Raw genomic sequence first — 114,286 nt, 5'->3', positions numbered from 1 at the left:
CTTCAGATCTCTACCTGGCAACACTAAGTAAAAATTGTAACTCTTCCGTTAGTTAGATGAAACCTAGCTTACCTCAAGCCGTCTGAGTTTAAGCCCTAGAAAGAAACCGCTTACATCATAGAGGCTCAGCTGACAATAATTCCGCATACCTGTAAAAGAGATAGGTAGCGTCAGAAACAAAACACATGCAGCATAAACGGATGAAAACTTTGAACTACATTATCACATTAATAACAATCAAACAAACATACAGGTGAAGCTAATAAAAGCGTTTCATAATAGTCGCGACACTAGGTAAGTACGAACAAATTTTAATAGGCTAAATAGATACAAAATTGGAAAGAAATATTCTCACCCATCAAAATCAGTAGGTTCTTAGATTTAATTTAACTAACTAATCTATACTAATATATAAAGCTGAAGAGTTTGTTTGTTTGTTTGAACGCGCTAATCTCAGGATCTACTGGTCCAAATCGAAAAATGTGAAAAAAATGGGGCAGGTATAAATCATAACTTATATCTTCTAACCACGCGGACGAAGTCGCTGGCGGGGCGCTAGTCCAAAATATGACAGACACTGAGAAGCATTTACAACTATTAATTAATATAAATATCTTTTCAATTAGGTTTCCAAAATGGCGTCACATAACTGTTGCTTTTTTAATATAGGTCGGTTATAGGCAACGGTATTAGTCACATGGAGCCTAATCAGGGACGTGTGTATTGCGTGTGCCAACAAATTGTGTAAGGTAGCGCAATAAGCCGCTCAGTATACTAATTCACTAAGACGCACATGTACAGAATACCTGATAATATATTTTGAACAACAAAAACTTACAACCGTGTAGAAGATAAATCAGTGATTTCTATTTCATGTTCAATGAAAAAAAACAATCGACAAAATCGGTTTATGCAGACCGAAGTTCTGAGGTAAAACATAAAAAAAAATACCGACGGATTGAGAACCTCCTACTATTTGAAGTCAGTTGAAATGAAATATTTTCCATTAATGGTTTAAAAAATAAATAAGATTGGCTATTTTTACCTTTCCCTTGCCGAATTACATGGACTAACTTAATTACATTTTGTAGTTGAAGTGTGACTTAGTTACGAATCTCCATACATTGTAACATTCACTTTAATTACATTATTTGTCAGAAGTTGATTACAACTTCAATTTATTGCACCTACAACATAAAATACACTTTATTGCTTGAGATACTTGTTAGAGCAGTGGCAAAACGCTTTATGGCTCATATTTGTTTTAATTAGTGACACCGCGAGAGGGTTAGGCCATATAAATAACATGAACTTGGTATCCAAGTCATTTAGGCAAGGTGACTTGTTTACTCCGAAGTCCACATATTGGAGTTTGAGTAAACAAGAGGTTGGCTCTGAAGGTTGGCCCAAGCCCTACCAATCCAAAGGTACTCGGCCTAAATATTAGATAGATATATTTTGTTTAAACATTTCCCCACCAATCTTTGTCGATAAGTGCCCTAGACTTCCGCACGTTTCACCATCCTTGACGAGCTTTCTTCTTTATTTATTTCACTGATTTTATTAATTAAAAAAAATATAGATATCCATTTTTATCTACCTTGCGGACTTATTAGACTTTTTATTTAAATACCCTATTTGTCAACTCTCACGCAGGAATAATTGTTAGGGCCAATCTTATGTCAAAGTTTAAGCCAACGTTTGGAGTTGGCCTTAGACAAGATTTACTCCAGCCTACACAGATACCGCCCCGTTAATAATTTCGCCTACCACCACCCATTACTCTGTTTATACAGCCTTTCAGCGTAACGATGTCTAGCAAATTGAATGAAGCTCGCGGATTGCGTGTACGGTGAAACAAACAATGTAAGACATTATATTAGTAATATCGAATTAATTATAAGACCAAGGAAAAGACATGCTTTCGGTTTTATTTTTATGCTTAGGTATAATTGAGCGGAAGTCCCATTATTTTGCAAGATATCTTTATTTCATACTTGCGAACCTACATAATTATATCTATTATCTAATCTTAGAATGATTTAACTAATATGTATCATTGGAATTAATTTTGCCTTGTATGTTTTACGTGTATAATAATTATCATCATCGCCTTTTCCCATTTATGTTGGAGTCGGCTTCCAGTCTAACCGGATTCAGCTAAGTACCACTGTTTTACAAGGAGCAAATGCCTATCTGACGTCCTCAACTCAGTTACATGGGCAACACGATACCCCTTGGTTCTGGCTGTCAGATTTTCAAGATTCTAACTACCTGTAACGACTGTCAAAGATTTATGAATAACAGCCGGAACCCACAATTTAACTTGCCTTCCGAAACACGGAGGAACTCGTTTCGACAAAGGTCACCCATCTACGGACCAACCGCGTCAAGCGTAGCTTAACCTGTGATCGATTCACTTATGCAGTTATAGCCTAGCCATCGATCATCGACACCTCAACACAAAATGATTAGGTACCTAAGTATTGTGAACTAATGACGCATCTAGCATGAATGCGTATATAATAACAGTTCAAGAAACAATTGCGCAGGTGGCCTAAACGCCTCCAAGTATGTTGCGGTAATCAAGCGAGACGGTGCACTACACTCTATAGAGCGACATCTAGCTTTCAAATACTACCTAAAGGTTGTGGTAGCATACAGATGGCAATAACGTCATCGTTTTACATTCCGAGTCTATTTGGTCTTGGTTCGATCTTTAGGCCGTCTAAGGCTGTAAAGCAAAACCACTAATTGACTAATTCTGTAGTCTTCAGGCGGGAAAGTGGTCTACTTTGAATTAGGAACACTTTTTAAAGAGCTTAGTACGTTTAATGTGTCGATATGTTCAGCTTTTGATTTTTATTGTGTATAGTTTTTCTATTAAAAAAAGAAGATTAGGTAAGTGTTGGCTTTATTCATAACCGGTTTTATTATTATTACTACATCGAGGGCCTCTAGCTATTGAAAAAAAATATTGTAGGTAATAACACTGCAGACCAAAGTTCGTTTTCTGGTAATATCATAGCTAGATATCATAGTCAAAGTCAACTTGTAATGCCACCACAACTAATAAATGCACACTTTTACAATGCTTGAAACTCGTTACAGCTGCCAGATATTTTATTTTCTTTATAAATGGAAAAGTTCAAAGAAAGGATACATTTAAAGAAATACATAAATAAAGTCGCGTAATATCAAATTTGCAGTCATCACATTGAGATTTAGGTGGAAGGAGACCAATCAGAATTTTTCACAATGCTGTTTAAAATGTTTCGTAATATATGGTTATGGTAAGCCTTATCTTAAAAGACCGTTTACCAAGGCCTTCGTATTTCATTCTTTTTTCTGACAACTGTCAATTTAATGATCATAACAATAATAGTGCAAGGTGCAAACAGAAAGCGACAATCTGTTATGCCGTAAAAATAATAATGCGAGTGTATCCAATTCAAAAGAGCATATTTTTATGATCCTTCAAAGGAAGAAAAACAAGTAGTGAAATATACACCCTTATTACACATCTGTTACTTGTTTTGCAGCCAGAGAGGCAAGTTTGCATTTTGTGTTCCCAACTATATTTCAAAGCCTACAAATGAAGATTTCTGAGGTAAGTTTATTTATATGATCTTTTTAATTAGTTTATAAAATCCACTATTCGCTTAATTACTCCTAAATTATTTTGATAAATTACCACATGATAATATAACCTAAAAACGAAACTTGTAAATAACTTTTAAATAATTTTCAGATGTCTGTTAAGTTGTTTTTTTTTTCTTATATAGTGGATTTTATTACAAATGAGCGATGTTAATATATAAAAATATATTTTTTTGCAGCTACCGGGTGATGAAGATTCTGGACCCACATGCAGAACTTATGTTTTTCAAAATGAGAGTCATACTTTAGGAAATGCTTTAAAATGTATTATAAATAGATAGTAAGTATCTAGATAATGTTCTACTGACAAAATACATTAATTGTTACTTAATTTATCTTACAACATAACAAAAGTTCCTGAAAAGGGTCTTCCAAAGTAAAAAAAAATAAACTGAGCTACACAAAATTATTAAACACACTGTCTCCTTATTTAATTTTTGTAGTAATTCATTTTTATTAAGTTTATAACAAGCAAATGTTTTTGTCCCCATTAAAATAAATAAATAACATCTACTCATTATTTTTCAGCGAAGATGTTGACTTTTGTGGGTACACTGTACCACATCCAGCAGAATCCAAGATGCACTTCAGAATACAAACAAGAGAAACTCCAGCTCTAGAAATACTGAAAAGAGGTTTAAAAGACCTTGAAAAAGTTTGTGACCACACCATAGACCTATTTCAAAAGGAAGTAAAAGATTTTAGTAAAACTTAGAGAAGTGTATTATTTTTGAGAATCCATTTACCTTTTTTAATGAGAAGGAATTCACTTATTCCTTCTTGTTGAAAAGATAAAGGCTTTCTGTACCATTTTTAGTAGAATAGTACCTATCAATGAACTATAATTGATTTAAATCTGTATTGCACACTGCTGCTTTTCCTACTACACTGCCACTCTACTCACTCTAAACATCAATAAAGATTACCTAATGCATCATCATCATCCTAGCTTTTTTTCTATTTTGGGGTCGGCTTCCAGTCTAACAGGATTCAGTAAATACCCGTGTTTTACAGGGAGTGACTGCCTGTCTGACCTCAACACAGACGGCGTCAAGCATAGATTATGCAGCTTTGCGTCAAGATCCTCTGATGTGCCTTTCAACCATTAATAAAATATGAACAACTGATTCAGTGGAATATATGATTTTGACGTTTGTCTTGATACTGAAGTTAGTTGACTATCACCAAGTAAAGCAGAAAATCTTTAGGTATGTTAGGTAAATTGAGTCGTCAATTATTTTGATATGTATTAGGTAGTTCAACCAACATTTATCATGTTACTGATTTTGTACTAGGTCTAACTGAAAAACATTCCTAGGAGCAAGTAGTTGCATTACGATAAGTCTTTTGAATCACAAACAACCAAAAGCAGTTTAATGTGACAATTCATCACACAGAAGTTGCTAAAATAGCTTCACCTGTGTTCTGTAATTTAATGCTAATGCTAACGTAGTGTGCCAGCACACTGAGAAAAACTTCTTTGGGATTTTAAAGTAAAATTAAACAATACAAAAAAATATCGTCACAATGTTATCAAGAATTAGGTTACTAAAAGTAAAGGTAGTAAAATGATAAGTCCAGAATAAGATGGTCCAGAGTTTTTATTAGTTAAACGTCTTGAAACTGTCTAGGCCTTGAACTCTGAGTAAGGTGACTTGGTCAGAGGGATGTCCCTCCACAAGTCAGGAGTGAGATAGGCATAAGTCTTAGCAATAGCCGCATAAGTGGCTTTAGCGAAGTTGCCCAAGGTGCCAGTGGATCCACGAGCTGAGGTATAGCAGTCCTGAACACCAGCCATCTGAAGAAGCTTCTTAGGGACTGGGGCAGACACAATACCAGTACCACGAGGAGCAGGGATCAACCTCACAGTAACGGAACCACACTTGCCAGTGACCTGAAAACAAACAACAGAAATTTAAATATCATAACATTCTATGGCACAATATAATTTTGGTGTAGGAATATTCAGACGCATTAACAAACTTCATTAGAGACTTCAGTGGATACCACGAATGAAATGATTATCAGCTTCATCATAAAGTTTCTATATTTATAAGGATGATGATATGTTTATATGGATAGCATTATTTACCTTGCAGGGCACTGTGTGAGGCTTTCCGATCTTGTTACCCCAGTAGCCTCTGCGGACAGGCAGGACGGACAGCTTAGCCAGGATGATAGCACCACGGATAGCGGTAGCAACTTCCTTGCTGCACTTGACGCCCAGACCAATGTGTCCATTGTTGTCACCAATAGCTACGAAGGCCTTGAAACGGGTACGCTGACCGGCACGAGTTTGCTTCTGTACAGGCATGATCTTGAGAACCTCATCGTTCAGAGACGGGCCGAGGAAGAAGTCGATGATCTCGAACTCTTTGATGGGCAGAGAGAATAGATAGATGCTCTCGAGTTTGTCGATCTTTCCTTCACGGACTAAACGACCTAGCTTGGTTACGGGCACCCATTCTTTTTGGTCTTCCTTTCCACGTCCACGGCCGCGACCACGACCGCGTCCACGACCACGAGGGCCGCCGCGACCTCTATCGCCACCACGGGATCCAAAGCCTCCGCGAAAACCGCCACGTCCACCGGCTGGAGCAGCGTCCGCCATTCTGTTGAGAGGTTAGGAAACATTATGAATATGCAATACAGATTCGTCATTATTTCAACTGTGATTTACAAGAATCAGACGCGTTAAGGCCATCACCGTGTAAACACTATGGTAGATACCACGAATGAAATGAATTTTATTTCTCATCATGAAAACCACGTGGTGAATTATCAAGTTGAAGTCAAGGAAAAACTTATTAAACTTTAGATAGAAACAAACATAAGTAATGCTACACTTGATAAAAAGAAATTGGAATTAAATGCATAAATGCACTAGGATTCAATAGTAAAATTTTTAACTTACGTTGAACAGTGAGCGCAGTGAGACAGTCAAACTCAAAATGGCCGAAGCTGGAAGATTTTGGTTCGATGTTCAAATATTTTTTTTTTACTTTCAGCAGCTTGGGATACCGGTCTTTTGCATTTCGCTTGTGGAGGTTTATTTTATTTCCCTTTTTATTCACGTAATTTTCAATCTAATAAGGAAGAATAAGATATTATTTACAACTTTATCAGAAAACATTTTTTTTTAGATTGTCAAATTATTAACAGTCCGGCTTTTGCCCTCGGACAGTTCCCCTTTCATGATTTCAAAGAGTATAACAAAGAGTAATACAGTATGGTACATGAATTAGAAGATAGAATAGAATTTGGAACAGTACATTTCATGTTTTAATTAAATTATTTTCCGATTCGTTGATTTCATAGAACCTATACAAACTTTTTCAGTCTCAACAAAATTTCTTCACTTATCCTTACTTGTATTATAATTGTGATAATGAGGATATTTGTTACTCAAACGGCTGAACGGGTTTGGTTGAAATTTGGCATGCTTATAGCCATTGACACGGAAAAGAACATAGGCTGTTTTATCCCCATTTTTTTTAATAGATCATCATCATCAGCCTCGTACGCCCTCGTAGGATTCACAAGGTCTATTGTTTGAAACCAGTGGCGTAGCGTGGTTTACCGTCGCCCGGGGCGGATTCACACCAAGTACGAATCTAAAAAAAGCTCGCTCAATTCGCGCGCGGTCAAATCATCAAAGGTCAATAAATATTTTTTACTATGTCCCGTTTCTGACCGTACCGTAGTTCCGTACCGACTTGTCCAAAAAAACTGGCTACGCTGCGCTGGTCCTACACTACGTTTGCCGAGTCGCGAGTTAATACATCCCGAGGGAAAATTGAAAAGGGGTGTTAAAGCTATAAGGTCACTAAGGGGATGTATTTCCATGGAAACGGGGACCACCGAAGTTCACCGAACGCTGTAAGCTGAAGTCCACGCAGACGGAGTCGCGGGCAACAGCTAGTAACACATATATTAGGGGTTTAGGAGGTTGTCTTACAAATATAATTTATTTGCGTGTTGAGCAAGTTGTTACGGAGTATTACGGACTAATAGCAACTTCGAACTGATCTCTAAATACGTATTGCCTGGTCCTGGTCTCGAATTGCCTATCAGAACTAATTTAAAACAAGTCAGGTTTTGAATAACTTTACTCAATATTACTCACTACAATTTACTATGGACAACATTTTTTTTCACAAGGTACTTCAATGACTTCACATGTTTTTCTGGTATCGTCCTGTACTACGTAAGGAAACTTTTTCAACCCATGGCAAGCAGCGCCGTGTAGTCCAGATTTTGTCAAAGCTATAACGGCCCCCATGAAATCTGGATAGTAAGCAGCTATCTTCTTTATAGCTATTCTTGCTGCGTCTTCCGGCATTGCACCTCGTCGCATTTCATCAACTGCTACATAACTGGAAAGGAAATACCTCTCTACAGTTGCTACTAGTACGAACCTTTCTGATTTAAGACTCCTAGCCTAGAACTCAAGATATAGTCGAAATACGAGTCAATTTTATAAACTTTCGTTACCTTGGCAAAAATCTGATCATGACGTCACCGTCTCCGGTGGCGGCCGCCCCACCCACTTCATTATCAACATAGGCACCAGCTCCCGGTATCGGAGAGTCACCAATACGCCTGCAAATGTTATCTTTACAATTGTGGTTCTAAGAACCCAATATGGGGTGTATTGGGTTCATAGTCCCACATTTTATTAAGAAAAAATATTACCCAGGTATTTTAAATTTAGCACCATTGGTGGAAGTACCAGCAGCCATATCACCATAACTGTCAATGGCCACCATTCCGATAGTATCATGATTGAATCTATTTACTAGCATGTGCACCTCAGGAGTATTAGCTTTTTCAAAATAAGCCTTTTCAAGATGACCCTTCTTTTCAGTTTTAGCCTTTTCAGTAGTTGTAGTCTTTTCGGTTTTTGGCTTCTCAGTAGTCTCAGTAGTAGTAGTCTTTGGCTTTAATTCGTGGTAAGGACCACAATGTTGTTTTGGATCTGGCTCAACATCCTAAAATACATACAATATTACAATAGCTTAATTTAGAAACATCTTTTCAGGTAACTTAACTATCATTAGACCTAAAAAATTCGAAACTATCAAAGAAAGCTATCATATATAATAGCATAATATACAAATACAGTTTTCAAATTCTCTTACAATCCAAAAGTTGGGTTGACAGTGTTTTTCCTTATGCCAATCTTCCCACAGATCCTTTGACACTGGAGTGGTAAGTGACTCCTCATGGAAGCCCATTTGAACAGCAAACTGTGTGGCTTGGTCACCAACGAGGATGGAATGGTGAGTGTGCTCCAATACCCTTCGAGCTACAGATATTGCTTTCTTTACTCTGCGAAGTGCTCCAACAGCACCAACATTCATTGTTTTTCTGTAAATATATATATTTTTATATATTAATAAGCAGATTTAGAGTTATCTCTATCTGATAGCTGAAAAAACCCATAAAAAAACATTGTTTTTTTCTTTGATAAAATCTCATTACTTGTGGAGGTTTTTTTCTGCAGTGAGCACTCCTTTGATCACATTTTAGGAATGTGATTAAAGGAATGCTTTAAAATCTAATAAAAAATATATTAAAAATAAATAAACAAACCCATCCATAATAAGGGCATCTAGTGTGGTCTCCCCACTTTCATCTGGACTACCACCATACCCTACAGTTCCATCACATTGCATCTCTTCACACACCGAAGCACCCTGTTCTATGGCATCCAAAACTTTACCACCGACTCTCAAAATATCCCAAGCTAGAAAAAAAAAATTGTTAGTATTTTCGCAATAAATATGTTTATCAATGTCCAGTGCTAAACGAAAAATAGAAGCAGAAAGTGAGACTTCTACTGTGACCGGAAAAAAAACGTGCAATTTTTTAAGGGAAATTTAATTTTACCTTTTATAGTTGCATTTGTAAACGCCCACGTCGTTATAACTACGGGAGCATTTTCGTTAAATGCTAAATTAAAATTAAAACTAAAAGAAAACACTATAAATAAATGTAACAACATATTAATCTAAAACAAATTAACTATTATAATAGTATCGAGGTTTAGCTAAAATACAATCGCTTATAACCCGTATCAGTAAATAATAACAAACAACGCAAGTAAAAGTTCAACAATAACAATTGAAATTGAAACTGAACGTCAAATGAAAATTTTACGAAAATATTTTAAATAGCGTAATATTCGATCAAGAGGCTTTTTAGATAGAGGTTTTAGCAAGAAAAAGAAAACTGAAAGGTTTTTGCTGTCGTGAAATCAAATAATAGTGTTCCGCGCTTTCTCTGACTGTAATACAACTGTTCACGGGTCAAAGGGTGAGGGTGATATAAGTAAACAAAATAGTCTACCAATGATAAACCTAGTTGATATGACTGTCACGTCTGATTGGTTGAAACAATTCCAAAGATAAGAAAAATCTATCACAGTATTTGACAGTTGTCGTGTTGTGATCGTAAATTCAAAGTGTTAGCTTACCTAAATTCTGTGATTTCCATTTATTCGAAATATTTAGGGTTAGAACTGAACAGGATTTTTTTACAAAGAATCATGATGGACTCAGATGCTTTCTTTGTTGAGTTACCGAAAGTAGTAAGTGCGCGCAATTTTTGGTACTGATATTTTTGTTACGATTTATTAAATTGTTTACTTTTACAGGAGTTGCATGCTCATTTGAATGGTTCTTTGAGTTCAGCTACTATGTTGCAACTAAAACGATATCATGCCGATTGCGGAATCGAAGATAAAACGAATGCTTTCTTTGACGAATTTCAAATTGGTGCTGGAGACACAAGAAGTCTTTCAGAGTTAGTATCATACCATTTAATAATTTTGCTTATTTCTTTTATAAAACCTGCTCCAAGTTTTGGTTATGCTGAAATTAAAAAGGCTGGAAAAAAAGATTAACAATATTAACCTTTTCTTACTACATACATACTTTTTAATCAAGTTAAAAAAAGATACAGTAAGACACAAAGCTATAATAGTGATTTCCTCATTCTATGAGATCACATCTATTAATAGCATATGCAGCTGAGTCAATCATTATATTAGCATTTTTCCTTGGTACCTAAACTGTTTTAACATAAGGTTTTGAAGAAGTAAACAAAGAAAATAAAAATATCATTCTGTTTGTTATTGAAGGCAGAATAAAATAAGAGCAAAATTGAAAGATAGGGATAAAAAGGAGAAAAAGATGCACTCAGGGAAAACTAGTACTTGGAGTAACTGGTTGCCTTTAAATTAAATAGGGAATGTGACAAAAATAAAATAAAACTAAAGCTAACATAATTATTGTTTATTTTTTATATTTTTTAGCTGTTTCCAAGTGTTCAGCATTGCCCACTCTCTGACCAGCACTCCGGAAACCCTTGCTCTGGCTACCAGACTGACACTCCAAGAGTTTCAAGATGATGGCTGTTGTTATTTGGAACTCCGAAGCACACCACGAGACACTCCATACATGACTAAGTCACATTATATTGAAACTATAATTAAGGCTATTCGGTAAGCAACCTGGTTATTAGTTAGGTCATCCAAATTTCATTATAATTAACAATTTAACATGCATGCAGAAACCACCTCTGGGGATACCTTTGTTCAAGACATTCACCGCATAGTATTTAAGTAATTTAATCCAAATAAAATGCCTACTCAGTAGCAATTTTTTAATTGTGAAGCTGCTCAAAATACTCCAGAAATAAAAATACATGTTAATTGGTTTTATTATAGTAACCATATTTTCAATAAGGAACGCAAATTCATTAAAATGTGTAAAATATTTCTGTATCAAATTTTCAATTTCCAGTAAATCGTCAGTACATCTCTCAATGATCACGAAGCTAATTATATCAATAAACAGAAACCAGCCATTAGAAGAAGCTGATGAAATAGCCAAACTGGCAATTGAGTGTTTCAAAAAGTACCCAGAAAATGTTGTTGGTATTGAGTTGAGTGGCGATCCAATGGCGGGAAAATTTGAAAGTTTCGTTCCTGCATTGACAAAAGCTAGAGATGCTGGATTAAAAGTAAGGATTCTCATCCATTATACAAACTTTTATTAAAATTAAAATAAACAATTATTTGTCTCACTACTTTGCTATGACTTATCCCAAAGGTCCCAAACAGAAAGTGCTTACAGTTTTTTATTTTTATTTATATTACTGGTGTTCTGCAAGAGGTTCTATTTAATATAGTCATAAGATTTGGATAAGGTTTTGAAAATATTTGATTTCAGGTAACATTACATTGTGGTGAGGTTTGCAACCCGAAGGAAGTTCTGGAAATGCTCAAATTTAAACCAGATAGAATTGGCCATGGAGTTTGTATTCATCCAAAATATGGTGGCACTGACGAAACTTGGACAACTCTTTGTAAATTGAAAATACCAGTTGGTGAGTAAATACTAATATGTAGAATTAGATTTTAATTGATTAAGAAAACTAATTGGAATGACATGTTTGCTCCAGAGGTCTGTCTTACAAGTAATGTGAACACCAAATCAACACCAGATTACGATTCTCATCATTTTCAATATCTACATGAAGCTGAAATACCGATTATTTTATGTGTAAGTAAAAATACTACAAGCCTACTTATTTTTTAATGATCAATCTAATAACATTTTATAATTCATAATATTTTAATGTAAATTAAATTTATAAAAATAGTGTGCTTTAACGGTCATGCTCATTACATCGGCGTCGGCTGAAGCAAAGTTTTTCTATTTCCGCAGACGGACGACAAAGGCGTATTTGCGACATCTCTCTCCCGTGAATATCAAATATGTGTCAAGACCTTTGCCATGACTTATTCACAAGCTGCGAGACTATCCTTGAACGCTTGTCAATATGTATTTGCTGATAATACTCGAAAAATGCTCAACGATAAAATTCTTAATTTTATTGAGAAACATTCCTTGTAATGTTACTTATATTATGTATGAAAATACAGGGTATTGAATAAGTAGCTCACTGAGTTTTATTATCATTTCCACGTTCTAATTTTTTCATTTTTATTGCGGAGTAAAAGACAATAAGCTATTCATAACGTTCCGTTTCAAACATAGAGGTTAGTCAAATTGCTCGATTCATGTTCATTCACCTACCACAAAGAAGACACAACTGAATCGAAACGTCAAAAATCTAACCTCAGAACGATTTTTTAATTTGCGACAATTATTTTCTCCTCATAAAGTTAAAAATCTACCATGAGTGATTTATCAGACTTCGCAAGCCCTAAGGGTGCGGATTCAGAATTGCAAGACTTTCTTCTTGCAGAAAAACAAAAAGCCCAGTTCCATGCACAGGCAAGTAAATTAAGTAATTTCTTAAAACAAAATCTTGCATCATTACTTTTAGATATTTGTATTAAATAACATTCGTAATATAGCATGTTTCTTCCAAAAGGTAGATATTTTATATATAAACAAGTTCTTTTAGGGACAATATTCAGAAATTAAAACATTTAGTAACAAATCATCAAATGTCATTTTATTGATTAAAATATTTGAATACACCTTATCTGTTCTTTTGCTCATAATTACTTTCATTTTCAGATCCACGAATTCAATGATTTCTGCTGGGATAAATGCGTAGACAAACCTGGAGCAAAGCTGGACTCGCGCACAGAAACATGCATTACAAACTGTGTAGAGAGATTCATTGATGTTTCGCTTCTCATCACTAATAGGTTTGCCCAGATGCTGGAGAAAGGAGGTGGAATGCATTGAATACTCCCTAGTAATTATCTTTTATAAACCATAAGGTTGATCTGTAGTCAGTCATAGGACTTACAGTTTTAGGTTCGAGGATTTTGGAAAAGTGCATTTTTGTTTATTTTAGTAGCTAGAAGCCATGCTGTTGTTATCTGTACCAAAAATGTACATCTAAGGGTACCTAAAAAAATTGTTGATTAAATGACAGAATTAAAATAAGGTACATACATATTTAAATAATTGTTTTATTTATTAGATGTAAATATATAACAAATCAGTTCATTTGCAGTTGTAGTCTAGGTAAGTCTGCACATATCTACATTTATCAGAAACATCTTAAAGATTCACGTAACTTAATTTTATGTTGCAAGTATGTACTACATTATTTGGGCATCTGGATATTGCAAGCTGTTTGTTAAATTAGATAATTATTGTGTTACTTAAATTAATTAATTAAAATTATTTTTAGCAAGAAATCATACATTAATAAATAGCCGCTTAAAAGTAGATAGAATAAAATATTCTGAAATGCTCAGACTAGATGGTTTAACCGCCAGATGCCCAAATAACATCCAACATTTTTATCTTCCTACTCGTCCTAGTTTGGTGTCAGTACGAGGGTCTGCTGTCACAGTCTGCACAGCAACTAAGGACTCATTGATCTTAGTTTGTAAATCTCTTAAATCCTGAACAAATAGCAACTTCAAGACATCACTGGGTTGTTCAACTAAATTAACTTCTGAACTTGGTGGCTCAGGGTGTGGTGACGTCTTCAGTATTTTAGCAAGAGCTGATAATCTGAATTTTGGGTCAGGGTGTGGGCCAACTCCAGCCAGTGTTGATACTCTTTCAACTCCACTTTTGAATGCTGGACTTGAAACTGTAAAAAGGTTGCATATACTTTAATACAAGTAAAAAAAAAGCACTATTTTAATTTTGATTTACTCTACATAAATTGAGTTTTTGTAAATTAATAATAGGTACTTACAGTCAAGATTATCCAGAGGATTGGAGGAAACCACATTTGGTGCAGCCTGCTTTGGTTTTTCTACCTTAGCATTTTTGTACTTCTCAACTGAAATAAAAAATTGTGCAATAAGTAAAAACATGAATGAGGCAATATAATGAAATTACTCAATGACTAGAGCTTAGGTCTCGGTACCTGAGAAGTTTGACTGATGTAACAGAACTAATGTCACATCAGTCTAACTTCTGAGAACAGAACTAATGAGGCATTATTAAATTTAATGTCCCCGAATTTTAAGAGCAATGACATAGTTACAAAATTTAAAAGTTAATTTGACAGCAGTTTAGTCTTTTTTTCCCACAAATGACAAAAAACATGTTTGGTTATAATAATACTTGTTGAGTTTCGAGTGTTATAATGTGAGCTCACCATTGTCAGCGTATTCTAGTCTTACAGCGTAAGACAATATCCAGTTTAATTGTTCATTGGGAGTTCCCTCAGCAACTGGACTAACCAAGTCCCGTTGATATGTATCATATGCTTCCTTCCAGCTTTCGTTTTCGATGCCCCTCAATCCATCTCGTTCTTCAATTTTGTAATGTCTGATCTTCTGATCCTCCAGCCACAAAACGACACTCCTGTATTCCTTTTCATCTGTAAATATAAAGATTTATAAGACTTCCGAACCGACTTGCGGTATTATTCTCCGAAAATTAGTATTTACCATCGCAATTAAAATCAGCTGGATTGGGGTGGCCCAAAGCACTTAGTTTAAGTTTAAATATATTGCTCATAATATTGTTTTAGAGTTATTAAACGAGTTATAACAAATAAATAATATTAGAATGTGATTCCGGCGATATTACCGAACCACAAACAATAGTATGTGAAGTAAACTGAAGTAAGACTGGAAATAGTAAATACTGGAATCAAAGAGTGAATGAAAGATTCGGTATCCGGAGCTAGTCACAGATAAGCAAAAATTATTTTATGAAATTAAACCAAAAGCATTCATAAAAATTCTAGTAGTTGGTATTTTTTTTTTTTTTTTATGGCAATCTGCTAATTGTTTTAGCAATTTCTGCCAGTGTCGTGTTATGACCACACATGGGCACTGTGAGATCTGACTGGAATACAAGTGTCTTTTCGGCAGAATTCCGGTACCTAAAACAACACAAAATAAGTGTTAGTATATTATGCTAATACTTACAATAAATACTATTTACACGAATATACTACATAGTTATAATTTAATATTGTTAGCTTTAACAAATCTACAAAACGCACATATAATTTGGGGATTAGGGAAAAAGGACAGGAGGTGGCGGATGTTTACTGGCCTTTGAATTTCCAACCGAGTCACGACCCGATCCAAGGCGCAAGTGTTGTGCAGGGAGCAATTTAGAAAAATGTGGTCGATCGAACCTTCGTCCTGACCACACTCACAAAGTGGGCTGTCGCGGACTTTAATTTTATGGAGGAAAACTGGAGTGCAGCAATGACCAATACGGATACGGCATATCACTGACGTAACCGTCTTTGGAACCTTTTTGAATTTATAAAACCATGGTTTAGATGGAATAGTAGGCTGGATTGCTGCATATGCTCCGCCTTTGGCCTTACTGGTCTCAGACCAATAAGACTGCCAGGCCTCGAAGAGATCGGGTTTTGCGCTATGGATCAAGTCGTAAACTTCAATTAAAAAATGCTTCCGGTCTGCGAAGCTGCTGGAAACAGCAGCTTTAGCTGCAACGTCTGCACACTCGTTGCCTGTAATACCTCTATGTCCGGGAATCCATGCCAATATAACCTCTACGCCCTTATTGGAGCAAGAAAGCAAAAGGTTTTTAATGTCAAAGATAATGGGACTGCGCAGAAAATCCTTAAAGGGATTCTTGACAATAGCCTCCAGGGCACTACTGGAGTCAGAGAAAATAACAGCTTTTGAAATATTGCTGTGTGATGATATGTACAAACATGCCTCGAAAATGCCAATGCACTCTCCAGTGAAAACAGATGTTTCTGGAGGGCACTGGAACTGGAGGAAGGTTTGAGAGTTGGGGATATAAACTGAAACACCGGTACAGCCGTCTGGGGATAGTTTAGATGCATCGGTATAGAACCTAGCATAATCCGACCATTTGTCGCTTATAATTTGACAAAACCTGTCATTAGCCTGTACCGTTTCCTTATTTATACCTATGTTGTTGAAAACTAGGGGAACAAAATTTAAAACACTATATGGGGAGGTATAGACGGGTAATTTAGTACACTGGCGAACTGGGGCGTTTACCTCCACCATCCTTATTTTTCTGTAAGAATTTATAAAGAGAGGGATGTCCTTATGTCTCCAATAAGAACTTTGATTGCACAAGTGGTGCAAGGTAGCCAGTTTAGGCAGAATCTTGTGGGTAGAAAGAAAGTAGGACTTGTAAATGAACTTATCCGCAAGATACTGCCTACGGAGAGAAAGAGGAGGGTCGCCACTCTCGACTTGCAAAGCGTTAATCGGGGTAGACCTCATGCAACCCAAAACAATGCGGAGAGACTTTGATTGAATGGAATCCAGCCTAGCCATTGCAGTTTTGCTGCATGGTTCCAGCCAGAAGGTTCCATAATCTAATGAACTCCTTATTACGGCATTGTAAATGAGTTTAAGAGTAAATGGGTGAGCACCCCACCAAACGCCTGCCAGAGCCCGCAACAAGTTTATCTTCCTCTCGCATTTATTGGAAACATAGTCAATATGGGAGGCTCCAGATAACTTCGAGTCCAAGATGACTCCTAGAAATCTCACCCGGTCTACAACCGTAATGGGAGATCCTTCGATTTCCAGGCGAACATCTGGACAAACTCGTTTCCGAGTGAAAATTACACAGGAGCTCTTAGGGGCTGATAAACTGAGTCCATGGGACATAAGCCAGTGATTTAATGAGTCGAGGGATATTTGCATGGATTCCGCTGCTCGTTCCATGGATGAACCCGACACATATAAGCACAGGTCATCCGCATACTGTAAGATCCGACAGTCGACGTTGAGAGACGTGTGTAGGTCCGAAGTGTAGATGCTGTACAGGATGGGACTAAGTACCGAACCCTGGGGAAGTCCACGCCAAACGGTCCTTGGTTCAAGATTTTCACCTGGGATATGGAGCTGAACTTTACGTCCCGACAGTAGCCTACCTATAGCTTGTCGCATCTTACACGGAATACTCAGCTGACGTAACTTACTTCTGAGTACGGAAAGGAGGACGTTGTCGTAGGCAGCTGAAATGTCTAGGAACACCGCGAGAACTGAGTCATTTCTAGACAGAGCGATGCGGATGTCTGTCAGTAAGACGCCTAAGCTATCCATCGTGCTAGATCCCCTGCGAAATCCAAACTGAGTCTCCGCTAGAAGGCCACGACTTTCTATGAGCCATACCAACCGGTTTTTAATGAGGTGCTCATACAACTTAGCAATCACCGGCGACAAGGCAATGGGCCGGTAGTGGTCTGCGCAATCAGGGGATTTACCGGGTTTTAGGATTGGGATGATGAGTTGGGTCTTCCAGGAGTCAGGAATATATGTGAGGGCGAAACAGGTGTTGAGGAGGGATAAAAGATAAAGTCGGCTGTGCTCCCCGGAATTTTTAAAGAAGGAGTAAGGCACGCCATCTACACCCGGAGCCGAGTCTCGAACGTGGTTGAGAACAGTCTCTAATTCACGGATTGTAAATGGCATGTCTAGAGGATCATTGGAAGGAGGGGAGGGTTGGAGTATAGGGCATTCCTCACTAAGGGGAACATAGGGCGGGGCTAGTTTTGTGAGGAAAGTTAGGGCTAGGTCATGGGGAATCGAGGTGGGGTTTTGGTCTGAGCAGCCGCGACTATATCCTTTGAATTTTTTCCATACTATGGAGGATGGGGTTGTAGGGGTAAGGGATGCACAGAAATTCTTCCAACCTTCACGCTTCTTTTTCCTAAATAGACGCCTGGACTGAGCAACAATTCGGTTATATTCAATCAGGTTCGCTACCGACATAGCCCGAACATATTTAAATTCCGCCTCCCTCCGGGATTTAACCATGGCAGAGCACTCACGGTCCCACCAAGGCGGGGATGAGAGCCTACCAGAGGCAGAATTTTTAATCGGGATAGAGCCGTCAGCTGCCAAAAGAATAGAACCCAAGTATTGCCCCATACAGGCGTCCAGATTCTCAGAAGATACACTGGGTAAAGCGGTAACCATGCTATCCAGATTTTGAGAATACAAGTCCCATTTAGCATCTGAGAGCCTGTATTTTAAAAGCGGAGTTTTGTCCCTCTGTGGAAGTCTTCTGTTACTCAGAGTGGAACAGATTGGGTAATGGTCACTGCCATATGTTAGCCCCAATCGTTTCCACTCCAATTGTCCCATCAAACTTGCCGAGCAAAGGGTAAGATCTACACAGCTTTTACTTTGTCCTGGTCTGGGTAATCGAGTTTCTGACCCATTATTTAGGACACATAGTCCCACTTCATCCATTATATCCACTAAATCAAAGCCTGGACTGTCACAATGGTCGGATCCCCAAAGAGCATGATGGCAATTAAAATCGCCCAAAATTATGATGGGTTTATGGACAACACATATATTCTTAACAAATTCTAAACACAGAGGGTTAGGAGATGGGATATAAATAGAGATAAAATTAATGCCCAGAAGGTTAACACCCACAGCATTAATCTCATCTCCATGAGAAGGAAGGGAAAGAAGGGAGTAAGATAGGGAGTTATTCACGAGCATCGCAGCTCCGCCATAACCGTCAGGACGGTCATTCCGGAGCGTGCTATACCCGGGAATTCTAAAATTGAGCCGTGGAGTTAACCACGTCTCAGATATAGCAAATATTGCTGGTGAGATCAAGTTAATAAGGTGAGATATCTCATGTTTTTTCGGGAGCGCACTCCTGGCGTTCCACTGCAGGAGATGGAATGTGGTGGACTTGGATGGATTTTACAAGTTTGCTGGCAACGTGGTCCGGTAAGGAATAGTTGGACAGGAGAGTAGTAAGGAGCATCACAATCTGTTCGATTGTAGATGCACTCTCACTTGGGGGTGGAGGTTTATTTATTAGGGCACTACCATTGGGAGAGGGAGGGAAGGAGTAACTATTAATTAGTTCCTGGTGAGCCCGTTGGTTATAACCAGGGGCCAGCGGGGCGTGGGTCTTAGGGCGAAGGAAGACAGTCTTCCTGTAGGATGTAGTGGACGCCTGGTGGGGGTGCATAGGATGAGGAGTTTGGGAAGGCTGTAGAGGATGGGATATAGAGGGAGCTGATGTTAGAACATCAGCGAAAGATTTCTTGACAGGAGGGAATAGTTTTGCTGCCTCTGAATAGGAGATGTTTTTCTCTGACATGCTTACTTTAATATTCCTCTGTCTCATGTATTCTGGGCACTGCTGACTATTTGCATTGTGACGACCGTCACAGTACAAACAGTTTGGCTCATCAACAGTGCAACTGTCTCCAAAGTGTTCCGCCCCACAGCGGTAGCACCTCGGTTTGGACCTGCACTGTGTTTTAGTGTGACCATATTTACAGCACCCGTAACACTGTACAGTAGGGAAGTGGTATAGCTCTACAGGAAGGGCGTTGTGGCAGCAAAACACCCGCTCAGGGAGTGTCCGACCATCGAATGTTAACACAACTGTGGAGGTTGGAACCCACTCCGTTTTGCCTTCATTCTGCACTCTTCTATTCATCCTGCGAATTTTTAGAATTTTTCCGAAACCTACTGGGGTTGAAAGGTTATCTGAGCACTCCAGGTCAGTCCAATCAGCCGGAACACCTTTTACTACACCCATTTTAGTGATATTGAAAGTAGGAATCATAGTATTATATCCTTTGCCCTTAATTTCCGAGTTGTTCAGGAATGCATTAGCATCCTCTGGGCCCTTAAATTCTACCGAGATCCGATTCCTGCCTATCTTTTTAATCCCATCCTGCGTTATATTTTTAACTTTCAGTCTCAACAACATCTGTCCAAATTTCACAGGATGGATAGATGTACCAGACTTAGGGTCAGACTCAACCAAAGATGCAAAAACGATAAATGGAGCGACATCTGTATTCGAGTATTTAGATCTAGCAATTAGAGACGGGGCAGTAGTCCTGTCTCGCTTGCCAGATGTAGCATCATCGTCATGATTACCTTCTGGAGCAGCCTCGTTGATAGCGCGTTTACGTTTGTGTAAAACTTGGGATTCTATCGCCTCAAAGGAGGATAACGGCACTGTTAATAACGGAGTATGGGGAAATAACTCCTGGGATTGAATGTTGGGAACAGTTTGGGTAGGATTGATTGGGACAGGTTGCGGGGGTTCATCGGGATCTGGGGGCCGGCCCGGAGGCCTGTCATCCACTTCCATGGTGGACGAGCGTTGCACGCATAAAAGGTGTAAAAAAGGGCTTGTTACCTTCTATGTGACACTTAAACAAACACAAAACAAACAAAACGCACACAGACAGCACAAATAATCACAGAACACACCGAAAATAACTTTCTATAGCTTAAAAGCCTAATAGAAACAAACTCCACATGTGTCAGTCACCAAACACAAACCGGAAGTCCTAGTAGTTGGTAGTCCTACTGATCCGTCATCCCATGTTTACGTGATCGTGACAGCTAGACCGTGGTGTATCGTGATTGTTCGGGTGTGATACTTTTATTTTAATTTATTCTATGAAGAGAATAGTTAAACAGCAATGGACCACTGATATCCTTTAACTTTCAGCCATACGTGTGAAAATAGTATAAACAAAATCACAAATGGTTACAAGTGTAATGATTATGTTTGAGACTGACGTGGTCCTGTGACGATTGCGACTATTTACTGTTCATTAATTCTTTTATGTATTTACATAAATATTATAGTTGGGTTGGTTACGAAGTAAATGACGTAGCAATGTCGTGGGTTAAGGATAACTGTCTTTCTTTCTTTCAACTATTTTGTATCAAAGTTGTGAAGACCGGTCGAGTTCCGCAACATATAGCTTTTATTATGGACGGGAATCGTCGTTATGCGAAGAAGAACAGCGTAGACACCAGTGCTGGACATTACAAAGGCTTTGACAAACTTTCTGAAACCTTGAAGGTATATTTTTATTTAAAGCACTATTTTATTTCTCTTAGTGTTTCAGTTCCTCTCTTTTAAAAACGAATTTTTATTGCCTTTGGTACTCATTTAAATTCTTCTGCCAGCTCCCTCCTGAAAATAAATACACACACACACCATTCACTTGTACTTATGCGACATGCTTTTGCAACTTTTCAGCTGAATTATACTTGTCTGATAAATGTATTTCTTGATTCCAGTGGTGCCTAGATCTTGGAGTGCCTGAAGCTACAGTGTATGCATTCAGCATAGAGAATTTTAAAAGGAATAAAGATGAAGTGAATGCTCTTATGGATTTAGCTAGAGACAAGTTTCAGAGACTATTGGAAGAAATGTATGTACTTTTAATTGCTAAATTTAGTTATCACCCCTAATTATCATTTGCAGGGAAAACTTTTGTTACGATTTTTTTTCTCTGATTACTATTTTTTTTGTTCTAGTGACCAAATTAATGAATGGGGTGTAAGAGTGCATGTTGCTGGTCGACTGTCCCTCTTACCAAAAGATTTACAGGCACTTGTATCTAAAGCCATGCTAGTCACCAGAAATAATAATAAGCTTAGACTCAACATCGCTTATGCCTATACAGGTAACAATACGATCAAATGGTTTATTCACTTATTGTATTTCTACTTATGGTTGAAGAGGATTATAATAACAATGAGTTATTTATAAATCATGATCTGATTTTTTTTATTTATGCATAATTACCACTTTCCAACAATGGGGTAACTGAATAAAAAGTAGTACAATACTTCTGTTATTCAATAGAAGTATTGTTTGCTAACTGGGATCTTTTTTTTTTATTTAATAAATGTTTGTTTTTTTAGGCAGGGATGAAATCAGCCGTGCTGCCTCACACATAGTGGATGGTGTCAAGAATAATGAGATATCACCTGAGGATATTGATGATGAACTTGTGTCACAAACTTTAGAACTGGGAGAAGCTGAATTACTTGTCAGAACTTCTGGAGAAGTTAGATTGTCTGACTTCATGCTGTGGCAGGTATGAGAATTTTAAAATATTTTAACTGCCATATTCAAGAGCAATAATATGTAAAAAGTCATCCCTTGGGCATGATTTTTTCTGCTAAGAAGTCAAATGTAGAAAGATTGTTATTTGGTGTTAGTAATTACTAGTTTCTACATACACATAAATGTATACTTGCAATAGTTGCAATTTACTTGCAAGTAAATGGCTATATGAGTCAATCTCAAAAGATAAACATTATTAAACATGCTACATATGCTATTGCTGTTTTTATTTTTTGCACTTCTATATAGTGTACGAAATCTTGTTTTATCTCATAAGGCCAGTCTCAGTCAGCATTCGCAAGAAAATTGTAAAATATTCTTTGTCATTACACTGCATTAGAATTAAATAAGTCGCACTTTTATTTTCAGGTATCAAACACGGTGCTATACTTTACCGAGGTATTATGGCCCGAATTTACAATTTGGAACCTATTAGCAGCTATAATTCACTTCCAGAGAAATGCTCCGCCCCCTAAAATGAAGAGCAGTGTCAGTGATAAAGCGCAATTGTTTTTGGATAACCTCGAAAATCATAGACATCAACAGTTGGAGAAATATGTTAATTGTTAATGTATACTCTGTTCTATTGTTATTTAGTAGTTATTGTAAGTACACAGGTTGTAGAAATATATGTAAATATGACTGATTTGTATTTTTTATTTAAGCCTGAATAGCATCCTGTAGAAATAAGCTGGATTAGGTCTTAAAGATTTTTGTTTAGATCTTTTAAGTAATCGATTTAATTACAATATTATGGAAAACTAGCTGACGCCCGCGGGCCCGCCCGCTAAAATTCGAAAATGGTCCATAAAATCGGGATAAAAACTTTGTGTTAATCCCGGTAAGTCCCAGTTATAAACTATCTGTGTACCAAGCTTGGTCAAAATCAGAGCAGTGGTTTTTGAGTTAAAGAGGAACAAACATCCATACACACATACTTTCGCGATTATAATATTAGTAGGATGGATTATCTAATTCGAGTCTGCATTTAGGACGTTAGAGCAGATTACTAATATTTACCTGTTCATAATTTGTTGTTAGGGTTAATAAGATCTTTTTAATTCACATCTTTTTTGACTTCGTTGATTTACCTTAGTTGAAAAAAGAGAAGGGTAGTTACGAGTAAAAGTCTAGTGTATACTAAAACTTAAAATACTTTATTACATTCGTTGGTAAATTATTGCATTTACTATTTGTCTAGGTGATTGCTTTATGAAGTAATCAGTGTATCTCATCATTTGCCTTTAATGGTGTATTTGGAGTAAGTCTTTGTTGGGTCGTAGGGTTCCCATCGCGAGGCGGGGAAGATATGTTTGTTTCTTTCATACCAAGATCTGTAAAAAAGGAAGAGTTATAAATGTGGCCATTCTTCAGAACAAATGTTAGAATAGATTTTGTTTATAATGATTAAACAAACGACTTTCTGAAAACCAGTAAATGATGACCCATTCATACAGAGTTTTGTCCAAATGTGTACAGTAGTTCCTATTTAGACGCGAGTCATCATTGCACACTAACCTTAGTAACACTTTGCCAGCATGGGAGTCCTGCTTTTCTTGCGTAGCGTCATTTACAAGCCTGACATCATCAGAGGCATCAAATTGGAAGAGAGGCCCACTTTTACCTCTAGCCTAAAAATAAAAGAAGATTACATTGGCTGTATAACACAATATAAATTAACAGTCATGTGGCAGTCAGACCGACACTCAGGGTGAGTGTCGCGAGTCTGGACAAATAGGTTAAATAAGAACAAATCGGTTGGGCGTAAGAACAACTCAATTTAAGGATGGGTATCAACAAATGTATGACCCTAATAATAGCTGAGCTTTATTTTAAGTATTCCTTTTTATAGTGGAGACAGATAAATTAAACTAAAACCTACTTATCATCTCAGTCAAGTGAATTGCGACATTCATTTTTTAGTGATCGCAGTACATTACAATTTTTTACTCACTCGAGAAATACGCCATATATTGCTTTGCTTTAAAATAAAGTGGCATTGCAAGACGCGCTACGCAAACGCTAGACAGCCTGGACATATCAAAAAACAATAATAATAAAAATACATACCTTAGTAACAATGAAATCATAAAATGTATAGTGATGTGGCAGTATCAGATCCTCTTTGACGTACATCAGCTGATCAGCTGACACTGTTTTGAGTTCACTGAACTCTGGCCGCAGTGTGTCCAAGCATCTTTGTAAAAACTGGTATATGGAATTACCTAAAAGATTAAATAAGTATATGAAATATCATGCACAACTAACGGCTATATAAAAATTGAGAGCAGTATGCAAAAACAAATGCCTACAACTTAGACATCTGTCTTATACTTAAACAAAACGGAACATTAAAAACAATGCTTGCAGCAGGATATTTCTGAAAAACTATTGTGATTTTAACTGGTGTTGCTAAACAAGCAAGCTTGGCAATCAACGCTCAACCATCCTCTATCTGGAAACAGACTTATCCAACAGTAGTTATCAACAGCTTTCAACATACAATGTTATAAACCATATAATCATACACAAAAAACATCTCACCTTTCTTCAAGGTAACATTTCGTCTATGCCCCGAGCCGTCCCAGTAACTGAATGTGACAGTAATGGGTTCATCCTTGAGACTTGCTTGTGTCATCACCCATTCAAGACGCAGTTCCTCTCGTAACTTAAGATCAGCTTCTTCTCTCTCTCTGTCAGGTAGGAACGATGTGTCCACATCGGGATTCTTCTTTATTTTTTTGTAAAGCTGTAAACCAATAATTATTTTGTTACCTTAAATAAAAAAAATAAGCAATAGAAATGGCTTATAAAAAAACAGTAATCCATTTCACATAACTTGGTCAAAAGTATAATGTAATATTCATTATTTAGTATGCTGTGGTACATTTAAAGGCTGTTATTTATAGTACCGTATTTGATGAGATAACTGTGTTGGGGTTGACTTCCAGTCTAACCAGATTCAGCTAAGTACCAGTGGTTTGCAAGGAGCAACTGCCTATCTGACGTCCTCAACCCAGTTACCTGGGCAACATTCTAGCCCTTGGTTAGACTTTCAAGCTTATGACTACCTGTAATGAATGACTTACCGGTTCTTCCTTGTCTCTCCAACTTTTGTCTTCCAAAGGAGGTTTCTCATCAACAGATGAATCTTCACTGTCTTCCTGAGCATCGTCTTCTTCTTCCTCTTCATTCATATCAAATGATAATGCTTGGATCTGGAACAGTTCATAGTTTAAGGAAGTTAGTTGTGGTGAATATAAATATTAACAATATGGAAAAAAAGAACAATATACAGTTAAATATAATGAAACAATCAACAATATAGTATTGTTACAATGCTTTTGGTTATGATGAAACATTCACAACAATACCTGTCTTTTCTGCTTGTTTTTCTGTGCCTGTTTAGCTTCAATTTCTTTTTGTCTTTCCTTCTCTTTCTCTGCCTTCTTCTGCGCTAACTTTTTCTCTCTTTCCCGCACTATGTGTTCCTGTTTCGCTTTCATCTCATCAAGAGTCACGAGACCGATGGTAGAACTTTTTAGCTGTTGCTCTACTGCATCGTAGTGTGTAGCAAACTTATTCTCAATGTTCACCATCTTCAAGTCTTCTTCTATTTTCTTTTTGCGTAGCTCTATCTCTTGCTGAGCCTTCTCCCGTTTTTTCATGAGGTGCATAGCCCTCCCAGCCTCAGAAGCTGCTCCTTTGTAGTGAGCCATTGCAGATTTTTTGTATTATAGTTCGAAGTCAATTTACGTTTCTCTAGATTACGTTACAAACACAAAACAAGACTGCACTTTCCAGAAACATCAACACTCACAAACACAACACGACTGATGATTACAAGACATCTGTCAATAGTGTCAACCTGAAGAGTTTGACATCCAAATTCCATAATGACCGCAGAATGAAATGTATCAAACTAATCAAAACCTCCTTCTTATGTCTAATTTTAATCATAATACGTCATACCACAGTTAACAAAAATACTATAATAAAACTATTTCTAAAGACTTACGCAGAAGGCCAAATTAAGCAGCAATATAAAGGTGCGGCCTCATAGAGTCGCTCGTTTCCAGTGATAAATATGGTCAGGACGTGACTTTGCATTGCTGATTTCCTTACCTCATTCGTAACCCGTGGCAGTGATACAAATGAAAGGAGCTGGATCGCATAAAAATAACGATATAATGGTGTTTTTTTTTTATTCTTTCGATACCATTATTTACAGGAATTAATGTAGAAACCGTTGCAGTTGCAGCACCTGGCAGCACCCCTTTCATATGCACTTGTCTCGTAGTTTACTCTCGGTTTTCTTCGTTTCTCGGTCATTTTCTACATGACTATTTTGTCTATATTATCTGTATTTTAGGGACACTGATGTCAGCCTGCGCGCGGTCAAAAATTTAATTTACCGGGTTTAGTAGGGTGGTATTTAAGTTTTGCTGTGCCTTTCGTTACCTTTAAAATCGACTCAGTTATGGAAGAAACCATTTTGCTGCCGTCACCGAGCTGGTTCCTTGTGTCTAATATTGCTGTTAGCACAGACGGCTGGGTCATATATGGAGGACCAAGTAAAAGTCTGTGTGTCTTGGAGCCTATAAAATCAGACGATGGAATAATTGAAGGAAATGATAAATACCGTGCGCATGTAGTCACAAGGGCACATCTAGAAAAGTATGTACTTCCATAGTTAGTGTACTATTATTTCAGTACAGTTTGTGTGTTATCAGACATCATAAAAAAAAAACAAAAGATTTTTTCTTTCCTTAGTGTGGTTTGTCCATTGAGTTTTTCTACCTGGCTTGATAAAAACTCTTGTGTGGCTTTCAGTCTGGAAAGTAATACTTATACACTTCTTGAATTTTACAGGATTGTAAGTGTAGACTTATCACCGGAGTGGTTAGAAAAAAGGAATTTTATCTCAGGCAGTTCAGATGGACTTGTTAAACAATGGATTGTGGAAAAACTCAAAAATAAGTACAGAATTAAAGCAACTCACAGCCATGAGGTCCATCAAAAGAATAAAGAGGCAAGTTTATTATAGAAAAAATATTAATATTGAAAATTTATTTTAACTCATTTATCGATTGCATGGACAGCTGAGTGGTCGAGGTCACCACACCAATCCCACTCTATGAGATGTGTTGCATGTTCGATCACTGTGTAGGATAAATGCTTGTTCTGAGTCTGGGTGTCTGTGTGCATGTGAATTATATGTTTGTAAAACCCCCTGTGATGAAGGATTAAATTCCTTATTACGAGTCTTTTTTTTTTTTAAAACAAAAATTGATTCGATGAGAAGTACATGTAAAACCATCATCTTTATTTTTTTTTCTCAGGAGATTGCTGGCATTGGCTACAGCAATGAAACAACTGCAATAACAGTTGGTACTTACGGTAATATAGTAAAATGGAACTTTACCGCAAACTTGGCCAAGACATACCCCAACATGATGAAGAATTTCAAGCCAACATGTATGGCTTGCTCACAGCATTTACCTTTGCATGTAGCGATTGGTACCAAACAGGGTGTTATATTTGTTATGGATCTGACTAGTAAGTATTTAGGAGAAGTATTTATTATTAATTAAAAAAATCTTAAAATAATATATTTACCACAAGTATCATTTAAAGGATAAAGACTGAACTAAAATTCTATGCTTATAATATGTTTACAATATCGAAGTCAACATTGTATTAATAATAGTATTTTATTAGTAAACTTTGTGAATTGGTAAATAGTTTTAGTGTAGCTGATATTTTAGTTTAATGCACCTAGTAAGTATATTATAATAATCTGCGTTTTCTGGCTGTGCGCTGTTTTTGTTTGATTATATTGAAATTTTTTTAAAAATACAGTGGCAAAGTTCTCCTACATTTTGGCTGGCATATTTAAAGATTATTATTTTGTTTGCCAGATAATGGAAAATTAATATACAAAGTCCGTGGCCAAGACGATGAGGTCATGAATGTAAGCTGGTGTCCAAAATTCGAGGTATCTATTAACAAAACACTAAAGGAATCAGAAAACAGATCATTCCTAACTAAGAGACTTGAGGCCATAAGAAATGAAGGCGAAAAAGAAAGTGTTCTAGAACAATCCGGAATTGGAAAGAACCTTCCGGAAGATAGTTTTGATGAATCAATAGTTGAAGAGGATGATACATTTGATATTTACAAAGACCATGAGCCAGACGAATTTGGTCACAAGAAATATGTTCCGGAAGATGTGATTGTGAAGGTGAAGGAGGAAAAACCTAAGAATGATGATTTCTTAGCTGAATGTTTGAAGTTACGAGAGGAGATCTTGAAAAGGAAGAACCAGCCTGAACCTAGTATAGAGTCGTTAGTTCAAGCTTTAGATGAAACGCATGTTGAAGGTGAGGCTGCTGTGGAAACTGAAGTACCTGAAGCAGAGAAGGCCAAAGAAGTTGAACCGAGTACAAGTAAAAAAAGTAGTAATCAAAATACCAAAGATCTTGTTGAATCTAGTCCTCATATGCACAGGCATTTGCTTGCTACTGTGGGAAAATATGGGTATGTTCTATGAGTATATTTTAATGTTATGACGTTTCATGGGCTATTATGTCATTTACAATTTTGTCATATGTTCCCTCCTATGATGTCACATACTTTACCTTTTTATTCTCGGTATGATTCTAATGCAATCTTTGCCTTTTATATTACAGTGGAGTTAGAATATGGTCTAAATCTGGTAAACTGGTTGCAACATGTGCCATTCCCAACAATGCCAAAACCATTAAGAACAAGGGTTCGAATTGGCCAACTCTTTTGTGGTATAGACCCAATTCATTATTGGTAGTAGATGGAAAGAGTCAGCTATTAGAAATGAACCCGCTACAAATTGACTGGTAAGTATCCTTACTTTAACAGTTTTGAAAAATACATATATTTCCTGGTACTTAGTTGTATACCATCTCAACAGATCAAAAGCATACATTGCCACCGAATAAGTTAATACAACGTCGTCAAACGATATGATCCCTAATAACACACCCAAAATATAAAATAAATTAAACTACGCAAAATTATAACATTAGCAACAAACTAGAATATAAGTTGTTCCATCAACTGCACTAGAATAATAATTAAACTGAACTACAGCACAAGCCAATGCAAATTGAACTCTACCTTCCTTTACAGTAAAAACAAATTAGAATTCCGCGTAGTCCACTCCCTGCACAAGCGCGGCATGTACTGCATCGCGTCGGACGCCCCGCGCGTGTTCTCCTCAGACACGCCCACCAACGGCGCGTGGTCCGTGTGGTCGTTCTCGCAGGACCGCAACATCATCCGCTACTGTATGAAGACCAAGAAGGTTGTGGGTATACACGCCACTTGTGGCGGGTTCTTGTACACCGTGCTGCCGTGCCCGTATGATGCTGAGAAGTAAGTGTGATTTTTGACCATTTTTTTATAGGAGTTTCTTTGCCATTCTCAATAGACTACAAAGGTAACCTTCTTTCTTATCACATTATAGAGCTAGGACTTAAAAAAAAACTCAACCTTTCATAAGGCGAGATAAAACTGACAAGGAGAATTTCATATTCACTCATAATCGTGTGTAAGCCTCTACCTCTTATTATATACAAATACAAATGTTTTTTATTGTGATACATAGGTTATTAGAAGTTTTTACAAATTTTCAATAGTAATGTAGCAATACTAAATAAAGATCTTAAGCATGTAAGATGTGTCCATTTCCGTTTCAATTAGTGTCTTTTTAGGAGTATTGAAATAAAATAACTACAAAATCAAAGGTATTTATTTTATTTAATATAGGCCGTTATCCATGCAATTTGCACACATAATGACTAGGTGCATCATTTCATAATAATTAGTCGCGTACGACTAATAGTGTTATTGTCTGTCAGGATAGCAGTGAGTGTAGGCGACGGCGCGGTCCGCGTGTGCAGCCTGCCGTGGCTGGGCGCGCGGCTGCAGGCGGGCCCCGTGAGCTCGCACTGGCAGCACGTGCAGGGCAAGGTGCTGGCCCTGGCCTGGCACCCCACGCGGGAGAACCTGCTGGCCTTCGCCACCGCCGAGTCTAGAGTATGTATGACTATTGGGCTCCTGTCTTGCAACATTGTATTATATACGTATATGTTGTTAAAAACCTAGACCATCACTTAATTGCCATCATGTATTTAAATAGTTTTAGCGAGCCTCTCACAAATTTTTGAAAGTAAAATTGTTATACAAATTGCTTACAAGTTTTCTAGTTAATCTTAAAAAATCCTCTGCTAGAAAGTTGTTAAAAAAATTGTCCCTAGTAGATATTTTATTCAGCTAAAAATAATGTTATATGTTCTTTTTGAGAGTAACCCGTACTTTCCTACTGTTAGTATTATCCATACACAGAAACAACAATTCGTTTTATCAAGAATAATATATTGTACTAACAGGTGGGTCTCATAGACACAAGCAAACCGGACAAGCCGGCGCGTCCGTTGCAGACCGCGCTGAACGACGGCGTCTACTCCCTGTGTTGGGGTGAAGGCATGAACTTGTACGCAAACGGCGGAGGGAAACTCGTAATGTATAGAGCTGATAAACCTGACGAAGGTGATTAGTGAATATGTATTTTGACGTCAAAAATGATGCTTTTTTGTCATACTGCTACATCAACATGCCTAAGTCCTGCTCTTCACCTCACTGCACTTTTCTTTAGTAATTTATTAGTTAAGACTTGTTGCCTTGGGCCCGCAAGCTATAAATCGAAAATAATCCCACGGGAATATAAGCTTAGAATAAAACTGTCCTATCTGTTAATCCCAGTTATATACTATCTTTCAGTGTTGTTCACATGAAAGAGTAACAAAAATTCATATACAAACTTTCGAAAAAGCGTGTTTTATGTTTTTTTTTATATGAGCGAGTTAGTAAATAATTAAATATATTAATTGCGGCGGAATTGAAGAGGCGTTAGTTTTCAATTGATATTGATTTTAATAAATTTCAATCTCAACACTGTATTACACTGTAGCGTAGTACACACTAAATTTTTGCTCGTCCGACAGAGTCCATATTGATCGCAAACTTGTTTCTAATCTCTATGGAATGCAAAAAAAAATAGTATTGAGTATAGGGTGATTAAACACATGGTTGTGCATATGGGCAGCCCCCACGGCGGTGCCGGTGTCGCTGGAGGGCGAGTGCTGGCAGGTGTTCGCGCTGAGCGGCGGGCCGCGCGGCCTGCTGTGCGGCTCCTTCGTGGGCGGCGTGGCGCTGCTCACGCCGCTCCCGCCGCACACGCTCGTCGCGGCTGCCTTCGTCTTCAGGTACACATAACACTTCATACTAAGTATCGTTGTTATATTTTCGAGACGATACAAGTAAGGTATTTTTAAAATCCTTAGTTTTCTTTACTCCACCCGATTTCGGCCCGTATAGGTAGATAGAATACCTTTCTTTTTTAACTATATATAGCGTATGTTAATCTAGGACAATTAAGCATTCTAATTGTGTAAGAATTTTTCAAATCAATCTGGAAGTTTTTCACCACCAAGTACTTACCATCCAACACCAAGTACTTACCATCCAACACCAAGTACGTACCATCCAACACCAAGTACTTACCAACCAACACCAAGTACGTACCATCCAACACCAAGTACTTATCATCCAACCGCAAGTAAACTTTTAGTTATGCATTTCTCAAGTTGTCCAGTAGTAACCTGTTTCTTAAGTTTAAAATAAACCTAAAAAGTCAACATAATTTTTGCTTTCAGTAAAATGATACATTCAATGGAGTGGCATCCTCAACAGACTTCTAGCTCTAGTGATGAGTCACCATACAAGGATCTCATTGCTGCATGCTCTTTGGAAAGAGATGGTGCTATTGCCATCCTGGAGTTTGGCACTAAACCAGGTAAAATTAGAAAGACTTTTCAAAGTAACTATCGTGAGAATGTTTCATTATTGAATGTTGCAACCCTTACGCGTATTTATCGGAATTGCCCGACTAATATCGGAAGGGTTCGCGAGGTCAACCCCGCTGTGTCAGTTCAAGTTTAAGGACTCCGGTTGGGTCAGAAACTAGTCGGACAATCCCTATAAAAACATCAGAGTTCTTCCTGATTTGATTTGGCTTTGGTCTAGAGTCTTTTCACATCAATACCTTTAATAATTTTACATAATGTTAAATAACTTAATTATTTATTGTATGCCAATTAATTATTTATGGTTTCTTGAACAGACGGTACTAAGCAGCTAACAAAATGGAAGACTCTATTGGGCCACAAAGGCCCTGTATTTCAAGTTGCGTGGAACCCTCATCGCGATGAACTGCTGCTTTCTACTTCACAGGATTCTAGTGTTAGGGTGAGTATTTAACACCATCTTCAGTATTTTGTTGTCATAACTAACTAACTTTTGTGGTCATAATTCGTTGTACCCGGAATATTATGGAATTTCGTAACCACAACTAAAACGGTTATCACAAATAACAAAATTATCCGTATGTAGCTGTTATTCAATAAAAAAAGCAACATTATAATAGCGGTCTAGTTTTAATAGCACCCGCTATATCAAAATTGTAACATGACCGATACAGGTTTTTATCGGCTTTTCTCAATTTTAACGCTATAACAATTTAGCATCTTAAAATTAACCGACAGAATTTCGAGATCGAACCGAATCCGCGTTTTTACGTCCTAAACACCTCCACATTCTTAACAATGTACGAACATCTTCTCGCCGTTCTTTTACTGTAACAGTAGCTGAAGGTTGTAATTTATTTTGATAGGATCTATGTTGAGTGCATTCTGTTATGTGTAGGTGTGGGACATATCAGCGGGCGCGTGCGTGAGTATATTCGGCGGGCACGGGCAGGCGTCGCTGGGCGCGGCGTGGCTGGCGCAGCCCGGCGCGCCCGCGCTCGCGCTGTCGGGCGGCGCCGACGCCTGTCTGCGGCTCTGGGACGCGCGCCGGCATGCCGCCGACAGCTATGACGGTATGTACACGGTACACATTAATGCACTAACTTTAAAATGCGCACAACATCACGTACATCACGTTCTGAACCCAAAGTAAGTTGCTAAAGCACGTGTGTTATGGAATTCAAATACAACGAAGGTACCACAAACACCCAGACCTGAGACAATGTATAAATATGAATTTTTACATTGACCCGACTGGGGATCGAACCCGGGACCTCAGAATCTTGATAAAGAATGTCTTCAAAAAGGAGATTTTTGAGTGTGTTATTCATGCATGCCCTTTTGCTAATGCGAATTAACGTAGTCGGGTCTACATTGTGTAGGATCTCTGTATAGACATAACAAGACAAATATTGTATGTGTTTGAGTTAGACGTAACGTTTAAAGTACTAGTATAGCAATAAGGTATTTAATTATTCAGTTTGTTTTAACAATTAATCATCGTTTCTTCTATTTATTGAGATCCCCATTGGCGAAAAATGTGTTTTGACGGTAGTTTTACAGCATCATGTTACCGAAACTGAAAACATATTCTTTTCTACAGACACTAAACACGAAGTTCACTTAAAGAAAAAAGAAAAGAAAGCGCCTGTCAAGAAGGAAGCAATCAAAAACGAGGCAGAACCAGCCAGTGAAAGTGGAGATATGGTCGCAATGAGTTATGAAACGGGTAACGAGAGAGTCGTGTCCAAGGTGCCCAAGAAGTTCATGCTGCCTTTGATGTTTAAACAAATGAATGATCCGAACCAGCTACCGGCACCTAGGAAAATGCTACAATTATACCTCGAAAAGACTGAAAAAGCTATTAAGAAAGAAGATGGATCCAAAAACTTATTGGTCGATGAAAATAGTAATACAAATACTGTTGATGAGAAAGGAGATCGTATTAAGCTTGAGGGGGAGGTAGATAGTGATGTTCTTGAGAATAAGGATTTAACTGTGGAATGCACAGAAGAAAATGAAAATAGTTCCAGAAAAGATGAAATTGATTTAGACTTCCTAAAAGTGTTTGGGAGTATCAAAGAAGTTAATGAATTTCTGGACATGGAAAGTAAGTATTTGTATAAAATTGTAAATAGGAACTGGACTTTTTTTTCTAAACAAAGTGATTCCTAGTTTTTTACAATTGTCAATTGAAGGAACCATATCTTGCAATTCTGTTTATAAATAAACGTTTATATTACTGAAAATTACGACGATTTAGAAAAATAGGAGATTATCTAATGAGGTGTTTCACAGAAGATAAATACATATTAATTTAGTAATTTATCGGGAACACCACAATATCAAAGGGTATAAGGTTGGTAAGGTTCTATTAATTAATAAATGGTTAATAATTTCAGTGAAATACCACTTGGCCACGGGTTCATACGAAGCTTGGATCATGCTGTCCATCTTCCGTGGTCACATTGACAACATGATACAGTTCGCGAGCCAGAAAGATATGCTCGACCCATTCTTACTCAGTATTGCTCCTTGTGTTTCGTTCAAGTAAGTCTGTCTTTATTTATACTGTTATTGCTAAATGATTATGTTAATTTTAGAGTAATTTTTAACATGCATGCATGATTTATATAATTTGGCTGGCAAGTTTTTGTAGTCTTGAATATTATTTATTTTTTCTACTTTAGGTATCCGGACGGTATTGAAACTGCTTTGATACACTACATAAATAAATATAAGTTGAATTTGATGTATTTTTTTTCTAGATATTGGAAAGACGCGACACAGCTATATTTAGCGCAAATCGATCGGGTGGTTGCGATGAAAGAAGAGGAGAAACTTTATGGTATGTCTAACTGCCCATTATGTTAATGTTGAATGTCTACTAAGCACTAAGGTTCAAATCATACTGCGCCTCTTGAAAGTTGGTCGTTCCAAGAAACCGTTCTTTAAAATACCTTGAATAGTAGTTTAGTATTAATTGTAGTATGGTCAGCCAAAAAGTGCATGAACGCCATAAATTTACAAAGCATCAATAAAAATGCAACGAATTAGTGTTGGAGCCAGAATAAATATTTTTAGCACGAAAATATACTGAACTCAGTTGTTAATACGTCTCTATTTATCGACTTTTTTGTCTTGCATACGGAGTGTCTTGCATGCCAATATCTTTCTATACCTACATTTGGTAAGTATAGTATGTATATACATAAATATTGTAACTTGTAGAAGTGAGGCAGTACGGTGGACCTGTGTACCGCAAGGTCGCTGTGTTGCTCAGCATACACGATGTAAAGGGCGCAGTGGCGGCGCTTGTCGAGGCCAAGTTTTTCAAAGAAGGTTACATTTTAAGTCGGCTCAGGTAATTATGTACTTATGATTTTCGTCGAGATAAAGCTTAAGTAAGGCTAGGCTAGTAACTTCTTGCACTTTGCGATACATTGCATCAGACCGGTATTTTTTAAACTCATGGTTTTTTTATCCGTTGCATTTTCAAAAGTACTGTTAAGCATTTATCTTAGACAGAACCTGATTTTGATAGGTTTTTGTTTGAAGGGTAGTAATCATTGGCTATTATTATATTTTTAGGTACATGGATAGTGTGGCCGAATCAATTCTGAAAGAATGGGCCGTCGACCTTGCTATGAGTGGAAGATTAACGGTTGCGGCTATTTGGTAAGTTTTTATTAATGCAGCATGTCTGACAAGTAAAAATTGTTTAATCTTTTATTTCGAAAAACTGGCAACCAAAAAAGACTTACTACTTTAATTTAGAAAGTCCAAGTATAATATCTATTACTTTTGTATTTTATAATAAGGAATTGTCTTGTTCCAGCTACATCGCCCTTAACGATTTGTCACAAGCGGCCCAAGTGCTTTCCAGGTCTAAATACCAAGAAGGTCTCAGTCTAGCCGCCGATATAGCGAAGGCGGCTGGCCGGAATTCATTCGCGGATCACGTGGAGAGCAGAAAATATCTTAAAGCGAAGCTAAATGCGGACAAAACTGAAGAAATATTAAAGGCTTTGCCGTCAAAGATAGAACTTCTTATGAAGGAGGGTAAGAAACAAAATGGTGATAATTCAAGTGAGCTTAATGATGATACCTCAAGTGATGCTATCAACGAGGGTACTGAAAACAAGGAATAAAGTATATTTGTGTATGTTATCGGCTATTGCCGAACGTTTGATGAACTCTTACCAAGCCAGCCACTTCGTGGTTGACAACCATCCAGTATTTAAGAGTTGCGTTTTGTTTTTAATTGTAATTGTGTTTTTGTAATAAACTTGTTTTAAAGTGAAAGTTTGTTATCCTTTTTTAGTAAACTACCTTCAAAATTCAATCCTTTGGGTAAACTAATATTAATAATTAAGCACCAGGGGTCGAATAACAAAAATTTTAATTACGACCATTTTGAGAACCTCGTCATTTTTAAGCTTTTGATTTAAAACGCTCAATGCTTAAAATTATGGTGATGGTGATAGGATAAATGATAAACAAACAAATAATATAATCAAATTTTCTGTATTGGTACCATTAATATTGGAACAACAAACATCGAGTTGAATAATTTGCAAAACAATAAAATGTCGATTACAGTATTACAGTATATCTCTTTGAGTGATTGTGTAATTATTAAAATGGACGAATCACTTATTTATTAAAGTTAGTTTGTGCGACAGGCTGAACATAAATAGCTTACATTAAGAGTATAAAATATTGCAAAGACCCCTGTCCGCGAGTGCATAAATCAGACGTTATTTACGTAGAGAAGGAAAAACAAAACCATTACGATCAAACAGAATTACGTGGTTAACAACCACATCACACATGCAAGCCAAATGACATTACAGACTATTACGTAAACGTGAAACTAAAATTAATATATTTACAATAGGACAACACAAATGTTACAATAAATATTTGCATTCTCATAACTAATATCACTAATTATTTTAGGCACAAACATTTTAAGTACAATCTAATAATACTATATTGTACCACATTCAACACATTTACGAGAATAATTAGGGTTTGCTAATTACTATCTACAATGGCACCGATACTCACAACATTAACTTTAGAATCGGGAAATGATATTTGATCATTCCTTCAAATTTTGTTTGTTAGTGCTAAGCGGCCTATATAAAATAATTAAAAATAAAATCAAATAGGGAACTTATTTTGGCAACAAGAAGTATTTGATTTGAATAAAAGAAAAATAAATTAATAAATTACGCGTCGCCCCACGAGTATTTGCTACTTTGTTCAGACATCGACCACATTGCTCAAGCAATAAAGTTCACTTTGTTGTCGCTATTTTGACATAAACTGGCGTTCTCGAAGAGTGCTATGCGCTTATCAGACAATAGAGAGTTAGTTTGATAATTCCTATTAACTATGCTGAATACAATTTTAAGACCACTTAGCACTACTTTCGTTAAAAAATGCGCGTGGAATGTCGTTCAACATTCAGTCTTATACAGTCCCCAAAATGGTAGCAGTCTAAAATCACAAGACAATGATTTTTAACGTTCACGTCATTTTCCCTGTTTCACTTATTTTTAATGTTAAAAACACGCCAAAAATATTTAAGACTTTTCTGCTATTAAAATATGACAGTTGTAATCAACAAGTCCAGCTATCTATGATTATTTTGACCTAAGTAATTTGTGCAAATCAAAGAAAATTTTAATAAATACAATTTGGCTGACTTTACATTATATTTATACAGTCAGCCCTAATGTGTCGGATCTTCATTTTCCCTGTTAGACTCTTTCCCTCTCTTTTTGGACATGTGCAGTTTAGTAGTGATATATTTCTTGAGTTTTTGATTTTCCTTCATAACATCTGTCAGTTGTTGATTCTGAAATAATGGAAAGAAAAATAATCACTTTTAGTAAAAGATTAATACTAATTTCAGGTACTATAAGCCTAGTATATAATCTGTTAGCAATCCTCAAACTTTTTTTTAACGAAATGTCAACCGTAGTAAGTAATTTAATTCTTATGTCGCGGGGGTTTTACAAACATACAAATCATATGCACAAGACACCTAGACTCAAAACAAGCATTTGTGGACCACACAGATGCTTGTCCTACGCGGGGACGAATCCGCGACGCGCGCGGTGGGTTTGGCGTGGTGACCTCAACCGCTCGGCTATTCACGCATTTGGCAATTGCAATGGTTTCTTTTAAAACTAAGTTCGTCCATGTTGGCCTGCGTAAATTAATCCATCAGAAGAAAAAGGTTTTCAGTCCAGCCTTAACGGGCAGCAGTAGTGTGTACCTGCACGATGGCGCTGCCGGTGGCCACGTACATGGCGTGCGGCGGGTGCAGCGCGGCCGACACCAGCTGCTGCTCCAGCACCGCCTTCTGCTGCGACAGCACCTCCACCACCTGGGACAACACATTGCGTTCGTATCAAACAGTCAAATCTGTTGCCCGCGGGCCTGCCCGCTAAAATGATCCCACAATGGAACATAAAATCGGGATAAAAAACTGTTAATCCTGGTTATAAACTTTTCAGAAAAATTCGACTAAAGTCGTTTAGTGGTTTTTGCTTGAAAGAGGAACAGATTATATTAGTACGAATACTCACAGATCTCAAACGCTTCATTTCCTTAGCTTGCATTTCATCAGACATTGATCGGAAACCACCATCGCGTTCTACTTGGTAACTCAGGAAATCTGTAATACATTTTATAATGATACTAGCAAACGTTGTTTTGCCTAATGAATTATTTCTAGTTGTATGTATTTTAATGGCACATTATAAAAAAATAAAAACAAAAAATTTCGTCCAAAAACTAAAATATATTTTAGTGTGAGCACCCCTTAACACTTAAGGGTATGAAAAATAGATGTTAGTCGATTCTCAACCTACTGAATACGCATATAAAATTTGGTAAAATTCGGTTAAGCCGTTTCGGAGGAGTACGGTAGTAACATCGTGACACGGGAATTTTCTATATTAGAAGATATAATGATCACTGTTATAACAACTCCCGCTATAAGCATATATCGGCGACTTCAAAATTCAAGTGACTATCTATTGACCTAGTATTCCATTGTGTAGAAGTTAGATGGCTAAATGTATTTCTTGGTCCTAAGAAAAATAACTACTTAAGTACACAGTTGTCAATCATGCTAGGCTTTTACCCAACTATGTTGTATTCAGCTTGCAGTCAACCAGATGCAGCTAAGTACCAGTGTTTTATAATGAGCGACTGCCTATCTGACCCTTTGCATCCAGATACCTGGGCAACACGAAACCCCTTAGTAAGACTGATTGTCAGACTTCCTAGCTTCTGACTACCCGTAGTGCCTGTCAAAGATGTGCAAATAACAGATAGCCTATCGAAACACGGAGGAACTATTTTTTACCGGACCGCATCAAGCTTAGCTTAACCTTGAGTATACTGTTGTCAATAGAGGTATACTGTAAGGTGTGTAGTGTAGGGCATACCGTCGCTGGTCTCGGTGGCAGCGTCCCGCAGGTCCCGGGCGGCGGGCCGATGCTGGTCGTGCAGACTCTGCCGCTTCTTGCGCGTCGTGTGAGTCATCGCGCTGATCTGCTCGCTGTCACACTGCAGCTCTTGTACTCTAGCCTACAGGAGTTAACAATGGAAATTATGAGTATGGTTATAATTTTAATCGCCGATTCAATTATCAAGTGGTTTGTCCAAAATGATGAACAATATACGTGGGAAATAATTTATATACGTTTTCGAAGTTATATTCGCAAAGATTATGAAAACACATTAAAGCATGGAAAAGGAATCCCACCAAAAACATTAAATGTAAAAAAATGCCAAGTCTCTCGATGCAGTCTTTCCATCGTAAAAAGTTTTGAGATCTCATAGAAGCCAAGTCCTATTCAAAATATTTTGTAGTTATAAATCAACATTTAGTAATTGTATCAATAGTTTTCTTTATATTATAATTATAGTGACTTGGCAATGAGCACAAGAAGAAACAAATAAAACGGCATATTTGTAGGAGTTGAAAGTTACACACACCGCATGCGTAAACATTAATATCACAAAATTAATTTTCTTTTGGTTTATCCGTGTCGTCCCAACCGAATTTCGGCAACGGCAGTCAGTCTTAGTGTACTCTCGATTCATTTACTTTCATAAAGCGATGGCCCGTAAGGTATTCTTAATTATTGTATTGGAGCATGTAGTCGGTAGTGACCATCATGATTCACACATAACAAATAATCTGATCACTGGTCTCGTCAGTAACATTTGCACATAATTCCAGGCATCAAGCAGCTTTTAATTTGTGCTCATTGCCAAGTCACTATAATTATAATATAAAGAAAACTATTGATACAATTACTAAATGTTGATTTATAACTACAAAATATTTTGAATAGGACTTGGCTTCTATGAGATCTCAAAACTTTTTACGATGGAAAGACTGCATCGAGAGACTTGGCATTTTTTTACATTTAATGTTTTTGGTGGGATCTCATTTATTTTTTGTAAGTGCATTTCTTTCTTTTTTTTTAGGTGTCATAATTTCTAGGACTTCAGCTACTGCTTTGCTTAGAACCCATTCTCTATCTCTATCTCTTTTGTTTCTTCTCTGAGACTTCGTTACTTCTAATGTAAACAAGCTTAAACTTATATATATATGCATATATATATCTACTAACTTACAAACTATAGCTAAACTAAACTAAATAACACGTAAAGTTCTCCGAATATCAATTATCACTACAATATTTTTTAGTTTCGAAATGGTTTTTCATAGACAGGTGGCGCTATCAAATGAAAATTATCGAATTATTCTGAAGTACTACTTAGACTGCGCTTTGTAACGAAACCATAGCGCGATTCAGACACGTACAACGCCATCTATCGAGCGCGCATACAATATTTATCGCAATACAATGGAGTTTTAGCTTTATTAATTTAATGAATTATGAATTTTATGTATTAATTTGTATTAATGATAGTCTGTGTATTACATTTATATTATTCTTTTCTATTCTATGTATGTATTCATCCAATTGAATAGGTACTTAAACAACGAACAAAGTTAACAATGCAGTCAAAATCCATACATAATGTTCTTGCCAAACCGCAAATATAAAATTGTTTTCTATGGCATATTATTTTTTAATGTTTTTATAATTTTTCCTTTATATGTGGCTAAGGACCTATCTTGGTGCAAAATTTGAAGTTTCTAAGTATGCTAGAAGTACCTTAGATTTTTGATGATCTGTCAGTGAGTCAGTGAGTCAGTGAGTCAGTGAGTGACAAAATGGTGTAACTTTGATCGACCGTAACTCCTAAACCATTAATTCAATTGGCATGTAATTTCGAACTTAAGCTTGTTCTAATGCCTACTATTATTCCCCGAAAAGCTAAACTCCTAGCTTTGTCCACGTCGAAGATACAGGGGGGCGAAACAGCCGCGAATCGCTTCGAGAAAAGATGGTACGGCCGTGCCCGTTTTGCTCGAGACTTGGCAGGGGCACTGCCGTGCCCTCAGATATCATTGCGAGTATTTCTTGTAAACAACCAGCTTAATCTTCAGAGAAATCTATAGGAGTCTGTCTCATGGTTGACTGCCATTTTTCTATACATACATATACAAACAAACGAGGTACATTCCTAGAAATTAATCATCACTTTAACATGGAATAACTAAAACCGAGTAAAGCTTTTTTGCTATTTTCTTCTAAATAGTATCTACAAGAACAAGCATTTGTGTGATCCATGAATGCTTATCCTGAGTCTGTGTGTCTTTATGAATGAAAGTTGAATGTTTGTGAAACTCTGCGCGACACAAGGATTTTGTTTTAAAACTACTCCTGCTCTAATGAATTTAATTCCTTGAAGGATTCAATTTCTTACTGCGAGAGAAGCGCATTTTTCTTAATTAAAGAACCTTGACAATTTCACAGCCTCTGTATTGCATCAGTTTCTATGTAGTTACCTCCAGCGCGGCCTTGGCCTCCCGTAGTTCCCGACACTGCTGCTCCCGCTCCCGCAGGTACTGCGCGCAGGTGTCGCACTCCTCGTCCAGCTCGCGGTATCGCTCGCGCAGGGTCGCTAGCTCCTGCTTGCATGACGACAGCTCTGCCTTCACTGATTCTAACTCCCTGTGAAATAGATTTAATGTTAATAGTAAATATTTATAATCAATCGCTTATCAAGATTACTGGATACTAGCAATAATCAATACAAAGAGACAAACGCTGACCATTCAAAAAACAGTGCGGTAGCGATAGCCCAGTTGTATGGTTCCTCGCTTCTGCTTAACATATTAACAAATTGTTATAATTAACAACTCTTCTGTTCATATAAAAAAACAGACTGTTCAAAGAAATATCCAGTTTTCATAAGCCGGTCAATAAATTTTTGTAAGGGGTTTATTATGATTTTTGCTAGATTTTGCTCTTTTTTATAGAGTTGTTCGTATTGAAAAAGTAATATTTCCTATCCCATTCCTTGACTGCCTTGTCCGTTGTAGTACACTGCTCAGTTAAGAAAACGCTATTATTACCTGCTTCCGCCACTTCTTTCTATCGCCTTCTGCATCTTAGCGAGCATGTTCTTCAGGTCTTGTTTCTTGAAGCGCAACTCCTCTATCGACTTGGTTAACTTCTTATTTTTCTCCACTTCGGCGTCGAACGACATGCGGTCTACTACCACTGAGTGTAAGTTGGTCCAGTCTGTTGATAAAGAATATTATAATAAGTTCAATATCATGAACAATACTAGCCCTGTTTCAGAATCATTAGTCTCTAACTACCTGACTCCTTGGGGAACGGATAAGCTACGATGTTCTTTCTACCAATTACGAATGAGTAGGGGCTCTTTGTATGAGACAGACCATTAGTTTTGAATACTTGACATGCAACAGCTTAATTACATACTCAAAATAATATGATGACAAACAGAGTAAATATAAAAGGAAATTACCTTCATCAGTATTCACAGCGACGTCTGAGAATGTCGGCTTTATTAAGCTTTGTTGACTCTGGTTTGGATTGAATGTCTGGTTGGCTAGCTTCGTTTTTAATTCTGCAATGGTTGCCTGTAAACATACGAGCACATGAGTTATTTATTCTGAACACCTTATATGTAATCCATATTGATAAATTGGAAATTAATTTTATCCAAATTTGAATACACGTCACAGCAGCACATTGTCTTTCCGTTTACAGTACAAGAAATAAAAATTATCTAGGAACTATACCAAATAAACAAATGTTTGCTTCAATACTATGATAATTATGTACGTGATTTTTGAAACTTGGCATGGGGTAGGTAAGCTTGCGACCCCAATAAACCCCATAAACTTCTCGTTCAGGGCAATCGGGGAAGAAGCCTCAATACGCGATAATTCATATTTTTTTATTTGAGCTAAAACTGCTGATGATGATGTGTTCGATGAGTATGGAACACTACTAATATAATGAACGCGACAGTTTGCATTCAAAAGCCTCTAAATAGATTGAATTGAATTGCAATTAAGTAAAAGGATAGTTTATAACCTGGATTAACTAATGGGATAGTTTTATCTCGATATTACGTTCCCGTGGGATCATTTTTTATTTGTAGCGGAAGGAGCCGCTGGCAACAGGTAGCGAACTAGCAAATTAACATACTTGTAGTGCCGTCCTCTCCTTCTTCAGTCGACCGCACTGTTCGTCCCTCTCCCGCAGGTACTCGGCGCACGTTTCGCACTCTTCATCTAACTCTCTGTATTTTTCCTTTAAGTCTTCCAACTCTTGCTGACATGATGACAGACGTTCTTTAAGTTGCGATACTTCACTGCTAAAAATGTAATGAAAAGTATAACTAACATTTTCTCCTCAAACACTTGTAAGTATAAATCAAGTATCTCTAATCCAAACACTACTAAGTTTCATAGTTTTTTCTTTCGGTCATAATCAATATTATAATAAACATATTTTTTTGTTTAGATAAAAGCAACATACCTGTCGTGTCCCGTTGAAGAATTAGCAGACTTTGAATGGTGACATTCATCTACTAGCCGTGACGTCTCGAGACCTAGGAAAGCAAATTATTTTTATTTCGGTTCTTTGGAAAATACCAAAAATATTCGTCACACTTAGTGGTTAAGGCCCAGTTTTACAAATAGCTATTTGGTCATGGTCGTGAGTTCGATTCTCACCCTGGACAAATGTTTGTGTGATGAGCACGAGGATTTGTTCTGTGTCTGGGTGTAATTTATAGTTAAATATAAAAGTATGTTTATCAGTTGTCTGACAACGCAAGCTTTGCTTAGTTTGAGACTAGATGGCGTTGTGCGAGAGTTGTGTGATATTATTATTATCGTAGTGTGTTACCGAGCGGCGAGGGCGTGTGCCTGACGACGCTCCTGTGCAGGTCGTGCGTGCTCTGGCGCCGCCGCCGCGTGGCCACCACGCTGCTGGGCCGCGACGGGTGATCTTCTTCTTTCTCGCTCTGTAAATTACACAAGTTACTATAGTGATGTAAAATCACTTTAATGGATTTGTCCTATAAGTAAAAAATAGGAATACAAATTAAGAGTTAAGTCATAGTTAAAAAAGGAATTACCTGGTCAGTCCGTGACAATGATAAGCTTTCGCGTCTGTAACAAAACATTAATTTTATAAATTTCTTAATTCTTATTTTTAATCTACTTTTTTTTACTACTTTTTACTTTTAAGTCACAAAAAATGTAGTATTATAATAATGATGATTTATTTATAAAATAAATCATAACAAGTTTTAAATAATAAACGTACCCCTTGCTCAACCTTATTGGAGTGCTTCTATTAGAGACATCTTCATCTACATCCATGAAAAGGTCATCAGGCTTTGCTCTAGACTCAAATACTGCTTCCACAAGATTATGATCTGAAACAAATATTATTTGTTACATTTTATCAGCAGAGACTAAATTCATTTAATTAGTCATTATAGTAATATCTTCTACAATAATTAGGCAAATAAGAATTTTATTCTATTAATGGCCATTTGACATATTTTCTATACAAGCTGTCAAAACATCAAACATATTAATTCCTCAGATAAAAGTTATCTGACGACTGAAAAATCAGGCCTGTGAGATTTTTTTTATTTTATAACCATATCAATTATACCCAATTAAGTAACTACCACTTATAAATGAATAAATTATTTATTTAGAACAAGTGGTGGTATAATTGTTTCAGTTTAAAAGTTTGTCAGCAGAATAATATAATCTGGCCTATACCTATACCTTCTAAGTCATATTTGTCTGTGAACATTCGATTGGAATCGATCAAGCTCTGTCGCCGGCGTCGCGACGAGTCTGCTATCGCCTCGAGTGACAACCGCGGCTTGTGGCTCTGCAGTAAAGACTCCAACTCCGATACGCGGGCCTGGACAAGTTTACAAATCAGTTTCATTCAAGCACTTTATAACAATGTTTTGAACGCAACCTTAATGGCAGGTTTTTTATTATATGTGTACCATGTACTGGATTTACATTTCGTCTAAGATTAAAGTCAAATAAAAGTAACAAAATCGAAATATTTTCTTTTAAATAAAAGTTGACTTTAAATACGATTAACAGCTTGACGTCGGTATATCAATCAATTTTATACTCCTTATAAACTTTTTATTTCAATTCAAAATGATAAGTTTAAAGTTTAGTTTTTACTTTTAATACAACGGTGCTTTTGATTGTGTCTTAACTGCCCAAGGTTACAAATAATACAAAAGAGCAAGCCACAAACCTCCAAAGCTTCTTTATTCTTCCTTAAGAGTTGGATTTCATCTTTGACCTTAGAATCACTGTGGAAACTTTCACACAGCTTCTGTAGCGCAACATATTTATTTGTTAACTCCTCAATTTGTTTATTCTTTTCGATCATATTCTTTTCGTCTTCACTCTTTTGTTTCTCTAACCTGTGGGTAGACAACAAGTCAATGTACATATGCTTGCACAATGAGTTCGAATGAATGATAAAACAAACAGTTGATACAGAATCTGTTGTCATGGTAACATAACATTCTGTTGGTATAACAGCTCATAAATACAGCAAGACAGATTGTCGCAAGTGACATTTCTTAACAAATAGTCATATTAACGACTTTTTTTGGTTGTAAAATGATGAAAAAATATTTTATTTGATAATACTCATTTTTGAAAGACAAAAGCTTCTAGTTTGCAGTCCTAAGTGCAGTGGTAGTTGGCATTGCGATCCACGCAGGTTTTCGGGCAGCCGTACAACATTTAATACGGTTTGTAAAAAGGATATTCTAAATGAATTTAATAAGTATAACCTAAATATTACACTCACCTCATAATCATTCTAGTCTGTATCTGCGCTGTATCCTCATGTGTTTTTAAATTAGTTTCTAATCTAGAATGTTCCTTGATTCTCACCTCCAATTGTTCTTTCAAATCCATATTTTGTTTCAACATTTTTTTAGCCTCCATATTAAGATTGTCAATTATAATAGCGTTATCCTTTATAGACTCTTTGAGTACTAAAATGTCTGACGTCATCTTATCCATTTCTAGATTGTTCTGTTTTATAGTGTCACTAGACTTAAGCAATTCAGAAGCATAAGTTTCCTTTTCTTTAACTATAACTTCATTTATTGCCTTCAAATGGGCTATATCGTCATGTAACCCTTTCACCGTTTCCATTAATTCTGCGATTGTCACGTCCTTTACATTATATTGATTCTGTTCTTGAATAGTTGCTTCGAGAGTTTTAATAGAATTCTCTTTGCCCAGAAGATCAGCCTTCAATAAATTGACTTCGTCTGTCAATTTTTGTATGAGAACCATATTAGCATTATTCTCCTCCACTTTATTTTTGTAAAGTTTATTCAAATCTTCTTGCAACGTCTTCAGTTCCTGTAGTTTAGTATCTTTATCAATTAAGTTCATGGTGATGGCGTTATTGCTTTCCTGTAATTTTTCACTGTGGTCTTGAAGAGCCTCGATGTCAGCCTGCTTTTCTTCTATAATTTGTTTTAAATTTCTTACTTCTAACAAGAGAGCATCTTTTTCCATTACAAGACATTCTTTATCCTTTACAAGTAATTGTTTATCTTCCTCATTTTTGGTGTTTTTATGTTGGTTGATTAAAGTATCAAATAAGCGATGTATATTGGCATCGAATGGTACTGTCAGATCAATGTTTTGATCTACTATGTTCAGATCGACTAGCTTCTGATAGCCCCTAGTCATGGTTTCTGTTATCTCTCTATCCCTCTTTATTATGTCGAGAGTGACTGCGTTACTTATTTCGTGTATTTTCTCTTTTTGTGCTTTGATTAAATTAAATTCGCTTTCTTTGGCAGACAGCAGGTCCTTCATTTGTGCAAGGTTATGATTAGCCGAGTTCAACTCAATAGTAACACTAGAAACATCTTCTTTTAATTTTTTAGATTGCTCTACAATTTTCGTCAAATCATTTTCCTGCTTGTTGACAATTTTGTTGATGAGGTAGTCAAAAGCATCTGTTGACGATAAACTTAATTCCTTGTCCAATATCTTTAGGTTTTCTTTGAACATATCAATCAATTTAGTAGAATCATCTGTATCCATAGTATTTAAAATCTCTTCACTCAAAATGTTAATATTACTTTTGATTTTTGTTAAGGCATCCGCAATTGTTTGGTTATTTAGGTCTTTCTTCTCTAACTCTGTAGTGATTTGCGAATGTTTCTCAACTAACGTGTTGTATTGATCTTGTATCTGCTTCTTGAATTCCTCATAATGTTTCAATCTATTTGTCAAATTCTCTACTTCGGTGCCATGCTTCGCAACCATGTTGTCATAGAACATTCTCATAAGTTCGATTATTTTGACATTGGAGTTGAAAGCGTTGTCTTCTACGCCAGTTTTTTCTAAGAAGTAATTAACGCATTCTGTTCTATCTAGAGTGTAGATGTCAGACACACGTTCTTCAGGGATATCCGGCATGGTGCATTTGTTTGACTGGATATTGGTTCCCACTTCTCTGTGAAGACCTTCCATACTTACATCTAGATCCATCGACAGATTGTTACGTTCTAGATGATTCTTGATTGTGACTACATCTTCTGTTAATACCTTGCAGTCTTCTCTGCCCGCATCTAATTCACTCTGTAGAGTGACTATCATGTTGCACCTGGATGACGTCTCAGAGTCACTAAGGCTTCTGTTCAATTTAGTATGTGACGGCATTATACTACTTTGCATCGCTCTGATAAATTCGTCTTTTGCTAAGCATTCAGAACAGTGCAACTGAACATCTACCTCTTTACTAGTCACATCAATAGTTGCCTGTTCTAATTTATATTTCTGTAATAACTCAGTGTGAGTCTGCTCTAAATCCTTTAACTGTTTACTTAAGTCATCAACTTCGGAGATACTTTCCATAACTTGGTTCGAGAGTGAGTCATTCTCATTTTGTAAACTGTTAATTTCTTGATTCTTTGCACTAATGGCTTTTTTGAGTTTTTCAATTTCCTGAATTTGATTGTTGTAATCCTTTTCTAAAATGGTAAGCTTTTTTACAAGTATATCGGTTTGCGGTGTTTCGAGAACAAGATTAGAATATTTTTGTTCAATCTCAGCTTTTTGTGCTTTAACTTGTAGAAGTTCCGCGCTTAGAGATTTGACTTCATCGTTTAACTTTTCGTGTGCTTCTTGGCTGTTTGTACTGAGCATGTTTTTAAGGCTCTCGTTTTCTTGAATTTTACTGTTGTATTCTTTTTCTAAACTATTCAGCTTTTTCACCAGATCCTCAGTTTGAGGTGTTTCAAGAAGGAGATTTGAAAGCTTTTTCTCAATATCAGCTTTTTGCGCTTTGACCTGTAACAGTTCCGGGATCAGACATTTAAGTTCGTCATTTAATTTTTGGTGTGCTAGCCGTAACTCTTCTAATACTTTCTTGCATTTCACACATTCTGACGTAACCTTACGGTCATTGAGTCCGTTGGATTCATTTCCATTATCGTGGGTATTGGTGTTATGCTGACTATTCTGTGCATCGGTCATACAGTGTTTGATGTCCGTGTACTTGTCTACTAGTTCACGCAATTTGTAATTCTCGTCCTTCAGCATCGATAATTTCTCACACATAGTCTGGTTGTCATGACTTAAAATGTCCATATTATATGACGAGTGTAGGTTTTGGTCCGTAACTTGATTAAGGTCAGTCTGATCTGTAACTTCGTCATAGAATTGAGTCAGGTTTAAGCAAGTCTGATCATGTCCTGCTAAGGTGTTATCCGCTGCAGTTGTTAAAGTAACATTAGTATCCAACATTAAGAGGTCGCCGTCTAGCGTGGAATCGTTCTTGAAGTTGGATACTGAAGTGTTGTTGTCTAATACATCTGGGAGAGAATATCGCTTATAGCTAGTGTTATGCTGGCCCGAAACATTCGGGTCGCCTTGTAACAAAGTCACAAGTTCGCGCAACTGCTTCTTAAAGTCCGGTATGTCTCTTTGACAAACATTGTGGAAACGACTGTGGTGATGTTGCAGTACTTTAATTTGAGATTTCAGAGATTTATTCTCTGCATATGTAGTGGCAGTTAGAATCGATAAATTGGTTTTGTGATTCATTATCTTCTTTTGCAATTCTAATGCAGGGCCAACAAGGAGTTGAATTTCGTTTCGTGCTTCTTCTTGGTCTCGTATGAGATTTTCGTTCAAAGCTTTCATTTCTGCAAGAAGGTCTAATGTTCTGGCGTTTTCATCTTTAACTGCCTCCAGTTCCGATTTTAGTTTAGAACAATTGCATTTGATTACGTATGTTTCGTGACTCTCCACCGAAATTGGGGCATTAGAACTTATTGTTGTAGTGTGAGAATCAATCTCTTTGGGTTGTATGCTGTCTATTATATTGTTGCAAATGGTTGCCAAACTTGGGGTTGGTTTATATGGGAATAAATCAAAGATTTGTTTTTCAATGGGTATTGGTGTGCTGATATTGTGAGAGTCTGCGTGTTGGTAAACCATCACTGATTGTTCGGGTCCGTTTGTATTAACTGCCTTAATAGATTTCAGACTTTCATTTTCCATCTGCAATTCACTAATTTGTTGTTTCATCACATAATCTAAGTTAGTAAATTGGTCTTTCCAGTCTCTGACTTTAGTTTCCATGATTGCCAAATCGTTGGCTTTCAGTTTGAGTTCAGATTGTAGATCTTTCAGCAGATTTTGAGTATCAAGTAATTCTTCACTCAATTTGTTGTTGTTATTTTGTATAAATTGTGCTTCTTTCGATAAGTCCTTGTTGCTGTTTTCAATATTAGACAATTCTTGGAGCAGGTTAACATTTTGCTGTGATAGTTCAACGATTTCCTTTTTCGCTTCTAATAATTCTTGACTCAAATTTTCTTCATCGACATTTTTATTTATGACAATTGTGATATGATCTTTGATTTTATCCAAACTTTCCAGTATTTGTTCGTATATTTTAACGCAGTCATTATGATTTTCTTCCCTGTTTTCAATTTGTATGGTGAAGCTGTCGGCAAATTCAGTGACTTTTGTAAATACATTCTTGAACAGTATACTACTTCTCGCCGATAAATTGTTCAGTTGTTCTTCAACATCATTAAATGATGTGACCTTTATTTGTAAAACGCCGTCAATTTCTTCCAATTTTTCTGTTAGTTCAGCTATCATAGCATCCTTATCAAGTAGCATTTGGTCGAGATTTGATTTATTCGTTTTAAGAACAGTAATCTCTTCATTGGTGGCGATGACATTCTGTGCTGCTTGATTTAGTTTTTCTTCTAAGTTTTTGCATTCTAATATTTTAGTATCCAAATCTTCGCGAGCTGTTTGTAGATCACGAGTTAGCTCGTTATTCTTTTTGTTAATTGCTTCAATTTCATCCGTATCTATCTCTTTATGATTGCCTAATTGTTCTCGAAGCGTCGTTAATTCTATATCATGGTTAGTTTTCAATTCTTCTATAATATTATTTAAATGAGTATTATTCTTTGTAACTTCTTCTTTTTGCGCAACAATTTCGTTGGCAACATTTTCTAGAGTGTTCATGGTTTCGCTTAGAACGTTGAAAATGTTTACGAAATTATCAATGATATCTGGTACTTCTTGTATGTTGCCAGACAGAGTACCTAGTATGACCTTAGACTTAATGACTGAAGACTTTGCTTTAAGCAAACATTCTTTCGTCTGTTCATCGTCCTTTTGCAACGAATGTATTAAATCATCCTTTGTTGCGATTTCTTTCTCCAAATCGAATATTTTATCTTTTAATTCATCTATTTGAGCTAATAACTGTTTATTCATATCAGATATATTAACTTCCGTTATATTTTTCTCTGCTAAGGCAAAGGTGAGTTTACCGTTTTCGTCTTTCAAATTTTGAACGAGTTTTTCAGTTTCATTACGTGAATGTTCTTGTTCAGTAAGCTTTTCTTGGACCGAAGCTAATTTTTCAGATAGTTGAGTTTCAATGTCTTTAAGATCATTCTTTTCATGCATCAATTTGTTTATTATTGCAATATTCTCGTTAATATTCTTTTCTAAATCATTTATTTTACACTTTAATACATCAATTTCTTTTGTTTTAGCGTCCAGCTGTCCTGTTACGTCGACTTGACTATTAACTTGTGTTTTAAGGTTATCAATTTCCTTGTTACGTTTATCGAGAGCAGTTTTGAGGCTGTGTACAATGTTTTTCATATTCTCGTTGTTAGCTATAAATTTCTCTTCATTCGCAATCATGCTTTCTAAGACGCTGTCATTAATATTGACCCTGGGTAAAGTTTCCTTCTTAGTTAGTTTGATATGCAGTTCTTGAATGAGTTTGTTGTAAGACTCCATGTCATTATTTGCAGATTCAAGGCTTTCCTTTTGTTGTCTAATAGTAGAGTTTAACGTTTCAATCGTTGATTTGAGTAATGAATTTTCATTTTCCACATTTGCGATTTTATCTTTGAACACGTTAACCTTTTCTTGAAGTTCTTGACTGAGGTTTTCTAGCGCCGTTATCTTTTGCTTATGGGTATATAAATCTGCTTCTAGATCAATGATATTTTTATTTGAAGTTAATTGTGCTTCTGATGCTAATAAGTCATCAACTGGGTCAGAATCGTCATCATTTGTGTTAACAATGCTGCTTTCATTATCACTATTAACGAGAGATATGTCTTTAGATATATCCATGAAGTGGACTTCTTTGTCTAACGTGCGGGATAAGAGTTTGCCTGAAAAGAACGAGAATGAGTTAAAACTAATATCTACTAATAAAAGTATGTTTGTACTCTACACATCAATAAACTTACTTTTGAATATATATATTTTTTTTATTGCATTATCACACTGTTTCCAGTGCCAGTAGAATTTTTAATTTGCAAAAACAACAAACACATTGATTTCAAATTTTTTTTGCTTCTTAAGCGATTTTTTAGACATTACCAGGTTTTACTGTTTTTTGTTGTTATAGTTTTACAGTTATTACCGATTATTAATTAAATAAAGAGTAGTTTTCTTGCAATTCATTTAAAATATAGATAGTATAAAAAAATCCTATTCAATTATTACCCATCTCTTCAGGTTTCTTCTTGGAGACAGATATTTCTTCTAACAAGGACAGTAGTTCCTCCTCTCGCCGCTTAGCCTTAATCCTGAGAGTCTCGTAACTAATCTCCCACTCAGCTAGCCTTTGTTGATCAATCTGTTTCAAATAGAAAAAATCGTAAAACAATGGTTAAATCGGTTGGCCTCTTGGTCTGGTAAATAGCCCTGACTGCTATGCTACGGAAGTCGTGGTTCGATTCCCAACCAGAACAGATGTTTATGTGACGAGTACGATTGAAATTCAAATTCAAAATGTTTATTTGCATGTTAAGGTTGTACTGGTGTTAAATCTAATATATAAAATTCCCGTGTCACGATGTTAGTTACCGTACTCCTCCGAAACGGTTCGACCGATTCTTATGAAATTTTGTGTACATATTGGGTAGGTCTGAGAATAGAACAACATCTATTTTTCATACCCCTAAGTGACAAGGGTTGCCCACACTAAACATATTTTTTTATTTTTTGGACGCAGTTTTTTGTTTCTATTTTTTTTTATAATGCGGCATTAGAAATACATACAACTAGAAAAAAAAAAATTCGGCAAAACAACGTTTGCTGGGTCAGCTAGTATATTATATAACTAGCTGTTGCCCGCGACTTCGTCTGCGTGATTTTCAAGATGTGAAAAACTATGAAGTTTTATAATAACAATCATCGCAAAAATGTAATGCAATATTGAAAATGAAACACTTTTTTACATTTTAAGCTTGCTTTTTTTTCTAAATTGTAATGAATCTTGAGCGGCCCGAAGACTATCAAATGTTTGAATCAAACACATTTCATCGTTTACGATACTATCCTGGTGTCAAATATTTCACAGCTGTTTTAATGACTTTTTCTTATTTAATCCCAAAAAGAGGAGCTTATAACTTTGACATATCTGCCTGCCTGCCCGTCTGTCTGTGACATCATAACTTCCGAACGAATTGTACAATTTTAATTTAAACGTGATATATGTGCGAGTGTTTGTTAAGACATGTTTGACAAATCGAGCCGTTTAAAAATGGGGGGGGGGGGGCATGCAAGTATAAAAAATAACAGAAGGTATAACTCAGTCTTAGCACTTCTGCTAAAAATGTTTTACTTTCGAGGGTTTCCATTTTCTAATTGGGTGGGGTACCTATGATTTTCGAGCCCGTCTGTTCTTTGGCCGGCCTACACCTGAAATTGTTAGACGGATTATGAGGTATCATAAAATTATTATTGTACTGTAACCAAAGAGGTAAACCAGAACCATATTACTGAGGCCCCGGTGTCCGTTCGTCTGTCTGTCACCTGGCTGTTTCTCAGGAACAGTGATAGCCAGACGATGTTTTCTGACGATATAAATAAGATGTCAAATTATTTTTGGACGGAGCTGGTGAAGTGAGAGTCGGGCTCGGTAACTGTGGATGTTACATAGTGTCATAAGATATAAGATTTTGCAAAATTGCGCCCAGATAAACGGTTTCCTGAAACACGTTATGTTCGATTGTCCTCTTTATATTAAAACTGATCTTTCTCACAAACATTTGGAACATTTCCAAAATAAAAAAGTTGGTAAACGTGTTATCTTGGTCCCCTGGTGTTTTGATTATGATTTGCCTTTAAATTGCTGACAAATAAAGAGCGTGAAAAAAAAATTATCAGACCCCCCCTTTTTTCAAATTGACATTGACAAAAATCTAAGGTGGATATGTCTAATTTGTGATGTTACGACAAAGCAAAATATGAACATAAAAGTGACTTCATGCGCATGAGTTCTATTTACTGTACCAATTTACAAAGAAAAAATACGTATTTTATTCGTTAACCTACCTGACGATCATTGAAGTAAAATACCGTCATCCTTACTGCATAAATGGAACTTAAATAAAGAGTACATGAGGTTGGTTATGAGGTTATGCTGTCGATACCGACAGCCAAAATGAATTTTCCAGACATTGTGTGACGGATGTAAGTGCTGATGGCTACACGCTATTATCAGCCTTATTGGGGAAATTTCCAAAAATATGTTCCTAATCCTCGTCGGCTTAGCTTTGGGATCTCAGAAATTCATTCAGTCTTGTTCCTTCCCCTGTTTTTAAAAGGGTGCGAAAGAAGAAAATTTTAAATAAGTAGAGATTACAATAAATTGTTAAAGGAATCTTTGGAAAGGCCACGTGTGCGTTCTCTGTAATGGCGGATGTAGACCAATCAAATCGTTAAAATATTGAAATATCCCAGGTATCAGTAGACATTGTTTTATCAATAGATACGTAATGTCAAAAACCTTTTAGCGTACGCTCTTATTGATTGATAGCTTTAGTCTCATAAATCTTTCACATTGCATACCTATTATGAAGTTTTATGCAAGTTTTCTGGGCTTTTCTATCCGAAATACTTTTGGCCTATGTAATGTTGCAAATTTAAGAAAACATTATTTCATTGTTTGAAAGGCTTTTTTTTGTTTGAAAGTTTATATTTCTGTTGCTAGTTGTTACAGATGAACCAAGGTAATATAATTAACTGTGTCGTTCAGTAATTTATTGTTATGCATAATTATAGATGAGATCAATGTGAACTACATGCAACTTTGGGTTGAGTGTCACTACGAATTCTTTTATCTTGAAGTAGCATCGCCACCATTACCGAGCTACAGACATAGTACACATATCGTAAATAAATACAAAATCATATTACGGCATTCCACATTTGAACTTGAGTAATTTTAGTACATCAATAAAAATAAAAATAATTTAAGTTCCTTTGTTTCAAGAATATACCGATTACGAAGTAACATTTGCATCAAAAGAATAATAATAAAAGTATTAATAGTTTATGTTTCTTTTATTTTAATTATTGTCGCGCTAGGTCTACATTAGACTTAAAAGAGAATAAAATGACTGATTTTGTGAAATTGATTTACTTTCGAAAAAATATTATTGCTCTGCCAAAAGTCTTAAGATAAATAGCGTGATGTTTTTTGAGTAAATTGATGACCGTGTTGCCTACTACTCAATGGGGTGAAAATACACTTCATAATTGTATTACACGATGTTACGGGTGAGTCCAAAAATTTAAAACTTTACTGCTCATGCCCCCTGCATAGTAGCGTTATGGTTTTTGTATATTTGTTGTATCATGTGTACGATAAGGTTCATGCAAAATTTGAACGAAATATATTCAGTACTTTATGAGATAATTTGATATTTGTGTACAGATATAAAAGGCTCCTGCTCACCCCCTGTAACGAAAAGCGAGATAATAAGTAAAAAGTATGTTGACCGGACCTCTTGTTGATATTCTCTGAAAATATGAATCAAATCTATCCAGTACTTTCCGAGATCTTTCCGGACATACATACAGACAAACAGACAAACAGACAAACAGACAAACAGACAAAAATTCTAAAAATCATATTTTCGGCATCGGAATCGTTCGTAGACCACCCTCCAATTATTCTTTTTTAAAAATATTCAATGTACAGTTTTCACTTTTCTACAATTTTATTATATGTATAGATTGAAGGTAAACGATCGTTTGTTTCCCCTGAATTTATGTGTGTTTAATAATATGTTGAGCAGTTGTCTATAATACTCGTAATACAAGCTTTGCTTAGTTTGAGACTATAAGGCATTATGAGAAAATAAGGTGGGACAAGAAATCCTCCTTATTTTAAGGTTGAGTTTCCTATAGCAAGACATATCTGCTTGTAGTAAGGTATAATAGGCATTTTAAAACTTGCTAGAGTTGTGAACTTTTCAGTAATGATAACATCCACTCTGTCAAGACTGATGCCAAAACGAATGTAGTTATGCATATGTTATTGTCAGCACGAAAGGGGACGTGTTTTTACTGTAATCAAACGTTACTTCTCCTCTATACATAACAGGAGAAATCTTCTATAAGAAACTCACATACTGTATGGTTTTATATGCGTGAGACGAGAACAGCTGGAAGAAATGTATTCCTTTACCAGCAAAGGAGCAGAACAAGCTAAATATAATAATGTGCTTACCTTAGAGACTTTGATGTCCTCTTCAGCTTTGTTTATTTTGCTTTGTAATTGATCAATTTTTGAATCCTTTTCTTTGCTCTGTTGACTCAGTCTTTCAATGTCGTCTCGTAATGTGGCTATCACAGACATGTTTTGTTCTAATTTTTCCATATATTCAACCTAAGAATAAGTTTATAGGAGTTTATTAAGTGTTTACAGATATGAGATAATGTGCTGCAAGAATTTATTGGATTATCTCTTAACAGGATGATTACTTGTCTTTATTTAAAGGAAATTATAGAGGCGTGAGTTGGAAATGTGTATGTCTGTCTGAAATAATTACAATGCTTAAACGGATGAATCAATCTTAATAAAATAACTATGGAGTTAGTTGACACTTTGGACAAAAAGATACATTTTATTCACGGGTAATAAATACGGCAGGGCAAACAGTTAGCAGTTACACTTAATGTATGAAATGCATTTTACGACTTACCACACTGGGAGCATACATTTTCTCTCTTTCAGTCCATTCAACAATATCTTTAAGGTTTTTCTCAGCTTCTTTAACATTCTTTCTAAGCACACAAGGTGGTGTTTTAGATGATCCTGAATAATGAACAATCATATTAATACAAAAATACCGTACATACAAGAATAAATAACATTTTAATAATGCTTAAACATACCATAACATTTGTGAATAGGTGAACAAGTCTGGCCGTCATCGTGTGTCGTGTCATCATCACTGTCTGTAAATATGGAGGGAGGAGTCTGTGACATTAATGGAAACAGTACAAAATGGGAAACTAAAAAGAGATTGTTATTAACTTATAAGATGGTGAAGAAAAGGAGTGTGACTATCAATGCAATAGGGGTGACGAGTGGCTATAAAAAGTAAAAATCTATTTAGTTCTTCAGTTAGATAATTGAAAAACATTAGACACGTGGTTTTTCCTTCTTCTGATAAATTTACAAAGATAAAATGTAATGTTTAGTAGAAGGGGTTTCTGACTTAACAATAAAGAAAAAAATATGCCTAATCTTGACGTCACGCGTAAGTTTCATTCGCTGTAACTTAACCAATTTTGTTTGCGGGAAAAAATAAAAATACATCTCAATTATTATACATTAAACCACAAGACAGACACTGAAAAAAAAAATTGTCGTCATCCCTATTTTTAAACGGTTTTTTTAGCTCACCCCGGTTATTTTTTATTTATGGGAAGAAACCCTTGTTCAGAATTCGGTCAATTATAAGGCTGCTTTATTTCTCTCAGAGGCCTACGGGCATTTAACACTCAAAACGCAGGATTTACAACCATACGATAAGAAGAAAGCTGGTATGTGTGAAACTGTAATAAGACTAATAATAACCGAGTTCAATGACTTCGCCGCTGAAGTGTATGGCGCGAGTCTTGGGCGGCGTGGTGAGCAGCTGCGCCTCCTCGGCCACGCTGGCCAGCGCCGCGCTGCTGCGGGACGGCGGCGGGACTGGGATCAGCTGCGGGCTGCAGGAACAAACACACGGGTGTTAATGTCTTATAATATATACACATTGCTGTGTTGGGTATCTTTTTTTTTTCTTTGTTTAAATGAAAAATAGTTTTAAGAAACCACGCTTTTATAAATAATGCGAACAAAAATGTAGAAAATAAATTTCAAAATAATTCAAATTATGGAAAAGAGGGATAAATCAAAGAAATTATGGGGCGCTTTCTAGAAACATTTCTTCAATGCCGCTACCTTATCAATATCTAGTTATGTGAGACAAGTGTTCGCTGTGGACATACAAGTCACATGCACAAAGACACCCAGACTCAGAACAAACATTCGAGGATCATACAAATGCTTGTTCTACGCGGGGATTGAACCCGCGACACGTCTCGTACAGTGAGTGGGCGTAGTAACCTCAATCACTCGGCTATCCGTGCAGTCCATATCAAGTGGTACATAAAACGAGAGCAGCGATTTATTAGATATTTAAGTTTGGTACAGCAGTCAAAGCCCTGGCTCAAACTGACTGAATGGACCTGAGGGATATACATTTTTTTGCACATGCAACGGAAAAATATACATATTTTTTTTCGGGCTAAAAACTAGTGTTCCTTCCAGATTTTTATCTATGTCTATAATAATTCTGGTATAGTTCTTTTAGCTAGCTTTAACACGTCCTTTATACATATAGTGATTCTGAATCTAGAAGCGTCACGGGCGCTACGGCAGTCTAAAAGACAACTCGAAAATTAACAAATGTATTATCCAACAAAATATCGTTAATTTACTACATATTACAATTAAAATTCTTATTTATTTAAATATATACTAAGATTAATATCACTTACTTATATTTCAAGCTGGGTGTACAGAACTTCGGGATAGGAACAATCGGTTCATCTTCAATAGTATGTAGCGTAGATATTGTTATCCTTCTGGGCTGTTGAAGCTTTCGCCTCGGCCCACTTATGATCTCGACACTGCGTCTTTGAGCAAACCCATTTAATATAAGCTTCTGTAAATTCGCTATCTTATTCTGTAGTTTGTAATTGTCTTGCTGAAAAACAAATTGTATTGGTTATTATGTTTTCTATGAATGTCGTAGTGGCCTTGCGGAATGACACATGTATGCACGAGGTGCAGGTTTGATCCCAGCGCCGTAAAACTTTTTGAAAGTAATTTGTACTTTCTCTTTGGTGAAGGATCATATCGTGCGGAAACCTAATATAATAAATAAAAATAATTTACCTCTAAAGTTTTCTTGCTCTCCAACTGTGCCTTTAGTATGGACATTTCTTTTGTTAGGCTCTGGATCATAGATTTGTCAGTGGAGACTTCATTTACCTCTGGTTTATTCTTTATAGCTTTAGCGCGGTTTGCAAACCTAGAACAATATAAAACTGTAAGTGTAAAAACATATACATAGTCTGTGTAATGCGAATTAATTTCATGCGACTGTTTTATTAGCACAACCAAATAGGATAATGATAGAATGAGCAGAATAAAAAAATAGTTGAGTTGTAAAGCAGCATGTTCAGACTTACTGCAAAGTGGATATAGTTTCCTCAATAGCTGCAGGAGTCACGGCGCATATGATACTGGTTTTAGCGTTACCGCCGAGAGAGTTTTGTAAAATACGAGTCAGTTTACTATCACGGTAATTAACAAATCTGAAAACAAAAATAAACACTAAATAAGTTGTTCAAGTTTGTTATTGTTTGTTTGTTTCGTTCGCGCGTGGAACATCGAAATTTAACACAACAATTTGCTGCCTTTTCTCAATTTTGCCGCCCTCCTGATAGTGGCGCCTAGGGCGGTCCGCCCCTCCGCCCCCCCCCCCTTAGCTACGCCACTGGCCAAGCCAAGTTTCATCGCGCTTACAACAAGCGCTGTAAGTTCTTACAGCAGAATGCTGACATTCATGAATGCGAGACGTCACCCAAGTGCAACACACATCTTGCTTCCACAGAAATCCTGCTTTCCAACTCAAATGTAAATAAAAGGTGGATTAAGTTTATAAGATTACTCACTGGTTATTTTCAGAAAGTTGTTTGATAACGAGAGCCAAACTTGACAGTGACTTGTTGATATGGGTGCCTTCCTTGAACCGCATTCCGGTGGCGCCGGTCTGTCCGGCCCGCTCCGACCCGGCCAAGTCAACGAGGTTCAGTTGGGATACGTTCACACAGCCGACCTCCTCTTCCCCTTCCACGTGTTCACGAGATTCTATTGTCTGAAATGAGAATATATGTATTTGGATCTAGCTAACCAGGTTATAGATAACACCTTCTCCTGCGTCGCTTGCTACGTACTTGAGTATTTATTGTTATTGGTAAGCTCTCATTAAGATCGTATAGTAATAATATGGCAAAAATAATTATGATAATTATTCATATGGACTAGATTCCTTAATGCTGCAAAAAAAACTGTAAAAACTCAGTCTCGGTGATGTAAGCTAAATTAGTGGGTGTTTCTCAGGTCATCCTCCTTATATGAACTACTAGTTTTCAATAAGCTCTGCATAAAAAATATTCAACACAAGCTACTGCTTTCAATTTAACTTACAGTAAATAACAAAAAGAAAAACTGATAATTCTTCAAGGTTTGCAGAATTATCATTTTACATTACTCACAATTTGAAATATTGAATGAGATCTGCTGCTTTGCTCATTCATAATTGTGGCACCTTTTTGTCTATTGGCTTCTCCCTAAAAAATAAAAAGTATTTTATTCAGACTGGTAGAAATGGAACTTTTACTTTTACTTTTTTAAAAAAAAACGACTTCCGCAGTAAGGAAATTAATCCTTGTGTCGCGGGGGGTTTACTAACATTTTTGAGGAATACACAAATGCTTGTCCTACGCGGGGATCGAACCCGCGACACGACGCGCACAGTGGGTTTGGCATGGTGACCTCAACCACTCGGCTATCCGTGCAAGTCAACTAAGATGGTATTGCAAAACAGAGAGCTAAAAAACAAAAGCCGGAGCTAAAATAGTCTCTAAAATCGCAATTTTTGATTAAGAGAATCATTTCTGAATCAGGTTCAAATAATTAAATCCAATAGTACCTCTTTTATTGCATCGAGAACTTCCTCAGGAGAAGAAGTGACCTTTACTGTGGAATCTATCTTCAAACCATGTATTGATTCCATTACTTTAATGTCTTTTTTTTCCCCACACAATAGGTCATTGATGGTCTCATTATAAATTTCTATGTAGGACACCCTGAAAAGTAGACAGTAAAGTAATAATTTGGAAACTTGTACAAGCAGTGGCGGCCTTAGGGGGTGGCGAACAGGGCAATCGCCCGGGGCCTCGCGCCCCAAGTTTATTTAAACTTGTAACGGCAAATTCAAATAAAGTTAGTTAGTTAATTAATTCATCATAAGAAAGACTATTTAAAAAAAGCTTGCAAGTAAGCTAGCAAGTACGCAGATCTTTTGTTTAGACCTTCCGGGAACAATACTCTTGTATGTATAGATGTATTGTACCATTTTGCTTTGTTTAAAACTTGCTTACATTTTACTTTGGTACTGTTGATTTATTATTAGTATACTGGCTGCAACTCAATCATTCAGGAAATATTACAAGGGAAGTTTTTGTACAGTTCAATTATATTGATTCAGATTATTTTACACAATACATCTACTCTAAAGTTGGTAAACTACCTAATAAAAGTCAGGATAGAAATATTTATTTTTAATGATTGGATGTATTTTATTTTCATACAATAAAAAGAAAAAAAAAAGCTTTAGCATACTATTCGAGCTTTCACATATAATACACATAAATTCGAAGGCAGAAAACTGAAAGGCAGTTTATCCTTCACTCACTCTCATTCCATTTGTGTACAGAAAAGAAGGGATATATTATGATTAAAACATATATCATTTTTTGAATATTCACTGGAGGTCATATTTCTTTTAACTCAATAGAAGGTGGAAATACCTGTCCTTCACATATAAAATAAGTTGTATGATAGACAGCATGATAACCAACAAAGTCAATTTTTTTCCTAAATAATTTCTCACTTGAATTTACATTTTCACTTCACTATTGAAAGAGCTTTTACTTAACTATCAATCACTTGTTATAGGTTTTTCATGTCTTTGCATTAAAATGGAAAATAAATAGTCAACTGTTTTTAAAACAATTTTGAATTCATTTAAGGTTTACACTTCACTTTATTGAAAGTATGTTCCAGTATATAATATGGTCTACTGAACATTTTCAATTATTTAAAAGTGTTATTATAATTCAATACAAGCACTCTTGGCCTACATATTTTGTCGACCTCTTGATAATAATCTAATACGTGGAGAATACACATATGTATATAGTTATATAAGTATTTAATGTATATCAAATTTAATCATATCTTACTGATAACATGCAAATTAAGTCATTAGAAATATTGTTTCATTTTTTTTATGTTCTGACTGTTACGTTGATGCTAAGATTTGATTACAATAATTTTTAGCCCCAATTCATATTTCATTTTTTTTTTTTAATTACTTTGCTTACTTTTAGCTAATTCAAATGGATTCTGCATAATATGTGGAGCATTTGCCTAACTAACCTTCACAGACAAATTTTAATGGGATACAAAATGTACATGTAAGATAAATAATTAATTCAAGGTAATTAATATTTTATAACAATTACAATGAAAATTAGAATTAGTTATGTCGACAATGTATCAGCGCAGACACAGATTTTATAAACTTACCCAACAGTGATCAGAAAAATGGCAAGACAAAACGATTTATTGTTGTTTCCACTTAGTACTTCATCATTTAGAGAATGCAAAAGACCTAAATTACATTTTCAGTCTTCCATTGGTAGAAAAGTTTAACAGTTGTAACATGTAAATAATTGCATTTTAGTCTCAGTAGATAATAGGCATCTAAGACTCTTTTATTTTCTAACAGGCATAAGATAATTCAGTCTATAGTATGTTAGGATATTAGAAAAAACACTTATAAGGTGTTTTGTGCTGCACATAATGTACTCACCTTACTAAGAAGTCACGGTTGGGCGCATTCTTAATGATCTCAAATAGGTTAAGCACAGCCAGCGGGATGATTCCGGGAGCACTCTCAGTCCCTGTCATGGTATACGTCTTGCCTGATGATGTCTGTCCATAGGCAAATATAGTGCCATTGAAGCCAGCCGTGGCCGCCTCCACGATCGGCTTCGCAACGTCTTCGTACACATCGGATGTTTTCGCATCCTGGTCATAAACCTTGTCTGAAATATAATTCAAATACTTGATTAACTATCTCAGCTTTTTTTACAATAGCCTTCAATTCTATGACGCACTGATTTACTTATTTAGTCATTATAAAGGGTTATTTTTATTACGGTACACTCACCAAAGGTAAAACACTGTCCAAGAGGTTTTCCATTGTGGTCAAGCTGTGTAAGTTTGTTATTCTTCACTTGCCACTGGTAAGAAAGTTTATCTTCTATTTCACGTGAAATTAGAGGTCTAACTTTGACAACTACTTTTATATTGTCACTCATTTTCTTTCATTATTTAACTACAACTTCCAATAAGGTATAAATGTTGGAACTAACTAAGGATATGTAGATCAAACGCTTTCGACATTTTCGCATATGCGGCCTAAGCAATTTTTTGCGTTAATAGAACAAACGTAAACAGACAGGACACTAAAATAACCGACATACGATTTCAAACTGAAAAAATAGAATTAGAAAAAGTGTTGTGCTACTAAAATTGTCCTTGTTTAAAATCGATATTTACTAATTTTTTATGATGGAATATAATATATTTTTTTTTTACTTTGTATTTTATTAAATAATAAGTGAAGTAAAGTACAGTAGCTAACTAACTTTCGCCTTTAATCTCATCATAAAGTAAACTTAAACCATTATTAAATTTTGTGACACAAATCTCCAAAAAATCAAAACAAAAAAATTGTACCCGAGTTTTTATGCTGATTAATAACACTCCAAACATATTTTTTATCATAAATTACCTATAATATTATGCAAACACGCTTTAGTCAATCTCTATTAGGACGCATTCCTAGCCAATGTCATTGTCAAAATAGTTGTCATTCGCGTACCGTATTGTGTTGAGGTTATTATTTGTCAGTCCATGTGATTATTATTTACAGTTAGTAAAAGAACCTTTAATTTTAACATGCAGCACGACGACGTAAGTATATTGAATTACGTGACTTTATAATGTTATCTTTTATATTTATTTTATTTTAAATCCTGATCAAATTATGTTTTGTTTATAGGTTGTGTGGGCAATTATCAACAAGACACATTGTTCGCACAAAGTAACGTATGTATTATTTAAAATTCTTGAAAAATATATTAGCTATCATCTTTAAAATATGATTAAATATGTGTTATTTATATTTCAGTACAAAAACTCAGCATTTTTGCCGAAATGAGTTCAACCTGACTGGTTTGTGCAGCCGGGCGTCGTGTCCACTTGCAAACAGTAAATATGCAACTATTCGTGAAGAAAATGGTATTATTTACTTGTTTATGAAGACAGCTGAAAGGTATAACTTGTTTAATTTAAAGATCAGCACCAATTGGTTTTATTTGTTTAATAATATTTTAAGAGAAAACTTTAAAAAAGGAAAGTAATTCTAGTCGCGCGGGAGATGCTTGTTTTTAAATCTATGTCGAATTTTTTTAAGCAAGCCAACCAACAAAATTGGTTCCTAATTTCACTTAAATACAAGTTTAATCATTCTTCTTGTACTCTGGTGTCACATATTTAAGTGGCGTCATTAACTGTTTTCCTATAAAACTCATGGACCAACAATACAAACGAGTTGATTTTTTCAGGGTAATGTTCCCAGCCAAACAATGGGAAAAAGTAAAGCTGTCAAGAAACTTTGAGAAGGCAATATATCAAATCAATGAGAATCTTCTATACTGGCCTGCTTTTATAAAGGCGAAATGCAAGCAGAGGTTTGTCAAAATAACACAGTATCTCATACGAATGAGAAAATTGAAACTTAGAAGAGTGTAAGTTTTTTTTATTATCTATACTTCTTCTATACTAATATATAAACCTGAAGTTTGTTTGTTTGTTTGTTTGTTTGAACGCGCTAATCTCAGGAACTACTGGTCCAAATTGAAAAATTCTTTTTGTGTTGAGTAGACAATTAATCGAGGAAGGCTTTAGGCTATAAACCATCACGCTGCGACTAATAGGAGCGAAGATACAATGGAAAATGTGAAAAAAAAACAGGAGGGGTATAAATCATAACTTACATCTTCTTCTACCCACGGGAACGAAGCCGCGGGCAACAGCTAGTATTATAATAATTTCTTACAGTAAACCTGTGTAATGAAAAAAAAATTTTTATAACGCAATGTTAGATAATCGAATTTTCGGATTATGGAGCACTGCCCCAGAACTGTAGTTAAGATCTGTTTTCTAAAAAGTACCCTCTTATCTGACAAATTACAAATTAATGTAGTGCATTCTGTTGAATTATCCAGTGCCAATGATAATGAATTGTGAAATATTAAGCACTGTTGGCCACATGATGACAGGGTTACATGTATATGCCAGGGTACGTAGGCCCACCATAGTAACATCTAAATGAATTCTATTTACAAAGATCTAACAAAATCAATAAATATAGTATTCATTGTAAAGTTGATATATATTTTTTAATTAATTCTTTATATACCTAATTTATAGTGTTAAATTTTTAGAAAGGAATTGGTTCCCATACAACGTAAGATAGAAAGGCGTGAGAGAAGAAGGGAAGAAAAGGCCTTAGTCGCTGCAAGAATAGACAATGCTATAGAAAAACAACTGCTTGAAAGACTGAAGAAAGGCACTGTAAGTATTGCAGTATTTATGTTTTAAATTTCATTATAATCATAGCTCACATATACTATATGGTCTTTTTTGGCTGATTGAGGTACTACAGGTTCAAAAATGGAAACCTTGAATTTAATTAGTAATGCACATTAACATGTATAAAACAGCAAAGTACAGTAAATAAATTTTTAAAGTTTTTAACAATTACCATATAACAAAAGTGAAAAACATAATTTTAGATGTATAAAGTTATTTTTTATTATGAAGAACACAATCTGATAGAGTTATATTTTATCTATTAAAAATACTAACTACATTTTACAACAATAAAGAACTTGATTTGTTTTAATTTCAGTATAATGATATTTACAACTTCCCACAAATGGCATTTGACGCAGCACTCAAAGCTGAAGAGATTTCAAGTGAAAGTGAGAAAGAAGATGAGGAAGAAGAAGAAGTTGAGAGAGAGATGGAGCCGGAATTAGAGAGAGAGTTGGAGCGGACTGTGGAGCAAGCTGATGAGTTTGTTGAAGCTGACAGTGATATGGATAGTGATGAGGTGAGTTCCTTCATTATCTTTTTAGGAATTTGTAATAATAATACCTACTTCACTTACCAGTACGATTTTCACTAGCAAGTGATGTTTTTCGCCCACACTATGATACTTAAGTGCTTTTTATCTTCCTTACTTCTACCTATTTCGTATCTAACATTAATTGGAAATCTGACTGACGGATTTAACAGATTTGAATTTTTAGACTTAGTCAAATACCCTGTTAGTAAATAAATAAGCATTATTAAAAAATACTGACATACCAAGTTTTCCTACATGTGCATGACACCACATTTGAGGTAATACTTTAAAATGGGATTGCGATCATTGACTTCTGTGAGTGACTGTACCTTTTGATTGGATTTCTTTTTAATGCTTTTGAATGTTTCAGGATTCCGATTCCGGTAAGAAGGAGAATGTTCACGTTGACAGTGATTTTGAATCGGAGACTTCAGACATTGAGGTGAGCTTTAAAAATCCTACCATAATTTAACTTCTTTTGAAACATACTAGGTCTAGTTTTTAATTATGTTAACATGCCCTTGCCACGATACACCTATGTATATATTTATTTTTCCAGTCATTTTGCACCTTTGTTTTATTGCTTGTCACTTCAATCCATTCAGTCGTTCCTTGAAATTATTACTGACCAATTAGTACCTAGTTATTAATGTTAATCTTATTTATTTCCAGGATATCGCCGAGTCTCTACCACGGAAGAAGATGGCACGCGTTGAAATAGAATACGAAACGGAACCAGTCGCAAATGTTACTAAAAAGAAAATAAAGCATTGATTTTATCATTTAATCTCGCCTTATCATTTCTCTTCTTTGCAAATGGCTAGCGTTGTTAAAGCAGTATAAAATAAGTAAAGTAAATAATAATTCTTAGCTTTGTTTCTTACTGTGGTGCACGATATGATTAATAGAACGAATTGATATCTATAGAGGATCATAATTGGCAGTGCCGTATTATTCATAAGGCACTTTTGTGCCTAGGGGCCCACTATGACCAGGGGCCCAGCACTCTCGATAAAAATTATTGCGTGGTTTTATGAAACTACGGTAAAAACCTAGGTAAGCCCACATTATTGACACTATAAGAGTGACAGTGCCTGTCTTTATAATTGTGCCCAAAGTAGTCTTCTAAAAAAGCTTGATAATTTGGACCAAGGGGCCTCCACTCCTTTGTTGCCTTGAGGCCTCTGGACCCCTAAATCCGGCCTTGATAATTGGCCATTTTAGAGCTCCGTGCCGGCATAATATTGACTTGTCTTAGCCTTGATTTTTCTTCCCGTATTTAGCCTAAAATAGATAGGAAAATCAATGAAATCCTTTTATAAAGAGTTGTCTTCTTATAAAGACTGATAAAGTTGATATCTAAGTTACTCATTTGTTTATAATATTTATACCTTATGAATGTGTGTCAATTGTTTTTTTTTCATTTATTTACCTGATTAAATTATCTTTCAATACTTTATTTGATATACAACAGAAAACATTGAGTGCGATATCAGTACTTCCCCTTAAATAAAAACGATAAGGCTGAGTTCACACCGTGTGTTGATGTGCATGTGTTTCATTAATAGTTTGCATAAAGCTAGGTAAATGAAACAATTCCGATAGACATAAACGATCTTGTTTTCCTTGCGATTCGTTTTCAAACAATATTTTTAGGTCACAATTTAATCCTTGGTCGCGGGGGTTTTACAAACACACAAATCAAGCACAAATACCTACATGTGTGGTTATAATGCTAGTTTAATATGAAGGATCGTGGGATCCCATATCTAATTAAATATCAAACAAACGTTACTATAACAAATACAAAACATTAAAAGTAGATATAAAAACAGGAGTAGCTGGTAAGTTTGAGTACCGAGCTTTTTACCCACCGAAAAGTGGATGATCAAAACATAATGATTATTTTACCACCGGCTTTACCTTTAAAACAGGATTCAAATTAATCGAATAGAGATCCTTAATGACTGTGATTAATTAATAGACATTTTTTTTTTGTTTTTGTGGTTTTTTTTTTTTTTTTTTTTTTTTTAGTGTTTTGGCAATCTGCTAACTTGCGCAACAATTACTGCCAGTGTCGCGTAGTGACCACACATGGGTATTCTGCGGGCTTAAAACTTTTAAGTTTTTTCAGGCGATATTTCGCTGCCTGTAACAACACAAAATATGAGTTAGTAGATACATACTTATCATAGAGATTATTTACAACCATAGACTAAATATAATATTTACAATTTTATATTGTTAGTGTGAATAAATTTAATAAAAGCACATATAATTTGGGGATTTGGGAAAAAGGAAAGGAGGTGGCGGACATTAACTGGGTTTTGGATCTTAAGCTTGCTTATGACTTGATCCATATCGTAAGCTTTGTTCCGGGGGCAGTTGAGGAAAATGTGGTCCAAAGTACCCTCCTCTAGACCACACTCACACAGGGGGTTACTAAGGACTCTGATTTTGTGTAGGAAAACTGGAGTGCAGCAATGACCAATGCGGATACGGCATATTACTGACGTAACCCGCTTTGGAACCTTTTTGAACTTGTGGAACCAAGGTTTGGAGGGGATAGAGGGCTGAATTGCTGCCAGTGCTCCACCCTTGGTCTTACTGGAAACATCCCAGTAAGATTGCCAGGCTTTGAAGAGGTCAGCTTTCGCCTTATGGATCAAGTCATAGGTTTCTATGCGGTAATGTGTCGTGTCTGCTAAGCTGCTGGAGATAGCCGCCTTGGCGGCTGAGTCTGCGCACTCATTTCCCGTGATGCCCATATGGCCTGGTATCCATACAAGTATAACCTCTATATCCTTACTGGAGAGAAGGCACAGAAGTTCTTTAATATTTATAATTATCGGACTACGAAGGTTATCTTTTAAAGAGTTTTTAACGATAGCTTCCAGGGCACTTCTGGAGTCAGAGAAAATTATAGCTTTTGTGATATTGTTATGCGAAAAAATGAATTTACATGCCTCTAAAATTCCAATGCACTCTCCAGTGAACACGGATGTCTCTGGAGGGCACTGGAATTGAAGGAAAGTTTGGAAGTTGGAAAGGTAGACGGCAACCCCAGTTTTGCCATCCGGACTAAGTTTTGAAGCGTCTGTGTAAAATTGGGTGTGGTTAGGCCACTTATCATTGACGAACTGGGAAAACCAAACGTTTGCCTGAATAGTGTCCTTATTAACGCCAATGAAAGGGGTGAAATTAGGGCGAAAGTGTAGGACCTTGTATGGGGAGGTGTAGACAGGTAATTTAGTGCACTGGCGAATCGGGGCGTTCTCTGTAACCATACGTAGCTTTCTGAAGGAGGTTAAAACTAAAGGGGGATCTTTGTGTCTCCAATATGAACTACGTCCGAGCAAGTTGTCCAAAGTGGACAGCTTCGGCAGTAGCTTGTGATTTGAATTAAGGACCATCTTGTACGCGAATTTATCAGCAAGGTACTGCCTGCGAAGGAGAAGAGGAGGGTCGCCACTCTCAACCTGCAGTGCGTTAATCGGTGTAGACCTCATACAACCCAATACAATGCGGAGGGCTCTTGACTGAACCACGCCGAGCCGAGCCAGTGCAGCTTTGCTGCACGGCTCCAGCCAAAAACTGGCGTAGTCCAGTAAACTCCTTATTGTGGCATTGTAAATGAGCTTCAAGGTGAACGGATGAGCGCCCCACCAAACGCCTGCGAGAGCTCGCAACAAATTCAATTTCTTCTCGCATTTGCCCGTGACATAGTTAATATGAGATACACCTGTTAATTTGGAGTCCAGGATGACACCCAGAAATTTCACGCGGTCCTCTAAATTTATAGGGAGGCCTTCAACTTCCAGGCGGACATCCGGGATAACTCTTTTCCGAGTGAAAATGAGTGTTGAGCTTTTGGGGGCGGATAAACTAAGACCATGGGAGACGAGCCAGTGATTTAGGGAGTCGAGGGATACCTGCATGGACGCCGAGGCCTGATCTATAGACTCATACGGCAGATATAGGCAGAGATCATCCGCATACTGCAAGATCCGGCAGTCACTATTAAGGGATCTGTGGAGATCAGAAGTGTAGATGTTGTAAAGCAGAGGACTGAGGACCGAGCCTTGAGGGAGACCTCTCCAAACGGTTCTGGTAACAGATTCTACACCGGGAATGTGGAGCTTGACAAATCGTCCGGAAAACAAGTTGCAAATGCATTGTCGCATCTTAGCCGGAATGCTCAGCTGGCGTAGCTTACTACTGAGCACGGAAAGGAGGACATTGTCATACGCAGCTGAGATATCTAGGAAGACCGCTAAAACGGACTCGTTTTTTGAGAGAGCGATCCGCGCATCCGTGACGAGGACGCCAATGCTATCCATGGTGCTGAGGCCTTTGCGAAAGCCGAATTGGGATTCGGCCAAAAGGCTACGGCTTTCGACAAACCATTCCAACCGGTTCTTGATGAGGTGTTCAAGAATCTTACCAATGACGGGAGAAAGAGCAATTGGTCTGTAATGGTCTGCGCTGTCGGGAGTTCTTCCTGACTTCAGGATAGGGATGATAAGCTGGGTTTTCCAGTTATCTGGGATATGGGAGAGTGAGAAACAGGAGTTGATAAGGGATAAGAGGTACTGGCGGCAAAGAGCTCCAGACCTCTTGTAAAAGGAGTAGGGAAAGCCATCAATCCCCGGAGCTGAGTCACGGACGTGGTTCAGAACTGTTTCTAACTCAGACATGGAGAACGGTAGATCCAAGGGATTGTTGGACAGGATGGGGGGGTTTGGGGATGAGGGACATTCCTCGCTAAGTGGAACGTAGGGCGGGGCTAGTTTACATAGGAAATTGGGAGCCAGATCATGTGGGATAGTGGAAGGATTCTGGGTTGAGCAGCCACGGCTGTATCCCTTGAACTTTTTCCAGATGATCGAGGAAGGGGACGTTGGAGAAAGGGAAGCACAGAAGTTTTTCCAACCTTCGTATTTCTTCTTTTTAAAGAGACGCCTGGATTTAGCAAGAATCCGATTGTACTCAATCAGGTTGGTCACCGACATAGACCCCACGTACCTAGACTCGGCATCCTTCCGGGCTTTTACCATGGCGGAACACTCACGGTCCCACCACGGTGGGGACGAAAGCTTTCCAGAGGCCGAGTTTTTATGGGGAATGTTATGTTCAGCGGCCAACGAGACAGCCTCAGAGAATTGCTCTATACAGGCATCGAGGTTATCTGGAGAAATTTCTGGCAAGGAAGGGACCAGGGAGTCAAGAGTTTGGGAATACAAGTCCCAGTTTGCATTCGGGAGCTTGTATTTTAGGAGAGGAGGTTTGTCTCTACTGGGTAGCGATCTGTTAGTAAGGGTGGTGCGGATAGGATAGTGATCACTACCGTGGGTGTGGTTTAGGCGCTGCCATTCCAGGTGGCCCGTTAGGCTGGTTGAGCAAATAGTAAGGTCCACACAACTTCTACTCTGTCCGGGTCTGGGAAGTCGGGTTTCCAGCCCACCGTTGACAACACAGAGCCCGACCTCATCGATTAAATCGACAAGGTCCAGCCCCGGGCCATCGCAGTGGTCAGATCCCCAAAGGACGTGGTGACAATTAAAATCACCCAAGATTATAGTGGGGTTTTGGGCGGTACAAATATTTTTTACGTATTGGAGACAGGTGGGATTCGGGGATGGGATATAGATAGAAATAAAATCAATGCCCAGCAGGTTAACACCTACAGCATTGATCTCATCTCCATGGGGGGGTAGGGAGAGAGGGGAGAAGGAGAAGGAATTATTTATGAGTATAGCGGCTCCGCCATAGCCGTCGGGACGGTCATCACGGAGCACGCTATATCCGGGGACATTAAAATGGAGGCGCGGCGTTAGCCACGTCTCTGCTATAGCAAAGATAGCTGGAGTGTGAAGGTTAACCAAGTGAGTGACCTTATGTTTTTTTGGAAGGACACTCCTGGCGTTCCACTGCAGGAGATGGAATTTTGCGGTTGGAAAAGAGATGAATCAAGTTATTGGCAACGTGGTCTGGTAAGGGGAAGGATGTGAGAATAGATGTGAGCAACATTACCATTTGCTCTACTGCTGGGATATTTTCAGTGGGAGAGGGGCTGTTGGGAAGGGCACAGCCGTTGGCGGGAGTGGGGAGAGTAAAACTATTCAGGATATTCTGGTGGGCCTGACGATCATACCCTGGGGAGAGGGGAGCATGGGATTTTGGGGGCAGGAAAACAGTTTTCCTGTAAGATGTGGTAGTGGGTGATTGGTGAGAGCGGTAAGGACGAGCTAATTGGGGTGTGTGGAGAGACTGTTGGGGGGAGGGAGCTGATGCAACAACATCAGCAAAGGACTTTCTGGCTGGTGGGAATATTTTTGCTGCCTCAGAATATGATAGGTTTTTTTGTGACATGCAGGATTTAATATTCCTCTGCCTTTGGTACTCTGGACATTGTCGGCTGGTGGCCAGATGATTTCCTTCGCAAAATAGGCAGGTCGTTTCGTCTGCTGAGCATCCCTCACCAAAGTGGTCTCCACCACAGCGGAAGCACCGTGGTTTGGACCTACATTGGGTCTTGGTATGACCATACCGACAACACCCAAAGCATTGAATTGTGGGGTAGTTATAAAGCTCAACAAGAAGTGAATTATGACAGCAAAATACACGTTCAGGAAGAACTCTCCCATCAAAAGTTAAAACCACTGAAGAAGTGGGTAACCATTCTGCTTTTCCGTCACTGGTAACCTTCCTGTTCAACCGCCTTATTTTTAGAATCTTTCCACAACCTGTAGGGGACTTTAGGTTATCCGAGCATTCTAGATCTGTCCAGTCTGCTGGGACACCCTTTACTACTCCCATGCGGGTAATATTAAAAGTAGGGATCAATGTAACATAGCCTTTTTCTTTGAGGAAACTGCTGTCCATGAAAGCATTGGCGTCTGCTGGGGCTTTAAATTCCACAGAGATACGGTTCCTACCTACCTTTTTTATGCCATCCTCAGTTATGTTTCTAACCTTGTTTTTTAATAGCAACTGACCAAACCTTACAGGATGCATAGTTGAACCCGCCTTAGGGTCCACCTCTGCATACGATACGAATACTATATACGGGGCAACGTCGGTATCTGTGTATTTCGATCGAGCTATGAGTGATGGTGCGGAGACTCTATCACGTTTCGATGCCGAAGATACTGAGTCCTCGGTGTTCGTGTCGTTTTCTTTGTTATCAATTGGCCGTTTTCGTTTAGTAGAGGTTTGTGTCTCCATTGCCTCAAAAGATGACAAAGGAGCTGTTACAACGGGAGTGTAGGAAAAAAGGTCTAGGGCTTGGGGATTGGGGTCGGATTGGGGATTAGGGTCGAGTATGGGGGGATCATTGGGATCTGGCGGGCGGCCCGGAGGCCGGTCGTCAGCGTCCATTATTGCGCGGCGACTGCCGCATAAAATAAAGAAGTACTATGTACTTACCAGTAAATTGAACACACAAAAACACAAAACACACAGGACACACACAAATATATAAGACGCACTCAAAATACAGTCGAAAAAACAAACTTCTACTGCCCAAAAGCTTAATAGAAGAAACTCCACATGTGTTAGTCAACAAACACAAACCGGAAGTCCGTTTTTGTGGTTGTACAAAAGGATATAAACGCAACCCTGTTACTCAACTACCTTCAACGTCCGTCTAGCACAAGGCTGCAACTCATGACCCGTAGTAGCGAAATTTCATTGATAGTGTATTCCTGTTGCTTCTATAAGAAGCAATAAAACTTTGAATTCATCTCTGTGGAGCCCAGTACCTACGGCTGATACCTGCCCGGGCAGTGGGATTGTTCGAAAAAATTACCGTCGCTCCGGTGCACGAATGGCAAAGAAAGGAACATGGTCGCGTATCTATTAGATCAAGCGATGGGTTAATAATAAACTTGAAGGGTGGCAAGTTTTATAGTTTGTTTTTTTACCCTATTTATATGAAACCCTGTGCCGCAAGTCAGACTCGCACTTAACATAATTTTTATGACTACTTTACACTCAGATCAGACACCTCATAAGTTTTCACCGTTGAATGGAACTCAAATGATCACCGTACAGCTGAAAATTCAATAATTTCATCCTATTATAAGACTTAATTAAGACATTCCAATGAATGACGAATAATTTTGACGTTTAATTGTTTTAGCATTGTGTGCGAATTAATATCGCCACAAAAGCGAAAGAGAATTGGTCGAAATGAAGTGTCTGTGATCTGAATAACGTTTAGGCACTTGAAACGATAATTAAATTGTGTTACGGACGGGGCTGTTGACAGTTGCCTATCAATTATATTGGCAATTTAGCCAATTTAGGTAGGTATAAGTAGTTAAGTATTTTTTTCAAACGAAGTCCCAGACTAGCGACAATCATTCATGGAACATACAAATGCTTGTCCTACATGGGGATCGAACCCGCGACTCGTCGGTAGTAGTGGCGTGGCAGTAGGTTTGGCGTGGTGACCTGAGCCCCTCGGCTGCCCGATGACATTAAGTTCAATGTTTTACGGATCAAAGACACTTTACTTTTAAATCGTCACTTGTCGCAGCCCAGTGATGGTTAAGAACTTAATTTACAAGTAAGTAGGTAATAAATTTGTGGCGGTCCAAGCAAGCCCACATTGGCCACGTTGGGAGCGATTTATAATAACGTATGCGACGCACATAACTCTAGCGACGTCGCCCTTTCCCAACATTTTAATTCACTCTGGATATGAAGAGGGTTGCCTGACGTATATCCTTCTGAAGGACTTTCGCGCCACTATTTACCAGTTCAACAAAAAATAAATAGCAGGTACTCTGATAGTGAGGGTATTTTTTGGCAGCTAGTCTAGTCTCATAGTCAAGCTAAGAGTGAAGTGATAGATTTGTGGTGATATTTCTGTCATGTTTTATTTAAATTGTGTGAGTAATAAAAGTATAAATAAACGTGTAAAAGAGTTAAGGTCTGCCCATTAATGTACTCGTTAAAGGTTTGACAATAGGCAGAACTTAACTATATCAATATACTTTAACCATTTCCTTGTTCCGTGATACATATGCTAACATTTATATTTTTAACTATTTAATCTCTGGCGGGACAGCAAAGTAGTTAACATTGCGTTTGAGCAATAGCTTACAGGGTCGTTATAAATATAAATAACACAAAGTATAAAGAATACAGTTTATTTCAAAACTACTTATAGAATACATATCATACTAAGAGGAAGTTTTAAAATTTAATAAAGGCAAAAAGAATAGGTTGTTTATCTCTGGCATACGAAGATACTCTTTAAAAACCGAGTCCCTTATGAAATAAATGTCGTATAAAAAATCCTTACTAAAAAGAACACAGATCTGATGTTGTACATCTAACTGTAGCATCGGCAAGTTGTTGAAGAGACACAGGTACCGTGTTTGAAGCCCAACAACTTACAAATGTAGTCACATCCAGGGTTGGTGCAGTCCTTTATAGTCGTTGGTATGTACAGAACTTCTTTGGCCTCTCTTATAGATTCTGAAACAATGACAGCTTGTATAAAATCGTTTCTCTGGTCTAAAAGTTAGGGAGAAATAACACAAAAAATATTAAAATAGTTTTCAAAATTAATAATAAACAGTGGTACGATCGTGGGCTGACATACGGGGTGTGTAATAAACAGATAGTGTTTGGGATGATTCCTTTTATCGTAACTTAAACTTCTTTCTTGGAAAAGTTGTTTATCTTAAGCGGTATTTAAACTATAAACTGGATTCGCCGAAACAAATCTTTGAATCTAAGTAGAACACTTTTTTTTCTTTCAAAGAATCCAAATTTATTTCATGATGTGTATCATGTCAGAAATTTGGCCTTAATGAATCAACAACAACCTGTATGTACACATTTTAATAGAATGTACACATCCTACAGATTTAGTTGTGATTATGAAAAAAATAACTGCATCTATGATGATCAATTAGAATCATTGGTGATTATGAATTCTCTTTGATTTCATATTCAAATATTGTTCCACCGTTTATCAAGAAAGTTTCTCAAATACAAATCCAAATATACAGCATGTATTAAAAAGGCTGAGTCAAACAAAAAATAAAAAAGTAAAAAAAAACCTAGCAAAACTTACTGATTTCGTCGACTGATCTATCAAGGTCAGCAAATAGCGCCTCATCCAATGATACGAACCTAGCATTAGCTGCCAGGACCATCGCGCTGATTACCGCAACTATGAAGAACTTCATGATTAATATTCAACGACCTTCTTATAAAACGACTGGCAACAGAGTGACCTGTGACACGGGTTGCACAAGAACTTTGACTGACGATTTATCCAAAGACTCTATTTATAATAATCAGCTCTCATGCATCATACTTTGTACTACACAAGGTACTAACAGTGTTGCCACTGTAATATGTACCTTAATTCTTGAGCTTAAAGATAAAGTTTGGAATGTAGAATTTGTGGCCAGTGAATTTTTAGGGTTTCGTCCCCGGCGGAAAAATTGTAACCATATATGTAGTTAAACATTTAAAATTTCTACAGGTGATGTATTTCTGCTTTCATTATAACAAAGATGCAATAAAAAATTAAAAAGTATATTACTACCACAACTTTTAAATGGATCCAGCGATTTTTTTCAAACATGTCTTAGAACAGTAGCACATAATTCGCCTTTAATAAAAAAACAACCTAAATTGAAATCGCACAATCTGTTCTGAAGATATGATGCCACAAGAGATACACGAGATGCCATCCTTTTGATTATTTTTTAAATTAAAATGAACAACGAAGTTAAATAACGTTTGGTACGATTATAAGTGTGCCATTACGTTTTTCCTTATTTGTTCAGAACCATCAGTGTCACTAGCCTGACACGTACTTGCCCACTTTTTTATGTTTGGGATTTGGGATTTCGAAGTTGACTGGAGCGATAGCTCATTTATAAACAAAACCTTAAATTATGGCGCTTTTTTATTTTATACTTTATTTTCATTCTCATAAAGATTGCATTTATTTAAATTTTCGAAGAAGTCCCGAATATGAATGTTCTCCATTGAATTATTTCCTAAATACTCCTCTTTGGATGTACAAAAACTGCAAAGACTACATAATGTTAATATTATGTCTTCGATGTTACATTTTATTTACGTACTCTGTTCTGACTGCGTCCACTGTTTTGCTTATCGTTATCCTGAAGTGATAGCTTCTTATGAGTAAGGACCTACTTGACAAAATCTTTATCGCCAGTGCTGACAGTTTTAAATTCGTAGACATAACACATAGGCGTATGGTACACGTCATGCAAAGATATCAGAATAAACCGTTATTTTTTAGATATTCGATTAAGCATATGTACCGTAAAACGGGGTGAATAGAGGGTTTTTTGGGGTGGATAGAAACAGAGTTTTTATTAAAATTTGGACGTTTAACTAGACAAAACATAAAGATTATACGCAAACTCACAAGTATTTCATAAAGTAACTGTGTCTAAGCATTTTAATGTAAGAAAATATTCTTGTAACCCCCTAAAAAACACTATTCTCTATTCACCCCTTGAAACTCTATTCACCCCGTTTTACCGTAGTTAAAGTTATTGTAATGTGCTGTTACTCTGCGAGCAAGCTTTAGCAGCATCACCGGATAATTTTATACTTGTTTTTAAAAAGATCCAAGGTATGGGGCTTTTTGCAACAAAGAGAATCAAATTACTCAACTATTAGTAGGTTTTAAAATTTGTTCAAGGTGACAAAGATTGAACTTCAATTATATATTATATTTAACAACTGTACAACCTTAACATGCAAATAAACATTTTGAATTTTGAATTTTAGATTTGTCTTTCTCGACACCTGAACAACGAAAACAATTTCTGAAGAATTGGTAAGATATTTGTCAAAAAGAGCTCCGAAGGAGGTAAAACTTGGAGAGGCGGCCAAACACTTTTTCAGCCATCATTGTTTGCTTAGTGCTATCGACTAGGGGCGGACAGTTTTGGCCAGTGAAGTCAACGGTACTACTTCCTCGAACATTCCCAAAAAAACAGAGACAAAAACAGCAAATCTTAGCCTGCTTCAGTACCTACTTTACAGCTGCATGGTTTTATGTCTATTTCTAATTATTTGTCTCGACTAGCTACTACGGCGATCCAAAAGTAACGATAATCAATTTGAAATAAAGGTAATTGAACTACAACACTAATTTATTTATCTAGATAGTGTCTTTGTAAGTCAATGCATTTAGTCCATCTCATATCTTAGCCCGTAATACCTCTAGAAAATCTTTGTCTTGATCTTCCAAAAACGCCTTTACAGCAGTCATCACCTCGCCATCGTGGTGTTCCTTGAGTTGAGAAAAGAGGCAGAACGAGCTATTAACTAGATCTGGCGAACAGGGTGGAGATGTTCAAGCAATTCGAATCCCGTTTCTTGGATGGTAGCCATCGCAACGGTGACTTTGTGAGCCAGCCCGTTGTCATGGTGAAACAACACTCTTGTTTGCAATTGGGCTCGTCGTCTGCGTAGTAATGTCGTATTATTAAAAACTAGCTGTTGCCCGCGACTTTGTCTGCGTGATTCTCAAGATGTGAAAAACTATGAAGTTTAATAATAACGATCATCTCAAAAATGTAATGCAATATTGAAAATGAAACACTTTTTATATTTTAAGCTTGCTTTTTTATTTCTAAATTATAATGAATCTTGAGCGGCCCAAAAAGACTATCAAATGTTTGAATCAAACACATTTCATCGTTTACGATACTATCCTGGTGTCAAATATTTCAGAGCTGTTTTAATGAATTTTTCTTATATAATCCCAAAAAGAGGGGTTTATAACTTTGACATATCTGCCTGCCTGTCTATCTGTCTGTGACATCATAGCTTCCGAAAGAATTGAACTATTTTAATTTAAACGTGAATTATGTGCGAGTGTTCGTTTAGACATGTTAAAAATGGGGGGGGGGGAGGTGCAAATAGGAAAAAATAACAGAAGTGCTAAGACTGAGTTATACACTCAGTCTTAGCAGTTCTGCTAAAAATGTTGTACTTTCGAGGGTTTTCCATTTTCTAATTGGGTGGGTTATGATTTTCGAGCACGTCTCTTCTTGGGACGGCCTACACCTGAAATTGCTAGACGGATTATGACAGTGATTATGAGGTACCTATCATAAAATTATTATTGTAATGTAACCAAAGAGGTAAATCAGAACCATATTACTGAGGCCCCGGTGTCCGTTCGTCAGTCTGTCACCTGGCTGTTTCTCAGGAACAGTGATAGCCAGACAGTTGTTATTTTCACACACGATGTTTTCTGACGATATAAAGAAGATGTCAAATTATTTTTGTGGACGAAGCTGGTGAAGTGAGAGTCGGGGTCGGTAACTGTGGATTTTATATAGTTTCAGAAGATATAAGATTTTGCAAAATTGCGCCCAGATAAACGGTTTCCTAAAACACGTTTGATTGCCCTCTTAATATTAAAACTGATCTTTCTCACAAACATTTGGACTATTTCTAAAATAAAAAAGGTGGGAAACGTGTTATCTTGACCCCCTGGTGTTTTGATCATGAATGACCTACCTGACGATCACTGAAGTAAAATACCGTCATCCCTACTGCATAAATGGAACTTAAATAAAGACTACTTGAGGTTGGTTATGAGGTTACGCTGTCGATACCGACAACCAAAATGAATTTTCCAGACATTGTATGACGGATGTAAGTGCTGATAGCTACACGCTATTACAAAAAAATGTTAAAGGATTTTTTGGAAGGACCACGTGTGGTGTTACCGGAGCGAATAGAGTAATAAATGAGTATATAAGGGGAAGTTTGAAAGTGGCACCGGTTACAGAGAAACTACGTGGTAACCGGCTGTCATGGTATGGGCATGTTATGCGGAGGAATGAAAATCATGTGGTAAGGAAGGCGTTAAGCATGGATGTGGATGGATATAGGGGAAGAGGACGACCAAAGAAACGATGGATGGATTGTGTGAAAGACGATATGGCTGTAAAGAGTGTTCCTTCTGAGATGACGGCCGATAGGAAGGTGTGGAAGAAAATGACACGTTGCGCCGACCCCAAATAAAATAATTGGGATAAGGGCAGGGGAATGATGATGACCACGTGTGCGGTCTCTGTAATGGCGGATGTACACCGATCAAATCGTTAAAATGTTGAAAAATCAGGTATCAGTGGACATTGTTCTATCAATAGATACATAATGTCAAAAACTGTCTAGCGTACGGTCTTATTCATTGATAGCTTTGGTCGTACAGATCTTTCACATTGCATACCTATTATGCAGTTTACGCAAGTTTTCTGGGCTTTTTTATCCGAAATACTTTTGGCCTATGTAATGTTGCAAATTTAAGAAAACATTATTTCATTGTTTGAAAGGCTTTTTTTTTGTTTGAATGTTTATATTTTTGTTGCTAGTTGTTACAGATGAACCAAGGTAATAATTAACTGTGTCGTTCAGTAATTTATTGTTGCATATTTATAGATAAGATCAATGTGAACTACATGCAACTTTGGGTTGAGTGTCACTACGAATGTTTTGATCTTGAAGACATAGGTATATACACCTATCGTAAATAAATACAAAATCATGTTACGGCATTCCACATTTGAACTTGAGTAATTTTAGTACATCAATAAAAATAAAAATAATTTAAGTTCCTTTCTTTCAAGGATTACGGTAACAATTGTTTAAAAAAAAACGTATTAGTTTATGTTTCTTTTATTTTACTTGTGAGATAGTCTTGAAAGAGAATAAAATGACTAATTTTGTGAAAATGATTTATTTTCGAAAAATCCTATTATTGCTCTGCCAAAAGTCTTAAGATAAATACCGTGATGTTTTTTTGTGTAAATTGATGACCGTGCTGCCTACTACTCAATGGGGTGAAAATACACCTCATAGTTGTATTACACGATGTTACGGGTGACTCCAAAAATTTAAAACTTTACTGCTCATGCCCTCTGCATAGTAGCGTTATGGTTTTTGTATATTTGTTGTATCATGTGTACGATAAGGTTCATGCAAAATTTGAACGTAATATATTTAGTAGTTTATGAGATAATTTGATATTTGTTTATAGATATAAAAGGCTCCTGCTCACCCCCTGTAACGAAAAGCGAGATAATAAGTAAAAAGTATGTTGACCGGACCTCTTGTTGATATTCTCTGAAAATTTGAATCAAATCTATCCAGTACTTTCCGAGATCTTTCCGGACATACATACAGACAAACAGACAAACAGACAAACAGACAAAAATTACAAAAATCATATTTTCTGCTTCGTAATCGTTCGTAGACCACCCTGCAATTATTCTTTTTAAAAAATATTCAATGTACAGTTTTCACTTTTCTACAATTTTATTATATGTATAGATAACATTATTATACCTAACTCTTTGATAGCGACTATAATTGTAATTAGCAGCGTATGTGGTCCGAGACAATAGAACATAGTTTTTCCTTTGTGTACAAGTGAATTTCAATATAATTTTCCTGTTAATTTAATTCACTTTATTATTCCCTGTAATCTATGGGCTATGGGTGTAAGCAGAGTTGTTCAAGGGCCTTTCGGGTGTCGCTTTTACCACTGCAATAATTTTGCTTTGTGAGGTGGTAGCGGGCACTCAGGTCACTTCAGGCCACTTGTGGCAACGTCAGGAGCTAAGTTGAAAGTGGCTTCACCATACCAACACTTCAAAGAAAAATCCTTTAAACCAAATATGCTCTTCAACGGCCGTAGTAGGTGTTTAGTTAGCCAAAGTAACCAGAAATCCCGGTATAGAAATCACCCCGAAAATACTGAACTGTTGGTGGTTATTTATACGCTCAAACGTTCGGATCTCACAAAAAAGGTAGGACCTTTTGTTCGATCCCTTATTTATGTATGAATGAGCCATTAGTTCAACCGCACGCCGGTAGAGAGCGCCAGTAGCCCGCAAAAAGCCACTATTGTTCCCGCTAGTATTTTTCTTTTGGTGGTTGCTTAAGAATGGCTTGTACATCCACATATGGATTTGTGTAACAAAGGTGAGAGAATATACCTGAATATATTTCGCAGCATGTACTGAGTAGGGTTTGTTTCAATATAATTATTTTATTGTCTGGGTGGATGACTGAAAGACATCTGGGATTTAATTGGAACTCAATTTACTTGTATGATTTCAGTTGAAGTGAAATTATTAATTAGAAGAATTACTTTAAATAATGTAAAACTAAAATAAATAAAATAATCGAGAAGAATGTTTATTATTTACATTACAAGTCTATCAAGATTCTAAACATCTCCAATTACCATGACCTGTGTAGGTAATCGAAACATCCCAATTGGACTTTTAATCACGAACTGGTAGAATAAAAAGAACGCTCATTAAACATTAAAAAAAATGGAAAAAGACGTAACAATATAATATTACAACATCATTGTGTGTTACTTCAATTAAAGTATATTATGTCATAACAGGATATAATTATTGTGATATATTGATTATTACGAACATTAAATTATAAAATTATAAAACTGGAGCTAATTACCAGCGACGTATCTCTGGGGATTTGGCGAACAATTGTGTATGCCATTATTATTTACAAGCTTTTTAACAATATTATTAACAATCTACACAATTCTTAATTATTGCGAAAGTCACGCATGTCGCAAGTCGTTCCATGCATGAATTTATATGCACGAGGTCCAGGCTCTACTCTGAAAAACGGTGAAGTAAAACATAGTCAGGAAATATGAAATCGTCAACCTGCATTGAGGTAGATGTTCAAGCTTTCCATGCACAGAAAAAAGCCGTCTTAATACTAGTAGTGACTTGAGGTAAACGAAGAAGAATCATCCTACTATTGTACTAATATTTCCAACTAATCCTACAAATATTATAATAGTAAAAGTTTGTAAGCCTGGATGATTGGATTTTTGTTTCTCTTGCACGCAAAAACCACTGAACGGATTTAGACGAAACTTGATACATGGATAGTTTATAACCAGGATTAAGGCAGAGAATAGTATGTATTACGTTTTTTTGTTCCCGTGGGATCATTTTCGATTTGTAGCGGGCGCGACCGCGGGCAAGAGCTAGTACAAGCGCTAGCCAGTACACTAACAATCCCTATCCCTACTAATATTATAAATGCAAAAGTAACTCTGTCTGTCTGTCTGTTACGCTTTCACGTCTAAACCACTGAACTGATTTTAATGAAATTTGGTACAGAGATAGAGTTGACCTTGAGAGAGAACATAGGATTGTTTTTATCCCGGACTTTTGAAGAGTTCTCTTGGAAAGGTGATATAACCGACATCGACGACTTTCCCCGTTTTTCCTCATTTTCCATTGTATCTTTGCTTCTATTAGTCGCAGCGTGATGTAATGCAGCCTATAGCCTTCCTTGATAAAAGGTCTATTCAACACAACATATTTTTTCAATTCGAACCAGTAGTTCCCGAGATTAGCGCGTTCAAACAAACAAACTCTTCAGCTTTATTTATTAGTATAGATAAGCTTGAGCCTCCTTTTGAGCTGACTGCGTATCGCACAAAATTTCTAAACGCGAAAGTATTGTTCAAAAAATGATTCAACTATTTACTTTTCCATTTTCAAATCTCTTTTATGAACTACTTAATTAACTAGTAATTTCCGAGCGTTGCTCAGCTATTTATGTATTGCAGTGTAAACAGTAGTTTTAACCCTCAAACCCCAATCGTGGTAACGCGTGCGAGAGGAGATTAAAAATGTAATTTCCGATGGCGGTGTGGGCACTTCCTTGTTGGAATAACTGTTAGGGCTAGTATACAATGTTTCTATTTTATAGAGAACAAAATAAGATATGATAGAGGTTAAGAATTTCTAGTCGTATCGTTTACCACAAAGCTACGGATGTGTCTCAGGTTTGATGCGTAGGACAAGCTTTTGTGATATCCGCAGATACCTGTTTTGAGTTCTGGTGTTTTTGTTCAAGTGAAGCTGATAGAATGTTTGTAAAAGAAGGTAAGGTAAGGTAAGGCTTAGTGTGGGAGTCGTTTTGTGAAAAAGGTTTGTTCTGGTTGAAAATTATTTGTTGGCAATGTTGATCACGTTTGTTTTGCTTTTTATATAAAAAAAAAACTAATTTAAGCCAAAAACTTCCCTTAGGTAAAAGTTTAAAACAGGTTTTGCTAAAATCACTAGAAATATACACCAAAGGAAATAGTAATTAAATTGACAAAGCAAAAAAAAACAAAGTTAAAAAGACTGTTTCTGAGAGACAAGATATTTGCGATTCTCTATATAGAACAGGAATCCAGTCTAAACGATTAAAATTAGTACTTAAATTGGAAAGCGAAAAAAAATATACATAAAAACTTAGTTAAACATTACTCTGCACGCGGCCTTAGATGCCACCTTATGATGTATTGGTGTGCGCTAGCTCTCGATCTAAAACTTCGATGTACCGAACTCCAAGACTAATAACTTTTTTCGAGACAATGTTTCACGTTTTTCTATAGTCATATTGAACATGAAGTAGGTTTAGTCCATATTTTCATAAGCCACCAAGAATACTGAAGCACAACTTTAAGGTTTTTGTCTTTCTGACGGAAAACACTACTTGTTAATGTGTAGAAGATCATCACCATCATCTTAGCCTTTTCTCGACTATATTGGGGTCGGCTTCTCGTCTAACCGGATTCAGCTAAGTACCAGTGTTCTGCAAGAAGCGACTGCCCATCTGACATCCTAAAGCCCAGTTTCCTGGGCAACACGATACCCCTTAGACTTTCTAGCGACTGTCAGAGATGTATGAATTACAGTAATAATAACATCTTAATGTGTCTAACACATGATACTTAATTACGACGATTTTTTTGTATTTAAAAACGACCCCGCTCCTGGGAATTTTGCTGCGGGGGTGTCCCAAACATGTGAATAACATGCACAAAGACACCCAGTCTCAGAACAAGCGTTCGTTGATCACACAAATTGTTTTTCTACTATTAGATAGACATATGTATATTTAGCTAAGGAACAGTTGTCTGTTAAGCAAGCGAGACGCTTACTCCACGGCATATAGCTGCATCCCTCTTCCACATTTGCAACCTTGTGGCAAAACGTACAACCTTGGTCTAAATGACTATTGCAGGCATAAATCTAGATCAACGTTTTCGAAACGTTCCGACTCGGGGAATCCCCACTTGTTCATAACTCAAATGTGATTTTATTTACGAGTGACATCTATGGTCCATATTTTTGAATTACTCAAATCGTAATAACTAGGCTGTGTACTGTATAAGATGGTTTTAACTTCCGTAAAATATTCAAGTAGTACTAGAATCTTAGAATAAATAGAAATTGTAATCGTTTACAATTGGGTTGTTTAGAGTCTCGTAGCAAAAGAGGTTCGTCTTCGCAGGAGGTTTGTTACAAAGAGTATTAATAGGATAGCCATTGTCTGTGACTTAGATGTTTGTGAAGCCTCTGCAATTTAAGGATGAAATTCCTAAAAGCGGAAGACTTTTTATTAAATACATACCTAAACTAACATTTTCCTGTCTTTTGTAATTTGTCTGCATGCTTACCATAAATGCAGAGGGGGCTTTTGTTGTTATAAAAAAGGTGACGCTGCTACGCTCTGTGCGCGTGCCTCCTCTTTTGCACAATAATAACAGTTCGGTTAAAAGTTCTCTTAATACAAGCACTAAAATTATACCCTGTTTACAAAACACTCAGACACTCAAGGGCCTAACATTATAAGTAGGTGACTAATAAATAGTTTATAATACACATTCCAATGACGCACAAGCGTGACCACAAATATAAACAGTGGTCTTTTATTCCCGACACATAATGAGCAAAGAAAGAGAGTATAATGATGTTGGAGCTATGTCGAATATTCCGTGGCACTTGAGCGATCACCAATACGGGCCGCAATATCGAAATACCTTCGCCGAGGCACGCGTTCACTAGTTCTGTATTAATATCACCCTTAATTACGAAGCTGATGCCGACAGTTTTGCTCATACATACGAACTTCATATCTGCAATATAATATACATATATGTTACCCTTATTTCAAGGCTAAATATCATGTGAATGATGCTGTTAGGCTTAACATGCACTTACTTTTTATCGTTGTAATAATAAATACAAATTACAAGTCACTAATTATTATAAGCGCATATACATAATTGTAATTAAACGTTATAAAAAGTACAAAACAGGAAAATTACGAATGCTACCAGATATCTTTGCAATACATAGAAACACTTAACAAAAGTACCTCTTTAGTATTAAACTGTTTCATGTTTATTAAGAACATTGTTGCATTAAGACTTTGTAATATAAATTCAAGACAAAACAATAAATTCACAAGACTACCCTTATACGTTAAATACCTACACAGATTCGGTTAAAACCTCCAGAATGTATAAAATTGTAATTTAAAAATCAAATAACAAAATCGACTACAGCTTTCTCCCATGAGAAAATGGAGACATGATGAAATTTTACATTTAAATAGATTTAATATAAATCAGAGTCATTCATGTAGAAGATTAGTTTCATTTTCAAAATCTTAAGGGACCTACGATACTTAGTGTGGTGAAGGACTTAGGTCATTGCACGGCATTCTTTCAAATTTTAAGACGCATAAATGAATAAAAGTAAATCTTTAACATCTTATAGAAATTCAACTAAAAAAACTGGAAGCTTACCATGTGAAATGTCGACTTGCAGTTGTGGAAACGGGACGGAACGCTAGATTACGTAGAACGGCATCTCCCTCCCACAAATCAAGTAATATTTTGATTCGGTACCATTAAGTACACATAATTACAGCTTAATAAAAACTTGGATGTAAATTGATCAGTATTTGCGTTTACCCAGAGTTGTAAACAAAGTAAATATTGAAGTTAAATTAAAACAAAATTGACGAGCCGTCAAATTTAAATTAAAAATTTGTACTGCTTAATAGATAAAATGTTTGCTGTAGATCAGAAGGAATTACTTGATTTTGTTTATCTTGTTTGATGTTGGGCCAACGGCAGATGAGACTTGAATTTTGTTGCCTGATTTGAAAAGATTTTCATATCTCTCTAAATGTTCAGAAGATTTTTTTAAGTAATGGAACTAAGTATGCCAATGCCTATATTATGAATGTATTTACTATTTTGTTATTTACCACCTACCAGTTGAATAGAACGGTGGTGAAGAGAAAACGAGAAGTAGGTTATTCAAAAATAACGTATTTAGATGTCGCATTAATTAACTAGGAAAAATATACAATCAATAAGGAAATATTACACCTGCCCCTACAAATTTCTTGAAAAAATCACAACTTGAAAATAATGGTATTGTTGGTTATTTTATACGGTTTTACAGAATGCCTGGATATCATTTTTATACACCTGCCAAATGGATCAGACACAAATCAAACACTGCCTACAGAACTCTCCCATCAAAAACAATTTACTTCGGAGGTATTTCAATGTAATTAAAATTTTGCGCAAACATATCGCTTGTAACGTCGAGTTCATTATGATTTTGTTTGGACCAACACAAATAAATTAACCCAATTTACTTAAATAATATATGTATTTAAATAAAACGATCCTCTCTAACTCATTATTAATTTGCCTATACTAAAAGCATGGCAGTTCAGGAATAGAAGAGCACCTTAAAAATGAAAGAACTTCAGTACTCACACATAAACTCTAATCAGATCGGGTTGATTCATTATCATTTATTGTAAACAACTTACAACACTATAGAGATAGGTCAAGCAATTATCATTTTAATTACAACGCAAATCGGACGATATTCCTTTGTGCATACGGTGATTCATCACGCACTAAGCACTTGATGGTGGAGGGTTCTAATCTCAAGTACTATCAGTCAAGTTATGAGTTGGCTATACAGTATAAATACAACAATAAGAAAGGATTCGGTACAGTTTTCAAAATGAAGCTCCTCGTGCTTTTACTTGTCGTTATTGGTCTGGTAGTGGCAGTGAGTGCCAATGTCGTGCCAGAGGGTGACGTTGAGAGTGTCTACACGTTGGATGCTCAACCCGAAGATCCTGAAGGACTAGTTTATGCTGTAGAAGACTCTGCTCCACCAGCAGTGAGGGTCTTCAACGCTCCTGAAGCCGAATCGAGTCCTGATCGTGAGTTATCCTTTTTTGCACTTATAAAAATACTCATAAATTAAATAAGATTGCTTATAAACTATTATACACATATTAGAGCTTTGAATAGGATAGGTTTTATGCTGTGTTTAAGTTTATTTATGAACCGGTTGACCTAGGAACCAGTGTTGACTATATTTATGAATTATTCTATCTTCTGAAATGTTCTGTAGTACGGAGACCTATAGTATTTTTGTTTCCCGTTCTCCGTATAGGCCAGTCGTCTGCGAACACTGCAAACCAACACAGGGTACCGGCCGCTGTAGGTAGCAACAATGAACGAATATGGAGAACGGTTTGTGAAAATTTCTTAAAAAATTGTCCGTTTTCATTAATACTTAATCCTGTTTATTCGATCCAGTTGTTGGATATTTGATAAACATTTAACTTTGTTAACTATGTTAACTATGTTATTGGTATGTTGTTCACAGTATGTTTATCAGTTGTCTAATATACATAATACAATCTTAGTTTGATACTAGATGGCGCTGTGTGAAAATTATGGAATATAATATTATTAAGGGTTTCTATTTTCTTTGTTACAGAATACGTTGAAGTTTCTCCTTTAGAATCGGATAACTTTTACATCCCAATCCTGACGAGAGCGTGCACCAACTCTGCGTGCGCTTACATTTGCGGCCTCCTTGGTTTCAAACATGGCCGCTGCATTTCTACTACAACTTGCAACTGCTACAACTAATCTATATCAATCCTGAATTTATATGATAACATCACTTTTCCAAAAATAATTTAATTATGTCTCCTACCTTATCTACCATCATCCGTTTTGTTGCTATAAATTTCATCGATTACATTATTAATTAAAATGCATTTTTTTGTTAAATAATTTTATTATGGATTAAAAATAAAATTACTTTTATTTTTGTAGATCCGATTTTTATTTTTATTTCGTAGATAACTCGACCACAGTATTTTTTTTTTATAATTAGCAATTATAAAAAGAACTTTCTTTCTCTCTCTTTCTGATATCTTAACACGAAGATAGAATATACACTTGGAACCACTGAGAAGTGTAACTTTGGTGAAATTATAGTAAGACTAGCTGACTAATAAACATTGTTTTGCCATATTAACATACTAGCTGTTGCCCGCGACTTCGTCTGCGTGATTTTCAAGATGTGAAAAACTATGAAGTTTAATAATAACGATCATCGCAAAAATGTAATGCAATATTGAAAATGAAACACTTTTTTTTACATTTTAAGCTTGCTTTTTTTAAAAAATTATAATGAATCTTGAGCGGCCCAAAGACTATCAAATGTTTGAATCAAACACATTTCATCGTTTACGATACTATCCTGGTGTCAAATATTTCACAGCTGTTTTAATGACTTTTTCTTATTTAATCCCAAAAAGAGGGGCTTATAACTTTGACATATCTGCCTGCCTGTCTGTCTGTGACATCATAGCTTCCGAACGAATTGTACAATTTTAATTTAAACGTGAATTATGTGCGAGTGTTCGTTAAGACATGTTTGACAAATCGAGAAGTTTAAAAATGGGGGGGGGGGTGCAAGTATGGTAAGGTATAACTCAGTCTTAGAACTTCTGCTAAAAATGTTTTACTTTCGAGGGTTTCCATTTTCTAGTTGGGTGGGTTATGATTTTCGAGCACGTCTGTTCTTTGGCCGGCCTACACCTGAAATTGTTAGACGGATTATGAGGTATCATAAAATTATTATTGTACTGTAACCAAAGAGGTAAACCAGAACCATATTACTGAGGCCCCGGTGTCCGTTCGTCTGTCTGTCACCTGGCTGTTTCTCAGGAACAGTGATAGCCAGACAGTTGTTATTTTCACACACTATGTTTTCTGAAGATATAAATAAGATGTCAAATTATTTTTGTGGACGGAGCTGGTGAAGTGAGAGTCGGGCTCGGTAACTGTGGATTTTACATAGTGTTATGAGATATAAGATTTTGCAAAATTGCACCCCGATAAACGGTTTCCTGAAACACGTTATGTTTGATTTTCCTCCTATTATTAAAACTGATCTTCCTCACAAACATTTGGAATATTTCCAAAATAAAAAAGTTGGTAAACGTGTTATCTTGGCCCCTGGTGTTTTGATCATGATTTGCCTTTAAATTGCTGATAAATAAATAGCGTGATAATAAAAAAATATCAGACACCCCTTTTTTGAAAAATTGACAATGACAAAAATCTAAAGTATAGGATATGTGTAATTTGTGATGTTGCGACAAAGCAAAATATGAACATAAAAGTGACTTCATGTGCATGAGTTCTATTTACTGTACCAATTTACAAAGAAAAATTACGTATTTTATTCGTTAACCTACCTGACGATCATTGAAGTAAAATACCTACCGTCATCCCTACTGCATAAATGGAACTTAAATAAAGACCACATGAGGTTGGTTATGAGGTTACGCTGTCGATACTGACAACCAAAATGAATCTTCCAGACATTGTATAACGGATGTAAGTGCTGATAGCTACACGCTATTATCAGCCTTATTGGAGAAATTTCCAAAAATATGTTTCTAATCCTCGTCGGCTTAGCTTTGGGATCTCAAAAACTCATTCAGTCTCGTTCCTTCCCCTGTGTTTACCAGGCTACGATAGAAGAAAATTTTAAATAAGTAGAGATTACAATAAATTGTTAAAGGAATCTTTGGAAAGGCCACGTGTGCGTTCTCTGTAATGGCGGATGTAGACCAATCAAATCGTTAAAATATTGAAAAATCCCAGGTATCAGTAGACATTGTTTTATCAATAGATACGTAATGTCAAAAACCTTCTAGCGTACGCTCTTATTCATTGATAGCTTTGGTCTTATAGATCTTTCACATTGCATACCTATTATGAAGTTTTTATGCAAGTTTTCTGGGCTTTTCTATCCGAAATACTTTTGGCTTATGTAATGTTGCAAATTAAGAAAACATTATTTCATTGTTTGAAAAGCTTTTTTTTGTTTGAAAGTTTGTATTTTTGTTGCTAGTTGTTACAGATGAACCAAGGTAATATAATTAACTGTGTCGTTCAGTAATTTATTGTTATGCATAATTATAGATGAGATCAATGTGAACTACATGCAACTTTGGGTTGAGTGTCACTACGAATTCTTTTATCTTGAAGTAGCATCGCCAACATTACCGAGCTAAAGACATAGGTATATACACCTATCGTAAATAAACACAAAATCATATTACGGCATTCCACATTTGAACTTGAGTAATTTTAGTACACCAATAAAAATAAAAATAATTTAAGTTCCTTTGTTTCAAGAATGTACCGATTACGAAGTAACATTTGCATCAAAAGAATAATAATAAAAGTATTAATAGTTTATGTTTCTTTTATTTTAATTATTGTCGCGCTATTGTGAAAATGATTTACTTTCGAAAAAATATATTATTGCTCTGCCGAAAGTCTTAAGATAAATAGCGTGATGTTTTTTGAGTAAATTGATGACCGTGCTGCCTACTACTCAATGGGGTGAAAATACACTTCATAATTGTATTACACGATGTTACGGGTGAGTCTAAAAATTTAAAACTTTACTGCTCATGCCCCCTGCATAGTAGCGTTATGGTTTTTGTATATTTGTTGTATCATGTGTACGATAAGCTTCATGCAAAATTTGAACGAAACATATTCAGTAGTTTATGAGATAATTTGATATTTGTGTATAGATATAAAAGGCTCCTGCTCACCCCCTGTAACGAAAAGCGAGATAATAAGTAAAAAGTATGTTGACCGGACCTCTTGTTGATATTCTCTGAAAATATGAATCAAATCTATCCAGTACTTTCCGAGATCTTTCCGGACATACATACAGAGAAACAGACAAACAGACAAAAATTCTAAAAATCATATTTTCGGCATCGGAATCATTCGTAGACCACCCTCCAATTATTCTTTTTAAAAAATATTCAATGTACAGTTTTCACTTTTCTACAATTTTATTATATGTATAGATTAGTTGATCATGGAGGCTTGAAATTTTAGGGTTGTTTGTATTTTTGTATGCTGAATCAAAAAAAAAAGGTTGAACTGCCCTTAACATTTAGAGGGATAACAAATAGATGTTGTCCGAATCTGTATTTCAGATCTGATCCCAATACGCACACAAAATGTCATGAGAATCGGTCGAGCCGTTTCGGAGGAGTTCAATTTCGTACACCGTGACACGAGAATTTTATTCATCAGGAGTTAAATATCTGTAAACAAAATATAACTCTCCCCCTAAACCTACAATACATAGAAGCTGTTGTATATAAAAGACAAGTAATGCCAGACCCGTGTGGCATAAGGGTCTGACCTTGGCGAGGCAGATTAATGATGTCGTCACATCCGACCAGGTATCGCGTCGCTAAGTAAGAGAGATTACAACACTTTTTCTACCTGTGTGTTGGACGTTATTCTGCCAGTGCGATATTAAGACCGCTCACTTGAAACGCAATTTGATATTTGCTTAATTACGGTACCAGTCATTTTGTATATTTTTTCTACGCTGACTAGTAATAAAGTTTATGTTAACAAATGGCTGAGTTATGCCAGCTTAAGTTTATTGACAGAAAATAGATATACCTAAAAAAACAAAATAGAACAATGTTTCGGAACATTGTTCTATTTTTTTTTTATGTTTTCGGCAATACAGTTCCGGTAAATATATGAAAATAAATTCAAATGGCCACTGCTATATGGCCATTCGCTAGAAGAAGATACATTAGAAAATAGTAATGAGTGACTTTTGTTCAGTGTCAGACAAAATTAATCAAGTAAAAAATAACTTTTCTAAGGAACATTCCAGAACACACCATAGAGCAATAACGTAAACAATACTCTGTTTTCTAAGTTGGCTGGTAATAATGTTCATGTAAACAAAAAAACAACACCTGACGCAACATTGCTACTCGCAAAAAGTACATGCATAAACGAATTACCCAACTAACAACGAAATAGGTTCTATTTCAAACGAATAAAAATCGAACGTTCGTTCTTTATTGAAATTTGAAAAAATTTGCCGTTCAGTATTGTTAGAAGCTGGCTCGGAACGAGAACGAAGTACTTCAACATCTGTGGCAGATTAACTAACCAACAGTTTGATCGTAATAGGTAATAATTCCGTTAAACGTCGGCCCTGTTGTCTTATCGTAATGGTAACAGTTAACGAAGATCGCTGGATCTTGTCTAGGCTTTGAAGGGAATATTTAAACAGCCGGTTCTTTACTAAAATCGATTTCTTTTTTGAGTTGCCTCGTCTCGAGTTTTTATTCCATGATCGTTCATTTTCATTCAATTTTATTATTTTATATTTATATTTATAAGCTTCTAGAAGTCTCAAGAAGACTCAAATTATTTCAGACAATAACTTAACACGATAAGAATAAAGACTTATACGACGAAAATGGTCAAGACAAACCGCAAATTAATTTCGGTAATGGAATAATCTGCTGTCTATACAAGCGGACTTAGCCAGAAAATGCGATGTATAGATAGGCTAAGGTATTCCTGTCTGTAATCTAAGTCTAGCCAGGTCGGAACTCATTTCACGGCGACAGCGTGCCACGGCAAATTAATTATTTCCCAACGTTAATTGCGGCCGGGCGGGACAAAATCTATAGGAGTTATCGTCGATTTTATGGAAGATTTTAATGAAAATAGCTTATGAATTTGTTTATGTACTCTTGTTTACAGCCGCTTGATTAGATTTCAATTCGTTTTGGAGTTTAAAGAGATCGGTTTTAATTGAGGAATTACTCATGGGCGGCTACTTTACACGGGTTTTGGTGCCGTTTATGTTCGTAAAACATTCTACGTATTTTATAAAACGATTTTTAAACTAAGCTTACACGAATACTACATAGCTTTGTCATTTTCGTCGCAGTTTATTTAGCTTTTAACGCATCGATATTTAGTGACTGAAGCCCGAAGCGTCACTGCGCTATTCATCTAATTCCGTTTCTAATTAAATTAGTGTTGGGAAATGAAGATCTCTAGAATAGTGTATGAATTATAAATACGTTGAGCAGGCAGCACGTGTAGCCTGATATCCATTCATATTGGATGACCTGTCACAAATGTCTACATTGTTGGTATCTGGGGGCGTATCATCAAGACTTAATGCCATCAGAAGATTTGATTGACTAGAAGTTATGTTTGTTTTGCACTGACAGTTCCAGTATTCGAGCTGTAATTATTTTTAACCGACTTTGAAAATGGCGGTTATTAATTTGGTCGATATATTTTTGTGTGTGTGCTCCAAAGACGCCGAGATTGCCTAACTGAAATTCGTGATATTTTTTTAAAGATAGCTTTCGCATGGAGCAGTTCTCTTTGGTTTTAGATGACAAATTTACATTTATCAATTTATGAGACATCATGTAGGTTTAATTTCTTAATCTTCTTACTCTTTTCTTTTCTTATTATATTGAGAGCCTGTGCGAAATAGTAAAGTATGACAAATTTGTTAGGGTAAAATAAGTTCATTTTAGCCTAACAAAGTCATAAAACTCAACTTACGCCCACATAGCAAAGCCTAAACGATGAGATTGTCTGTATCGTATCGCGTTACCATCGTATGGGCTCGTAAACGACGCTGGTGAATATGGGTCTCATAGATCGTACTAACGATTAATGCTATCATAATCACGTGTGAACTACGAAACTTAGTGCATGTTAGTAAGTGGCTCATGTTACAGGGATCATGTTTTTGGCAAGGTTTTCTCGATTAACGCACGTGTAATATACATAATATAAGTGATAAAAAAAAAACAAAAATAATGTTAGTGAGCCTAGGACAGGATGCAGCACCCAAAATATTAGAAACATGAAAATTTGCAGCAAAAATTAATTTACTCTTTTGCGGTCTACTGCTGGACATACGTAGGGGGGAGACCTGAAGTAGAACTGCAATAAGCGGTCCTCCGCCTTCCACATCCCAGCTGAGCCAGCTATGTTTCTTAGGCCATCGATCCATCGGGCTGGAAGCTGCAAGTATCCGATTAAACAAAACAACTACAGGAATATATGAAAATGATGAGATTTGAATATCGACAATACAAGTTTGAAGAGTTTCCATAACCAGGCATTTAAAGGGTATAGAACGGGGACTCGATTCCACAACTTCAACGATCATACTTTCAGGCTACCTACTGTATTAACACTGGTATAACATGCAGAACTATATTTCATTTGTTCAGTTTAAATTGAGTAATGACGTATATAACATGCCTGTCGTTTGCGGTTTGTTCTAAATCTATGTATGCTATTACTATAATTCCATCAACGTACCTAAATTCACGGTATTTGTTTTAAATAGATAGGATATTCCAGGGTAGTTTTATTTGTATAAAGCAATGTGGACAGTTATATTTTACTATCGAATTACAAGATTACAAGAAAATACCATATAAGTTTATACTGCCAAGATTTTATACCTAGTTTTAAGCATCATAATTGGCAATATAGTTATCGAACCATTCGATCAATAATTTCGGTTAGTTCACGTCAAACAGTCTGAGTCCCGAGGGAAAAAGTTAGAAAATAACGTGTCCAAATTAATTAAAACCCACTCGCGAAATCCCCATTGGCGTACCTGTGAAACAAACTTGGTTTCTGAAACATTATTTGTTGGCGTTTTGGGTGAGCTTCGAATTTCGGAGGTCGTAGGCTACTAATTCAGTGTACGTTGATTTAGAATGGACCGGTGGTTTGAGTGTCACACCGCATGTACAGTACTCGTGGCCGAATTGTGTATCGGGTTGATGAACTTGGTTCGGTTGAGCGCAAATAATCATAATTCTCTTAATTCAAATATCCATTGTTTGAATGTAGAAAAATAGCAAGATTAGCTCACTGTTTTACGGTTGGGAAGACGACATTGGACAGTGGTAGGCGTTTGAGCTTGAAAAATGTAGCATAATAAACAATCAAAAACTTTCTTTTTATAATAATGGTTAAAATAATTCCCTCGTGTGTAGGGAAACGGGTACAAAAATCATAACTATTAAAGAACACAACCTCTTTATATAAACACCTTCAAAATGTTTCATTCTAAACCAAAACTATACTTAAAAATACAAAAGAAGAGATTGACACATATTTCGTTTTACAATACTTGTATTGAATCTGATATTTCACACTAGATATGAATCATAAACCGATAATGTTGACCAAGAATGTTGATAAAGCGCCAAAGAAAGGAAATAACCTCCGCGCTATCGGTCGGTTCGCGAACGAAATTGAAATATTTGCGCTCAGATTGCTATTTGCCTTTGAGGATAGGTCTCGGGTACATCTAAGGCTTTATCCAATGACTCAGACTAGGTAAGTCTCAACTGAACTCAAATAAATGTATTGGTTAATGTAAAATAATGTGCAGGTCATAAAGTATTTATCTTAGGACTTCATAGTCTGATTTTCCTAAACTCTGTTTCCAAAAATTTGCAGACCTGCAGAATTTTTGAAGTAACTTATCTCGGCAATAATTCCTGAAATCATAAACAAACACATAACGTTATTCAACTTTTGTTTCTTGACATGTTTATTCATTTGGGATTGAAATTGCACCCTCACTTACGTTGGCAAATTCACCTTAATTTAGAACAGGATTTCAGGCAAAGGGTGAGTGAATAGCACGAGATAGTTTGGTGTCACGTGCAGCTCTCAAGGGGGAGTGTAATCGTTCACAGCTCGTTACTGATGGATTAGATCTCACGGGATAGGGGCTGCCTTATTACCAGTTAACGAGCATATTCCGCCATTAAACTGCATTTGGTCGTTCAGGTATTTACGGCAAGCCTCTATCACACTACTGTGAAGGTAAAAGTTTGTTGGTGTGTTAATTTTTTCCCGCTTCACGTTAAAACTGATGGAATATTTTAAATTCGGGATGGAGGTAAAATATTTTCCTAAAGCAGGTAAGACCGTTGGTTAAAGCTAGTTGAAACTAAAACATTTACTTTACAATGATAGCACAAAGGAAAGATCCCGCAAAATAAAACCATCATAATAAAGTCGATCCAAATGTTCGTACTCAATGAAAATCCACAAAAGGCTGGTAAGTTTACAAAGCCGTATCATTGCATTTAGTTTGGCCGGACTCAGACATAGGTTACTTCCGAAGCCGTGAATGGAACCTGCGGATAGTTTCACTTCATACCGTCGACCACACATCAGTAGCACATTGGTAGCAAAAGCTCCTTTACGTGAATGTAATAATGTTGAAGTTTCTATGTTTTTGGATAGTGGTCTTGTGGTCCACCGTACAAATATATGTCGGTAAATTATTCAGCTAGTCACAGTTGTCGTGTCTTGTGCAGTGTGTGCAACTTCGTGCACCTTGTTTGCGCTATCGAAAACAGAAGTTTGCTTCGCGTTCCGTTCAATTTGTGCATGAATAATGTTGGAGCTCGCATCTTGTGTTTGTTATTATATTTTGTTTGTTGTTGCTGTTTTCTTTTATAGTTTCCGTGTAAGCTTAGTATAACGTACGATGGGTAAAGAACTAATATTTTCTAGATGGTTTAAGAGCTGGTAATAAATAAGAACATTTGAAATATCGTTAAATAGTTCAAATTCAAAAAGGTATAAGTATCTAATATGAAGTAATTGTGTACAACATAAAGACTTAGTCTTGATAGCAAAAACAATAGGATTTTAAGTAAAACACAAACGTTATAAACAAATTGTATCGCCACACTCAGTAAAATTGTGTACTCATGGTTTCCCTAAGTGAATTTATCCAAGTCGGATCGCATTTTTTGCGGCACAGTATTAGGAATGCTCCTCGCGTAGTCACGACGTTAACAAATGAACAGCTGTGGTGCTCGTAGCCTATAATTAAATTTGCTAAGGTAGCGTTACCTGTAGATATAGATGCATTTAATTGTGGTACAGTAATTAAAATAATTCACATATGCTGAAACAAGTCGCTTTATAATTTGAAAAATACTTCGAAGGGCTCATGACGTTTTTTGGCCTTTGTTTCTGCTTCATAAACTTTCACCATGATTTCTCTGATAGTTAAATATTGTAGAACGGGTAAATGATTAGTCTACACCATAGCCTTAGTTTATTCAGTTTTTATTTCGTGTGAGCAAACAGTTCTCCAGTCATTCATTTACTCACTTTCCAAATATTCTTGAGACGTAATGCGCAGTTCTAAAAGTCATTCCCGTAGAAAACAATCGACAAAAAACTCCATATGTCACAAAACTAACGCGTCGTAATTAAGGTTATAAATATATCTACATAGGAAGGTAATCCGAAGAGTGTAATTCTCTCTGTAATCGAATACGTGAGTTGTCAGGCGGTGTGTTTTCCTATTGTGCCACTTACGAAGGGTCCAGAGGAACCCCAAACTCCCAAAGAAAGACAGTTGCAGTTGTTGAAGAGAGACAGCGCGACTACAGCAAAGAGCGGCGTCCCTTTCCCACAACTGTAACAATACAACTTTGAGAGATCGTGGTTGGCCCTCAGTCCTCAGGTAGGATTGTGGATGAATCGATTACATATGCCAAACCGAAATCGAATCAAACAAACGGACCGAGTGTACTTCTAAACTGGGCTTGCGTAGTACAAATACTTATTGTTGTAGATTTAGAGAAGGGTTCTTAAGAAGTGACGTTAGTTCGCTAGATGTCGCTTTAGGAGGCTTGATTGATTTTGTTTGGCATTTAAATCTTGTAACACTGACATAGAAGAAAGTGGTTCAGATAGATTCTGGCTACATTGTTATTCTTAATAATCCTGTATTTTGTCATGTCTAAAATACCACTTCAATGAGGTTTTATCTCTCTTAAGCACCAGTGGTTATGAGTATAGTGCGGATAATTTACAACGGTGCTTATCCAACTGCAAGTGTATTAAAACGAACGTACTTAGTTTTTTTTTAATCTTTATTTATATTAACGTACTTAGTTACACTTACTTCTCTATCCTCAATCATAAAGACTCTTTGCATAATGTATTTTTGCAATTCACTGCAATCCCGATAAATAAGCGTCAAAAACCGTTACAACATTTAAATATGAATTATCCTCACGAAAGTTACTAAAATAACTATGTAATTTTAATGTAGTCTCCTACGTTTGAGCGTAGAAACAATTTCAGTAGATCCCGTACAAGATAGTTTACGTTGAACCAACAAAAACCCTGTAAACTATATAACCCATTCACATAAAGTACGAACCATTACTGTACTCTCGTAAGATTATTCGCAGAACACGTTTGTGAATGGGACCTTTATCTCTGACGACTTAAGCAAAGTCCTTTACATGTCCGAGGACCCCCGTATCTGATGCACAATCCACTTCCATTTTGTCATGTTGCTTTGGTTATATAACGTGTGTCGTATCGTGATCTATGTTATTCATGGAATGTACTATTGTTGTTTATTTTGTATAACGTTTTTAAGATGCTTCGGATATGTTTTTAATGAAGCTTTTGTATTTTTTTTTCTTCATAAGGCAATCTAAAAAAACTATTAAAGTTTTAAACTATTATATACCTACATACCTATATCTATAGCGTGGTGACCAGCTACTTGTATGTCTAATTGTTATATTAACCTAATGTAGAAATGGTGCTTCTAGGGTCGTAATTGTGTCCCAAAAATATTAGATCGTTCCTAGTACCATACCAGTTGAATTCTTTCAATATCTCACAAGCTACATGAATTTCTCCCCTGAGGAAGAATATTTTTACTACTATTTCACGAGCCCATACGAAACCTCGCTGCATTCTCCAACGTATCAATGTTTAACATAACAATAGTATCTTTTGCACTCTTTATCGGTAGTTCAGAGCTACGTTGACACAACGAAGCTTTCAACGGAAAGTAGGTTTTTACAGTGCATCAATATTCATGAGAGGGGCCTCCGCGACATTTCTATTTCGAGGGCCGAGAAAGCCGTGTTTCACATATTTCCAACGGTTTTCTTATGTTTTATATGCAGCAATGTTGGTTGCTTTAGATTGTATAATTATTTTATTTATGTGCTGTAGAAAAATCTTGAAAGAACTACGGTATAAAAAAAAATGTCTTACGAAATTATCATTTCGAAATTATAGCATACACTGTAGTTTGTACACACTTTTAAAGATGTATTTTCGTACGTAATAACTTCTGAAGTTGGAATCTGGTCTTGGTTAGTTGTGTTTTAATATTGCATTGCTATACCACTCATTAAAATCAACATGATTCCCTCAGTAGTGATGGTAATTTGCAACTAATATGTACTGGTGGATAAATGTTCTTATGTTGTCTGTTGTTTGACCCAAGTCACCTTTTACCACTTTCTTCTATAGCGTCAGAAAGCACAAACAATACAGGACACTGTATCGAAACATATAAGAATCAAAACTCCTCGACAACTCTACATTTCTCATAAGTATTCCGTCTATATAATTCTTACACTGTATCTTTCAGGAGGCTTATTACCACCTCCTGGGAAGTTGTGTGAGAGAGACGGCGCTCTACAACGTGTATCTGCTTCCTTTAAGACGTGATTGTAGCCCTCAGACGAAGTTCTACGAAACAAACTTATTTAACAGTTGCAAGTGTCTACAGAATTAACTCTCTCTCATTACCACTTTAATTAATATGCATCATGAAATGTTCTGGTTTTCAACATTTCCTAGTAATTGAGACATGATTTTAACAACTACCTAAACAATTTTAGCTTTCGACGTAAATATGGATTGACAATTGCATTGTACAAGACTAGCAGTTACCAGCTACAAATCGAAAATGATCCCACGAGAACACGAAATCAGGATTAAAATTCCTATGTCATCATCATTGGCCTAGCCTTTTCCCAAATATGTTGGGGTCGGCTACCAGTCCAACCGGTTTCAGCTAAGTACCAGTGTTTTACAAGGAGCGACTGCCTATCTGACCTCCTTAACCCAGTTATCTGGGTATCTCAACACGATACCCCTTGGTTAGACTGGCTGTCAGACTTTTTCAAGCTTCTGACTACCTGTAACGACTGTCAAAGATGTAGGAATAACAGCCGGGACCCACAATTTAACGTGCCTTCCGAAACACGGAGGAACTCGTTATGACAAAGAATGTCACCCATCTACCGACCAACCGCGTCAAGCATAGCTTAATCTGTGATCGAATCACTTATGCGGTTATAGCTTAGCCACGAGCTCCTCATTAAAATTCCTATGTGTTATGTGTTAATACAGGCTATAAACTTTATAATGAAATGTCGTCCAAATCCGTTCAGTAGTTTTAACGAAAGATTGTAACAAACATACATGCATCAATACTTACAAACTTTCGCGTTTAGAATATGAAGTAAGTAGGCTTCATTACATCAAACTAAAGAACAAATAAACAGCGCATTGACATCACAACATGCAGTGAGACTAATTGAAAACGTTTTTTTTTATCTACAACTTGATATAAATCTGTGCTTTATTTACTCAAACAGCAGGAGATTACACGAGGGACTGCGGAACGCTTTTCCAATAACAAGTGCCTAGAAATGAAAGCCTTTATGGATCGTAAATAGAAAATTATAGTCGCCGTTGGACGAGGTCATTTTAACGTAACAGTTAATGACAACCTGTTGAAATGTGAAATAATTCATTTTCGGAGAAGGATATTAATTAAAATAATTGATTAGTAATTATTTGTGTCTGCTTTATTTATTTTTTTCATTTAAAATTATGTCGTAAAAATATACACGTATTAATAAAATGCATTTTTATCATGTCGTTATTCGTCGTTAGCAAATTTATTTTTAATCAAAGATTTTTGTGAGGTGCACTCATAATTTATTATTTATAGCCCCAACACCGCGTTGGCTTAAGGTATAAAGAATCCTGTTGTGTTTCATGATTAAGGACTCCGGTTGGGTCCGAAACTAGTCGGGCACCTTCGATAAATACGCGTGAGTAAACCGTTACGTCACTTAATGATATTTATTGTTTGCTTAGTCTTGACCTAAAATACTTTGTTTAAAGTAGTTCCAAAAGAAGACTTCTCTAAACAGTACCAACAGTAACATTTCAGTTAGTATTTTGCTCACGAAGCTTAGAGTCAATCAATCACAAAATATCGATTACTGGCGTCACTCTGTACTGAACCAATCCAACTGATACATTGATTGTTTAACGTTTGCAATAAAACTAATTAAATGTTCGGAACTCGCTGTAGACATATTTGTTATTTAATCTTTGATCTCCCAACCGGGCCACTTCTCCAAAGTTCAGAGATAACAATCGACCAAGTCTGAAGTCGGCGTCCTTCAAGTTAATTGTAAGGGCCCGTACAAAGGGCAGGCTCCAGTAAGAAGGTACTCAACGCCTGCCTATCGTTCTTTTTATTCTTTGACGTTTCCAAGACGAATTTCTTTTGATTCCAATGTCTAACTTTAATTTTTATTGTTTAGTTTAACTTGGAATCCAACTTTCCAATTTCGGATTCGGAGGACTTTTTTTATTGTTACTCAATGTAATGAAATTCTGTATCTAATTTTGGATTGCCAAGAGTTTTCTTCAAATACAGTTAATTGGTAAAATAATTTAGTTCAATTTATTTGAGTAGATTTTATTGATATTTTACGAGAAGATCAACTAAATAAAATTTGTTACAAGCTTACTGCATATGTCAATATTCAAACATAAATGTATTTTGAGTAATTTTTCAATTAATTGTTATAATTTATTAGCCTCTAATTGGTTAAAAACATTGGCATTGGCCATCTATATCACACGTACCGCCGACATAGTTTAAGCGTTGACACATATCGTTGCAGGCAAAGATGTCACAGGCGCGAGGCAAAGTAAGGAAGGGTTTACCTGAAATAAATAGAAAACACTCAATTATTTTGTCTTAATTCTGATAGAAACATTCGCCATTAGTAATTCACATGGGGAATTTAAAAACTGGGGATTAGGATAAATTGCTTTTTTGAACATTTGAGTATTTTATTTTTCCAAAAACTCACCTTCTTTCTGTTTTTCCTCTTTTACGATTCTTGCCTCTTCGGATACAGGTGGTGAAGCTGAAATCAGTAGTACCAGAATAGAATGCAGGATATTTTGAAGATACGTTCATAACAGAGTTTAAGAGGTTAAGAGTTAAAAAAATATGTATAAATTCTAATGGATGTTTTAATTTTTTCTGTCATTATTTTTCTCTCTGCTAATACATTCACAGTTTCCATCGATGCAGAAGCCGCCTTTAGGGAATCCATATTTATAACACTGTTCGTCGCAAGTCGTGGAGTCGCAGTTACGAGGGTACAGAGACTTAGCCAGATCAACAAACGAGTATATGGTTTCAGGAACTGCAAAACATTGAAGCGAAGGAACTTCTTAGTAAAGAGAAGATGAGATGTAGGGTCATAAGTCAATTGTTACTCGGGGTAGCCTTACCTTTTCTATTGATATCACATTTGCAGCGGTCATGAACACACACGCCGCCGGTGAAGCCCATGTTTCGACATTGTTGGTCGCACCACTGGAGGTTGCAGTCAAGAAGGTCCACAGATTTTGCCAGCTTCGAAGCCCGTTCGATTTCAGGAACTTCTAAATTAAGAAGAACATGTATTATGCACGTTACTACTTTGTTAGAAATGTATGATTGACAGAATCTCGGACTACAAGAATTCAACCATCGATGGAAGAGGTATTAATGTCACATTTGCAGCGGTCATGAACACATACTCCATTGGTGTAGCCCATTTTGCGAAAATGCTTGTCGCACCGGTGAGAGTTGCAGTGTAAAAGGTGGAAGGACTTGGTTACTTGCGTCTTAGGATGTTTTAAAAGTAGAACAGATAAGGCATCCGCGTCTCAATTTCAAATTCAGTACGGGGACCGCTGGATAATTATTTTCCTATTATTGTGTTGACAAAATGCTCAAGAGAGTAGGAGTAGTTTCAAATTTAATCCAATTTCCATTGATTCATTTATCGGCCATTATAAATTGTAGAATCGGGGCATTAAATTACCTGCTGTTCCATCGGCTTTTCTATTGATGTCACATTTACAGCGGTCATGAACACACACGCCGCCGGTGAAGCCCATGTTTCGACACTGTTGGTCGCACCCTTGGGGATTGCAGTCGAGTATATACACCGATTTCGCCAGCTCAGATAGAGACTGTTCGATTTCAGGAACTTCTAATAAAGCAGTATAATTATTAGAGAAATTACTACTTCGCAAAAAGTATTATTTTATTTTAGGTGTTTAAGGATTAGTTTAGGTGTAATTGATTGATTAGAAATATAAGAACTGTAATTTTAGTTACTCTTGTATTGTAGGCCTACCTTTAAAAAAAGATCTTTTAGTCCCCTTGTATGACAAAGGCCTCGTTTATTTAATATTTCTGTTCTTTCGCTTGGGATTCACTAAAACTTTAGTCACATGCAGAAAGACCCCCAGACTCAGGACAACAGACGCGGGGATCGAACCCGCGACTCGCCGCTTTCCTTGGTAACCTAAGCCGGCCATTCGTCACTAATTCGTCACAAAAAAGCTAACCTCTTCTATTGATGTCACATTTGCAGCGGTCCTGCACACACACGCCGCCAGTAAAGCCCATGTTTCGGCATTGTTGGTCGCACCACTGGGGGTTGCAGTCTCCTACGTGAACAGACTTCATTGCTGGTATTTCAGGATCTTCTAAATAAAGATAGCATTTGCATACAGCAATTAAATAAAATAAATTTGTAATGTCAACTCAGCAATTATTAAATTGGAATTATTTCTTTGTGATAATTTCAATCATCGGTGGTTTGGCAAATTACAGAAGCTTCCGTCAGCTGATGCAAAGCAAATCGTAGTTCCTTTGTTAACCGTTTATTTGTAAATATAGTAGATACGTAAGGGTTATTTCAGTTTAAGGTTACGTTAACCTTACCTCTTCTATTGATGTCACATTTGCAGCGGTCACGAACGCATATACCGCCGGTAAATCCAAGGTGCCGACATCGTTGGTCACATGCTGGCGTGTTACACTCCTCTAGTTGAACTGACTTGATTTCTGGTATTTCTGCAACTTCTAAATAAAGAAAAAAGTTTAATATGAAGACTTTGCTCCTTTTTCTGCGAATAATATATTTCTCATTAGGGTTTTAAACTTCGATTAGATGTGTTTAAACAACGACGGATGCTCCATCAACGATATCGATTTTACAAACATTTAATGGCACGCACAAATATTTTTCCCAACCGGGGATCGAACTAGCGCGTTCAGTAGCCTTGGTGACGTTTGACTGTTATGCTGCTGTATAAATAACTGAAAGATGCAGTCAACACGCGAAACCCACTGAGCTCGATGAAGCGTGGGTTCGATCTCCGCATAGGACAAGTATTTATGTGACCCACGAATGCTGGGTGTCAATGCACAAGTGACTTGAATGCTCTCGCAACACAAGGATTGAAATCCTTAATGTGGGAGTAGTTTTGTATCAATAAAATCTATACTTGACGACCTCCGTGGTCGAGTGGCGTACGCACCGGTGTCAAGGTGTCGCTAGCTCTGAGGTCCCGGGTTCGATCCCCGGTCGGGCCAATGTAAAAATTCTTATTTCTGAATCTGAATTCCATAACACAAGTGCTCTAGCAACTTACTTTGGGTTCAGAACAATGTATGTGATGTTGTCCGCATTTATTATTGGATCTATTTAAAGGATATAAAAAGGATTAAAATCAGAAGCTTAATACCATCAAACACATTAATGATGACGGAAGCATTCGCCACACAAGACACTGCTAACATCACTACAAATTTGGACCACATGGTGCTTATCTTGTCCAGAACGTTTAGAACCAGAGTCAGTCAAACACTGTACCCAATCCCCCCCACCCACGGTACTTATAGGGATCAGCCGGACACCGGGACTTCACCACGATAGTTCATATTATTTTTGTATTAGTCCATGTTGATGATTAAATTCAGACAAGATTCAAAAAGTTAAAACGCGAACATGAGTAATTCAGGTAATGTAGGTGCAATGTATAAATTCGTATCTCAATAAAGCATGCAATTTTTAAGGTATATTAAGTTCATCATGAAATTAAAAAAATCTACTTAAATTAGTTGGAACAATCGTTTACACAGTTGTGGTCTAAACTTTTTTAATCTAGTGAAATAATCTATTACAGATAAGCAGAGTTAATTAAAAGTACAAATTGATTACTAAACTCATGTTAAGCTTTGACAAAAACACCCCCCATATCCTTGAGCATTCTTACTTTCTATATAAGGCTTCTTGTTAATGAGTTGCGAATGTTTTTTTTTAAGTCAACGACCTCTATGCACCGGCGGAGATCCACCGAGGTTCTTTCCCTGTCTCGGGACTGTTTGCACATATGATTCAGACGCCAGCTTATCAACTGACTCATACTCGTATTATACACAGGAAGAAATAAAGGATATTATTATTGGTTGCTATAGTACTGTTACTACTGGGGGCATGCCCCTATTATTTTTGTCTTAATAGACTTTTTTAAACAGAGTTACGATAAAGAAATTGGAGATTTGACATCCAATGTTCTTTAAAAAATATCAAAAAAAATAATTCATGTGACGTTTAGAAAAGAGTTCATATTGAATCGAAAGAAGTAATTGTTGGACTTCATGACAAAAACAACAATTAGATATATCATGATTGTAGTATATTGATTCAATATTAACACTTCTAGATATAGTTATACTAATAGATATAGTTAATCACTTTGTGTAGTCAATGTCGCAATCGCAAAAGTCAAATCTCTTTAAATTGTAATCACTAAGTACAGGGATTAATAAACATTAATAAATAATAGCCTCCAACAAAACATCATCTATCAAAACGAGTTCATACGGAAAACATTTAAGCATTAATTTTACAACTCTGTTCGCATATCGGCCACTAGATGGCGTTGTCAATCGAGTGAAGTTGGCCTCACATGAATGAATCTCATTAGCACAATAAGAAGCTGCAGTGTAGTATTTATCACAATACAAACAGTGTTTTCCTTGATTATGTGTATCGTAAATATACGTTGAAAACTTGTGATTAAATAATAAAATACTTTATTAAAATGAAAGTGGACTTTTTTAGTATATTCATTGTTTTAATTGTGATCATCAGTTGCGTGCCAGGTTAGTATATCTCTGTTTTGGATTTGGTGACAGGTGTATTGATTTTGTTATTGTTATCGATGATTTTAAAATTAATTTGTCGATTACACGACGTTTTTTTTAATTCTAATGATTACATAGGATAAGTACTAAATTACCTGGAAGTCAGTGAACTATTGAAGTTATTATAATTCTTTCCTTTTCAAAGGCTAATCTTTATTGATCTCTATTCAAATACAAACGTTCAAGTAATTTAAATTCAATTAACAATTTTACTACTGTTTTACCACAATTTTTCATCAACAATATTCTTTCCTCGTTTCAAAAGTCTGTAAACATTTAAGCATTTTTTTGTCCATATCTCGTATAAATATATTATGATAATGAAATTGGCAATGCAGACATAATGTTAAGCAGATAAAAGGTTAACTAAAAGTCACTACGATAAAATCAAGAATGCAATATTTAAAACATCGTCTTACTTGTAAGTTGTGTGTGTGCAAATAATTTATTAGCAAATAATGACTTTGCAATTGTCTTTCAAAGATATTCTTGCCAGGCAAAACTTTTATTTATTCATTTTGGAATAACAATTTATGGTTCGATAGATTCTTTTATGACATTAATCAAGATGCAATAAAAAATACATGCCTATACAACAATTCAAAATGACGATTTCATTCACTTAGGTCTATGAATATGTACCTGCCTATCAAGGTTGTAAAATAAAATTATAAAGGTCAATTTTTTTTTTGTCGATAATATTATACTGCTCAGTCACAACCATAGTAATTCTAAACTAATAAAATCAATGTTTACGCAAATTATCTAATTAACTTATTGAATGGAATTCGCGTAGTACGGAATTTAAAAGATCTGGTCTGACCGGTTGTGAACTTGTGACAGACAGGTGAATCGTTGCTGAGTTACTCATATGGCGCTTTATTGAACCTGTTTGGAATCTTGGCATTGTTTTTGCTAGTTAAGTGTATTATCATTACCGTATCGAACTAGATAGTATTAACAACTTTGATCAGCTTATAAGATGATTAGTCCAAAAGATATACTTCAGAAAGCTCCAGTTTTAACTTCAGATTTTGATTAATCAAATATAGTAAATTCTTTGTTCAGTTTTATCACTATTATATTACACAGATATTATCTGCATTGCATGTCTCATTGTTACTTTACAGATTGTTGTCGGGTTAAATAGATCTTTTTTTTTGCAATGCCAGTGCGTGCAAGTGTTAATCAAAATAAATTAACTATTTAACTTGTGATTGAGTCGCGTCTAATTTTCAAAATACTTTGATACTTGCTAAGAAAAGTATATCCTAATATTTAGCTAGATTATCAGGTATAATAGTAACACACGGTATGATGTATATTTTTGGAATCGCTAGACTAGTATCAATCCCAGAAAGTCCTTCATCAAGAGTTGACAAGCAATCACCGGTGTTGCCGAATCGAACGCACTTTCCTTTAATATGGAAAAGTATTAATTTTTACTTTTCAGGACGATATAAAGGAAACTTGATACCATAAACAAGAAAATATATTTTTTTTTTATTCTTGTTCCCAGGATCATTCGCGGCCTACAGGAGGAGGTCATGCAGAGTGGACTGTAACGAGTTGTGTCAGACACGAGGCAAGAGTTCCGGCAGATGTATGAGCAGCACCTGCCGATGTTTCGCAGGAGGCAAATATAGCGAAGACTAAAATTAATTGTTTATTAAATTAATGACCAGTATTATGTCTTTTTTTTCTTTACTCTCCTTTACTTAAAACTCCCAGCTATTTCATTCGATGCTGAAACTGTTTGTTGTTTTCCTACTAATGTTACAAGTATTAAAGTTTTTGAGGTTGTACGGATATTTGATATTCTTTCTCGCATAAAGTACTAAACGGGTTTTGATGTAACATATCACAGAGATAGATCAAAACGTCAAAAATCAAAAAATTGTACTTTTATTCGGTTTCAAAACCAGGATTATGCTTCACAGCGATAAACGACGTGTTCAAGCCGCGGGCGACTGCTATGTTAAAATAAATGGGTAAAGTATGGCGTATAGATGTGATTTGTAATGGGGCATACACACATGCCGCAGGCTTGTACCGCCAGGCTTGCAGCCAGGTTAAGACTGTCTTGCCCCTGAATTTGCCGATGCGATTAAAATTTTTGCAGCATTGTTATCTTTGTCAAAACTAGAACTTCCATAGCACCACAGTAAATTTCGTATCGGAAATTAATTACATTATGAAAAACTCACACATCAATAAACGTTAACCTAAATTTTGATCGTTTGACTTCTACCCAAGCGAAGTCGCTCATAGCTAATGCGAATACAGAAGCATTATAATCAGCTGTTCGTTACATCGACATTATATCAGGAACATCCATCTAGTACGTGATTGGTTGGTTGAGCACAGCGGCGCATTCTGATTGGCTGTTACTCTAATCTCCTCCATTACCCTCCATTTAGTTTCTGTGAATAATTTGCATACGACAACGTTACTGCTCCGGTAGTGTACACTCGGTGTTTGACGTGCTTATTTGCACCTGAACCCACTTTATGTTCAGTTATTAATGCAATTATTTTAATGTTAGCTGAAATCCAGTCGTTTTAATGAGGTTGCGTGTTATTCATTATTTCATCGCATTGCTTCAGTAAAGTTTTTTAACTGTTTTGCAAGCTTAGACTGTCTTTATTTAAATTAATAGGACAAAGTTGCATTATTCTAGTTAAATAGTTGTCAATACAAATAGCAGAACGTTTTGAAATACTTTGGGAAAACAATAAGCGATCTTCGTAGAGCTCACAAAGAATACTAAAAGCTCTGAAACTGAATGTCTAACTAGTCAAGTATCTAATTTGAGGCTGATCCGCCTAGGGCGGGAACTTGGCAGTTACGAGGCTCCCACATTTTCAGGCCCAAACTTTTGGGCGGCTAGCCTTAAGAATATTTATACCCTTAGAGTTAATTTATTTACTTCACGTAAGGAACTTGGGTACAAAAATACTTGGGAGGCCACTACAGAAGTGTTAATTGTTTCAAGGTTTTGCTAGTGGGGTTATCGTTCGTTTTTGTATAGGAAAAGCTGCAAAACGTGATGTCATTGCTCACTTTTCTTTGGAATATTTAAATACGCACGATGGCAGCATACCGCGTACCACTCGCCATCCCGTCGCCACACCTCATGATTAAAGACTCCGGTTGGTTCCGAAACTAGTCAGGCAATCTCGATAAATCCGTTTAATCTTTTAAGTACCAATATATATCCTTTGTCGAGTGTCTAAGTACTCTAGGATGTATTGCAATAGTGACAGGAACCGAACACGTGTTTACGTGCAATATCTTACACGTGCATTAGTAAATAAACATTCTTCGAGAAGTTGTTCTTGATTATTTATTTGAAGTTCATTCTTTCTTCCTTTTTTTTTTAGAAATGACTTTCGCATTAAGGTAACCTTTGCGGGGGGTTTCACAAACATTTAAGTCGTAAGCATACAGACTCACAGACTTAAAACAAGCATTCGTAGATCTCGCGTGAAATACGCGAAAACAACTCCTACCCAATAAAGTAAGTCACACAATTAACTTTTAATTCAAAACAAAGAAGACACTTACGGCAGAAAACAGTTGTATAAAATTAAGTTGAACGTAGCGGATATTTAAAATCAACAAATCTACCAAAATCTAAACTAAGCACCGGAGTCTTGAGAATTCAATTAATGTTCTTTCTACAAATTAACGGAAGCTACTTTGAGTACCCTTTAGAGACTAAGCGTAACTAAAGTCTGGCAGTTGTCAAGCGACGAAATTTTGAAAATCGAATCTTATAACTTTTGGGACTTTTAAGTTTATATTTTAAGTACCACTCATGGCCTATTCGCATCAAAGAGGTTTCTTTCACATCTTTTAGAATTCTTCTGGAAGGGTCATAAGGCGATAATAACCCGTTATGGTCTCATAATACAGGCACTGAACAAAACTGCGATGCATCCCAAAAAGACAGACTGAGCGAAACCTATCTCCTGTCAGATTAAAGATGATGAGATCTCAGTTCCCCCTTACCAAGACATCCAAGAACGAGTTGCAGATAGAGAGTTAGATTGACATTTATAATAATAATATTAAAATGGATTATGCTAAGTTAGTCTATTACATTATTCCTTGAATGTCGTATTAAACCAGTGATACTATACATTTGCTTACTGTTATAGTTATTACGGTATTCCCGTCTTTGAATTGGCAAAACGTCCGCTAAATGGTCTTAGCTAACATAGCAATGGTTACTGTCACTTGAATGACTTTTACGACGTAGTCCGAGTAAGTGTTTATATGATGTCTTATAGCTGCTTTTATTTCATTAACTCTGTACTAAAGTAATGTCTAAAATAAGCAAATGACTATCAAATCGAATTATGATGTGGTAATGGAGAGAATCGTGAGAAGATGACATTTATGGAAATTCAATTGATGTTGCTTTTAGGAAACGATGAGTTCCTAAGAAAATGATTTAGTATGGCGCTATTTTTTGCATTTTTGCAGGTATGTATGTTGATATAGTTGATTCCTATAACCACATACCTACCTATATGACTATATTTTTGTATATCTGCGGTCATTCCACTGCGGTCACATCTGCATACTTGTCAAGCAAAATGATAAATCGCAACGATACGCATATAAGTCACGTTTTTGTACCAAAAATGGAACTGAGTGAACAATAAAATGGCGTACCGCAATTTATTGTTTTCAGGCCAAAATGACGCGGTATCGAGGCAGACAGCGGCCGCCTACAACATCGTCCACATGGGAATAATCAATCCCGAAAAATACTCGATTCATTTGTATGGGACGAGAGATACATCTTAAAAGATTTGTAAACAGAATTCGTTTCATTGAACGGCAGTTAGCTGATGATTAATTACCAGGAGTGGATGGTAATGAATAACTATGGGATTTTGCCGGATACACAGGAGTGTTCGTTCTTAAGAAATTATACGCAGTACAGCGGAAAAGACGAGGCGCTTCATTAACACTAGGGGGAAAGGGATATAGAAACACTTAGCATATAAAATCTAACGAATTCAAACTGGTTTTCTGTTTCAATCAAAATGGGAAACATTTTCATTTCTTTTATATATATTTTAATTAAGCAAATTGTTTTAAATTGATTTTATAGTCATTTGATTATTTCAATTATCAGATATACAATACAGTCATGTGAAAAACTATGATTTTTATTTTAGGGATTTATTTATTGAATACTTTCTTTTACGTAGTTCTCATGAATAGCAGAAAGAAATTTCAAATTTTTGAAATAAAATTGATAAATAAACGTACTCATCATCCCACATTTTAATTTATGAGGTTTCATAAAATTTTCAAACAGAATATTTCACTACACAGTGAAGTAAATTTGGTTAGTTTTTGTTTCTGTACTTTGAAAAGTTTTCTTTTACAAACATGAAGAATAAGTGTTACTAAGAGATATCATTAGAAAGTGGATAGCCAATTGGTGTTAATACAGTTTATGCATCTCAATTCATTTGTAAAACGACTCCACCACTAAGGAATTACCCCTAACACTAGTTGAAAAAAAGCACACCCACACAACCAACTAACAGAAAAATGTGTATAAAAATCCTCTATAAATAAAACTGCTTATTCATAATTAAACGAAAACCCTTCTAGTAAAAAAAAAATGCGAACAGCAAGTAACAAATAAATCTTGCTTTGTAGAATGACATATTTTATAATTAAGTACAACGGAGTTTATACCGAGCCCGCGGCGGATCCCCGTGTTTCCTTTACGCTGTCTGTTGCAGAAAAACTCACTGTTCAACAAAGAAAACTGGATAATAGTCATACTATAAGATAAATTAATGATAAAATGTTTCTCTTCTGCTGTGTTACGTCACGTCAAAGAGAGTCTTTTTAATTTAGTTGAATAAATAAAGTTTAATTAAATGTTTTGTGTTTGTAAGGCTGGAATTAAATAATGACAATTCTTGTTTTGTAATTTCATTATTTCTGTTATAAATATATCATCATAGGACGTTATTAAAAATACGTGTTATCTCAGCGTATTTTTTTTTTCTAATAAGACTTTTTTGCCTCTGCCAGCAATGGCAACCATCATCTAAGGATTGTATGAAATAATTACTGGATAGTCAAATTTATC

General features: G+C 36.3%; 14 protein-coding genes and 2 long non-coding RNA genes across 21 annotated transcripts; 8 read left to right on the top strand and 8 right to left on the bottom strand.

Moving 5' to 3' along the window:
- The first annotated feature begins 3,359 nt into the window (after positions 1–3,359).
- LOC113507355 (probable DNA-directed RNA polymerases I and III subunit RPAC2) lies at positions 3,360–4,824 on the top strand. Its single transcript, XM_026890221.1, has 3 exons — positions 3,360–3,610; positions 3,840–3,940; positions 4,189–4,824. Exons 1-3 carry the CDS (start codon positions 3,596–3,598, stop codon positions 4,373–4,375), a joined length of 303 nt encoding a protein of 100 aa, XP_026746022.1. The 5' UTR covers positions 3,360–3,595; the 3' UTR covers positions 4,376–4,824.
- A 419-nt stretch (positions 4,825–5,243) lies between these two features.
- Positions 5,244–6,674, bottom strand: LOC113507345 (40S ribosomal protein S2). The gene is made up of 3 exons (XM_026890209.1): positions 6,575–6,674; positions 5,753–6,272; positions 5,244–5,554 (listed from the first exon to the last, which is right to left on the bottom strand). Exons 2-3 carry the CDS (start codon positions 6,269–6,271, stop codon positions 5,288–5,290), a joined length of 786 nt encoding a protein of 261 aa, XP_026746010.1. The 5' UTR covers position 6,272; positions 6,575–6,674; the 3' UTR covers positions 5,244–5,287.
- A 1,077-nt stretch (positions 6,675–7,751) lies between these two features.
- LOC113507282 (N(4)-(Beta-N-acetylglucosaminyl)-L-asparaginase-like) lies at positions 7,752–9,942 on the bottom strand. The gene is made up of 6 exons (XM_026890148.1): positions 9,553–9,942; positions 9,256–9,409; positions 8,802–9,030; positions 8,356–8,651; positions 8,155–8,262; positions 7,752–8,036 (listed from the first exon to the last, which is right to left on the bottom strand). Exons 1-6 carry the CDS (start codon positions 9,665–9,667, stop codon positions 7,796–7,798), a joined length of 1,143 nt encoding a protein of 380 aa, XP_026745949.1. The 5' UTR covers positions 9,668–9,942; the 3' UTR covers positions 7,752–7,795.
- A 158-nt stretch (positions 9,943–10,100) lies between these two features.
- LOC113507292 (adenosine deaminase-like protein) lies at positions 10,101–12,628 on the top strand. The gene is made up of 7 exons (XM_026890153.1): positions 10,101–10,252; positions 10,319–10,467; positions 10,979–11,167; positions 11,469–11,688; positions 11,898–12,054; positions 12,130–12,230; positions 12,396–12,628. The coding sequence occupies exons 1-7, from the start codon at positions 10,211–10,213 to the stop codon at positions 12,582–12,584; spliced, it is 1,047 nt and encodes a 348-aa protein (XP_026745954.1). The 5' UTR covers positions 10,101–10,210; the 3' UTR covers positions 12,585–12,628.
- A 133-nt stretch (positions 12,629–12,761) lies between these two features.
- On the top strand, positions 12,762–13,613 carry LOC113507331 (mitochondrial import inner membrane translocase subunit Tim8). Its single transcript, XM_026890196.1, has 2 exons — positions 12,762–12,968; positions 13,218–13,613. Exons 1-2 carry the CDS (start codon positions 12,870–12,872, stop codon positions 13,389–13,391), a joined length of 273 nt encoding a protein of 90 aa, XP_026745997.1. The 5' UTR covers positions 12,762–12,869; the 3' UTR covers positions 13,392–13,613.
- Positions 13,604–15,323, bottom strand: LOC113507321 (RNA transcription, translation and transport factor protein). Its single transcript, XM_026890188.1, has 4 exons — positions 15,068–15,323; positions 14,773–14,997; positions 14,365–14,451; positions 13,604–14,256 (listed from the first exon to the last, which is right to left on the bottom strand). The coding sequence occupies exons 1-4, from the start codon at positions 15,135–15,137 to the stop codon at positions 13,958–13,960; spliced, it is 681 nt and encodes a 226-aa protein (XP_026745989.1). The 5' UTR covers positions 15,138–15,323; the 3' UTR covers positions 13,604–13,957.
- Positions 15,324–20,787: 5,464 nt separating this feature from the next.
- On the top strand, positions 20,788–23,166 carry LOC113507305 (dehydrodolichyl diphosphate synthase complex subunit DHDDS). Its single transcript, XM_026890171.1, has 5 exons — positions 20,788–21,464; positions 21,686–21,819; positions 21,926–22,074; positions 22,316–22,491; positions 22,890–23,166. Exons 1-5 carry the CDS (start codon positions 21,222–21,224, stop codon positions 23,088–23,090), a joined length of 903 nt encoding a protein of 300 aa, XP_026745972.1. The 5' UTR covers positions 20,788–21,221; the 3' UTR covers positions 23,091–23,166.
- A 490-nt stretch (positions 23,167–23,656) lies between these two features.
- Positions 23,657–26,407, bottom strand: LOC113507299 (protein FAM50 homolog). The gene is made up of 6 exons (XM_026890158.1): positions 25,895–26,407; positions 25,610–25,738; positions 25,065–25,269; positions 24,591–24,745; positions 24,039–24,151; positions 23,657–23,854 (listed from the first exon to the last, which is right to left on the bottom strand). The coding sequence occupies exons 1-6, from the start codon at positions 26,237–26,239 to the stop codon at positions 23,755–23,757; spliced, it is 1,047 nt and encodes a 348-aa protein (XP_026745959.1). The 5' UTR covers positions 26,240–26,407; the 3' UTR covers positions 23,657–23,754.
- A 418-nt stretch (positions 26,408–26,825) lies between these two features.
- LOC113507272 (gem-associated protein 5-like) lies at positions 26,826–36,730 on the top strand. The gene is made up of 18 exons (XM_026890139.1): positions 26,826–27,197; positions 27,393–27,552; positions 27,863–28,079; positions 28,442–29,060; positions 29,213–29,395; positions 29,688–29,933; positions 30,419–30,596; positions 30,950–31,109; positions 31,666–31,825; positions 32,276–32,415; positions 32,743–32,867; positions 33,324–33,498; positions 34,029–34,535; positions 34,828–34,975; positions 35,194–35,273; positions 35,657–35,789; positions 36,017–36,103; positions 36,264–36,730. Exons 1-18 carry the CDS (start codon positions 27,001–27,003, stop codon positions 36,574–36,576), a joined length of 3,828 nt encoding a protein of 1,275 aa, XP_026745940.1. The 5' UTR covers positions 26,826–27,000; the 3' UTR covers positions 36,577–36,730.
- Positions 36,731–36,933: 203 nt separating this feature from the next.
- LOC113507252 (centromere-associated protein E-like) lies at positions 36,934–64,183 on the bottom strand. 2 transcript variants are annotated; one of them, XM_026890130.1, is made up of 28 exons: positions 63,830–64,183; positions 63,470–63,704; positions 61,523–61,679; positions 61,086–61,160; positions 60,483–60,685; positions 59,997–60,122; positions 59,701–59,836; positions 59,301–59,509; positions 58,333–58,466; positions 57,645–57,707; positions 57,452–57,564; positions 56,977–57,135; positions 52,959–53,091; positions 46,732–52,621; positions 46,165–46,336; positions 45,666–45,807; positions 45,190–45,301; positions 44,999–45,032; positions 44,767–44,884; positions 44,395–44,467; positions 44,062–44,230; positions 43,373–43,487; positions 42,954–43,122; positions 42,384–42,549; positions 39,898–40,039; positions 39,031–39,119; positions 38,718–38,828; positions 36,934–38,294 (listed from the first exon to the last, which is right to left on the bottom strand). In XM_026890130.1, exons 1-28 carry the CDS (start codon positions 63,978–63,980, stop codon positions 38,169–38,171), a joined length of 9,522 nt encoding a protein of 3,173 aa, XP_026745931.1. In that variant the 5' UTR covers positions 63,981–64,183; the 3' UTR covers positions 36,934–38,168. The 2 variants fall into 2 exon arrangements, with proteins under 2 accessions (XP_026745931.1, XP_026745932.1); XM_026890131.1 differs by having other exon boundaries at positions 44,062–44,227.
- Positions 64,184–64,522: 339 nt separating this feature from the next.
- Positions 64,523–67,646, top strand: LOC113507314 (protein MAK16 homolog). Its single transcript, XM_026890182.1, has 8 exons — positions 64,523–64,638; positions 64,727–64,773; positions 64,856–64,999; positions 65,292–65,474; positions 66,174–66,303; positions 66,641–66,844; positions 67,230–67,301; positions 67,532–67,646. The coding sequence occupies exons 1-8, from the start codon at positions 64,624–64,626 to the stop codon at positions 67,631–67,633; spliced, it is 897 nt and encodes a 298-aa protein (XP_026745983.1). The 5' UTR covers positions 64,523–64,623; the 3' UTR covers positions 67,634–67,646.
- Positions 67,647–68,866: 1,220 nt separating this feature from the next.
- LOC113507340 lies at positions 68,867–75,268 on the bottom strand. Its single transcript, XR_003401846.1, has 2 exons — positions 74,288–75,268; positions 68,867–69,008 (listed from the first exon to the last, which is right to left on the bottom strand). It is a non-coding gene; the product is annotated as an uncharacterized LOC113507340 (long non-coding RNA).
- A 733-nt stretch (positions 75,269–76,001) lies between these two features.
- On the bottom strand, positions 76,002–77,155 carry LOC113507245. Its single transcript, XM_026890124.1, has 2 exons — positions 76,953–77,155; positions 76,002–76,348 (listed from the first exon to the last, which is right to left on the bottom strand). The coding sequence occupies exons 1-2, from the start codon at positions 77,065–77,067 to the stop codon at positions 76,203–76,205; spliced, it is 261 nt and encodes an 86-aa protein (XP_026745925.1). The 5' UTR covers positions 77,068–77,155; the 3' UTR covers positions 76,002–76,202.
- Positions 77,156–88,668: 11,513 nt separating this feature from the next.
- Positions 88,669–89,893, top strand: LOC113507238. Its single transcript, XM_026890110.1, has 2 exons — positions 88,669–88,987; positions 89,554–89,893. Exons 1-2 carry the CDS (start codon positions 88,684–88,686, stop codon positions 89,706–89,708), a joined length of 459 nt encoding a protein of 152 aa, XP_026745911.1. The 5' UTR covers positions 88,669–88,683; the 3' UTR covers positions 89,709–89,893.
- Positions 89,894–103,553: 13,660 nt separating this feature from the next.
- On the bottom strand, positions 103,554–106,827 carry LOC113507201 (tenascin-like). Of its 5 annotated transcripts, none has more exons than XM_026890064.1 (8): positions 106,692–106,827; positions 105,886–106,026; positions 105,507–105,647; positions 104,975–105,145; positions 104,397–104,549; positions 104,171–104,308; positions 103,967–104,023; positions 103,554–103,817 (listed from the first exon to the last, which is right to left on the bottom strand). In XM_026890064.1, the coding sequence occupies exons 1-8, from the start codon at positions 106,765–106,767 to the stop codon at positions 103,699–103,701; spliced, it is 996 nt and encodes a 331-aa protein (XP_026745865.1). In that variant the 5' UTR covers positions 106,768–106,827; the 3' UTR covers positions 103,554–103,698. The 5 variants fall into 5 exon arrangements, with proteins under 5 accessions (XP_026745865.1, XP_026745873.1, XP_026745881.1 ...); XM_026890072.1 differs by having other exon boundaries at positions 104,397–104,546; XM_026890080.1 differs by having other exon boundaries at positions 105,507–105,608.
- Positions 106,828–107,899: 1,072 nt separating this feature from the next.
- LOC113507230 lies at positions 107,900–109,843 on the top strand. Its single transcript, XR_003401821.1, has 2 exons — positions 107,900–108,114; positions 109,676–109,843. It is a non-coding gene; the product is annotated as an uncharacterized LOC113507230 (long non-coding RNA).
- Positions 109,844–114,286: the final 4,443 nt, after the last annotated feature.

This window comes from Trichoplusia ni, chromosome 2 (assembly GCF_003590095.1).
Source record: "Trichoplusia ni isolate ovarian cell line Hi5 chromosome 2, tn1, whole genome shotgun sequence".
Lineage (NCBI taxonomy): Eukaryota > Metazoa > Arthropoda > Insecta > Lepidoptera > Noctuidae > Trichoplusia > Trichoplusia ni.
This window is presented reverse-complemented; position numbering and strand designations above follow the sequence as displayed.

Bases quoted from the DNA above. Each gene is read 5' to 3' on its own strand.
- LOC113507355 (XM_026890221.1), top strand. The intron at 3,941-4,188 runs GTAAGTATCTAG...ATTATTTTTCAG, and splicing joins AAATGTATTATAAATAGATA to CGAAGATGTTGACTTTTGTG.
- LOC113507345 (XM_026890209.1), bottom strand. From the start codon at position 6,271: ATGGCGGACGCTGCTCCAGCCGGTGGACGTGGCGGTTTTCGCGGAGGC. The intron at 5,555-5,752 runs GTAAATAATGCT...GTTTGTTTTCAG, and splicing joins CTCACACAGTGCCCTGCAAG to GTCACTGGCAAGTGTGGTTC.
- LOC113507282 (XM_026890148.1), bottom strand. From the start codon at position 9,667: ATGTTGTTACATTTATTTATAGTGTTTTCTTTTAGTTTTAATTTTAAT. The intron at 8,652-8,801 runs GTAAGAGAATTT...TATGTATTTTAG, and splicing joins GTCAACCCAACTTTTGGATT to GATGTTGAGCCAGATCCAAA. The intron at 8,037-8,154 runs GTAACGAAAGTT...TTTCCTTTCCAG, and splicing joins ATGATCAGATTTTTGCCAAG to TTATGTAGCAGTTGATGAAA.
- LOC113507292 (XM_026890153.1), top strand. From the start codon at position 10,211: ATGATGGACTCAGATGCTTTCTTTGTTGAGTTACCGAAAGTA. The intron at 10,468-10,978 runs GTTAGTATCATA...TATATTTTTTAG, and splicing joins GACACAAGAAGTCTTTCAGA to CTGTTTCCAAGTGTTCAGCA. The intron at 11,689-11,897 runs GTAAGGATTCTC...ATTTGATTTCAG, and splicing joins CTAGAGATGCTGGATTAAAA to GTAACATTACATTGTGGTGA.
- LOC113507331 (XM_026890196.1), top strand. From the start codon at position 12,870: ATGAGTGATTTATCAGACTTCGCAAGCCCTAAGGGTGCGGATTCAGAA. The intron at 12,969-13,217 runs GCAAGTAAATTA...TTTCATTTTCAG, and splicing joins AAGCCCAGTTCCATGCACAG to ATCCACGAATTCAATGATTT.
- LOC113507321 (XM_026890188.1), bottom strand. From the start codon at position 15,137: ATGAGCAATATATTTAAACTTAAACTAAGTGCTTTGGGCCACCCCAAT. The intron at 14,998-15,067 runs GTAAATACTAAT...TTATATTTACAG, and splicing joins AGCTGATTTTAATTGCGATG to ATGAAAAGGAATACAGGAGT. The intron at 14,257-14,364 runs GTAAGTACCTAT...ACCTTTTTACAG, and splicing joins TCCTCTGGATAATCTTGACT to TTTCAAGTCCAGCATTCAAA.
- LOC113507305 (XM_026890171.1), top strand. From the start codon at position 21,222: ATGTATTTACATAAATATTATAGTTGGGTTGGTTACGAAGTAAATGAC. The intron at 21,465-21,685 runs GTATATTTTTAT...TCTTGATTCCAG, and splicing joins AACTTTCTGAAACCTTGAAG to TGGTGCCTAGATCTTGGAGT. The intron at 22,075-22,315 runs GTAACAATACGA...TTGTTTTTTTAG, and splicing joins CATCGCTTATGCCTATACAG to GCAGGGATGAAATCAGCCGT.
- LOC113507299 (XM_026890158.1), bottom strand. From the start codon at position 26,239: ATGGCTCACTACAAAGGAGCAGCTTCTGAGGCTGGGAGGGCTATGCAC. The intron at 25,270-25,609 runs GTAAGTCATTCA...ATTGGTTTACAG, and splicing joins GGAGAGACAAGGAAGAACCG to CTTTACAAAAAAATAAAGAA. The intron at 24,152-24,590 runs GTATGTATTTTT...TTTTATTTTTAG, and splicing joins ATGATTTCATTGTTACTAAG to GCTAGAGGTAAAAGTGGGCC.
- LOC113507272 (XM_026890139.1), top strand. From the start codon at position 27,001: ATGGAAGAAACCATTTTGCTGCCGTCACCGAGCTGGTTCCTTGTGTCT. The intron at 29,061-29,212 runs GTATGTTCTATG...TTTATATTACAG, and splicing joins GCTACTGTGGGAAAATATGG to TGGAGTTAGAATATGGTCTA. The intron at 31,826-32,275 runs GTACACATAACA...TTTTGCTTTCAG, and splicing joins GCGGCTGCCTTCGTCTTCAG to TAAAATGATACATTCAATGG.
- LOC113507252 (XM_026890130.1), bottom strand. From the start codon at position 63,980: ATGAGTGACAATATAAAAGTAGTTGTCAAAGTTAGACCTCTAATTTCA. The intron at 63,705-63,829 runs GTGAGTGTACCG...ATTATATTTCAG, and splicing joins TGGACAGTGTTTTACCTTTG to ACAAGGTTTATGACCAGGAT. The intron at 53,092-56,976 runs GTAAGCACATTA...TATTTGAAACAG, and splicing joins AGGACATCAAAGTCTCTAAG to ATTGATCAACAAAGGCTAGC.
- LOC113507314 (XM_026890182.1), top strand. The intron at 66,845-67,229 runs GTGAGTTCCTTC...TGAATGTTTCAG, and splicing joins GTGATATGGATAGTGATGAG to GATTCCGATTCCGGTAAGAA. The intron at 67,302-67,531 runs GTGAGCTTTAAA...ATTTATTTCCAG, and splicing joins CGGAGACTTCAGACATTGAG to GATATCGCCGAGTCTCTACC.
- LOC113507245 (XM_026890124.1), bottom strand. From the start codon at position 77,067: ATGAAGTTCTTCATAGTTGCGGTAATCAGCGCGATGGTCCTGGCAGCT. The intron at 76,349-76,952 runs GTAAGTTTTGCT...TCATTGTTTCAG, and splicing joins TAGATCAGTCGACGAAATCA to AATCTATAAGAGAGGCCAAA.
- LOC113507238 (XM_026890110.1), top strand. From the start codon at position 88,684: ATGGTGGAGGGTTCTAATCTCAAGTACTATCAGTCAAGTTATGAGTTG. The intron at 88,988-89,553 runs GTGAGTTATCCT...TCTTTGTTACAG, and splicing joins AGCCGAATCGAGTCCTGATC to AATACGTTGAAGTTTCTCCT.
- LOC113507201 (XM_026890064.1), bottom strand. From the start codon at position 106,767: ATGTGGTCCAAATTTGTAGTGATGTTAGCAGTGTCTTGTGTGGCGAAT. The intron at 104,550-104,974 runs GTAATTTAATGC...TTCTTAATTTAG, and splicing joins AAAAGCCGATGGAACAGCAG to AAGTTCCTGAAATCGAACGG. The intron at 104,024-104,170 runs GTATTAGCAGAG...TACTGATTTCAG, and splicing joins CATCGATGGAAACTGTGAAT to CTTCACCACCTGTATCCGAA.